Below are 144,179 nucleotides of genomic sequence, written 5' to 3'. Positions count from 1 at the left end.
TAGGTCTCCCGATCACCCCTGACATCTTGTTAATAATATTATAAACACATCCCCTTGTAGGGACTTTTCATCAAAATTAATTTCACATGTGATGTCATCAATGATATCTGTGATGTCATCTTTGAGGTCCTGGGTGTTAGTTTTAGCAGTGCACGGTGGTGGCGTGAGTTATGGTTGCTTAGCGCACCATGACTGCTGAATCTTTGAGGTTTTTTGATTTTCCTTGTAACCATAACGTCCTTTAACAATGTTTTTTCAATGAATTTCATAGGTTTTTATTAGTACAACTTAACCATAACATCCCTTTAACAAAGTTTTTTAATTGAATTACATGGGTTTTTATTATTGCAACTTAACCATAACGTCCCTTTACAAAGGTTTTCATTGTATATATATACATATATATTACATAGCCACTGTAGTGGCTGTGTAGTTATGGTTAAGTTGCTAATCCCATAGGAAGAGCAATTTTTTGGGTGGTTTATAACTTAGCTCTCCTTGGACGAATACTCACCAAACTTTGAAAAAAAAGTATATGGCCCACTCTGAATTTTGCAAAGTTTGGTGAGGTTTGGTCCAGGGGTGGCAACGTTATAGGGGTGTACCAAAATGTCTTTTTTCCCATAGACTGAATGAGGAAAAATCTTTGCGCATGCCTACAGCCCAAACCGCTGGATGGATTTTTGCAAATTTGCGGCAGGAGCAACGGCTTGGTCCCAAAAGTGTGCTTTTGTAAATCTGGTGAAAATCCGTTCAGTAGTTTTTTTAAGACGATCAAAAAGTAGGTCTAAAAAAATGTGTGAAATCTATGTCCGCTCCGCGGACACACTTCCCTGTTCGCTCCGTGGACAGGACACCGATTGGCTAATCGGCTCGCAAGAAGAGCGTGAAGTGCATCAGATTGTTCCGATGCGCCCGCCATCTTGGATCCGCCAACAGCACGGCAGAAAACAGAGGTGAAATGGGGAGTGTTTTGGTGTGCAATAGTGCTTGGGGTGGTTTGGGGAGTAAGAGATGGGTCAAATACTGTATTTGTTTAGGTGGCAGGTGCTCCTGATGTATTCGGCATGGCTGCGCTGTCCGGGATGTCCGTAATTAGTCAACATGAGGGGTGTCCTAAGGACAGTATTCCTGTCCGTGCTGTCCGTGCTGTCCGCAGGCAAGTTGAAACTGTTCTAAGGGTACGCGTGGAGTCCGCAGACATAAAAATTGTCCATATGGCACAGTTAAAATGTCTGATTCTATGGGTGTGATATGCTGTGGTGGTTGTGGCCAGGGCCTAGAGTAGTACCAAAGTTATAAGCCACCATGGGTGTGATATGCTGCGGTGGTTGTGGCCAGGGCCTAGGGTCTTGGGTGCATGATCAAAGGCCATGCACCCAAGACCGAAGTTTTCAAAAAAAAGGTAGCAGGCACTCCTCTCCAGAAAGAACATGGCATGATAACCTGTTCTGAGGTGAGAGTTTGCAGCACATGCTTTTTGCCCACTGTACCTTTCACAGATGGGAAATATCCATTTGCATATCAGTCTTTGTCCCGCACACATGGGCAGTCCAGCACCGAAATGCTATGGCAATTCCTCTCTGAACAAGAGTACCAACGGCAACCCCATACAAGGCCAAAGTTATATGCACCGAAATTACAAGACACCGTACATCCAAGACTCTAGGACCTGGCCACAACCACCGCAGCATATCACACCCATAGATCACACCCATAGAATCGAATATCTATCAAATATTTGCAAATCTACAGTTTGTGTACTGTTTGATTTTTATAGTTTGTATGTGAAGTTTTGGCTACGTCATGTCATTAAGATTGTAGAGTTTGGGAACAAGCACTGCAGTATAACATATCCATGGAGGTAAACATTTTGTATTGTGGTTTATGGTTAGATGTTTGCTTCAAAGGTTCTGTTATGCAGCAGTATTTATGCGCTCTATTAGAATATACTTACTGTTTGATTTTTTGAGATTGGATATATTTTTTTCATGAGTTGGCTAACTGGAGCACATATTCTTTTTCAATTTCTGTGATAAAAGAAAAGATCATGTTAGTGTAGGTCTTTTATAATGACTTATTACATTGCAAAATAGGCATGTCAGCTTTTTTTCGACCCTCATATTTAGTAGTTTACAAACCAGTGTACTGTGCAATTTGCTCAGTTTCTGTGTTTGTTTTTGAAAACATTGGGTCTGTGGGAAAAAAAATCCATGTCGGATTAAAAAAAACCTTTTTTTTGTTATGCTACAGACTATTTGTTTGTTTGTATTCAGTGTTCACTTGTTGTTTCTGGCTAATGTTCTATCTGTTGGCTTGTTGCAGATTTTTGGAGCAGTTAGATACCTGTTGGCGTATTCTAACTGTCTATTTTTGTAATAATTTAGTCGTATTGATTTATCTGTTTGGTTGTTGCAAAATCTTGGGGCAGTTAGATACCTGTTGGCGTATTCTGTTTATTTCTTGTTAAAATTTAGTAAGATTCATTTATCTGTTTGGTTGTTATAGAATCTTGGGGCAATTAGATACCTGTTGGCGTATTCTAACAGTTTATAGTTTTCTTAATTGAAGTTTTGTTAATGTTTAAGTACAGGTTAGTTATTACATTTTGGTTTTAAGAAGATTAGAATAAGCATTTCTAAGATTTGCTGGTAATCTCTGTTTTAGAGTAATGGTACTATCATTACATTAAAACCATTCACATTTCTTTTTTATATATGCAGTGTAGTGACCTGCATTGGTTGTGGCTCCTGCGTGGTAGATTATACCTATTGTTGTGAAGGTTTTCTTACCAAGTGATACTTGACCATGTGTGAATCCAGTCAGCTTGCAGTTGTTTTTGGTACCATCTGCAATCTAACATAGAAGCATTAGTATTACGTATTTACTATGTCTTTGTATTAGTAAGGTGGAGCGATTATCTGAATTGCAGGTAGTACATAATCTACCATGGGTTGCATTTTGTACAAGTTGCTGAAATGGAACAGATTCACAATTAGGTATGGATACACAAAGCGCTCATTAGGGATTTGTTCCTGTGCCACATTGTTGCAGAGAGTGCATGTATGTTTCCACATGTATGAAATCTGTAGGTATGTTTTTGTTTTCCAGTACTTGTAGTAAGTACATTAGAAATTCTTGTGGATCTTCTTGTGAGTTTATAGTGAATTTCACCATTCCAGCACAGTAGTCCAATTCTTGTTTTACTGTAGAATAATTCTGTTTTTTTTTTGTGTACCAAAGCCCATGCGCCTAGTTTCTAATCCAACGGATTTACTATCAGGGAACTTAGGTCTAGAATACGTGAGCACTACCATGGTATCAGTAAACTGGATATGACTTTGCCGCTAGCACAACACTGGCAAACCAAACATCAACTGGATGACAAACTGAATTTGAGGTTCATTGGTCTTCAACAGGCTACTCTGGGGGAGAGAGGTGGAAATAGAGAAGCCCTGCTTCACCAGCTGGAAGCCAGCATTATTTGCAAGTTTATAGCAACGGAATTTGGACTAAACCAAGAACATGAGATGGCACATTTTCTTTAATTATGATTTATAATGATTAAGATCATGTATTTTTAATACTATAAGCCAATCATTATTTGAACTTTATATGTATGGTTATGTTGATCCGTTTCTTTGATACACCTAATATCAACTCTGAATTCTTGTCACCTCTTTATGGTTATTTATATGCTAATATGTGAAATTATACCTGCATCCGGACGTGCCTGACTAACATCTGTAACCAGACGTACCTGACGAGTTAAAGATTTGTGTCCAGTTTGTCCCCCACGTAATGGGTTCTCTCTTTATGTTAACATACTTGACGCTCCTTATGGCCCCTTGTAGTATCTGGCCATACATTTATTTCATATATCATATCATGGGAAATCGAGCGGTGACATTTTTCCGCATACCGATTGATGTATAGACTATAGTGTTTTATTAACCCACTACTTGAACACAGGAATCTAATCATACAGATTAGATATCACAAATTGTGCTGTGTTAGACAATGGGACCTTATGTTATTATACCTTATTGTATACAGCCCGTAATATGGTTAACAAACTTCAAACATGGCGCCCAGCTTTTCTTTACACAGAAGGGAACATTGATCGAAATAGATGTAGGACTTGGGTTGCCACGGAAACCTTTGTATACACAGAGAAATGCAGCCGGCTTCAGGACAAGACGGCAGGATATATTGTAAGATACGGAGGTAAGCGCGAACAATATCCCGTGCTGAAACGAACAGATTTTGTAATTACATAAGAATACGGTAATATGAGATCGCGCTTGGGGGTGCATCCGTGCGGTGCTTGGGCGGCTGCGTCCCCGGCACCATGGGGTGCCACGGTTGTGGCCGCACGGATGCTGTGCGGGTGTATTTTTCTCGCACGGACCCGATCGTAAAGTACATAACACAAGGGGAATTGAGCACCCAGCGAATATCAATACACATATATTCAAGTTGTCCAACTAGTACTAACGCAGAAAACCGCTAGACTCTCTATTATTCCATAAATTTAAAGAACGTGTATTTGACTAGATATATACATCATTTATCTCTGTCAGCCATTCAATGGCTAATAAGACACTGTTGCTTCACATAATTAAAGTTAACCTTAGAGTGCTTTAACCGGCCTTTAACCAATGACTTATAATCTGACTTCAAATAGGGGGATTCATCCCGTGACATGTTGTGTGCCCTTGAATTGGAAACCTAGATGTGGAAGATAGGTAAGGTCCCCATGAACAAAAACTGTTACAAACCCTTTTCAACCTCTTCTACCAAAAGGACTGGTTATACCATGTTCAGATAAAAGCTTTACTTGAATTGAACTAATAATATGTATTTTTTTGCCTTTGTTTAATGGTTGTTCTTTCTCTTCTCTGTTTACCTTAAACCTCCACCCCTTTCTCCCATCCCTGACTTTCTGTGACTTCAATGTGTATCATGTTTATTGGTGGCATGATTGTTACACTTATGTGAACATTGATGGTTGTTTCAATATTTGTATTTTTTTTTTTTTTTTTACATGTCCTTTATTTGTTATTTGGTTAATACATGTCATTACACAATGTTAGCTTTTGACTAGCTCTGATTTGAAGAAGACACCTGTGTGTCGAAACACGTGTTATTGGAAAGGGCAATATACTAAAAAAGTACCTTTTTCACCAGAACTTTTGTGTGGCGCAGTTCCTTAAGTGTAGAGCGTTTCTGTTACGAATGCATGAAGCAATTGGCTAGAGCTGGAGCATAGCTTGCTCCCATCGTGATCCCCTTGGTTTGTTTATAATATTCTCCATTGAAGATGAATATGTTGTTGGTCAGTGAGAATTTGAGAAAGGATTTGGTCATTTCCACTTGGTCAAGATGTGATGCTGACTCGTGCTTGAGTAGGTATCCTAGGCTTGTTATGGCTATGTCATGATTGGTGGATGTATACAGGGCCTTTACATCCAGTGTGGCCATTATGAAGTTGGGTTGCCATTTGATTTTTGAGAGTATTTCCAGGGTGTGCATGGTGTCCCTGAGGTACGTTGGTATCTTGGTGACTAATGGTTGTATCACATTGTTGATATATCTGGCTAGTGTCTCAGTTATACCCCCTATTCCACTCATGATTGGTCTGCCCTCTGGAATAGTATCAAAGGTTTTATGAATTTTGGGCAGGAAATAGAGGGTTGGCATGACCGGGTGATCTGTTCTGAGGTACTCATATTCCTCATCAGTTATAAGTCCTTCTGTTTGATAGTTTTGCGGAGTTCTTGGTGTTCCTTGAGGATTCTTGCCTGTGGATTTCTGTCCAGTTTTTCATAGTTTCCTGGTATTTCAAGATCGTTTTGTGCCATTTTGAGGTAGTCAATTTTTTCCATTATTACAATGTTGCCACCTTTGTCGGCTTCTTTGATTATGATACTTGTCTCTTCTCGTAGGTTCTTAAGTACGGTTTGTTCTTCATTGGATAAATTACTTTTATTGTTTGTGCTTCGATTCCGTGTGTCTTCCAATCTGTGTAGATCATTGATGACTGCTTGTTGGAAAGTATCTATATAGTTCTCTGCAAAGAGTTGGGGAGTAAATTTGGATTTATTTTTAAGTTCTGGTATTCTCATGGCTACATTCTGGATCCCGAGTTCTTGCATGTAATCTTGTTTGCTTTTGGTGTCTTCTTCTAGTGTACTGAGGAGATGGATGTCCTCTAGTTCTCGGATGGTGAGTAGGCAAGGTTCTGGTGTTGTTTCTCGTGGTTTGTACACTGTTGTTTTAGTAGCAAAAAATTTGGTTAGTTTGATGTGTCGTGTAAATTTGAACAGGTCAATTTGGATGTCCACGAAGTGGTTGTTGCTAGATGGTGAGAAGGAGTGTCCTTTGTTGAGTACTTTCATTTCCACATTGGTTAGTTCTTTGTGTGACAAATTCATGATTAGATTTTGTTGTTCTTCTGTCCCATCTTTTTCTCAGATTGTGACCTTGTTTGTCTTTGTTCTATTTCCTCTTCCAATTCTCTTGCGTCTTTTGTCTGTTCTTCCTCCTCTCGATCTTCTTGTTGGGTTCCTGTATTTGTTAATAGTACTGCAAAAGATACCGTTTTTTTGGGTTGTGGTTTGAGACGGCTTGCTTTCTTGTGACGTTTGATTTGTTCTGAAAAAGACAGTTTTGTTGGTGGTTTATTTGTTGCATGTTCCTGTGGTACCGATGTTTCTTCTGGTTCACTGTCTACTTCAGAGCTAGCCGCTGAGCTATTGGGTGAGCTTTCTATAGATTTTGATCTGTCTTGGTCATATTTGGCTTGATAGGTAAAGACTCTGTCTTCCCTGTAATCTTTGTCATCTCTGAAAAATGTGTGTAGTTTCCTCATTTTAACTTCATCCTGGTGGATTTTGAGGATTCTGTACATTGTTTTATAATTTTTCTCTTTGGTTGATTTCGGGGCATCATAGTCTTCAATTTCCTTCTTTAATTCCTCTAGGAGAATGACAATTCTTGCATGCTTTCTTTTTGCGTGTTCAATCAGTAGCAGTATCATGGTTGTTGAGCCTTGAACGAGGTTCTGTTCCCATTCATCCGCTAGGTCGGAGTCAAGCGGATCATTGAAATCTGGAAAGATGAGTATTCTGAGGCCTCTTGGTATTTTCTTTTGCTCCGCATATTCTTGCATTGTTGTCTTTTCCCAAAATGTGTTTATTTATTTTCTTGATAGTTTCTCTAATCTCATGAAGGCTACATCCCTCCTAAATGAACATGCCCCGCACTGCGCATTTGCCTTCATCGCCGCCTCTCCCCTGTCATGCGCACTCGCGTACACAGGGACACTGCTCCCCCACGGTTGCGCAGACTACACACTGCGTGACTCGAAAGCCATACGCCAATGATTTAAGAAGGCCATCAGATGGGCAAAACCCAGGAGCCGCACGGACCTAGGATAGAAGCTGCAAACCAGGTAAGGCCTGAGGCAAACCCTCCCCGGCCATCGCGCCTAGATACTCTTATCCCATATGGACCCGGCCACCGCTCCAGCACGGATGGCCAGGCATTCAATTATTAGACCTTCACTCCCTAATCACGAGCGCAGGTCAGCCCCTCCAGCCACCACGCTTGTTCTAATTGCGATGCACCCTCAACAGGGAAGCAGTGACTCCAAACAGGCATTCTTTGCCTGTTCACCCACGCATGCACCAGCCTAGACTGGACCGCTGTGATTCACAACAGGGCCGGCCAGCCACTATGATTTCACGCCCTCACTTGGCAATCCATGCCACGCACAATTATTGCTGCGCACAAATTCAGCCCCATGCACTGCCCGCTTCACTCGTTCGTTGAGACCAGGGTGAACGATGCCCAGGTAGCATCCCGGATACCTGGGCTCGCCCAATTTATAACACGGGGCCAGAACACGTTTCACAGGTCCATGAAGCCATGGCAACCCCACCTCACACAGGCCTGCTCTTGGCAAGCATGCCTTGAATAACACAGCCGGACCTCATCTCCTAGAGGTCCAGCTATGGCCACCATCCTCCATGGGCGTCAGCACCTCCAGAACCTGGGATCTCCCACCCTAGCCTTTCCTCAAGCGGGACAGCACCTCCATCAACTGGGATCTCACACCCCAGCCCTAACACTCCTACAAACATGGCCAGGGTATGCTAATAATACGCCACCTTAGGAACCAGGCACTTCACAGCCACTAATATTATGCACCCTAACAGCAATCCAATTGCCTTTCAGGGCCCAACAGAAGCCACGCCTGTCAACAGGACAGTACCCACATCAGGACCAGGACCCCACAGGGGGATCAACACCTTTGACAATAGGTAAGAGGCTATCATCCTCGCTACTCCCAACCATGACTACCACCCCTTACCACTTCTTTGCTAACCTTATTCTGTTCTCTCTCCTCTTTCCTCCTACCTTGAAATATAATTAATTACACCAAATGTATGTGCTATGTAATTTTGAATCACGTGCCACAAATCATTCACTTCACTCAAACACCACTGTTCATGCACCTATATAACCTATGTCACAAATGTCACGAACCACATGATTTTTGAATATTCATCAGCCTTGAGAAAGACCCACGGGTCAAAACACGTGTCGGCTGAAAAATGAGGCGCACTATTGCCTTTAAGTGTACTTAACGCTTATCTAATGTAATATGAAGAAACAACTCAACATTATCACTAATAAAAGCGAATACTGTATCGCATTAACTACAGTGTTAGAACGATTATTTCAACTATTGAAGCAAGATAGCCAGGAGAAAAATTTCTTTTATCTACTTAATAAAGGCCTTTCATTTGCCCCTACATATAGATATGATCATGTTCAAACTCAAATTGATTTGTTTAAATTTACAAGGAAATTGAAACTAAAAAAGTTTCTTGCTACCCAAGTTCAGTCATATTGACTGAGACATGAGAAACCATTACCAAGTACCTTGTCAATACAAGACATCGAAAAAATTCACCTATTACAAACTCTTTAATAAGATGTATTGGAGGTGCATTAAACATTACATGACCTCACAATACAACCCATTAATATCGCAACACAACATTTAAAAATTAAATCTAAATTTACACCGCAATTTGCTCAAGAAAATATGATAGATGCCTTTCATAAAGTGGTTCCGCTAGACATCAATAATTTATTCGAACATAAAAAGAAGACCAGCAACAGACTTAAGACTAAAAACAACAACCTCATCCCAGGAAACTAAAGCCCTGAAAAATCTTCAGATGGACCAATTCATAGTCATCAAGGAAGCTGATAAGGGGGGAAAAATTATTATCATGGTCCGTGTGGATTATTTACAGGTGGCAGAGAATCACCTGAAAACCCTGCTCTGTTATGAACAACTTCTAACAAACCCTACCATGGAAATCAAGAACTTGATATTGGAGCAAATCAAAACATGGGAAAGGAAAGACCTAATTACTGAAGATGAAAGAGTTTATATATCTGTCCCTTATCCTGTGGTCCCGACCATCTATTTTCTACCCAAAGTACATAAAAGATTCATTAAAATTCTGGAAGGAAGAACGATTGTTAGTGGTATCGGTTGGGCCACAGAAAAAAGTAGTGAATATATTAATAACATACTTAGTCCATGTGTACCGGACATCAAAGCTTTCTGCAAAGATTCAACGGATGTAATCAAGAAACTTCAAACCATCCATTGGGTGGAGACCTATTAACTCGTCACCTGGGATGTCCGTGTCTTTTATACATCGATAAAACATGACTCAACCATTAAAACCATAGACTACATATTTCGTTGGGAAACTGCTTCACATTACCATTACGTGACTATCCTGAAAGAAATGTTGACAACAACCCTGGAAAATAACATTTTTTTGTTTGACAAGAGATACTTCAAGCAAAAGCAGGGTGTAGCTATGGGCGTAAAATATGCACCCTTACTTGCAAATCTCTTTATGAGCATGTTCGAGGACAAGTATGTTTATACATACCAATATGTACAAGACAAGATTGTGATGTGGACTAGATTTATCGACGATATTTTACTAATTTGGAATGGCAATGATCAAGAGCTCATCGAATTCAGAGATCACTTGAATAACAATGAAGAAGGAATCTTTCTGTCAGGACCATCCAGTGACACCATTTTAGACTTTCTTGATCTCACAATATATGTGCAAGATGACGAACTGCTTACTAAAACCTTTCGCAAACAGACAGAAGCAAACTCAACTCTTTTCGCAATGAGCTGACACCAGAAATCAGTGATTAGTAATATACCGAAAGGTGAATTTCTAAGAGCTCAAAGGAATTGTACAAACAATACTGATTTTCGTCAGGAATTTGAATTACTGAAACATAGATTTCATCAAAGAGGCTACAATAAGACGTGTATCAATTCAGCAAATGAAAAAGTGAATACAATGAAAAGCGATGTAACGTTAACCCCTAAAAATCGTCAACTACGAGAGGAACATAACAAGGTGAGCTTCATCACAACCTTTTCACATAATAATTTTGAAGTCAGAAAAATATTGAACAGAAATTGGCATTTACTCAAACTGGATGAACACCTCAAGGAATTTTTCGATGAAGAACACAAATTAATCTTCAAAAAGGCTAGAACTTTGAAATCTATTTTAAGTCCATCCTTACTCCCTAATGTACCTACATCAAGACCAGAACTATGGCTACCAAGTGCACCAAAAGGATTTAGGAAGTGTGGATCATGTAGCATGTGCAAACACGCACACTCCAACACAGAGATTTTTTCAGACTCAAGGGGAACAACTATTACAATCAAAGATACTATTAACTGCTGCAGCAAATACATTGTATATGCCATTATTTGTATATGCGAACTGATTTACATTGGAAGTACGATCAGGGAATTTAGGTCTAGAATACATGAACACTACCATGGTATCAGTAAACTGGATACGACTTTGCCGCTGGCACAACACTGGCACACCAAACATCAGCTGGATGACAAACTGAATTTGAGGTGCATTGGTCTCAACATCCTACTCTGGGGGAGAGAGGTGGAAACAGAGAAGCCCTCCTTCGCCAGCTGGAAGCCCGCATTATTTGCAAGTTTAGAGCAATGGAATTTGGACTAAACCAAGAACATGAGATGGCACATTTTATTTAATTATGATCTCTAATGATTAAGATCATGGGCCTCATTAGACGGAAGGCGGTAAGGGTCAACGGTCACCGGTAATGGTACCGGTGACCGTTAAACCTTACCGCCTTACTACTAGGTCCCTTTGCGGGTAGGTACTTTAACACCTGCTGTTTAGCAGGCGTTAAAAACCAACCCGCAAAGGGACCAGGGTGCTAATTACGGTACCGCAATTTGCGGTACCATAATTAGCACCTTCCACATTCCCATTATGCCCTATGGGGCAAAAATGGGAATGGGAAGGGCAATGGGGGAAGGGGGAATTACCTCCCCACCAACCTTGGAATAGGGCGGTAATTCCCCTTTCCACCAAGGCGGTGCCGATATTTTACCGACATGGACCAAGGTGCTAATAGGACCTTGGTCCTCCGCCTACCGTGTAATGAGGCCCCATGTATTTTTAATACTATAAGCCAATCATTATTTGAACTTTATATGTATTGCTTATGTTGATCCGTTACTTTGATACACCTAATATCAACTCTGAATTCTTGTCACCTCTTTATGGTTATTTATATGCTAATATGTGAAATTATACCTGCATCCGGACATGCCTGACTAACATCTGTAACCAGATGTACCTGACGAGTTAAAGATTTGTGTCCAGTTTGTCCCCCACGTAATGGGTTCTCTCTTTATGTTAACATACTTGACGCTCCTTATGGCCCCTTGTAGTATCTGGCCATACATTTATTTCATATATCATATCATGGAAAATCGAGCGGTGACATTTTTCCGCATACCGATTGATGTATAGACTATAGTGCTTTATTACCCCACTACTTGAACACAGGAATCTAATCATACAGATTAGATATCACAAATTGTGCTGTGTTAGACAATGGGACCTTACATTATTATACCTTATTGTATATAGCCCGTAATATGGTTAACGAACTTCAAACATGGCGCCCAGCTATTCTTTACAAAGAAGGGAACATTGATCGAAATAGATGTAGGACTTGGGTTGCCACGGAAACCTTTGTATACACGGAGAAATGCAGCAAGCTTCAGGACCAGACGGCAAGATACAAAGGGCCTCATTAGGACTCTAGAGCTAAACCATGGTGCTTTTAGCACCATGGTCCATGACGAAGTCCGCCATGGTGGAATGGGGAATTACCACCCCATTCCGAGGTTGGTGGGGCGGTAATTCCCCATGCCCCATGGCCCTTCGCCATTCCCATTTTTGCCCCATAGGGCTCAATGGGAATGGAGAAGGCGCTAATTACGGTACCGCAAATTGCGGTACCGTAATTAGCACCAAGGTCCCTTTGCGGGTCCCTACTTTAACGGCTGGTAAAACCAGCCGTTAAGGTCAGGTCCCGCAAAGGGACCTCGTAATTAGGCGCTAGGTGTTTAACGGCGCCGCAGCCTTTTACGGCGCCGTTAAACACTTAGCGCCTGGGTCATAATGAGGCACATTGTAAGATACAAAGGTAAGCGCGAACAATATCCCGTGCTGAAACAAACAGATTTTGTAATTACATAGGAATATGGTAATATGAGACCGCGCTGGGGGGTGCATCAGTGGGGTGCTTGGGCGGCCGCGTCCCCGGCACCATGTGGTGCCGCGGTTGTGGCCGCACGGATGCTGTGCGGGTGTATTTTTCTCGCGCGGACCCGATCGTAATGTACATAACAAAAGGGGAATTGAGCACCCATCGAATATCAATACGCATATATTCAAGTTGTCCAACTAGTATGAATGCAGAAAACCGCTAGACTCTCTATTATTCCATAAATTTAAAGTATGTGTATTTGACTAGATATATACATCATTTATCTCTGTCAGCCATTCAATGGCTTATAAGACACTGTTGCTTCGCATAATTAAAGTTAACCTTAGGGTGCTTTAACCGGCCTTTAACCAATGACTTATAATCTGACTTTAAATAGGGGGATTCATCCCGTGACATGTTGTGCGCCCTTGAATTGGAAACCTAGATGTGGAAGATAGGTAAGGTCCCCATGCACAAAAACTGTTACAAACCCTTTTCAACCTCTTCTACCAAAAGGACTGGTTATAACATGTTCAGATAAAACCTTTACTTGAATTGAACTAATAATATATATTTATTTTGCCTTTGTTAAATGGTTGTTCTTTCTCTTCTCTGTTTACCTTAAACCTCCACCCCTTTCTCCCCTCCCTGACTTTCTGTGACTTCAATGTGTATCATGTTTATTGGTGGCATGATTGTTACACTTATGTGACCATTGATGGTTGTTTCAATATTTGTATTTTTGTTTTTTTTTACATGTCCTTTATTTGTTACTTGGTTAATACATGTCATTACACAATGTTAGCTTTTGAGTAGCCCTGATTTGAAGAAGACACCTGTGTGTCGAAACACGTGTTATCGGAAAGGGCAATATACTAAAAATGTACCTTTTTCACCAGAACTTTTGTGTGGCGCAGTTCCTTAAGTGTGGAGCGTTTCTGTTTACAATTCTTGTCTTATTCCATGAACACTATATGTGTTTCCAGGATTGTTTGTTGTGTTTCTATGAAGGACTAACATTTGCAAACACAATTGGTCTGTACTCTGTAAGTAAATGTTGTCAACAATTGGAGACAATTGAAATAGAATATTCATTGCTACATTTGCGTAGTAACTTACACCAGTTATATTTGAAAATTTGAATGGACCAGATAGTTCTGTGTCCAAGTCATTTTTTCAGAGTGTGTGTTGTTTCTTTGAAGAAGTACCTGAGTTACTTTGAGTAACAGGTTCTTCTTTGGTTGCGGTAATTGATGAAGTATTAGCTTCTTTTACTCTCTTTGGAGGATTTGCAGTGAGTTCCTCTTGCATTTCTGTTTGAATTAGTATTCTTTTACAACATTTTCCTTTTTGTGGAACAGGATATCTTTTTAGATGGGGGTGAATAGTGAACGTAGTCTACTGTATTCTAAAATGTAAGGAATATCAGTGTTTACTTTTCTTGCATCAAAGTTGATTTGAAATAGACCATCAAGTGTACGTAAGCGTGATAGTGCTACGTAGTTCATGCCTTCTTTAAAGACTGTGTTCCCAATAACTATCAATGCTTTGTCTAGGGTGAATGGTGACTACGTAGGCTAGAGTTACAGAAAATTGTTCTCTTCGTACATGCATGTCTTTGAATAGAAGGAATCGAGCTGTTGAGCACCCTATCCTTTTTACTTCTGAAAGTTTGTCAAAGAGAATATTGACAAACTGAATATTGTTGTCACGTGGTATGTTTGAAAGCCAACAACTGTACCCAGTGCTCCATTAACTAGTCCTTGCTCCAGGTCAAGGTTATGTTTAAGCATTACCCTACAGTTTAAGGATAATTTTAGTATTTTCTCCAAACCAGCTGTGTTGGAGATAGAATTTTCTATGGTATTTAGTCTTGTTGTGGCTTGTTGACACATGGGTAGTGTCATACCATGTGCGTCCAGTTATTCTGTGGAGCAAATTTCAATTATTGGTTGCATTTCTTTTTTCAACATTGTTTCATTGAATTTGGAACAGCTTGCAAGAGTTGGCATTAAGGACATATAGTTGACATTTTTGTGTGTTAATTGTTCCATAACATCAGTAGCACATGAGTTATGGCCATAACGTGCATAGATGTGCCGGGTTTTTAATATTGCTTGTGCTTCTTGAGATAGTACACCAACTCTAATACTTTTTAAAATGTTGGCATAAGTGAGGTCTGCAGATTGGCGCATGTTTTCTGTTAATACTCTGTATTGGAAATGTTGGCCAAAGGTTGACATTTCCTATGCTGCCAATAGTTTTACGGAAGAGTTTGTGTCCTAAGGTTTTAAAAATAGGTTCACCTTTCACTGGTGTCAATTGAAGAAGATCTCCGAAAAGAATAATGTGTTTTCCTCCAAAGAGCTCTTTGTAGTTTGTTTTAAGTACTTCTTGCAATCTGAGGTGAATCAAAGCCAACATTAGGTTGGAGACCATGCTCACTTCATCTAATAGTTGCATTTTCATTTGTTTTAACACTCTGCGTAGTTCCATTGCAGCTTCTGTAGAAAGTTTGTAATATTCTAATTTGTTTTGGTGTTCTACTGGAAGCAGTAGTAATCGGTGTAAAGTGACACCGCCTATGTTGTAGGCAGCTAAACCTGTGGGGGAAGTTACAACAGCTGACAGTTTGTTGTTTGTCAATTGTTGAAGGAACTTGCTGATAATTTTGATTAAGAATGTTTTGCCTGAACCAGCTTCACCACTGAGGTATAGTAGTATAGGTTTGTAATTATGGCAAGTACATTCTTTATTTTCCTGTTGTACACCATGTGCAATTTCTTTTGTTACTTCTTGAAAAACGGTACGCTGCTCTTTGTTCAGTTTTGATTGTAGTACAGTTAAGTCTTCTTTATCTTCTTCATAGTGACACATGGTGTTCTCTACTTCTGTCATAGCTAAGTCTGCCTCATTTGCAATTAGTGGCTGTCCCAGTGGTTCTTGGCTTCCTGTTACAGACGGTTGACTACTTTCGGGAGTGTCCGCATCTAGTTGGGCCTGGAGTTCTTCTTCGTGTTGCTGTTCATGGTGCAACATTGTTTTGTACTGCGTAAAGTTTATATCAGTGATCGTGCTTTCATTTGCTTTTAAAGCGTCTTCATAGGAGTCATAGTTTTCTAGTATCTCTTCTTCTTTTCTCCATGGTTTAAAAAGTTGTAGCAGGGACATGTAATATAGCTCTTTATGTTGAGGAGTTTTTAATGACAATTTGATATGATTAATTCACCTTTGTTTGGTAAGTTTCACTAAACTGCCTTCACAATCTGTCACTCTATATCTACCTTTTTTTTCATCGGTTTTTTATTATTATTGTATGTAAAGTTTTGGGCTATGTGGTATAGACACATGGTTTCTAAAGTGGTACTCCTGTTTGGGTAGTATGTGTCTAGTAAATTGTTTTTCAAAATGTTTTGGCTGTTGGGATCATTTTTGGCTATTGTTTCTATGTTGTCGTATGATTTGCAAACTCTTTTTCTAGATTTAGCTGGACCAAGACCTAGCCAAACTATATTTTCAGATTTTCCATACAAAGCAGTACCGGTTAATTGATCTGCAGCTACATAGGAGCCACATTCTCTATTAGAGAGCATTTTTATGCCTAAGCTGTACAATTTCTGAGATAGTGTTTTGTCCGATGATAGGTCATTCCAGAGGTCTTGAAGCTCTGTTTTTTCTGCTTTTGTTAAGTAGGCTGTAACATATCGTGCAACTGCAGTGGAATTGTCTGCAATGTACTGCACATCTATGTTTGCATTCCATAAGAGGGCATTGATTGCATTGTAATCATTGATATATTTTGCTTCTTCTGTTCTTTTTATGTAATATGTGTTCTTATGTGATTTACCTTTAATACTATGGGCCTCATTATACGGTAGGCGGTGAGCCATGGCGCTATGCCGGTAAAATACCGGCACCGCCTTGGTGGAAAGGGGATTTACCGCCCCATTCCAAGGTTGGAGGGGCGGTAAATCCCCCTTCCACCATTGCCCTTCCCCATTCCCATTTTTGCCCCATAGGGCATAATGGGAATGGGGAAGGTGCTAATTACGGTACCGCAAATTTGAGGTGCCGTAATTAGCATCAAGGTCCCTTTGCGGGTTGGATTTTAACGGCTGCAAAAAGCAGGCATTAAATCCCCCAACCCGCAAAGGGACCTCGTAGTAAGACGGTAAGGATTTACCGGTACCAGTATTTTACCGGTACCGGTAAATCCTTACCGCCATCCGTGTAATTAGGCCCTATGTCTAACTGAAGACATGAAATTGTTCACTTCACCTTTTTCTGTATCTCGTCTAGGGAAACCAAAGCGGTATTTGGTGTCATATTTCCATTTGTTTTTGTATCCGCAACGACAATATTTGCCACATTTGTGTCTTTGAAATTGTACAATTTGTGCATGAAGATCACTATTTGTTGCTTCCGATGGAATTTCACAAGTGACATATTTTTCGATAAACTGTAAAACAGTGGCATCACTTTCTTGACCATATTTAGGAGCATCTTTAATCCATAAAAGCATGTGGATGTGTGGTGCTCCTCTTGCTTGGTATTTTTTTCTCCAAAAGAAGTGTTGCACTTCTCCGAGGGGAGGAACAGTTTTATTACAAATAAATTGTAGTATAGCAACGAAATGATGATGGAAATATCTTGAAACATTAACAGGATCTAGAGAGCAAAGTTGTCCAGGTGTTAGTATATCTATGTTTTTTTGTTTTTGTTTGATATGCGTAGGAAATCATGTAAATATTCCCATGCATATTCTGCGCAACTTAATGTCACAAACCAAGTGGGTGGGCCAAGGTTTCTTATCATACAGCGTACATCTCCGTGACATCGGAACCAGTACTCTTTCATACCACGCATGTTTGCTAACAGATTTGTAATGCTGGATTGTAAAACCTCATCTTTTTCTTGCACGTTTTGTATTAATTGCATAGCTGACATATTTTGAAAGTGGGTTCCTGATTTGAATGTGTGTGCAACTCCATAACATAGAGTTGCTAGTTCACTTTCAAAGAGTAGGTGGAATATATATTCCACATTTTGTCTAAATCTGGGATCTTCAGAATACATTCGTAACGAGAGGTATTCTGATGCTGTTATCTGAGTGAGTCTATCATCGTACCTTCCTCCTTTGCCAATAGGAAAAAGTAGAGGAAAAGCATGTGCTTCTATACTTTCTTCCCATATACTGATTGGTGATCCTTTGGTTTGTCGCATTTGGTACGTTTCTAGTGCATCATCTATGGTGTCATTAGAGTGTAATGGATGAATTGTATAATGGTCTAAAATATTGGATACTGTAGCAGGATCTAGAAGTTCAAATTGACCAGTTTCTGGTGACTCTTGAATTATTTCAGTTGTTTCCCTTAAGTTTTCTTCAATATGTATTTCTTTGTAGTAGCCATTATTGTCTTTTAGATATTGCAAGGCTTGTCTGACTTTATATAAGTCTACGAGTAGTTGCCATTTTTTTTTTCTTTTGTAGGAACACCATTTACTAAGACAATTAAAGATTGTTCTATTGGACTTTGCACTCCCAGAGTGTGCACATTTTCTTTCAGATCTAATGGTAAATAAACTACTTTGCCATGAATGCCTTTCACCAATTCAGAGGGAGGTAATTTTGTTGTTTTTGGTTGTAGGCGTATTATTGCTTGAAATGGGTGCACTGTTTGAATTATGATGCTCTCATATAAATTGAGTTGTTGCAGGGGTTTTGGTAGTGGGAATAATTCCAAGTTATTTGTGATAGCGCGTGAAGGAGTTTGGTTGTTGTCAAGTTTTGTAGTGCAGTAACTGCAAAGTATTAAGGGGTCAGTTATTTCGTATTTGTTTTCTGCTATAAGGTAGAGGGCAAATTCATACCATTTGGAATCTTCATTGTCTTCTATTATGTATGTTACGTCTACAGTTTTTGTGTTACTTTTATAAAAAGTTCTGCGGCAACACACACACACATGGTTTGGTACTTCAGCGGATGTACTTTTAAATTTTAGTATTTCTTTTTTGTATGTGTGTAGTCGAAGGTTGCCATGTGTAGAATTGTTGCTAGTCTGTTGTAAAGCTATTGCATTTTGTAAGTGGCTTTCACTTCCAAAATATTTTCTCTGGATATGGTTGATTTCTTCGGGTAGGTCTTTGGCTGTACCATGTAGAAGATTGTTATTTAAATTGGCTAGTGCTAAAGCAGGACCTTTAGCATAGTACAGTTTATAGACTAGATTTCTTATAGTTGAATGATGTGTTGATATCATTTTGATATGATGGAAGGTGCTTTTGCAAATAGGTCCTGAAATGTAGGCTAATGCATGTCCTTGTAGTCCTGTGTATTTGCGCATTGGACAGGTATCCATATTTTGCAGCACTTTCATTTTGATTTTGTCTTTGCCTTTCACATACTGATTGAGGAACTGGCGTAAAGATTTGAAAGATGTTTTGGGAATGTTTCACATTGACCTGCATGGCCATTTGTATACTGGACGTTCTGGTTCAGTCGAATGGAGAGGCAATTGTGAGTTTTCTGTGGATATTTTTGTAAGCAGTATTTCTTGTTCCATTATAGTATTATTAAGTTTTTCATAACCTCGTCCACTGCTATGTATGGCAATTGTGTTTGTTTGATTTTGTTTGTATGTTTCTTCATTAAAATATGGTTCTGTGCTCGTGGTGTGACTCCATTCACCTCCACAGATATTTAAGAAGATATTTTTGTTGACATTCTGTTTATTGAGAAGTTTTTTTTTTGTAATTTAGTAGTTAGTTTTGTTAGTGCTTTCATTCTGTTTAACACTAAAATGAATAACTTTCTTTTGAGAAGGAGTGCACTGTCTATCAAAGCTTCTAAGATTAATTTTCTATGGTAGGTTTGAAGGGTTGTGCATGATTTGTCTCCTGTTTTTATAAGATTCTGAAGGACTGTGGCGGAACTTTTTTGCTAAAATACTTTTGTTGGTATGGTTACTTGCTAATATATCAAGATTTATAGGAGCAGTTTTAGCAGTAGTGGTAGACGAATTCTTGTTAATCCTTTTCTGTTTCGTGTTTACATTTTGATAGAGGAGGCAAAGTTTCTGTACTGGAAGCTTGTTTTGTTTCGCTAAATGACTGTATTAGCTGTTTTGTTTTAACTTTTTGTACAAACTCTGGTAGAGATGGGTGCTTATTTTGGACACTTTTATTTTCATTTGCTCTATTTCTGCGTTGCTTTCTACGGACTTGCTTTTTAGTAGGCATTTTTGGGGGTCTGTGAAAAAAAAAGAAGGTATGGGTTGAGCCGCTCTGCAATGTATGTGTGCTGTGTGCATGAGTGTCTGAGTATGATGGGAAAAACATATGTGGTGGTGTGTGATTGTGCATTGGGAAGCTACAATTAGTTGGGAAGGCTATTCTTCTATTTGTGTGTTACTATACTGCGGTTCAGATGAGAGTAGAAAGTGAGCTAGTGGTGAGGAGAAGCATTAATAGTAAATCTAATGGTATAAAATTAAAACAGTTCTTTGTTTTGTAATACTAACATTCTAGGGGTTGAGTATGTTATTTGTGTTCCAAAAAAACAGGGTTTATGTGCCATTCTGCCTGCTAATCCCTGTTTAATAAATGGGGATTTGTGGGCAGCATGGTTCAGAAATCTCTGTTTTTTTGGTGCGCAAATTACATGAATGAACCACACAGTGGGGTCGATTAATGGAGCAAACGTGCGCCGAAAATCCCAGCGCAAGCAGGCGCAAGGTGGCGCAAGAGTGAGAAACCCAGCGCACGCATGCGATTCAAGGAAGACACTGCACGTGTTCCCCGCTGTCCATGCGCCAAATCCTGCCATGGCGCACGCGGGCACACACGGCGTGCGCTACGCGCACAGCAAAAGCGCACATAGCGCGGCGCACACAACCAAAGTGGGCGGAACAGTGGGCATAACACGCGGAATGGGGAATAACGCATGAAAAAGAAGGCGTAACTGGGGAAATACTGCAGGGAACTACACGGAACGCCCACACGCACGCGAACAACCCGTATTCATGGATTCGAATACGGGAAACCCGCGCATGGCAAAAGACGCACACAGGCATCAACGCGTCCGCCACACGAAGGCAGGCGGAAGTGTCCCCGCGCACAGTATAAAAGTGCGCGCAAACAACAAACACGTATATGCAGCTACGATGAATGCCCCATTTGTCGCAGCACTGATCGTTGGACACCGCAAGAGGAGGAGAATAGCCAGGGCACGCATTTTCGCACCACGGACAAGCCTTTTTGAGATGCCTGACAACCAGGTCTACGGCAGGTATAGGTTTCCACCCCATATCATCCTAGACCTGGTCAGGGAGTGGGAAGATGACCTTACATCCCCCACCCTTTGCTCCCAAGCATTGAGCCCCTTGGAGAAGGTGCTCAATGTCCTGCATTTCTTGGCCACTGGGTCATTCCAGCGGACTACTGCCATAGTGGGGGGGGTCTCACAGGCCACGCAGTCACGCTGCCTACACCAGGTACTGGCAATCATGACAGCGCGCCCCTCAGTCCGCAGGCACATATACATGCCCAGAACACCCGCAGAAAGGCAGGCCGTTGTCCTGGATTTTTTCAGGGTGGCACACTTCCCCAAAGTGCTCGGTGCCATAGATTGCACCCTTGTGGCCCTACGTCCACCTAGGACCACTGAGCACATCTACCGAAACCGCAAGCACTGGCATTCCATCAATGTACAGGTGGTATGCGATGCAAAGGGAATCATCACCTCTGTCTATGCAAACTACCCTGGCTCCACCCATGACAGTTTCATATACAGAATGTCCGCCCTGAGCCGGGCCCTGGAAGCTGGGCAGCATGGCGACACATGGCTCCTAGGTGAGTACAAATGCCCTTGCACATGCATGCATGTCACACACACAAATACACAAACCCCAATAATCACAACCATTTACACCTCCCCAGGGGACAGTGCCTACCCTCTGAGCAACCACATGATGACGCCAACCCGGAACCCCACCACACCACCCCAGGTAAGATACAATGCCGCCCATATTGCAACCAGGGCCATAGTGGAGTGCACATTCGAAGTGCTCAAGTCACGTTTCCGCTCCCTTGACTGCTCTGGCGGGCAGCTACTCTATGCACCCCCAGTAGTGTGCAGGATCATTGTGGCAGCATGTGTCCTGCACAATGTTGCAACACGGCAGGGCGTACCGGTGGACATGGTGGTGCCCCCACATCCCCAACCACAGGCACAGGCCCTGCCCATGGGAGGGGACAGGGCACGTGGCGAGGAAGCCCGGACCCAGCTTGTGGCCACATTTTTCACCTAAACTCCCACCCCTGCAGAGTGCACACAGGCCTGGCACATACCAGGTGACAATCGATGATGACAAAGAGACAGTCAACTGTCACAACCCTACCACCCTGAGATAGTTGCCATGGAAGTGCCACATTGTCTGCATCCCTAGCTACTTAAACATAAGCTATCCTGTGTGACCAAAAGGCACACATATGACATGACATGATATGGCATTTGTAACGTGCCTATACACAAGTATTTCAAGGTGCAACGAGGCAGGGAGGGGGGAACAAGGGAAGACAGACAACGATACTACTAGGCCAGGTGTCATTTAGATTGCGCAAGTGCAGGGGTAGGGGGAAGGGAAAAGTGCAAGGGGAGGGGGGAGTGCAGTATAGGGTAAGTAGACTAAAAAACAAATAAATAGGCCAGCTGGTGGCAACTGCAAAGGTAAGTGAAGACAAGTGCTGGGAAGGGGGGGCTGTAGGGATAGAGAGACAGTCCCGTAGTGCAGGGGTTGCCAGGGAGGCAGTGCAAGTGGAGAGTGGCTGGGCCAGGGACCGAGGTTGGTGAGAGTGGCCCAGTTGCAGATCCAGTGCAGTTCCAGTGAATAATTTTGCAAGGGAGAGGGAGAGAGAAAGCGGAAGCAAAGAGGAAGGTCTTGAGGTGCTTCCGGAACCATAGATGGTTCTCCTAAAGTTCCAGTGAGGCAGGACGGCTGTTCCAGAGGGAGGCCCCTGCCGCGGAGAGAGATCTACCCCCAGCTAGTTGCTTTGAGAAGCGGATGACCTTGACATGCAAGGTGTGAATCACACACACCTTCAAAACAGGCCATGACCATCACTGTTATGTCACTCAAACCCTCCCAAACCACAACATGACATGGCAAGCAATACCATACACCAACACAGTACCAATAAGGTACACATTGCCATGTCAAAAATGTACAGTGGCATCAGACAATGATGCCTAAAATGGAATCTGATTAAATGACTGACCAACAACCTCCCACCCAAAATAAGTAATTCCCAAATGCATTACAAAATTTGTAGACATAACATAACAATGAATGCCTGTCTACATGCACATTGTGCATTGCAAAATCTGCAACTGCAGCTTCTGTGTGCTGTGTCCAACTCCTGCAACACACTGCTCAGCGCACAGCACAGTGAACAGCCATTGTGTGTGATGCACACCCTGAGCATCACATCTAAGCGACAAACCACATCAAAAAGCAAATTAGGCATGTACAGGATCCATAATTGGTCACAGAACATGTGCTGCAGGGACACAGTGGGCATCAGAAGGCAAACAGAGTGTACACGTGGATATGCAAGGGTGGTTGTGCATGTAGTGCATCATAGTGCAAGTGTCTGGGTCTGTAAGGACATGCACTCAAAATATGCATGTGCAATCAAGTGACCATCAGTGTCCTCTACACATCACATGTGAACATTCACCATGTGTACACCCCAGCATGTCAAACCACAACTATCCCCTCACACCTGAAAGGTAAACACAACACATGAACAGGCATTGATCAGCAGAACACAACATGTACATAGGATACCACAATTACAATGTCAGGGTTCCCATCACACTGCAGGGCAAGGCAACTATCAACAACAAGCCCCCCTCCCTCACAAATGACCATGACCCACTGAACAACTGCACCTGGGTCATGGAGCCTTCAACCCTCAATTTCACCTGGCCACAGGACCACCCTTCCCCTTCGTCACCATCTCCCACCTTGTGTGTAAAAAGGTGCCTGCACCCTCAGAGTCCACCCTCATTTACAAAATCACAAAATCCAAGCCAGAAAAACGAACCAGAACACCCTCCAGTAGATGACTTGACGTAGCAGTACCTCATAAAAGCCAAGTACTACCACAATGATGTAACAACCAAGGTAGCACAGTAAAACAATGTCAAAACAGGATGTGAACCATGTGTGGTACATAACATAGAATGATGCACCATGAACGGATGTGTACTGTCACAGGTCCCATGTACAGGCGCAGGAGTGGCACGAAACAACCACCCCCACCGTGTCCCGGGTGCCTGCAAGGTCAAACTCACACAGGCCTCTGAGACCCTGGTGGGGAAGGAGGGTCAGGGATATGCAGTCAGGACAGGTGTTGGCACACTGGATAACTGGAATGAGTGGCAGGAGAGGGGAGGAGGAATGACACATGAAAGTAGGGAATGCACGAAAATGTACTACCTGCATGAACACATACACAATCCGAACAGACTTGGACATCATTGTCATGGCCTTCTGTAGTCCAGGCTTAGGAGTGGCACGAACCAACCACCCCCTCTAGGGTTTTGCCGCCTGCAAGTTTGGGGCTTACACAGGCATCCGCAACCCCAGCGGGTAAAGAGGGTTAGGGAACGTTGCTTGGATAGGTACGGGAAGCAGGAACACCGGGTAGAGGGTACAGGTTTTAAAATTGGATAGGACTCCGGGTAATTAGGGGAAAACAAACATACCAAATTGAATTACACATTCATCCATGCATTAGTGCACCCCCCAGCAAGCCTATGCAGAACAGTTTGAAAGAAAAAAACAAGACACTTAGCTCTGGTTTTGAGTGCTGGCCTCCTGCCTGCGCACTCTCAGGTCCGGTTACAGGAGCACTGCAATGCTGCAAAGAGAGCCACAGTTAATAATCTGTCCGTGCCCATAACACAAAAACACACCACCAAACATGCCCCATAGCAACAAACTACTCTACAAACAGACAATCTGGTGTAGATGCTTCGTACCCATATGTAACATTACCCCTGTGATGGGTCATACACAGTCAATGCAGTAAGTCAGCCGCCGGTGGGTGCGTGGCAAATGGAACACCAATGTGTCACAATTCACACAACATGCAATGTTCCCTGGGTAAGCAGACACACCCATATATCAAGGCATGACTTCAGAACAAGTCGTGTTCCACCATGACCAAAACAAAGTAGGCAGTGCATGTATCAAAATGTACATGGAAATGAAATGCACTGCACCCGAGTATGTCCCTTGCTGTATGTCCCTGTGAGCTGCCCCTTTCCATGTCTCGGAAGGCTACATGGTTGATACAAGTGCCTCAATGGACCTTGGTGTACCGGAGGGTATGTGCCACTGCCCCTACAGGTGTCCCAGAAAACCTTACAATCAACAGCCATCAGTCCACCAACACATCTGAGCTGCATTGTGTGCTTCAACACCAATATTCGTCCAAGCTCACCCTCAGTGCTGTAACTAAGCCTGCATGTGCAACTCGCCTGGTGCAAGCTTTGCTGTGTTGTGGCCCCCCTGTGCTGCTCACCTTGCCTGGAGTTCCTTGGAACACGTCAGCAGTTCTAGGATGTAGGTCTGCAATCCCTGTGCCTCTGCCTGTGCACACATGTGCATGTGGGCACCAACAAACGTGTCCAGAATTCAGATGTCCAATGGGCCATGTCTGCTAGCAAAGGTGGTCTGGAGGCTCATCCCCCTGCAGAAAGGGCATGAAACACATGATTAATGCTTTAAAATCATCTGTGTGTGTCTCTTCAGGCATCTCATTACTGGACCATGTCAGAGACTTACATCAGAATTCACACCATCAGTCCGTCTTTCACATCCAAAGTGTGGAACACACTATCTACGGCATGAATTGCAACAAGCACGTGTACAGTAGAGATAAGAAACATACTACACAATGCATAGCAATGAATGTACACATTAATCATGAAACACCCCATCTAGCAAAAGCTGAACAGTGGACAATAACACCACAATCATCCCCACTAGGGGGGTCAACACAAGTCACACAGCACCAGGCATGCCACAGATATGACAGTCCAAAGCCCTTGTGTAATAGGCTGTCACACCGAACCATCCTTGCGAGCCCATGGATAAGGGAGGCAGGAGTGGCATATGTGAGTCAAGGACCCCAAGCAGCAAACACATACACAAGACAAGCCTGAAGGGCCCAGCTGGAACAGACAGTGGATGCCTTCAAAAGCCACAAAGCACCGCACTGTCACATGAAAGCACAATAGACAAGCAATTTTAAACTATATTAACTAATTACACTAACTATGAAAAACCTACATTACCTAATTAAACTAACTATCAAACAGAAACTTAACTAACTAAACTAAAAGAAAAATCAAAAATGGCCACATACGACCCGGGAGGGAGGGGAGGCACCCAGGAGGGGGGAGGTACAGGGTGCTGCTCAACACCCACATGCGATGATGCTGAGCCAAAAAAAAAAACCTCCATGTGCTCAATGCCTGCACAGCCCGACCTATGTGGGAGATAGATGGTCGTCCGAGTCTGGCTCATCCTGGAAAGGAGGACGTGGCACAGTAGCCTGGCCACGCCTAGCCGCAGCTTGCCCCTCGTCGGCAGCAAGTCTGCCGGACGGGTGAGCCTGGTTCTGTGTGGCGATGTGATGTAGGTCTGCATGCAGAACCTCACATGGTACATGTGCTTCCTCTTGCAAGGTAGCACGTGTAACACGGAGTTCCTCCTGCAAGCCCTGGCTGGACAACCGCTGCACCTCCCGGCAAGCCTGTAGCTCAGCCGAGATGGTACGCTCAAGCTGTGCAAACCTCTCCTCTGCCCGCTGCCTCTGGGACATCATAAGGACACCCAGAGTGGATTTGAGGGAAGCATACTCCTCCCTCAGGGCATCCATGTGCGTCTCTGCGTGAGCAGCAATTGCTTGACGCAGAGACGACATTTCAGCCTGGCGTGCCCTGTCTGAGGCCGCCATGCCCAGCCTGAGCGAGCAGGCCGTGGACCGTGCCGCCTGCTGCTGGAGAAGCACTTGCCTAGCAGGGGGGAGCACAGATCGGGCCACACGCTCCATGCTCTCAGCGATGTTCTCCATTGCTGCCCCCTGCCATTCTGATTTGGCAGTCATGTCTTGCTCCCACTCAGTATACTGCGGTTGCGCGTGCCGACCGCGTTGCCGGGCTTGACCCCTGCGGGACCCAAGGACCGGGGGTCCTCGCTGTGTTGGCACCGCCCGCGGCTGCACGACTACATGCCCCCGTCGACGTGATGTCCCAGGCACATCAGTGACTGGTGTGGAGGGTGACCCTGCGTCCCGATCCACCACGGGCGGAGAAACCAAGACTGTCTGATCCCTCAGTGCAGGTGTCGCAGACAGAGGAGTGTCCACATCAGAATCACTCACTCCTGACACATGGACTTGATGCTCATCCAACTCAACATGGACGTCAGAGTCGTCATCAAGGCTGGACTCATAGGCAGCCAGAGACAAGATGGACTGTAGCACTTGGGGGTTTTTGTGGCCTACCACCCCACGACCCCCACTTGTGCCGGGTTGATGTAGTGGTAACAACCCTGTGTCTGGCATGACAACAGCATCCTCCGCCTCCATTGCGTCATCACCCGAAAAATAGAGAGAAAAAAGGTCACTACACATGTCAGAAGCACACAATACACACACACACCGACAACAAACGCATCAGGCAAACAAGTGACACACAACATATAACCTGGCATGCATGCTGGGTCAACTTTGAATTGCTTCTGTGATCAAACCTGTTGAAAGGTGGCAGTTTCCATGGAAGTGGGTCTATGCAGTGCAGAAAATGTGTACGCCACTCTCTATCTACATGTACAAGGACTCCATGGTGTGTGTCTGGAAATGTGAAGGCAGTGCAAGGTCAAATTCAGGCATCACGTGCATTGTGCATTCAATGGGTAGCATGTCTACAAGCAAACCACCCCTGCTCCCAAGTGCAAAAGCAGGAATGCCTAGCATGGTATCAAAAGGCTGACCATACACCTGTGTATTGACAGGCAGTGTTGACTGGCATCAACAGCTTAATGTGATTCAAGTGACAACACTGCAAATGATGATGGGACAGTAAGCAGGACACATGATGAAAACTCTGGAGGCCGCCCATGTGTGAAGAAGACACAACAACAGTTGGACAGAGTCATTGGCCATTGAACAGGCTAAGGCCTGTGAGCCACACAGATTGTCAGACCATAAACTTGTGTGCAACGGAGTACTGACCCACAGTTGACATGGGAAGGCTGATGAGATGCCATGCAATGTATGTCACCCAGGACTTGTATTACAGTGATCATCCAGTCAAGGACACATGGGGCATGCGTGCAATGCACATGGATCATGAATGGGCACTCATGTCCCTGCGGGACATCTGACCTATGCACAGTACAAGTGAGATACACTGCATCAAGTACTAAGGCTGTACCACACGGCATATGTCTGGCATATTGTACGCTGGAAGTTAGCATCTACACAGGACACATGAACAGGAAAGTACACATTGGCAAGATTGAAGCGGACCAGTGCAAAGGTGGAACTGGGGTGCAGAGTGGCGGAGGAGGGGCAAGGGAGCATGCCTACATGGAGTCCACGCATGCAGGCAGAGGAGACATGCACGTCAGTCATGCAATGACATTGTGCCTGGGCTGAGAGGAAGGTCACCCCACGCCACATGCAGAAGGGCCAGTGAGCTGGAACATGGACCGGAGGGGCATACTTGTAACCAGCATGTCAGTACGGTGCAATAGTGGTGATGCGGACAGTCCCCATCTGCTCCACATGTCCACCATCCAGCAGAGCAGACATGCATCACGGAAGCATTGCATTACTTACACATCAGAACCATTTACACGTCACATGTAGTGGCAATCATGCACAAAACATCCCGCAAGTGAAACACACACGTCCTCAACAAACACGCATCAACACTCACTGGACTGGGCATCAAAGTCCAGCATCTCTCCCACTCCTTCGACCAATTCAGGTGGTATGAACTCTGCAATGAGTGCCTCATGCGGAGTGAGCTCTTCCTCCTCTGGTGCAGGCAAACCACCAGTCACCAGAGTCAAGTTGTAATTAGAGGCACGCTTAGCCTTAGTGCTGCGTTTGATGTCATTCCAACGCTTTTTGCACTCTTGCGCCGTGCTCACCTCATGGCCGAATGAACTGACATGTTCCGCAACATGCTTCCAGTGGGTGTCACGTTGGGCAGCCGTAGTCTGACTATTGGCACCCACTAGCATGCCACGGCTGTGGCCCCGCACGTAGCCCACGAGGAAGTCCAGCTCCTGCCTGCAGAAAGGCTCCTTCCTCCTCTTGGACTGTGGCGCAGACCCTGGCTGGCTAATGCCACCCTGAAAACTATGGCCAGTGGGTTCGGTGGATTGAGCAAAGGGAGTGGCAGGTGGAGGGACGACCAAAGGCTTGACTTGTGTCAGTGGCATCTGGGTGCCCTCTAATGGACCCTGCGCAGCAACATCAGCTGTGGCAGGGTCATTGACCGCAACGGTCCTGGTTGGCAGACTCACAACCGGGGTGTTGTTGGGTGCATCTGCCCCTACACTTGCCAACACCCGGCTGTTCGGGGCAGCAGATGACATAACTGCCCCAGGGACACGTGTCTTGGTCTGAGCAGCCCTGCCTGCCCCTATGGTTTCCCTCCTGGCCTGTTGGAAATCTACCAAGGGCTCCTCAAGTGTCAACGCAGCCTGCGCTGGCAGACCCTGAGCCTGGGTGGCAGTGTCCACAGCTGCACCTGCAGCTACCACTACCCTTGGGCCCGTGGCAGTCGATGGAACGGACTGCCGGGTCACACGGGCACCAGTGCCAGATGCAGAAGCTGCATCCCCCGGAAACACAGGGGGTGGTGGCATGACTGCACCGTCACATGGCACAACATTGTGCTCAAGTTGGGCACCCCTGCCTCTTCCCCCTCTGTGGCCGCCCTGGACACCCTGGAGTCCCCCTACTCCCTGGTCACCACGGCCACGTCCCCGACCACGCCCGCCACGAGGAGTATGCCCAGCTGAGGCGCCCCTCACCTTTGGTGTCCTCCCAACCATGGCACAGATGTAGTAGTGCCGGCACAGATGGAGTAGTGCCAATGGGAGGTGTACACCACAATTGACCTGGGCAATTGGGGTGAAGGGGGTGGGAAGCAAGATGTTACAAGCCCTCCTGCACCTGCAAGGCTGTATGTGACCCCGGTGATAAAGTGACGGGTCACGCAACGCTCAGGCACCCCAAAACTGCAGTAAAACCATGCACGCAACCCTGCAGCCTACGTGCGTGGAATCAACCTCCCGCAGTACGCGGTGGCACCCAGTAACACGAATAACGCGTACGCGTGGGACACACAGGCTACTATGACATCGAAAATGGGTGCGATACACAGGGGCACCCGCAGTGGGAAAAATAGTGTGTGCGACTCACCGTCTGACTAGTGCGATGCAGAAAAACACGCGTAGCCAATACAACCGCCAAAAGAAGAGATACGTCCTTGATAGCTGTGAAGTTGTGATGGCGCGCGAAACAACAGGAAGCAGCAACACACGTCGGTCTCCACGAAAGGCACGTACAGCGAACTGCTGGCCCCGCTCACCTTTAACTCGTGCTGAGGGAAACGCCCGCGTGCATCACGTCACTTACACGCATGGGCCCTTTCCTCGGATTACACGCGGACGTGCAGTTTTTCACGCACGCTGAAACACCCATGCACGCCTGCGCGTGTCACGTCACAGAAGCGCTTGCGCTTGAAGGGCCTTCTGTCCAATGAAATTGCGTATGCGTGCAGATGCGCTTACGCGCTAAGGGCCTTTCCTCGAATTACATGCTGATGTGCAGAATTTTCACGTGCCAAATCACTCCGTATCAAACTATCAAGCTGGCCACGCGTAAGCACACGGAAGACCACACCTGCCCAGAAGGCCGAATTACTGCCCCCAGAGCCCCAAGCACGCTCCCACCTGCCATCTGCTGCTGCCTGACTGCCTGCTGCCCATGTGCCCTGCCATTTGCTGCCTGCACATCAGCCAGGGGTGCTGTTGCTGTGACCACCCCTGCTGGAACCGAAGACTCCCGACTGGGATTCCATCGCTCCACAGCCCAGCCCCAGGACCCAGTTGCCCACCCACTCCTGCCTCTGGGGTTGTCATGTCGGGCACTGCAACATCTGGCACCACTGACAACCCCCAGTCAAAGAGGCAGAGGGGCACCAGCTTCACTGCCACCGAAGTTGGTGTCCTGGTGGAGCAAGCCCTGGGGCAGTATGATGCCCTCTTCAGAAGTTCCCGCACCGACAAGGAAGGACGGACTCGGATCTGGACGGATATCGTGACTGCCATCAACGCGGAGGGGGTGGCAATCCGTGACTTCCAACATGTCAAGAAGCGCTGGGAGGACTTCAGGTCCAGGACCCTCAACAAGGCCCGGCGCCTCTTGAAGGCAGTGGATGCTAAGGGGCGGCGGGGCCACTTGTCGGAAGATCAGATGAGGGTCCTGGAACGCATATCCACAGCGCTCCACGTCCAGGTCCTTGAGAGGCAGACCCGTCTGGAGTCGAGCGGTAAGTGTACATGCATCATGATTGTAAGCTGTGCATGTGGTGATGTGTCAGTAGTGAGTAGGTTGCACATCTGTTTGTATGGGGCCGAGTATGGTTGGGGTTGTACAGGGCCGTGAGGCTAACACATGCGAGGGCTGTCATGTGTGAGACATGGATGGTGCTTGTGTGTGTAGGCTTGCATGCCAAATGCAGTTGTGTGGGCACACATGTTTGGATGAATGTGTATGTAAGTAGGCATGTTCGTGATGTCACGCATGTATGTTGTTTTCAGCTGCATGTATCAGCACTGTATACATGTGCATGTGTGTGTATTTGACAAGGGTGCAACAGTGATGCAACATGGATGCATGTGACAGCGGTGTGTGGAAGCCTGATTGGCAGATGTGACATGGATGCCCATCTGAACACTGCGACAGTTGGCAGAGGTGTACACATGCATGCAAGTGTGGTGGTGTGCGTGCATGTGTAGTGCACTCCCTGTGTTGCATGTGATGTCTGTCTCACTTTTGCCTGCTCATGCTATTGTATGTGTATGGATGGTGCTGGCTGTGGTATGGCTCATGTGTGCAAGTTGAAATGACATGTGTGTTGGCGATTGTGATGCCATGTCTGAGGTTTGCCAATGCCACTCATGTACAACTGTCATGTGTGTATGTGTCCATTGTACAGTGCCCTGATGCCTGTGTTTTATTTCTCCCTGTCTGCAGCGTCAACTGATGAAGAGGGCGGAGAAGGTGCTGTGGAGCACAGCGGCGGGGATCGCACCGCCAGCCGGAGACGCAAGGCCGGCTCCCCTCCCAGGTTGTGATCTCGTCGGGGAGTGAGGAGTACGGTGCCGCGTCCCAGGCCGCAGCTGCCGGGGGGAGGTCCAAGAGGCGGAGGTTGGAGTTGGACTCCTCGGCAGCAAAAGGGGCAGCTGGGACCCCACAGGGCCCAACGGGGGAAGATGGCACAGAGTCATCCAGGTTGGTGGGGGGTTTGGTGGAGGAGGGGGCCGTGCAAGCAACAGAGACGGGGTCTGGAGGTGGGGATTCCACTGGTGCTAGTGGTGCAGTGCAGGACCAGGGACAGGAGGCAGCACAGGCCGCCGCGGTGGTGCCTGTGTGCAATCCTGTCCCTGATCCTGTCACTGCATCATCTTGCACCAGCAGGGATGGCTACGTCCAGACCCGTTTTCAGGCAGGGGATGAGCTCACAACAACTGGCCTTCCTCCGCCTGCGGACGTGGCTATCCGGGTCCGGGTTGAGCCTGTCCTGACTGGTGTGGCGTTGCGTCAACGGGCCATGCGAGGTGACCTGCAGTCTTTTCATGAGGAGACTGCACGTCATCTCGAATGGTTCGTTGACCACGTCGGCCTACTGGGACAGGTCACCCAGGCCAGATTCCTCCGTTTGATGGGGTTGCTCAGACCCCCTCCTCAACTGAACCCCCTATGTGCCAGTCATCCTCCGTGCATTCTTGCCACCCATTAGTCACCTGGGTGCCCTGTGGAGCTGCCTCTGACGGTGCGGCCAGGCTGGTAGAGGAGGCATCCCTGCCACAGTCGGGAGTCGGACGTCCAGCAGGGGTGGCCACATCAACGACTGCACCCCAGCGGAAGATGTGCAGGCAGCAGGAGGCAGTGCACGGGCAGAGGCACAGCAGCAGCAGCAACGTGGTGGGAGCCATGATGGCTCGGGGCCTTCGACATCGGAGGGGCAGGCATCGGCCGGAGGGCAGGAGGACCCAGGACGGGAAGTGTCTTCCGTGTGGCAGCGGTTGGGCCACGCCATAGATGCGGAGCGGCAGCGGGCGGAAGAGGCACGGCTCACGATGGTCAGGGCGGAGAACTCCATGCGGAGGGCCCTGAGGCGGGCCGAGTGCCTCGAGGCAATCCGCAGGGAGTTGGAGGTGAACATGTCGACGGCCCTGCGGACCCTCTGGGCCATGGAGGAGGACCGCCTCCGGGACATTGAGCAGGATTTCGATGATGCCCTGGCCCGGAACATCCCGAAGTGAGCCGTCGGACTAGCCCGCTGCCCTTGTAAATAGTTCTGTACTTAGTGTTAGGTTTCCTTTGCTTTTTTCTTGATTTTGGACCTTTTGGACAATGGCCAACATTTTTGTATATATTTTTTTATAACGTAGTATTTTTAGATAGGTTTCATTTCTTCAGTTGGGATCATGGACCCTGGATTGTTTATCTGTATATAGTTGACTGTTGGATTATGGATTTTTTTTTTGATTTACCCATGGAGCAATGGTTTTTGGTTTTGTTTTTCCCTTGGATGTACTTTTTTGAACTGTGACTTTGGACACCTTTCCTCTGGATTATGATTTGTGGTTTTTCATTATTTTACGGACATGCTGCTTTTTTGATTTTAATTCCCATTGTGGTTTGTTTATTTTTAATCCCATTTATGTTGCTTTTAATACATTTTTTCCATCAAACTTCAATGTGTAGTATCATATCATTGGTTTCATACATGTCATGATATGGGTTTTGACATTCACTTACACCCATTGTGTGTATGTGAGGGACATATGTTCATTTACATACTTGCCATTGGGGTTGTATCATGTAATTGGCAATTCTGAGTAGGTGGATGCAATACTTCGGTGGGTGTTTGGCATGTGGAGGCTGCCCATAAGGGCCAGGGATCTAGATTGTGATGACGTGTTGGCTGGGGGACATGTGTCAGGGCCTGCTGGCAGATGCCTCGCAATGCTGGTGGGTGGGGGTGCTGGGAGACATGTGTGGGGGCCTGCTGGAGGGTGCCCCTGACTGGTGGGGGGTGGGGGTGCAGGGAGACAGGAGTGGGGGCCTGGTGGAGGGTGCCCCTGACTGCTGGGGGGTGGGGGTGCTGGGGGACAGGAGTGGGGGCCTGGTGGAGGGTGCCCTGCACTGCTGGGGGGTGGGGGTGCTGGGAGACAGGAGTGGGGGCCTGCTGGCAGGTGCCTCGCAATGCTGGGGGGTGCGGGGTGCTGGGAGACATGTGTGGGGGCCTGGTGGAGGGTGCCCTGCACTGCTGGGGGTGGGGGTGCTGGGAGACAGGAGTGGGGGCCTGCTGGCAGGTGCCTCGCAATGCTGGGGGGTGGGGGTGCTGGGAGACATGTGTGGGGGCCTGCTGGCAGGTGCCTCGCAATGCTGGGGGGTGGGGGTGCTGGGAGACATGTGTGGGGGCCTGGTGGAGGGTGCCTCTGACTGGTGGGGGGTGGGGGTCCTGGGAGACAGGAGTGGGGGCCTGGTGGAGGGTGCCCCTGAGTGGTGGGGGGTGGGGGTGCAGGGAGACAGGAGTGGGGGCCTGGTGGAGGGTGCCCCTGACTGGTGGGGGGTGGGGGTGCAGAGAGACAGGAGTGGGGGCCTGCTGGCAGGTGCCTCGCAATGCTGGGGGTGGGGGTGCTGGGAGATATGTGTGGGGGCCTGGTGGAGGGTGCCCCTGACTGGTGGGGGGTGGGGGTGCAGGGAGACAGGAGTGGGGGCCTTGTGGAGGGTTCCCCTGACTGGTGGGGGTGGGGGTGTAGGGAAACAGGAGTGGGGGCCTGGTGGAGGGTGCCCTGCACTGCTGGGGGTGGGGGTGCTGGGAGACAGGAGTGGGGGCCTGGTGGAAGGTGCCCCTGACTGGTGGGGGATGGGGGTGCAGGGAGACAGGAGTGGGGGCCTGGTGGAGGGTGCCTCGGAATTCTGGGGGGTGGGGGTGCTGGGAGACATGTGTGGGGGCCTGGTGGAGGGTGCCCCTGACTGGTGGGGGCTGGGGGTGCTGGGAGACAGGAGTGGGGGCCTGCTGGCAGGTGCCTCGCAATGCTGGGGGGTGGGGGTGCTGGGAGACATGTGTGTGGGCCTGGTGGAGGGTGCCCCTGACTGGTGGGGGGTGGGGGTGCAGGGAGACAGGAGTGGGGGCCTTGTGGAGGATGCCCCTGACTGGTGGGGGGTGGGGGTGCATGGAGACAGGAGTGGGGGCCTGGTGGAGGGTGCCCTGCACTGCTGGGGGTGGGGGTGCTGGGAGACAGGAGTCGGGGCCTGGTGGAGGGTGCCCCTGACTGGTGGGGGATGGGGGTGCAGGGAGACAGGAGTGGGGGCCTGGTGGAGGGTGCCTCGCAATGCTGGGGGGTGGGGGTGCTGGGAGACATGTGTGGGGGCCTGGTGGAGGGTGCCCCTGACTGGTGGGGGGTAGGGGTGCTGGGAGACATGTGTGGGGCCTGCTGGCAGGTGCCTCGCAATGCTGGGGGGTGGGGGTGCTGGGAGACAGGAGTGGGGGCCTGGTGGAGGGTGCCCCTGACTGGTGGGGGTGGCGGTGCAGGGAGACAGGAGTGGGGGCCTGGTGGAGGGTGCCCCTGACTGTTGGGGGGTGGGGGTGCAGGGAGACAGGAGTGGGGGCCTGCTGGCAGGTGCCTCGCAATGCTGGGGGGTGGGGGAGCTGGGAGACAGGAATGGGGGCCTGGTGGAGGGTGCCCCTGACTGGTGGGGGGTGGGGGTGCAGGGAGACAGGAGTGGGGGCCTGGTGGAGGGTGCCCCTGACTGGTGGGGGGTGGGGGTGCAGGGAGACATGAGTGGGGGCCTGGTGGAGGGTGCCCTGCACTGCTGGGGGGTGGGGGTGCTGGGAGACGTGTGGGGGCCTGGTGGAGGGTGCCCTGCACTGCTGGGGGGTGGGGGTGCAGGGGGTCATGCGTTGTTGATCAGTAGTGCAAGGTGACATGTGGCTTGGCTGGGGGGCATGCCCATGGTGGATGGGCTGCCTGCGGGACATGAGCAGGGGTGCAGGGTAGTCCCCCGTGGTGTGGGCTGCCTGCAGGGGCCGTGGAGGTTGTAGAGCGAACATCTGGGAGGACCCACACGGCCAATTCACGTGTAGTACTCCACGGAACCCCTGAAATACACGTACTCTGCTGAAATCGCGTGTGAAACTTTCCGTGCACCCCGAAATACACGTACACAGGACATTTGCCTGTGGAACTTCCCGCGCACCCCTGATATACACGTACCCTGATGGAATCGCGTGTGGAACTTCCCGCACACCCCTGAAATACACGTACCCTGCTGAATTTGCGTGTGTAACTTCCCGCGCACCCCGAAATACACGTACCCAGGACATTCGCGTGTGGAACTTCCCGCGCACCCCTGGAATGCACGTATCCAACTCTAATCGTGTGTGAAACTTCCCGTACACCCCTGATATACACGTACCCTGATGGAATCGCGTGTGGAACTTCCCGCGCACCCCTGAAATACACGTACCCTGCTGAATTTGCGTGTGTAACTTCCCGCGCACCCCGAAATACATGTACCCAGGAAATTTGCTTGTGGAACTTCCCGCGCACCCCTGGAATACAGGTACCCAGCTGAAATCGCGTGTGAAACTTCCCGCGCACCCCTGAAATACACGTACCCTGCTGAATTTGCGTGTGTAACTTCCCGCGCACCCCGAAATACATGTACCCAGGAAATTTGCTTGTGGAACTTCCCGCGCACCCCTGGAATACACGTACCCTGATGGAATCGCGTGTGGAACTTCCCGCGCACCCCTGAAATACACGTACCCTGATGGAATCGCGTGTGAAACTTCCCGCGCACCCCTGAAATACACGTACCCTGCTGAATTTGCGTGTGAAACTTCCCGCGCACCCCAGTAATACACGTACCCCGCTCGCACAGGGCCAATCGCGTGTGAAACTTCCCACGCACCCCAGTAATACACGTACCCAGCTGAAATCACGTGAGAAACTTCCCGCACACCCCAGTGATACACGTACCCCGCTTGCCGTGCTGGTACAGGGTTAGCGCAGCCCTTTGCGCTGGATTGGGGATTTTGATGGCTTTTCCCTGCACAAGGGGTGTTCTTGGGGGCATAACTGGCGCTGCTGCAGGCTCGCTGCGCCACTGTGCACCACGGCTGGTTTTGGTGGCTGGAATCCATGAATACGCTGTGCGCGGAAATGTATTTTAGCGCACGCGGCTGGCGCAGGGATTCGCACGTGCACACTGTGCGCCAGCCGCGTGCGCCACTTGTGTGCTGAATTCTATGAATTACCCCCAGTGTGTTTGAGGAACAGGAAGAATATGAAGGTACTTACTCTTTTTTTGTGGAATGAGCAGGCTTCTTTGGATATGTTGTTTGTAGTTCAGATGCTGCTGAATTTCAAGAGAGTGGTCTTCACTGCAATTGTAAAAGAAAGAAGTTAGTAATTTTGTGTGTTTATAGCAATGATGTAAATTTAGACGTTGATTTTTATGTTTTTGTAGTAGTATTCTTGTTTGATATCTGAACATAGTGTATGCATGCATTTCATTTCACTATGTGCAGCCTTTATATTTTATTTAAAATATGTTAGTTCAACATGCTTTGCAAATGAGTAGAATTTTAACTGTATGAAATTCACTTGTTTTTTTAAAGCTGTGTTGTAGATAGCAGACAGGTTTGGAAGTGACAGTTGATTACAGTAGATGGGAAACATTTCAATAAGTTCATTTTATAGGTAGACATGCCAACAATCGGGAGCTCCTGAGAGGGAGATTTCACCACAGCAATCGGGAACATTTATTTTTCCCATAGGATTGCATTGGGATTAGCATTAATTTAGGCAGGAGACAGTAAAGAATAGTGTGATTTTTCAATGAAAAAACGTGAGTCTCGCGCCTAATTTGGGAGCGTTGGCATTTAGTGGTTTAGTGGCATTACTCTGTTTATATGGATTCATAAGAGTTGTACATGTACTGTGAATATAATATGCATACCTGCAGTTTGTATTCATGCATGTGGATATGCATGCAGCTGTAAGCAGAAATCTTGGAGACTTGTAGAGTAGATTTTGTAGTAGGTGCTTTCTAATGATATGAGACTTGTACTCAGAGTAATCAACAGTACATTTAAAGTGCGGAACTCTGATGATGGAGTTAGATGTAGAGGTCTTGGATGTGATTGGTGGATGGTTGTGTGACTGCTTAGCTGTATCCAATGAGGGAAGGGCACCGAGAGTGATGTGGAAAGGGTAGAAGGGCTGGCCTCGCGGACAGCGCGGCTGTCCGCGAATTGGGCGTGCCACATCCAGGGTTTTCCAGCAAATCCATCATGGAAAGGGGACTGTAGGGATCAGCCAATCAGATGTTGAGGTTGTGGATTTGTGTTGAAAGAGACTGTGTGTAATGAAGATGGCAGAGGTGGAGAAAGTCAGGGTGTTGGTGCTCGGAGATATGTTTGTACATGCTTTACAGCAGTATGCTCAATGTGGCAAACAATTTCGATGTTAAAGGAGTGTAGGTGGTGTGGAGCACTGTGCCTGATTGTAGTGTACAGCGAATTCTATAAGTTTGTGAAGATATGGGCAGGATGAACAGTCCCTATCTGGTAGTTTTGCACTATGGTGCTTTCCATTTGGGCTACGTCGGTGCCCCTACTTTGTTGGCAGATTTGGAACAGTTGGTTCAAGCAGTAATGCACGTCCTTCCAAATGCGAAAGTAATTTTTTCTGGATTACTACCCAGGGCAATATGGGACAATAGTTCCATTGTTTGTCATCAGCAAAACATTGCTAGGTGTCCAATCAATCGAGGCATGTGTGCTTTCATGCTTAGAGCTGGTATGTTTTTCTGTAATAATGAGAATATTGATTCCAGTAATGCTGTTTATTTTGAAGAAGATGGCATTTCCTTATCTTTTTTGGGAAATGCCATGCTGTTTTGGAATGTAAGGGTTGCTTTGGAGAAGGTTATGTGAAGATTATTGCAGTAAAGTAAGAAGAAAAAAACAAAAAATACAAAATAACAGGTTTCTGTCAAGCATCTGCAAAAAAAAAAAAAAAAAATCTCTTTTCAGAGCCAACATCAAAGGAGAAATGGGGCACACTATTTAAATTTACATTCACCGCGCTCAGATTTTGATATGTCCGCGGACATGTCCTCTTTCACAATGAAAATATTATCTTTCATAGCACATACATTTTTTCGCAGAGATGGAGACCATTTTACTTATGCAGGCAATCAGATTTTTCTGAGAAATGTAAGAAATGCATTGCAACCTTTTTTGGAATTACAGTCATCTATTTTGCAGTAGATATTGACGATTTCAAGTTTTTCAAACTAACAAAAACACCACCAAAAGGCTCTATTCAGAGCCACCACTTCCTCCCATAGAAAAGTGCATTGGTTTTGCTAGGGCATCACCCTAAAACTTTATATGTCCTAGGACTGTCCACGGACTTCTAAAAAAAATGCACAGTGCCCTGCACGGTTTATTTGCCACTTCTATTTTTAAACTGTGAAAGGCGGCTCTGAAAAGAGCCTTTTTTTTGGATTTTTGTTGTTTTATATTTTTTGGGGTTTTTTACACACGACACACTAGGAGAGGAGGAGAAAGGAGGTTAAGGAAGGGACACCAACCACTGGGCTAAGAAAGGGCAGGTGGATAGAGGAAGATGTAGGGTGGCCCTTACTTAGGTAGGTAGCAGATCTTCTGGTGCTCTGTGACCGTAGTCTTGAAAGCACTTTGAAGACTCTCCCCCCTGCAGAGTACTGCATCGCAGTTCATACACAATATTGAGACCCTCAAAAGGTAAGGGTCAACAGCATAGTAAATGGGCTGTGAGGCAGCTGGAGGGATGCGCTCTCCCACAGGAGTGTCTTTGTGGTAAGAGGAGCAGAAACGGAGGATGTGGTAGAGGAACTCAACCTACTACGTTGATCACAAGGTACAACCTTGCGAATGGGCCCACTGTGGAACGACGTAGGTGTCGCTTCATGGATGTCATACCAAAACTGTACGAACCACGTCTCCCACGACGCAGTACCATTTTGCACTGTTTGCAGGTGACCCTGTTTGCACGTGCTTTTGGTACGTTACCATGAATGGTAAACAACCGCCACACCCAAGACTCCCGGCGAGTGCTGGTAGTAGGCAGTTCCTCTACCTCATCCTGTTCATCCTCTTCATCCTCGTTCTCTACATCCTCACGCCTGTTCCGCTCTGCAGGCCCTTGGGGAGGTGGTGGTGGTGGAGGGTTTCGGGGTGGGGTTGCAGCAGATGTAGCAACAGCAGCCATGGATGCCATCAAGGTTGATGAAATAATCTCAGCAAGAGCAGCAAAGGTATCAAAAGTCAATCTGCAATAGCCAGAAGTACAATGAAGATCACCCCTGGGGTGTGGCCTTTTACAGTGGTGGAGGGGTGCGCTTCGCGGACAGATCTAACACCCAAAAAGGTTAAAGAAGTTCCAAAAATTATGTGGAAAGCCAGGGTCATTGTCTGGCACATGTGCAATGGTGAATTTTTACTGTAAAATAATTTGGATTGTCTGAAAAAGTTCTTTTAAAATGTTGTGGAACCGGACAGTGTCCGCAAATTAGGACACACACTCAGCGTGGGTGTGGTCACATGATGACGTCGGGAACACGTCTGCAAAGGGAACGGGTGTCTGCAGGAAACCAAATGCATGGGAACGGCTGTGGGCATGCGCGCGGGTGTTCTACGGACAGTGTTCGGGTCCTCAAATAAATGAAAAGTGTGACACAACTGAGACAGACAGTTACGGGATTTACGGGTGTGGTGCGCATGTGCGTAGATGTTCTGCAGACTGTACGGACAGGTATAGTGTCCTTAAGACACCTCCATTTTGTTTGACTACGGACATCCCGGACACTGCGCGTGTTCTTAGGACAGTTTCAACTTGGCTGCGGATGGTACGGACAGATATAGGGCCTCATTACACGGAAGGCGGTAATGGTTAACGGCCACCGTTAATGGTAACGGTGACCGTTAACCATTACCGCCTTACTACGAGGTCCCTTAGCGGGTTGGTGCTTTAACACCTGCTTTTTGCAGGCGTTAAAAACCAACCCGCTAAGGGACCTCGGAGCTAATTACGGCACCACAAAATTGCGGTGCCGTAATTAGCGCCTTCCCCATTCCCATAGAGCCCTATGGGGCAGAAATGGGAATGGGGAAGGGCAATGGCGGAAGGGGGATTTACCGCCCCATCAACCTTGGAATGGGGCGGTAAATCCCCTTTCCGCCAAGGCGGTGCCGGTATTTTACCGGCATGAGCCATGGCGCTAATAGCGCCATGGCCCACCGCCTTCCGTGTAATGAGGCCCATAGTGTCCTTAGGATACCTCCATTTTGTTCACTTACGGACATCCCAGACATCGGTGTGTTCTAAGGACAGTTCCATCTTGGTTGTGAACGGTACGGACAGGTATAGTGTCCTTAGGAGACCCCCATTTTGTTCATTTACGGACACCCCGGACACCGGGTGTGTTCTAAGAACAGTTCCATCTTGCTTGCAAAGGTTATGGACAGGTATAGTGTCCTTAGGAAACCCCCATTTTGTTAATTAACGGACATCCCGGACACCAAGTGTGTTCTAAGAACAATTCCATCTTTGCTTGCGAATGGTACGGACAGGTAAAGTGTCCTTACAACATCCCCATTTTGTTAATTACGGACATTCCGGATAGGCGCACTGTCCGCGGACACTTTAACTGCTTTAAAAAAAAAATAAGACACAAAGGATTTAATTAAAAGACACATAATATTTTTTTTTATTATATACAGATATACAATTTATGAAAGAGAGGGGGAAGCAGAAACTGATACAAATACAGGGGAATTAGGGGTTTGGAGAGGATGGATTTTAGGGGATGAAGGGATGGTTATGGTCAAGTTGCGCTACTAAAAATCTATGAAATTCAGTAAAAATACTTTATTAAAGGGACGTTATGGTTAAGTTGTGCTACTAAAAACCTATGAAATTCAGTAAAAAAACTTTGTTAAAGGGACGTTATGGTTGTTAGTCTTAACAATGCACGTTGGTGGCACAAGTTATATTTGCTTAGCTTACCATAACTAGAGAATTTCAGGGTTTTTTCGGTTTTACTTTGAACCATAACGTCCCGTTAATAAAGTTTTTTTATTGAATATATATATATATATTGTCCATGTATTTGCAGCTCCTTAACCAGAGATAGAAGCTCTTTGAATGTCGGCTTCATGACAGATTGACCTTTAGAGTGCAATACTTTCAAGGACTGACAGTAACACAGTTTAAAAATAAATATTGCGGATGCAATGTGTTGTGAGATATTTATATTTAAAACTAAGGAAAAACATGGCATCCAGGACTGTGGACTGTCTCCCTTCCATTACTGATCCTGCTTAGCTTCAAAGCGAAGAAGGGTCCGGTCCCCTCAAGCCATGTTGCTCTAAGTGGTCTTGAAACATGCGCTCGTTTATTAGGCAACATGGCCTGGGAGGGCCAGCCCCTTCCTTGCTTTGAAACTAAGCAGGGTAGGCCCAAGTTTCTGCATGGATGGGACTCCCGTATGCCTCTAGTGTCAGCCATGGTCAGTGATTTTTCACCCCCAACATCACTTTAGCTGTAAAAAATCGTTTTTTAAATACATTTTTACCCTAGCCAGGGGTACACAACTACAGATACCCACGGCTCTCTGCAGTGACTTTTTATAGCTGCAAATATTGGAAAAATGGCTGGAGAAAAGAAATGCTTCCCTGCCCCCCAGGCACTCATTAAGTGTGCCCATCTGCTGTGCCTGCTCCCGCTACCCCATGATGGACTCCTCACCTCCCATTCCCTCTTCTATTCACCCCACAACACACACTGTTTTTGTGATGCAGTTTGCTTTGAGATGGCATGCATTTGTGGCTATTCTGACCAATAGCCAAGGTTACCGAAGGCTTTGTGTTGCAAAATCTTTCCTTAGACCCCCTCCAACTCTCAAATTTCACTTGATGTCCTCTTTTTTAGTCTATGGGAAAATGAATGGGAAGTAGGGCGTAATATTATTTTATTTTTTCTTAATGACAATTTTTTTAATGAATCTTTACAAACCTTTGCAATCTGGGAGTTGGGGTGGCGGGGTGGGTGTTGGTAATTGACTTCAAAATGTTGCCCATATCTGCTGCACAAGTCAAAAGTTATTAGCAAATCATTTTTTGCGGTGTTCCTATGGGACTCTGACTCACCACCACCAATATATAATACAAAACAGAAAATCTGTTTGTTTGTTTGTTTGTTTGTTTGTTTGTTATTCATACAATTCCACACTGTTGCACCAATATGCACTAACTTTCTGCACAGTTACCTGTTAGGACCCTCTGGATGCCACTGGCTACATTACATGTGGACACCCCATCCTATTCCCCAGATTTGAGTACTTGCACAGATGAGACAGTTCCCTGGAAGCAGCAAAACATTAACGTGGTCATAAAAGGACTGGACAGAGCTCATTTCAAGCATATAGATGCGAGAAACAGAACTTCCTTCAAAACCACATTTCAAGGCCCTAGGAAGCACAGTTTCCAAGATATGTGCACCACAATGACTGCAACATACTGCACTGCACGAGAGTGAGACGACAGTTGGGGAGAGAGCACAGAAGGTTGCTTTATGCTGTAGCACACCAATTCTCACCTCCCCTCCACGTCTGCTCTGTGATTGTCAACAATTGATGAGAGTGTTATCATGTTTGTCTATAGAATCCGTGTGAAGTACGGCACTTTTTGCTAGTAATATTAATTTTAAAAAGCTGTTATTGATGAGGGGTTCAGAATTACTGACTGATTTATTGGCTGTGTTTATTGTATTGTATTTTTGTATTGGAATTGTAATTGTATTGTAATTGTCATTTGTATGCACCTTTCACCATTGATATGGTCCCGGCATAGTGTTTGGATGGGTTCTGTGAGGTAGTCTGGAGTGTATGTCAGAGCAGGAGATTCATTATGTGTGCAGCTAGTCCAAATGTTATATTGTGGGTGATAGCTGCTTTCTTATGGTAGAGGGTGCTGTGCAATGTGTCTTAGAGTAGCGCATGATAGCAGTGGAGTGCGGGTGGGTGGCCTTGCCTTCGGCTAGTCTACTATAAAGACAAAACATGGTTACTAAATATAAGAATCTTGACTCAAAAAATTGGCAGTCAAGCATGGCAAATGACGTCGTTTAATTTGAACCTTTCAAATGGATGCTCAATCTAGATGACTCTTTCCTGTTAAACTGTTAAAGCTGAATCTTTACATATACCTGTCTGTCAAAAACAGGAAATGCAGACTCTTTGGAATACTGACATAATATAAAATACAATATACAATATACGAAAGTATTCAAATGAAAATCCTAGTGGTTTCGTAGGTAGAGAGTATATGAGGGTAAAATTCAATTTAGTAGAAACTTTGGAGGTTTTGGTCTCAAGGGCATTGCTTAAAAGGGAGTCCCAGTAGTGGAAACTATCAAACACCTGCTGTTTCCGTATGGACCCTTTGATCCTCAATGCAGAATATGTCTGATGGCAGTGTGTTATTGGGGTGGTCCTTCAGTAAGTGGATAATCACTGTGGATGAGATACATGCAGGGAAAGGATGTTATCTAAGTTTATAATTTTCCAAAATGTTACTTTGCTTAGGGCACTTTTACTTTGACTGACTTATGGTCTTATTTTATATGCTTCATTCGTTGTATAGATATTGTAAAATTGCTATATGTTTAACGTATTTAATTATGTATTTATTGATGAACTTTTCTCATTTACGTTTTTATTGTGATGAGGTTTTTTTTAAATGATTTTAATTTGGTTTTGTATAAGACTTTTATAAACTAATACAATAAAAATAATATTTATTTTTGCATTTTGCATGAAAACTGTCATTGTTATGACTGCACGATGAAAAAATTGACATAAGATGAATCAATCAAACACAAAGCACATTATTACAGGAGTGTGGACTTCTTAGCTTAGCATTCTTGTGGCTCTCACATGTGCATCAAGTTGTATTTAGGCCAAAGTTACTTTACACTGTGGTCAAAATTATATAGAAACGTACATTTGTCTTCTTAACTAAAGCAGTTTTGAAGACCATTAGAGTATTAAATTATTTAGAAAAAAACTCACCCCGGCGGATCGGTAGATGCACCTGCAAAAAAAGGTCTGATAGCAACCATGTTGTTTCAGGTTTGTGGTTGTTTGTATGTGGAATAGGCAGCGACTGGTATGAACATGGAGAACAATGTAAACATAAAGACTAGACTGCTATTATTGTGGACTATGCTGAGGGTAAATATGCACAATTTCTGAGGAACTAATAACATTGCATCTCACCACCTACAGTTATGACTATAGGGCCTCATTACGAGTTTGGAGGCAGCCATGCCCTTAATAAGGGCATGGCTGCCTCCAAACTCGGGTCCAGGTCCGTGGTCCCTGAATGGGGAAATACTGGGCCATTCCGACTTTGGATGGCCGGGTATTTCCCCATTCAGGGAACCCGGTCCCGGACAATCCCCATTCCCATTTGAGCCCCCCTAGGGCTTAATTGGAATGGGGAGCTTGCTAACAATGGGCCTGTTAATGACAGGCCCGTTGTTAGCATGCTGGTTTCCTCGCCGGACCCACAAAAGACGTCTGGTCTGACCAGACATCCAGAGCGGGTTCCGCAAGGGAACCTCGTAATGAGGCGGTATGGGTTTAACGGCGCCGGAAGCTTTACCGGCGCTGTTAAACCCATACCGCCAGGGTCGTAATGAGGCCCTATGTTTGCAAATGGCAAATTTATGTACATAAACAAAGTGGTCTGCAGTACCTTTGCATTCAATTTGAACAGTATGAAATGCAGCTAATTGTACAGACAGTGTGTAATGAAATGAGATGACATGGAAATCCAGTGTAATACTGGGTTTGATACAAGAGCTCAACTATATATGAAATACAAAGGTGTTAGTTATAGTAATTCAACAACAACTAATTAGGATGTGCTTGTGGAATACTTGAGGATTTCAGCATGTAACAGTCACGGGTGACATACAGCTGGGAGATTACGACATCATATGCCTTCAGGAGACATGGCTCATGCAAACGTCCACCCTGGATGGCTATGAAATCATCATGGCTGTGGCCAAAAAAGGTATCGCTGGTCGCCCTTCTTCAGGTCTGTTGACGGCTATTCGTAATGGAAGTGGAATCACACTGACAGAGAAGCTCAAATAAATCCAATCAGTGTTAGTAGTGAAAGTAAACTGGTCTACGGTGGACTATAAAGGAAAGAAGAACAAACAACGGCAATAATAATCATAAATACCTATTGGAATCCCGCGACAATCAAATCCGCAAAATTGCTTGCTGTGATAGAGTCTGTAATTGATGCTGGACAAGTAGACCATCAGGTTGACCACACATTGATTTGTGGCGACCTAAACGCTAACTACGGAAAAAAAGGAGTCGTCCCGAAACGGAACAACAAGAAAACCCCCTCTGGACAGCAGACCATGCTGTGGATGAAACTGATGAAATCTAGAGATCTGCTCCATATTGACTCAGTTTTTCCTGATCCAAACCATATAGCTTCATGGGAACGAGAAGGAGTGAAATCCACGATCAATCACATTTTCGTGTCTCAATCGCTACTTTGTTCAATAACAGCATTTGAAGTGGTAAGGTCAACTGGCAGCGGTCATAACCTTCTGCTAACAACTTGGTCATCCAATATAACATTCTATGAGAGGATGATGACTCAACTAGAAACTAACAACCAAGGCACAAGGCTAAAAATGACCGATGGTGCCATAAGAGCCTTGACAAATAATTACAGCAATTTAGCCTGCAGAGACAATACAGTGCTGGTATATTATATACCTCTTCTAACAACATATAAAGTTCATCTCGGAAACAGATGACACCAAATGTTCAAATGAAACATGTATATGACAAGTTGGTGACAGACAAAAGGCGCAAACTAAGGAAGATCAGGAGAAAAGCTAAAAGTTTAGATCCTCTAGTGGATGTTTCTGTAATTGCAGAAGCTACAAGAAGATATAAAGACTGGTTACGAGTCCACCGCGCCATACTATACCAACAAGATGCAGAAAACATCCTAAAGGCCATCACTGGTAATCATGCCAGGGACTTCTGGTCCCTACTCTGATCAACATTGTTAGGCGCGCCATCTTCACTCCAAAATGGAATAGGTGAATTAACATGGGGGAAATACTTTGAGAATCTCTTTCAACTTCCAAAAAACAGCAAAGAGAATAACTGGAGATCCGATTTGTCATGGGTACGGCTGGACATAAAGTCAGACATTGCTGACTTAATAAAGAAATTAAAAGCTTCCCGTGCCCCAGGCCCGGATGGCATAACAAAGTTGGATCTGAAACATCATTCTGAAGCCTGGGCAACAATGCTAAGTAAGATCTTTGGCCGTTGTGCGGGCCTGAAAACTATCCCTCCTTTATGGAACTCAGCAAATGTGGTCCCGATTTTCAAAAAGGGTAACAAGGCTGATCCGGTGAATTATCGCCCAATTGCTCTTTTCGACCCGATAGGGAAAGTCTTCACATCTCTTCTTCTACAACACTTCACTGCATGGGCAAGAAACACCCCCTGTCAGGACCATCTTCAAACAGGGTTTAAGAAGAATATGGGAACCAAAGTTAACATCCTCATCTTGAGTACCCTAAAAGTAAGGTCCTAGAAGGCAGCCCACAAATATTCGTTGCCTTCATAGATCTCACCCAGGCTTTCGACCAAGTCGACAGATCTGGGCTCTGGTCGAAACTAATTGCCTGGAAGTGTCCTAACGAAATATTAGAGCCTTGTACACCAACACTACCATGCAAGTCCGCTTAAACCAACAAGGGACCCTCTCTGCGGAGATCACCACAGCCTCAGCTCTTTTTTGGGCTTACCTAGGTGACTTCCAGGACTCCGAGAAGACCATACACTCCTTCCCTCCAAAAATCGGTGGAGAAAAGATCAGTTGCTTACTATATGCAGACAACCTGATTCTTTTGGACTACACCCCCAAAGGCCTTCAGTGCCAAATGAACAATTTACAACAATATATGTCTGATAACAACTTGGACATTAACGAAGGGAAAACAAAAATTATGATAATAGAAAAAACTGTTACAAAGAAAGAAAAAAACAACCTTTGCTTGGGTGCCGCAATAACAGAAAGAGTAAGCGATTTCAAGTACCTGGGGTAACCCTAGACAGCTCAGGGAAGGAAAAAGCAATGCAAGCAGCACTTTATGACAAAACGAAAAAGCTTGCTTCACAGGGAAAAGCAGTCAACATTAAGTTTGGTTGATTCTCAACAATTCCAGTCCGAGAATTCTACAGGAAAAAAGTGATACCATCCTTAACTTATGGTGTAGATGCTATGCCAAATCTTCCCTCTGACTTATAGCCAAAGCTGGAAGCTATATTCTGGAGATCGGTGCTAGGTCTTCCGAAAACAACTCCAATTGCATCTATCAGATGAGAATTTAGTCTCTCATCTCTTTAGGCAACCATAAACTGGAACAGCCTAATGCTCTACAGGAAATGCAGACTAAAGGACACCTTGTTTGTTTATAATTTGATAAATCAAGAACTTTCGTCTTCTTCCTGTAACATGTTGAACAGATGGAGTGCGGAGAATGTGGCTCTTTTAGCCTCAGTGGAGAGTGGTGAAGAGGAACTTATAACCAACCCAGTAAAAGTGCAAAAAAATATCAGAGAACTTGATTGGATAACGACCTTGGAAATGGCTAACAAAAACAAACTGACGACCCATCTTCGCCGAACACTAAGAAATTGGAAGTTCTCCAAAGTTATATCAACCTATTCCTGAATAGAAAGGCACACAACTTCCTAACGAGAATCCATCTGAACCTGCTAGAAACAAAAGAGATACATGCTATCAGTCATCTACTTCTTGTATGCCCTGCGACCCAGGAGATTCACCTTAAATATCTATAAGGCAATATGTCCAACTTTTCTCTCATGGACGAAGAGACATGCTGGCAGAAACTGATAGGAGGTGATAGAACTTCATGGCTACTAGCGACGGTAAACATAATGCAATACATAGTAAAAGTGATGTTTCTTCCAGCCCTTCCGACGTTGTAGTTTGTCCTTGTGACATAGTGACTTTTGATACTTTTTGTACTCTTGGTACTTTTTGGATACAGAAACACACATTTATCACTTACTGATAATACAAGGGAACAAGAAGTTGATGTTGACTTTCACTAAGACCTTTGGTCTGTTTTTTGTAAAAATCTAAAGATTATATATACACATAAATAAAAAAAGGTGTTAGGTATACATGGTTTAATAACATGGACCATTGGATGCAGTCATTAGATGCAGGTGTTTGAGTTTGTACCCTGGTTATTCATTGTTTCCCCATTTCTAAGAGCCAATTTTCAGTGGAGAAGTTTTTTAAATCATGCCACAAAACGCCAATAATAAAACATTTAATGATGTCTTCACAATTAACCTTCACCATAAAATGGCATACTAACAAAATTTACCTGTTTAAATTTTGGATCTGTGTTCCGAGATTCCAATAGACACTATTTGTGTAGTCATGCCAATGGAATATAAGTTACATGCGCAAGAAATCATACATGGCATTTTCGTATGGCAAGCCTTACAATGTTTTAGCTGTCGTGTAAAATTGTCAACTCTAAACTGGTTGTTTAGCCAAAGACCTGCATACCAAAAAGTGGCCACAAGGAAAAGTACCAGTGACTAGCAGTAATGTAGGGAGCATGCAGTGCTATATTTGGATTGCTAGTCAGGTAATTTTGTGTGTTGATGTGTTCTGTATTCCATGACAAAAATGAGACTAGAGGGTAGTTTAACGACCCAGTTAAGCAACCCCTCTACATGGTGCTAACATTCCAAAAACAACAATGCTACTGAGTCTAGTAGTTTCAGAAGAGTTAAAGTCACCCCTTCCATTAAAGAAATGTATTCATTTCAATCAAACAGTATAAAAAGTTACAATTCAATAATATACACAATGTCATATTTCATTTGGCTTACTTCTTTCTTTAAAAAAGAAGACAAACAGGAAAGCGGTCTATAGCAATACATCACAGTCAAACTGGTAAAGTGTTACCCAGTACACTGTGGTCAGGTACACATCACTGTTCTTTCATTCAAAAACCCAATTTTACTCTTTCATACAATTCACACTCCATACACCCAACATGTTTCATTCCTCACTCTGCTAATAAAAGGTATTCTACCTGAATTTCTTCAGGGGCTTGTTGCTCCTGCTTACTTTGTCATCAATGTCTGGATATTGTTTCTCAATCCAAACACACACAGAATAGCTTCGACTCGATAAACATGGGTGTAAAAATCCTGGCGGACCCAATTTTCTCTTCTGAAACAACAGTAATATAGGTGTATATTGACATGTGTTTGTTTAATTTTTTTGTATAATATACAAGTTATTATGTCTCAGTTCCAATATATAATTCCAGCTCTAATTCTTTGAGAATTTCTAATTTGTATAGTTACTATTAATTTAGCATTTATGCATACCTCAAACTCCATTCAACCAATAGTCATCTTCTTGATGTACATTCTTACTTCTTTGGGATTAATCTACAGTTCCACAACTGGATCTATAGGTAGTACTAGTATATTTACAATTTCTTCGTTTTACATACTCTGTTATCTGATATAACTCGACCTAGGCATAGCTTCCATTCATAATATACCTAGCTCTGTTAGTTACTATAACTTCACCTCTGACCCTAATTTTCTGCTCTGTCGGTCTTTAGTACAAAGCTTGTGGCCATTTTGGACCAATTGTTTTACATCCGTGAAAGATCTGCCTTTTGCGGGATGTGTCAATTGTGGTACTGCATTTGCAACATTCGTCTAGCCTCCTTAGGTGCAGCGTCATGGTGCATGCACCCTATAAGTTAAAAAATCAGTTGTACTCAACTATTTAGTTTAATCTGATTTTTGCTGCATCACAGAAGGGGAATGCAGTGCTACAAACATTTTATACCAGTGTTTCAACTGCTATAAATAAGTCTTCCCCAACATACTGTGGTATTGCTTGACCTCTTACCAGGTCCAACTTTATGTCAGGAGTGGACACTTGTTCTTCATTCAGTAGTGGTAGGTAATGGTACTTGAGTACGGCGGGATTTCGTTTCTGAACCTATAGGAAGGGTGGACCAAATTACTGCAATGTGTTCCATATACCAGCTTATCCTTCAAAAAATGGTGTCTCTTTTGAGGGTAAATATGAGTTTACAGTCATAATGTTAGTAGAAGAAGAAGCCTCCTGGTAGTGCCAAATCAGTTGTTTAAGTTTAGGGGTGTATCTTCCAGAATTCTGTCACACAAGCTAATGTGGTTTCACTGCTGCAAGGTTTATTCGAGAATATAACTGTTTCTCTGTCAATTACCTTTTTGGCTGTTCTTTCAAGAGTCGTAATGGGTACCGGAGTTGTATTAATGTGTGCATCAAAATGTTAGCATTGTCCATTTAATCAGTCTCAAGGGTGTTTTTGTGACTGAATCTTACGATTTCAATGCACAGGACATTGTACAGAACACAGAGATTTGGGGCTTTGGCTAGAATAATATAGACTTGTGCTACAATCTGTGGCTTTCCTTTAGAGAGAGCTACAGGGTCACCCGTAGTTTAATTTGAATGTCCAAAAAAGGAATTGTATAGTGAATTTTACATCTGGATTCTAAAGGTTCAGCCATGTTAGAAATTAATCAAGCTTTGGAAGCTGTCTTTCCAGATCAACTAGATGTTGCCAATATAAAGTTTAGTGAAAATGATACTGTTATGGAAGCAGAAGTAGAAAAATGAACTTCTCTTCAAGACAAGTTATGAAAAAACGTAACCAACATGCAACCACACATCATCAGACCCTCACACACCCATTCAGAGACCCATACATTAGACAGGACACACACACTTCATGCATTAGACAAACACAATCCACTTTGTAAACACAGCCACTACATTATAAACCAAATAGTGACTCCTACAACTTCTTGGACAACACCACCACCCACCACACACTGACACCCATAACACGGTGGGTGATTGTCTAATTTTGGTGCGTTTGTCATTGGCATTGACCTTTCATTTGGGGGTTGTTTGTGGGTGTGTTTGTGTTTTGCTGGGGGTTTCAGGGGCATAGTGAATCACCAAGTGTGTGGCACCCACAATGTGTAAGGATGAAGGTATTTATAATGCGAACACTGTTCATGGGAGATGTTTTTTGAGTGCCATAAGTTAAACCATGATGTTTGTGGTGTAAGCTTGTGGATTTTTGTGGTGATAGCAGGGATGTTTGGTGAATGTATGTGGGTCAATGGGAAAAACATTTGCAGGTGTTATGTGCACATGTTCGTCATGTTTGACTTAGGTTTTCATTGTTGGGTTCACATATGCTGGTATTTGTTCCACTGACGGAATTTACATGGGGTATTTTTGGACGCACATGCTTTTTCTTGGTGAATCAGCTTTTGACTTATGTCCAATTCTGTTTCTTTGTGTGAGAAACAACAGATTTCTTTGTCTGACTTTGTAAATGTGACAATTGGGACATAACCTACAGTGCACATACACCTAAATTACTTTTATCGTAAATTACGCACAAAAAAGTTATAGTTAGTAAATTGGTACTAATGGACATATCATTCTCCGTTATAAATAAAAGGCACTTTGTTATTTAAACATGTGCAATCATAACAAATGTAAAACAAAATTGGTGTTTCTCCCATAAAACAAAAAACACATTTGTTTTTAAAAATAAAAATGTAAAAATCAAATAAAACATTGTCCTTTAATAAACACAAGTGTCCTGTGTTATTTATTTTATTTATTTTCAGCTCAAAAACACAAGCATGAAAAACATACTGTAAAAGAAAAAACATAAGGAAACACACCACAAATATTCCCACAAAAAATGTAATCACAATGCACTGCAGACTTTACAACTGTATCAACTATTGTTAATGTTAGCGGGAAAGTAATAGAAGATACAAGTTATTACAGAAACAACAGTGTTTATTGCACCAGTTTATGTCTTTACTTGAGTATCTCAAGTCCTTTAAAAAATGTAAAAAGAAATAACTGAAAATGCAAATATACTTTCCAATATCCTAATGCTACTACTGAGACTACCTATACCACACCTCATCAATTTCCTTTCAAACATTTAAATGAAACCACTGAAAATACAAATACAATTTTCAATACTTGTAATGTTACTACTGAAGCTAACTATACCTCATCTCATCAATTTAATTCACCATGCCAAAAACCTTCAGTCAACAAATTAAAATGAAAAAACAGCACTCAGTCAAAATGTGAATGTGAATGTGAATACACCCTACATTGCCTATTACTAGTTCTACCACTATTCTGGTACTGTTTCAATAATCGAAAGTGCTTTTACACCAAATAAAGCAAAAAATACATTGTCTAATACTAAAGACACTACTATTCAAAGTCCACAAATTCCCAGAAATACCACAAATGCATTCCAAATACATTCCCTGCTACTACTATTATTTGTCTAGGATGGATGGATCAGGGGCAACGGACAGCTCTAGATATTAAGTGCATTATAAATAATCAATTATAATTATTATTTCAAAATTCCAAACTGTCATTACAGAACCTGCAAAAGACAACTACTATTACCATTTCAATTGTGCAAAGTACTTTTATTCAGCCAGAAAAAAATACATTGTAGCACTTTGACTAAAACATCTTGTATACAGACAAATAAAACAAGTGATTTGCGAATGGCAACTCCGGTAAAAAAAAAAATTCTTCTGAGTCAGATGATATGGGAAAAATTACTCAAGCAATTTGCATCCATCGCAAAGCAAATTTAAAAAGAGGTAGTCCTCAAAAATATAATTTAGGAAGTTCAGCAATGTTGGAACATATGTGAAATAGACATAAGCAGATACGAAAACATAGTAAAAGAAAACATATGGAAAGTTTAACAGTAGAAATAGGACATGGACATCGACTTTCTAAAGTTCACAAAACATATCAAGTTGGTGATTCTGTGTCACTTCCAACTTTACTATAAATTGGTCCAGAGTATGCTTATTCTTTTTTAGTCTGCTTGCAACAATAATTGCAGTAGGAGAAACAAATGCTGCTACTCATCTGCAAAAATGAAAGTATCATAATTAAGACATACTGTTAAAAAGTAAAAATTTAGCAAACCCATTTTTTTTGCACAACCTAACATGCATATGTAAGAAAATAATGGGAGTTTTGGGCTTGTACCTTCCTGCCTGGTCATAAATGTTGGCCTTTATGTTTTTTTTTCTAATACTGAATGTATTACATTAAAATATTTGCATTTTTCTGAACTGAAATGAATTAAAACATTTTTACATGAATATAAATTCAGCAAAAAAACTCATATTCTTACAAACTCCTAAGATAGACATGTATGCGTGTTGTACAATAATATATGATAATATATCATTATAATGATGTTCAATTATACATTTAAAGTAATATATATCAACAAATATTAAAAATAAATAACATATGACTATAAAATACACTCTAGTGCAGCTGATTTACTGAGCTAAATAAGTAGCTTACATCAGACTAAATGTAATAAGCTACAATAAAATAGTGTAAGTGGAACTTAAGCCATTTTGTGATGCAAGTGAAACTTACAATATTTGTTTAACTCTGTAAATCAGCCCTGCATATATATGGCCCAAAGTCACAAAGGGAGACATGAGTCGCAAGTCCAAGTTATGCACAAAATTAGTCACAACTTACATGGCGGTAACTTACACCTATTTACGGATTTACGACTAAACAACAGACAGGCGGAAGTGAAATAAAACACTGTACTTCAAAGCGGAACGTCCTTCAAAGGTGGAGGTTACGGAAAGACAAAAAGGTGTAAATAACTCCAAAAGTACTGAAAAATTAATATCAATGCAAAGCAATTACCAGAAAATACACAACACCCAGAATCACCACTAAGCCATCAGGTATGAGACAGGACACACAAAACCCAACTGACACCCCATAAAACATCACAGAAAACATCAGACATACATAAGAACACATCATACGTGCAACCAACACAACCATCACAAAAATAAATACCTCTATTGAAAACACACACACAACGCTAGCAAGCAAGGCACACCTGAACCCCACACACACAGCTGCAGAACATCCCATGCAAACACGTACAAACCAACGAGGCACATCAGCACACACAGCATGACACCACATGTCCCGATATCAAGGGACACTGTGCTATTCCACGCCCCAATCCAGGAAATGTACTGCTGCAATTTGGTGATAGCGATCTATGCACAGCAATGGCATGATGCTGCAGTCATAGCCGCTTCCACACCCCAGCTGAGGAGGAGGAGACAGAGAGAGCATGTCTTCCACACCAGGTTCACCCTCTCTGGCATGTCTAATTCTGAGGTCTATGGAAGGTATTGCTTCCCTCTGCATGTCATCATGGACATGTTGCAGAATTGAGAGGCTGCTTTGCAACCCACCACCACACAGTCACATGTCATAGGGCACATGTTAGACTCCTGGCCACACTGCACTTCTATGCACACTGGCTCCTTCCAGAGGTTCATTGGTATCATTGCAGGCATCTCACTGGCGGCAGAGTCATGGAACCTGCACCAGGTGGTTGCCTGCATCATATCAGGCAGCCAACACCATGTCCACATGCCCTCAACACAGGATGAGCAGAGACAGGTGGCTCACACATTTTAAGCGGGGCACTGATTCTCTCGGGTCATCTGTGCTATTGACCGCACCCATTTTGCAGTATGCACTCCTAGGACCAAGCACACATCTGCCAGAACCGGCACCACTAGCACTGCATAAATGCTCAACTTGTCTGCAATGACAGTGGTCTGTTCATTGACGTGTATGCCGATTTCCTGGGCTCCGTCCACGGCATCCACATATTCTGGATCTCCAACATCTGTGCACAGTTGAAAGCCAGAAACTACGGGGACATGTGCCTTATAGGTGAGTACACAAACTACCACCATGTTCCACCACACACACATGCAGCCACATATCCACATGGACACAAAGACACATGAGCATTGCACAATGTGCACCTCATCACTAGGTTCACACAAAAACAACAATCTCACATCCAACACCACACAAAAAGGAACACCCAAGGCACACTGACACTGTCACAATCACACTTTACCGGAAAGGAAGAGAGATTGACACTCTCCCCCGAACCACGGAAGCCAAATGAACTCGACCCTCCCACTGTGGTTGGCACAGACACCTGATATATAAAACAGGTTGCCACGTGGCAGCCAATGGGGGAAGAGGGGTTAGGGAGAGGTTGTGGATAGGATGGGGAATTTAGGAACACCGGAAAAAGGGTAAGGAACTCCTACTTTGGATGGGACAGGGGAAACACCAGGAAAGAACCCTACTCTGTCCAGCATGTAATACTGACCATGTATATAACCTAACTTCCTACCTAGTACACCTTACTACGTGTAGTAACCCCTGTTGGTTCACAAGAAAACACATAAGCAAGCAACATGATGAGAACAAACATTAGGAGAACTTCCCATCATGATAAACAAGACACATGGCCCTTCGGGCAGCAAAGCAACATAAAACATAAATGATTTCCCTCCTACACTAGTTTACTGCACCAGTGAAGATTTGGTGAACTTGATAAACGTAATGTCCATGTATCAAATTGAGTCTTTTGTCAGTAAATAGTTCTTTACTCATAGAGGCACATTAAAGATGCAGATTCACTATTGCTTGATACACACTGGGTTTGCCCAACACAGCCGTAAATGAGTGAACACCCTGGATTTCCCAACGCAGCAGTACATGAGTGAATACACTGTGTTTTCTCAGCACAACATTCCAAAAATGTTTGCCGCTACTTATCTTATGTCTGGGAGTCCCTCGGGACTTCCCAGACAAAATGCGACCCACTGTAAATCACTCCCAACAATGTAAGCAATCACCGTGCATTTCCCCGTACTTATCTTTGGTCTGGGTAGCCCCACGGGACTTCCCAGACAATGACCGTAAAGCCATGACCCTTATCTGCACTCTCCTGCTCCTTCCGAAATGCAGCCGTCCATAGTTCATGCAGTCCTGCTCTCCATCGTTCCTCTCTGCACGCGGCCTGCCTGCCTCCACGCTGAATCAGAATAAGCCACACCTACACGCTGCCGTTACCAGTTTATATGCTGTCCTTAATCCCAGACAGCTGGCCAAGCGTGCGTGTGTTGAACTACACGCAGACCCAGAGAATGCTGGGAATTATGGTTTCTAGACCTTCCCAGTTAAAGAGGCATATCTAGACACTCCTCGTCTTTGCCAGCCCAGAGTCCTGACATTATCTCCCCTTCCAGGGCTCCTCCAAGGACCTGGTTTACCCGGATGTCGTACATGAAATTGTTTAACCAACCTGGGAGCATGGACATCTCCTGCTGGTTCCCAAGAACAATCCTCAGGCCCATAACCTTCCCATTGCACCAAATACCATAATTGTTGATATCTTCTTCTGGAATCCACAATGCGCTTTACTTCATATTCCGTTTGTCCTTCTCTCACTATGGCTGGAGGTTTTTCCGTCGTCGTTCCAGGAGCTGCAGGTTTAAGCAAAGACACATGGAACACCGGGTGTATCGGTAGAGTCTTTGGCAAACGCAATTTCATAGCTGTAGATGACACACATGTAACGATTTCATAAGGACCAATAAATCTAGGCATACATTTACAAGATTCTACTATAGATAGATTCTTGGTTGATAACCAAACTCTGTCTCCTGCCTTATAGCGAGGACTCTCCTGTCTGTGTTTGTCAGTGTGTATTTTATAGGTTTCCTTAGCCTGTTCCAAATGCGTGCGCACTTTCTGTCTGATCTTAAGAAGCAACTGTTTACATTCTTGTAAAACTGGTACATTTTCTACTTCAGATGAATGTTCAGGTATCATGTTTTGATCATGTCCAAATAAACATTCATTGGGGGACATACCCAAGGAAGTGTGCAGCGTGTTGTTATACGGAAACTCTGCCAACCATAATGCCTGCACCCAAGACTGTCGGCCATCCCCTAAATAGGCCCGCAAGTATTGTTCGAGTGTTTGATCGTTCTGTCTGCCCATCGGTTTGAGGGTGGTAACTGGTAGATAAGGCACAGTTGATTCCCAACATGCGACAGAAAGCTCGCCAAAACTTTGCGGTGAACTGTGGTCCTCTGTCCGAGACAATACTCTTGGGCAACCCATGTAATCTAACCACATGTTGAAGGAACAACTCTGCTAACTTGCCTGCTCCAGGTATTCCTTCACAAGGCATGAAATGAGCTTGCTTGGACAGAAAATCCACCATTACCCAAATGGTGTCAAACTGCTTATCAGGTGGAAGGTCTGTAATAAAATCCAATGATATGTGTGTCCATACTTTCTCAGGTGTGGGTAATGGTTGTAATAACCCTCTCTTTTTTAAATGATCTGCTTTATTCCTCATGCAATTTTCACATTGTAATAAATATTTGCCCACATCCTGCCTCAAAGTAGGCCACCAAAAGTATTTTTCCAACATGGTTTGCATTTTCCTTTGACCAGCGTGTCCCGCTAAGGGAGAATTATGGCACCAATATAGGGCTTTTCCCTGTATTTCCTTAGTAGGTAAAAACAATCGATCTTGATGGTACGGCAACCCCTGCCTCACCTTCCTTGCCGGATGACTGGCCTGCCACTTATGGATTTGCCAGGGGGGAAGAGCCTTCTTGACTTCATCAATTAGACTTTTTGTAATAGCTCCAATGACTTTTTCTGGAGGAATAATTGCTCTTACTTCACTCACCACACTCTCCAAATTCTGCTGCCTAGACAATGCATCTGCCTTGCCATTATTCTTTCCTGGTCTGAATGTTACCACAAAATTGAATTAATTAAAGTATTGAGACCAGCGTAATTGCCGGGGACTAAGTTTATGAGCAGTCTTAAAGTATTGCAAGTTCTTGTGATCTGTTACCACCACCACCTGATGCTTAGCCCCCAATAGGTAATGCCTCCATTCTAAGAAGGCTGATCGGATATCCAGCAATTCCTTGTCGGTGATAGAATAATTCTGTTCACACCCTGATAGTTTTCTAGAATAGAAGGCCACTGGGTGCCATACCCCCTCCTTATCCTTCTGTGACAAAATCGCCCCTATCGCCAGATTACTAGCATCTGTCTCCACTTGAAAAGCTTCATTTGTGTCTGGGTGTTTCAACACAGGTTCAGTAGTAAAAGCGATCTTTAATTCCTGAAAACCCCTTTCTGCTTCAGGACCCAAATGAATGGTGTTGCTTTCTTGAGAAGTCTAGTAATCAGCGTTACTAATGCTAAGAAATTACTAATAAAACGCCAATAAGAATGTGCAAATCCTAAAAATGATTGGATGTCCTTGATGCATTGTGGTGATGGCCAATCTGTCACAGCCTGTACCTTCTTTGCATCCATCACTACACCCTCTGGAATTAGTATAAACCCCAGAAATTCCACTTGCCTAGTGTGAAAAGCACATTTCTCCAGTTTTACACAAAGCTGATACTCCTGCAGCCTCTGAAGCACTACCCTCGCATGTTGAACATGCTGTTCCTCTGAAACTGAATAAATCAAAATATCATCAATGTACACTATAACAAATACATCAATAAAGTCCCTCAACACTTCTTGCATAAAGAACTGAAATGCTGCAGGAGCATTGCATAATCCAAACGGCATAACCAAGTATTCAAACAATCCAAATTTTGTCCGAAATGCCGTCTTCCACTCATCCCCCTCTTTTACTCTTATCAAGTGGTATGCTCCTCTTAAATCCAATTTAGTGTAAATTTCTGCCACCCGCACCTGATCCAGTAACACTTAAATTAGAGGCAATGGAAACCTATTCTTAATGGTTACCTTGTTCAAGGCGCGATAGTCAATACAAGTGCGTAATGTCCCCTTTTTTTTGGAACAGAAAACAAAGGAGAAGAGACCGGGGACGTGGAATGTCTAATGAACCCCTTCTCTAACATTTCATCCAAATACTCTCTTAAATCTTTATTTTCTGTCTCTGTAAGGGCATAGATTCTACTGCAGGGTAGCTTCGCCCCCTCCTCCAACTCAATGACACAATCATACGGTCGATGGGGAGGTAATTGTTCTGCCCCTCTTTTGTCAAATACCTTGGTGAACTCTCAGTATTGCAGGGGAAGTTCTGTTTCCACGGCTCCCACCAATTGCTCTCTGCTTCCCTGTTTAACTAACCACGCCGTGGGTCCCACTTCTGGTAACATGTGTTCTTTACACCTCTGTTCATCAAACTCTGTCTGTTTTTCCCAATCAATCCTTGGATTGTGTAGCACTAATCAAGGCATTCCCTAAATCAAACCAAACTGTGGTGCAGCTATCAAATCAAAAGTAATGTCTTCATTGTGACCTGATGTAAATGTCATCCGCAACTTTTGTGTTTGTTGTCTTATAGGCCCTGACACTAAAGGAGACGCATCCACCGACTGCAACCCTTCCACTCTTTGGTTGTCTTGTAAAGGAAGGCCCAATTGTTTGGCCAATGTAATGTCCACAAAATTACCCGTGGCCCCTGAGTCTATCATAGCCAGTACTGTCTGTTTGGATATTGCCCAACATAACGTCACTAATATATACAAATGAGATGTCTTACTCCCAACTGTATTTACCACCAATTTGGGGAACTTTAATTCCTTCGGGCCGGTCACCTGAGTTCCCCCTAAGGTTGGCCCCCTTCTTTTCCTGCCTCTTTTTTGCTCTGTTCCCCTCCTATACTCCTCTGGGGAGTATTAGGACAAGTGTGTTTAAAATGGCCTGCCTGTCCACAGTACAAAAACAATTTGTTAAGCTTCCTCTGTTCTTTTTCTGCCTCTGATAAGGGTCCTCTCACACTACCAATCTGCATTGGTTCTACCTCACTACTCCTTCCTCCCTTCATCCTATCTAATCTCACAAATGGGACAGTTTCTGGTTTCTTTTTATCTCCTTTTCTCTCATTCATCCTGGGATCCACCCTAAGGGCCAGATCTATCATGGCCGTACAAGTGCTTGGTTGCGGTTCTACGTGCGCAATTGCATCTTTTAGTTCTTCACGTAAACCTTGATAAAATAATACGGTTTGTTTAGCCACTGGCCATTCTGTTTCAATCACTAGTCTATAAAACTGTGTCACATATGTTACCAGATCTCGTGACCCCTGTCTTAAACCTAACAACTCTTTGTCTTGTGCCAGTGAGACTTCCCGTCTATCAAACAATCTGCCAAACTCTGATAAGAAATTATCCCAATTATATAACAAAGGATCATCTTTCTGTACCAGAGGCATAGCCCATGCTGCGGCATCTCCTGTTAAATATGATATTACAAAGGCAGTTCTGGCTTGGATAGTTTCAAATGCTGCAGGCTTGCACAAAAAATGAAGTCTACATTGGGTAAGAAAGGTCATACATTTTCGAGGATCCCCTGAAAAACGCTCTGGTGCTGCCAGGGGTACGTTACTAGGAGGTTGAACAATGACAGTGGGATTTCTACTAGTGGAAACGCTCCCAGTATTGGCTGTACTAGGGCCCTCTAACGGGGTACCTTGGGCCACCAATCCTTGTACTTGTGATTTCAAAGTGGTAGTTTCCTGTCGAGCATGCGCTAATTCCATTTGGATATCTTGTAGTGCCTTTAGGACGTCAGCTAAAGGTGGAGGTGTCGTGTCCATTTGGCTTGGGTGGTTGTGAGTATCCCAATCTGGGGGTGGCTTATTATGTCACAATCACACTTTACCGGAAAGGAAGAGAGATCGACACTCTCCCCCGAACCACGGAAGCCAAATGAACTCGACCCTCCCACCGTGGTTGGCACAGACACCTGATATATAAAACAGGTCGCCACGTGGCAGCCAATGGGGGGAAGAGGGGTTAGGGAGAGGTTGTGGATAGGATGGGGAATTTAGGAACACCGGAAAAAGGGTAAGGAACTCCTACTTTGGATGGGACAGGGGAAACACCAGGAAAGAACCCTACTCTGTCCAGCATGTAACACTGACCACGTATGTAACCTAACTTCCTACCTAGTATATCTTACTACGTGTACTAACCCCTGTTGGTTCACAAGAAAACACATAAGCAAGCAACATGATGAGAACAAACATTAGGATAACTTCCCATCATGATAAACAAGACACATGGCCCTTTGGGCAGCAAAGCAACATATAACATAAATGATTTCCCTCCTACACTAGTTTACTGCACCAGTGAAGATTTGGTGAACTTGATAAACGTAATGTCCATGTATCATATTGACAGGCCGATTCATGGAATTAATGTGCGCCGAAAATTCCGGCGCAGAGGTGCCAAAACGTGCGAATCGCAGTGCAAGTGCGAAAATCGCAGGGAAACCAGCGCATATCGATTCATGGAAGTCCGTGCGCGAGAAAAATATTGGATGTGCGCTGAAAAAGTGCGCGGCGCACGCCGGCGCACAGGTCATCCAACGGCGTGCGCCATGGCCACAGAGAAATCACACATAGCGCGGCGCACATAACAAAAGTAGGCGGAACACGGGGCGTAACACTCGGAATGGGGAACAACGCGTGAAAATATGGGCGTCACGGGGGAAGTACAGGAGGCAAGTGCGTGGAACGCCCACACGCTCGCCTACAACTCGTATTCATGGAATCAAATAGGTCAAACCAGCGCACGGGCAAAGACGTGCACAGGGCCAAACAAGTCTGCCACAAGAAAGCAGGCGGTAGCGTCCCTGCGCCTGAAATAAATGTGCGCCAAAATGTGCGCTAACAAAAAGCACCTATATACAGCTATGATGAATGATCCATACTGTGGCCCTCTAGGACAAATGAGGTGCAAAGGGGTACCGACAAACACGGACACCCGCTGTGTGAAAAATAGCGTGTGCATGTATTTCGGGGTGCGCGGGAAGTTCCACACGCGATTGACCTGGGTACGTGTATTTCGCGGTGCGCAGGAAGTTCCACATGCGATTGTCCTTAGTACGTGTATTTCGGGGTGCGCATGAAGTTTCACACGCGATTTCAGCAGGGTACGTGTATTCCAAGGTGCGCGGGAAGTTTCACATGCGAATTTGCAGGGTACGTGTATTTCGGGGTGCGCGTGAAGTTCCACATGTGATTTCAGCAGGGTACGTGTACTCCGGGTGCGCGGAAAGTTCCACAAGCGAATCCAGCAGCCTACGTGTATTTCGGGGGTGCCAGGGAGTACTACACGTGAATTGGCCGTGTGGGTCCTCCCAGGTGTTCCCTCTACACCCTCCACGGCCCCTGCAGGTGGCCCACACCACAGGGGACTACCCTGCACCCCTGCACATGTCCCGCAGGCAGCCCATCCACCATGGCCATGCCCCCCAGCCAACCCACATGTCACCTTGCACTACTGATCAACAACGCATGTCTCCCAACACCCCCACCCCCCAGCACTGTGGGGCACCTGCAAGCAGCCCCCCACTCATGTCCCCTGCACCACCCTCCCCAGCATCCATGGGTACCCTCCACCAGGCCCCACTCATGTCTCCCAGCACCCCCACCCCCCAGCAGTCAGGGACACCCTCCACCAGGCCCCCACACATGTCCCCCTGCACCCCCACCCCCCAGCATTGCGGGGCACCTGCCAGCAGGCCCCCACTCATGTCCCACTCATGTCCCCCTGCAGCCACACCCCCCAGCAGTGCAGGGTACCCTCCACCATGCCCCCACACATGTATCCCAGCACCCCCACCCCCCAGCATCCAGGGGCACCCTCCACCAGGCCGCCACTCATGTCTCCCACCCCCCCCACCCCCCAGCAGTCAGGGGCAGCCTCCACCAGGCCCCCACTCATGTCTCCCTGCACCCCCAGCCCCTAGCACTGTGGGGCACTCTCCACCAGGCCCCCACTCATGTCTCCCACCGCCCGACCCCCCAGCATCCAGGGGCACCCTCCACCAGGCCCCCACTCATGTCTCCCTGCACCCCCACCCCCCAGCATCCAGGGGCACCCTCCACCAGGCCCCCCCTCATGTCTCCCACCCTCCTACCCCCCAGCAGTCAGGGGCATCCTCCACCAGGCCCCCACTCATGTCTCCCTGGGCCCCCACCCCCCAGCATCCAGGGGCACCCTCCACCAGGCCCCCACTCATGTCTAACTCATGTCTCCCTGCACCCCCACCCCCCAGCACTGTGGGGCACCCTCCACCAGGCCCCCACTCATGCCTCCCCGCACCCCCGCCCCCCAGCATCCAGGGACACCCTCCACCAGGCCCCCACTCATGTCTACCACTCCCCCACCCCCCAGCAGTCAGGGGCACCCTCCACCAGGCCCCCACTCATGTCTCCCTGCACCCCCACCCCCCAGCATCCAGGGGCACCCTCCACCAGGCCCCCACGCATGTCACCCAGCACCCCCACCCCCCAGCATCCAGGGGTACCCTCCACCAGGCCCCCACTCATGTCCAACTCATGTCTCTCTGCACCCCCACCCCCCAGCAGTCAGGGGCACCCTCCACCAGGCCCCCACTCATGTCTCCCAGCACCCCCAACCCCCAGCATCCAGGGGCACCCTCCACCAGGCCCCCACTCATGTCCAACTCATGTCCCCCTGCACCCCCACCCCCCAGCACTGTGGGGCACCCTCCACCAGGCCCCCACTCATGTCTCCCACCCCACCCACCCCCCAGCAGACAGGGGCACCCGCCACCAGGCCCCCACTCATGTCTCCCAGCACCCCCACATCCCAGCATCCAGGGGAACCCTCCACCAGGCCCCCACTCATGTCCAACTCATGTCTCTCTGCACACCCACCCCCCAGCAGTCAGGGGCACCCTCCACCAGGCCCCCACTCATGTCTCCCAGCACCCCCACCCCCCAGCATCCAGGAGCACCCTCCACCAGGCCCCCACTCATGTCCAACTCATGTCCCCCCGCACCCCCACCCCCCAGCACTGTGGGGCACCCTCCACCAGGCCCCCACTTATGTCTCCCTGCACCCCCACCCCCAAACATCCAGGGGCACCCTCCACCAGGCCCCCACTCATGTCTCCCAGCATCCCCACTCCCCAGCATCCAGGGGCACCCTCCACCAGGCCCCCACTCATGTCCACCTCATGTCTCCCTGCACCCCCACCCCCCAGCACTGTGGGGTACCCTCCACCAGGCCCCCACTCATGTCTCCCTTCACCCCCACCCCCCAGCATCCAGGGGCACCCCCCACCAGGCCCCCACTCATGTCTACCACCCCCCCACCCCCCAGCAGTCAGGGGCACCCTCCACCAGGCCCCCCACTCATGTCTCCCTGCACCCCCACCCCCCAGCATCCAGGGGCACCCTCCACCAGGCCCCCCACTCATGTCTCCCTGCACCCCCACCCCCCAGCATCCAGGGGCACCCTCCACCAGGCCCCCACTCATGTCCAACTCATGTCCCCCTGCACCCCCACCCACCAGCACTGTGGGGCACCCTCCACCAGGCCCCCACTCATGTCTCCCACCCCACCCACCCCCCAGCAGTCAGGGGCACCCGCCACCAGGCCCCCACTCATGTCTCCCAGCACCCCCACATCCCAGCATCCAGGGGAACCCTCCACCAGGCCCCCACTCATGTCTCCCTGCACCCCCCAGCATCCAGGGGCACCCTCCACCAGGCCCCCACTCATGTCTCCCACCCCCCCACCCCCCAGCAGTCAGGGGCACCCTCCACCAGGCCCCACTCATGTCTTCCTGCACCCCCACCCCCCAGCAGTCAGGGGCACCCTCCACCAGGCCCCCACTCATGTCTCCCAGCACCCCCACCCCCCGGCATCCAGGGGCACCCTCCACCAGGCCCCCACTCATGTCCAACTCATGTCCCCCTGCACCCCCAACCCCCAGCACTGTGGGGCACCCTCCACCAGGCCCCCACTCATGTCTCCCAGCACCCTCACCCCCCGGCATCCAGGGGCACCCTCCACCAGGCCCCCACTCATGTCCAACTTATGTCCCCCTGCACCCCCAACCCCCAGCACTGTGGGGCACCCTCCACCAGGCCCCACTCATGTCCAACTCATGTCTCCCTGCACCTCCACCCCCCCCAGCAGTCAGGGGCACCCTCCACCAGGCCCCCACTCATGTCTCCCTGCACCCCCACCCCCCAGCATCCAGGGGCACCCTCCACCAGGCCCCCACTCATGTCTCCCTGCACCCCCCAGCATCCAGGGGCACCCTCCACCAGGCCCCCACTCATGTCTCCCTGCACCCCCACCGCCCAGCATCCAGGGGCACCCTCCACCAGGCCCCCACTCATGTTCCCAGCACACCCACCCCCCAGCATCCAGGGGCACCATCCACCAGGACCCCACTCATGTCCAACTCATGTCCCCCTGCACCCCCACCCCTCAGCACTGTGGGCACCCTCCACCAGGCCCCCACTCATGTATCCCTGCACCCCCGCCCCCCAGCATCCAGGGGCACCCTCCACCAGGCCCCCACTCATGTTTTCCAGCACCCCCACCCCCCAGCATCCAGGGGCACCCTCCACCAGGCCCCCACTCATGTCCAACTCATGTCCCCCTGCACCCCCACCCCCCAGCACTGTGGGGCACCCTCCACCAGGCCCCATTCATGTCTCCCTGCACCCCCACCCCCCAGCAGTCAGGGGCACCCTTCACCAGGCCCCCACTCATGTCTCCCAGCACCCCCACCCCCCAGCATCCAGGGGCGCCCTGCACCAGGCCCCCACTCATGTCCAACTCATGTCTCCCTGCACCCCCACCCCCCAGCACTGTGGGGCACCCTCCACCAGGCCCCCACTCATGTCTCCCTGCACCCCCACCCCCCAGCAGTGCGATTGGCCTGGGTACATGTATTTCAGGGGTGCGCAGGTAGTCTTACACGTGATTTCATCAGGGAACGTGTATTATGGGTCCCTGTGAACTTCCACACGCGATATCAGCAGGGTACGTGTATTACGGGTCCGCGTGAACTTCCACACGCGATATCAGCAGGGTACGTGTATTACGGGTCCGCGTGAACTTCCACACGCTTTATCAGCAGGGTACGTGTATTACGGGGTTCGCGTGAACTTCCACACACGACTGGGCCTGGGAGAGTGGGCTACGTGTATTCCTGGAGTGGGCGGGAATATTTACAAGCGACTGGGCCTGGGAGAGCGTGTTACGTGTATTCCTGGGGTGGGCGGGAAGATTTACACAGTCGCCTACAACGTGCCAAAAAAATGTCCAATCCGGAAACACGTACACCAGCATGAAGCAGGCGCACGTCCCGCGCAGCATAAAAGTGTGCGCAAACAACAAACAAGCTCAGACGCCAGGATGAATATACCGTTCCTAGCAGCAGTGGCCGTGGGATACCGCAGGAGGAGGAGGAGGAGGATAGTCACGGCCAGAATCTTTACACCCAGAACCAGCCTTTTTGGTATGCCTGATGACCAGGTGTATGGGAGGTACAGGTTTCCACCTCACATAATACTCACCTGGTCATTGAGTGGGAGGATGACCTCACATCACTCACCCAGTGCTCCCAAGCAATCTGCCCCCTGGAGAAGGTCCTCAATGTACTGCACTTCTTGGCTACCGGATCATTTCCTCGGACAAGTGCCATAGTGGTGGGGGTGTCACAGGCCACGCAGTCACGGTGCCTATACCAGGTGTTGGCCATCATCACTGCACGCCCATCAGTCCATCAGTCCGCAGGCACATATACCTGCCCAGAACACCTGCAGAAAGGCAGGCTGTCAGCCAGGATTTCTACAGGGTGGCACAATTCCCCAAAGTGCTAGGTGCCATTGATTGCACCCATGTGGTTCTACGTCCCCCCAGGGCATCTGAGCACATCTATAGAAACCGCAAGCACTGGCATTCCATCAACGTCCAGGTAGTATGTGATGCCAAGGGAATCATCACCTCAGTATATGCCAACTATCCAGGGTCCACCCACGACAGCTTTATTTACAGGATGTCAACCCTAAACCGGGACATGGAAGCTGGGTGGCATGGCGATGCATGGCTGCTTGGTGAGTATAAATGCCACAGCACACGCATACATGACAGATACAGAGTAATGTCACTACCCCACTAATGATCCCCATCACCACCTCCCCAGGGGACAGTGCCTACCCTCTGAGCACCCACATGATGATGCCAATTCGGAACCCCATCACACCTCCCGAGGTAAGATACAACACAGCCCATACCGCACATTCGGAGTGCTCAAGTCACGCTTTCGCTCCCTTGACCGTTCTGGCGGGCAGCTCTTATACGCTCCCCCAGTAGTGTGCAGGATCATAGTGGCAGCATGTGTCCTGCACAATGTTGCAACACGCCGGGGCCTGGCTGTGGACATGGTGGTGCCCCCACATCCCCAACCACATGCACGCCCACTGCGCATGGGAGGGGAAAGGGCATGGGGTGAGGCATCCCGTACGCAGCTGGTGGCTAATTACTTCACATAGAAATCACGCCCCTGTGGAGTGCACACAGCCCTGGCACATACCATCTGACAATCAATGATGACTCAATCTGACAATTATGATGAATTAAGGGACAGTCAACTGTCAGAACCATAGCAGCCTGAGATTGTTCACCTGGAAGTGTCACAATGTGTGCATCCCTACCTACACTAACACCACCAATGCAGTGTCATCAAAAGACACACTTCTATGCAGCAAAAATGAATACCCACTTGCAAAATACAACATGAGAACAGTGCCATGTCACCCAACGCCTCCCTGGCACTGCCACACAACACACCATGGCATATCATGCTATGTGAGAGCAAACAAATTAATCCCCACAACATGACACAAGTGTCACAAAGTACAGTGCCCCTAATGGAAACTGGCCAAACATGAAATGCTCACAGTAATGCAGGACCAACAACACACATTACCAAATATTTAGCAATAATACTAATCACCTACACAACCTCCAACCTACCATAAACATGACAGTACAGATTTAAAAACTCGTAGTCTCATTACCTGATAATGCCAGCACTCCGACCACTTCCAACTGTACAGTGTTAGCGCCACGCAAAAGTGTAGGTGCACTGCTTACAACATGGACTTCATTTCCAAAGTAGACCGCCTTGTGAAGACATGAGGAATGGACCTGCAAATTAGGAGGATGAGATGGATGCAGAGGCACATATCAATACACCATGCAGTGTACAATACAACAACAATATGCACTAGGAATGTATACACAGTATTGACTACAGACTGCCCACACATCAAATGGGAGTCCAACGTCACTGTGTAAGTCAATGTCACTTGGGCACACCCTTTGCAAGCCCATGGAAACAGGAAGCAGAAGGGGTGTGTGTCACACAAACCCAAGCATCTAACCCAAATTCAGGACAAGCCTGCATATGCCCAGCCACAATACAGCGTATGCCCACGGGAGCCACACAAGGCAACACACTGTAAAAAAAATCAAAAATCAAAAATCAAAAATCAAAAATGGCCATGTATGGGCCAGGGGGTGTGGGGGAGGCCACCCGGGAGGTCCGAGGACAGGGTGCACACCAAAACCCACCTGTGTGGATTTTGGGGAAAAAAAACACCTCCATGGGCTCATGGCCTGCACGGCTACCCTATTGTGAGCGAATCGCTGCTGTCGCTCTCCTCACCCTCTGCAGCTGCATCAGGAGGTGGTGGCACTATGGGAGGCAGCCCACACAAAGCCCTAGTCTGGTCCTCCATGGCAGCAAGCATGCGGGTGTGGAAGGTCTGGTTCTGGAGGATAATCGTGCGGAGGTCCCCATGCAACAACTCACGGGATGCCCGGACCTCCTCCCTAGTTGCCTGCATCTCAGCTGAGAGCGTACGTGTGAGCCGCTCCAGCTGCTGTTCTGTCCTCGTGTCAGTTGAAGCCTCAAGCTCATTCCTGAGCTGACGGAGTTCCACCCTCAGGGCTTCCCTGTGGCCCTGGGACTCAATAGAAATGGCTTCCCGCAGAGTCTCCAATGCCGCCCGTCTGTCCCTGTTGGACGCCAACATGTCCTCCCTGTGTGACTGGAAAATGGAGTCTGTTGCTTGCTGTAGTTGTTCCATCAGCCTTTCTTGCGGGACAATGGAAGTGGCCACCCTATCCATGGCCTGAGCCATCATCTCAGATGATGCTGCCTGTTGGTTTGCCATACCGTATATGGATTGCTCCCATGCGGTATTGCCAGGTGGAGTACGGCCACCGTGTCGGCGGGCACAGGAACAGGATCAGATGTTGCGGAGTGTGACCCTGCATCCGTAACCACCAAAGGCGGACCTACCAACACTGACATCCCCATTGAGGGTTCTACCCCTGGTGCAGGTGGGTGGGACAGTACAGAATCCCTCCCAGAAACACTTACCTGCGACCGCACATAGGTCTCATCATCCGAATCGACACCTGAATAGAGCTCGGGGGAGGTGCACCCAGAGACACCCCTTGAGATAATGGTCTGAAGCAAGTGTGGGTTCTCACCCACCACCACACCACGTCCCTCACTGGTGCCCGGTTGGGCCTGAGACCCCTCCTGGGTCTGCACCATCTCCACAACCCCAGCAGTATCAAGTGCGTCATCCCCTGCAAAGACATGAAAGAAAAGAAATGGGAACAGGCATTAGCACCATGGCACACAATTAGGGCTGAGAAGCAACAGAACCAGTACTTCATTGACACATGTCCCACATGACTATAACCCTCCCATGTATGCACTGTCACTGCGTATGAAGGGGAGGCAAATGGCACACATTGATGACACCAAGATGGAAGACCAACACATTTGCTGCATGCTGGCTAGCAGTGCCATCACACATTGGCCTGTGATTGGCATGTCCAATACACATACATGACACATGCCATCACACAGATGGCATGTACCATAGCCATGTCACACATGTGACAATAGGACTGAGAAATGCCTAGTGAAAGGGTTGGAATGCAAACAATCAGCCTGAATGAACACAGAATAATATGCAACAATGTTGTGGCAAGATGACACTTCAAGGGCAACTGGCATGAGGTTGGGCTAAATGTCTAATGTTGCCAGAAGGGATACTGCAATACCCAAATCCTGGTGTGCAGAATGTATTGGATGAAGCACATGGGTGACCCAAACAACTCAGACACACACACCCTCACCTGGCACTCAATCAGAAGCCCTCACACACACACCATGCACACGGATGACACACACATGCATGTGCACTCACCCGACAATGCCTCGTAATCTGGCAGGTCTCCCACGCCTTGGATCTGTCCCTCCGTGACGTAGGTCCCAGCAACATACTCATGTGGAGTGAGTTCAATGTCCTCTGCTGGAGACCCACATCCAGTCACTAGAGTAGCGGCATGACTTGAGGCCAGCTTTTTCTTTGCCCTGCACTTCAGGTAATTCCAGCGCTAGTAGCAATCATTAGCTGTGCGCCTCATGAATCCAAGGGCACTTATGATGTCCGCGATGGTCTGCCAGTGTGCCAGACGTTGTGCAGGTGTGGTCTTGCATCATGCAGTAATCACCATTTCGCTGTCATGTGCGGACACATACTCCACAAGTGCATCAAGTTCGGCCTGATTGAAGCTGGGCTTCCTTGGTGGGCCGGACTGTGTAGCCGTGTCTGGGGTATCAGCCTGTACTGGATGAGTACTCTTCCTCTTCCGCTTGGAAGGTGATGGGGATCCTGAGTGTCCTACGCCGCTCTGGACACTAGGGGCAGGAGCCCCGGTGGACTGTGGACTATGAGTGTGGGAATGAACACTCACCATGGGACTTGGTGCAGGCATTAGCTGAAGTGTGATGTAGTCAGGGGGAACGTCAGCAGGATGGACTGGGACCGACACTGTCCTGGCTGGGAGACTCAGAGCTGGGGTGGATGGAGCCGCAGCTGCCCCTGCAGCCTCCCCACCCTGCCTACTCGGGGCAGCAGATGACATAGCTGCCCCTGATCGACATGGCCTGGTGACACCAACGTGCACCGCCACACGTGGCCTAGACCTGCTGACCTGGAAGTCAGCCATGGAGTCACCCTGTGCCAGGTCTGGTGCCACAATGGGCTGGTCCAACAAGGGCTGAGCAGGGATGGTGTCAGCCGCGTTACCCTCAACCAGGGGGGCGGGGGACATGGGTGTCCCTGACTGGTCACCCACACATGGGGGGCTACGGGCACCCTGCAAGTCCCGGCCACGTCCCCTACCGTATCCACCACGGCCACCTCTTGAGGCTCGGCCACCTTTGCCACCCTTACCGCTTGCTCGCCTCCCAACCATGGCACTGATGTTGTTGTGCGAATGGGAGTTACAGTAAACTATTGTCCTGGGCAATTGGGGGTCAAAGGGGTTGGGTACTAGATGGAATTCGTACCATAGTGCTCTAGCAAGGCTGAATGAGACCCCTGGGAGAATATGACGGGTCACGCAACGCACAGGCACCCCAAAAAAGGGAGATAATGTGCACGCAACCCCTCCTAGACCACGTGCGTGGAAAAATAAACCTGCACTATGCTGTGGCACCCAGAAACACAAAAATGAACGTATGCGTGTCACACGCAGCCTAGAATGACCTCTGAAGGAGTACGTGACACACGGGGCAAGCACAGATGTTAAATACGTGCGCGACTCACCGTCTGCCTGGAAAAATAGCGTGAAAAAGATGCGCGTGTGCGCGTTGGCAACACCCCCGCCAAAAGAAGAATTGTACGCTGTCTGAGGAGACAGGACAACAGAAGAAGTGAACGCTGTTTGAGGAAACAGGCCCAGGAAAAAGACAAGAAGAGAAAAAGCTGTCAGAGGTAACAGGGAGTACGAACTTGGAACGCCGTGAAGTAAATCGCGTGTGAACCGACAAGAAGTACAGATTTCACCCACTCGCTCTCCACGAAAAGCACGTACAAGGAAATGGCGTTCTACACGTATCTTTTAAACATGCCCACACGTCCAGCGTCACTTCCGCATGTACGCGCTAATGCCCTATCCTCCAATTACACGAGCTGACACTCTGACGTGCAGTCATTGGATATGTAACATGCACCCGTATACAGGGAAACGCCCGCGCACGCACGTCACAGACGCGCATACGCGCTGAGGCCCTTTCTACCAATTACACGCTATGACACTCTGATGTGCTTATTTTTTCTACGCGCCATGGAAAACGCACGTGCGCGTAACCTCATAGACGCGCCTACATGCTGGGGGCCTTTGGGCCAATGAATTCACGTACGTGTGCTGACGCGCTTACGTGCTAAGGCCCTTTCCTCGAATTACACGCAGACGTGCTGGATTTTCATGTGCCAAATCACTCCGTATCAAGCTGGCCACGCGTAAGCACACGGAAGACCACGCTCCTGCCCAGAAGGCCGAATTACTGCCCCCCAGAGCCCCGAGCACGCTCCCACCTGCCATCTGCTGCTGCCTGATTGCCTACTGCCCACGTGCCCTGCCATTTGCTGCCTGCACATCAGCCAGGGGTGCTGTTGCTGTGACCACCCCTGCTGGAACCGAAGACTCCCGACTGGGATTCCATTGCTCCACAGACCAGCCCCAGGACCCAGTTACCCACCCACTCCTGCCTCTGGGGTTGTCATGTCGGGCACTGCAACATCTGGCACCACTGGCAACCCCCGGCCAGAGAGGCAGAGGGGCACCAGCTTCACTGCCACCGAAGTTGGTGTCCTGGTGGAGCAAGTCCTGGGGCAGTATGATGCCCTCTTCGGAAGTTTGCGTGCCGACAAGGAAGGACGGACTCGGATCTGGACGGACATCGTGACTGCCATCAACGCGGAGGGGGTGGCAGTCCGACTATTCCATCATGTCAAGAAGCGCTGGGAGGACTTCAAGTCCAGGACCCTCAACATGGCCCGGCGCCTCTTGAAGGCAGCGGATGCTAAGGGGCGCCGGGGCCACTTGTCGGAAGATCCGATGAGGGTCCTGGAAAGCCTATCCCCAGCGCTCCACGTCCAGGTCCTTGAGAGGCAGCCCTGTCTGGAGTCGAGCGGTAAGTGTACATGCATCCTGATTGTAAGCTGTGCGTGTGGTGGTGTGCCAGTAGTGTGCAGGTTGCACATGTGTTTTAATGGGGCCAAGTAGAGGGGGGTGTACAGGGCCATGAGGCTAACACATGCGAGGGCTCCATGTGTGAGACATGGATGGTGCTTGTGTGTAGGCTTGCATGCCAAATGCAGATGTGTGGGCACACATGTTTGAATGAATGTGTATGTAAGTAGGCATGTTCGTGATGTCACACATGGATGTTGGTTTCAGCTACATGTATCTGCACTGTGTACATGTGCATGTGTGTGTATTTGACAAGGGGGCAACAGTGATGCAACATGGATACATGTGACACCGGGATGTGGAAGACTGATTGGCAGATGTGACATGGATGCCGATCTCAACACTGCAACAGTTGGCAGAGGTGTACACATGCATGAAAGTGTGGTGATGTGTGTGCATGTGTAGTGCACTCCCTGTGTTTCATGTGATGTCTGGCTCACCTTTGCCTGCCCGTGCTGTTGTATGTGTATGGATGGTGCTGGCTGTTGCAATATGGCTGTGGTATGGCTCATGTGTGCGAGTTGAAATGACATTTGTGTTGGCGATTGTGATGCCATGTCTGAGGTTTGCCAATGCCACTCATGTACAACTGTCATGTGTGTATGTGTCCATGTTACAGTGCCCTGATGCCTGTGTTTTATTTCTCCCTCTCTGCAGCGTCAACTGATGAAGGGGGCGGAGAAGGTGCTGTGGAGCACAGCGGCAGGGATTGCACCACCAGCCGGAGACGCAAGGCCCGGCTCCCCTCCCAGGTTGCCATCTCATCGGGGGTGAGGAGTCCGGTGCCGCGTCCCAGGCCGCAGCTGCTGGGGGGAGGTCCAAGAGGCAGAGGTCGGAGTTGGACTCCTCGGAAGCAGAAGGGCAGCTGGGACCCCACAGGGCCCAACGGGGGAAGATGGCACAGAGTCATCCAGGTTGGTGGGGGGTTTGGTGGAGGAGGAGGCCATGCAGGCGACAGAGACGGGGTCTGGAGGTGGGGATTCCACTGGTGCTAGTGGTGCAGTGCAGGACCAAGGACAGGAGGCAGCACAGGCCGCTGCGGAGGAGCCTGTGTGCAATCCTGTCCCTGATCCTGTCACTGCATCATCTTGCACCAGCAGGGATGCCTATGTCCAGACCCGTTTTCAGGCAAGGGATGAGCTTACAACAACTGGCCTTCCTCTGCCTGCGGACGTGGCTATCCAGGTACGGGTTGAGCCTGTCCTGACTAGTGTGGCGTTGCGTTAACGGGCCATGCGAGGTGACTGCACGTCATCTTGAATGGCTCGTTGACCGCGTCAGCCTACTGGGACAGGTCACCCAGGCCGGATTCCTCCGTTTGCTGGAGCTTGTTCCGACTCCCTCCTCAACTGAACACCCTATGTGCCAGTCGTCCTCCGTGCCATCTTTCCACCCATTTGTCACCTGGGTGCCCTGTGGAGCTGCCTCTGACAGTGCGGCCAGGCTGATGGAGGACACATCCCTGCCACAGTCGGGAGTCGGACGTCCAGCAGGGGTGGCCACATCAACGACTGCAGCCCGGCCGGTGGAGGATGTGCATGCAGCAGGAGCCAGGGCACAGGCACAGGCACAGCAGCAGAAGCAACGAGGTGGGAGCCATGATGGCTCGGGGCCTTCGACATCGGCGGGGCAGGCATTGGCCAGAGGGCAGGAGGACCCAGGACGGGAACTGTCTTCTGTGTAGCAGCGGTTTGGCCATGCCATAGAGGCGGAGCGGCAGCGGGCGGAAGAGGCACGGCTCACGATGGTCAGGGCGGAGAACTCCATGCGGAGGGCCCTGAGGCGGGCCGAGTGCCTCGAGGCAATCCCCAGGGAGTTGGAGGAGAACATGTCGTCATCCCTGCGGACCCTCGGGGCCATGGAAGAGGACCGCCTCCGGGACATTGAGCAGGTGTTCGATGATGCCCTGACCCGGAACATCCAGAAGTGAGCCGTCGGACTAGCCCGCTGCCCTTGTAAATAGTTCTTTAGTGTTAAGTTTCCTTTCGGTTTTGTTTTGGGGCGCTTGGACAATGCCCCAACTTCTTGTATATATTTCTTCATTAGGTAGGATTTTATTTTATACGTTTCATTTAAAGGATTGGGCACATGGACCCTGGATGTTCACTTTGTACATAGTTTGACAATGGATTTGGATTGTTGATTTTTTTTTCCCATGGATCAATGGTTTTGTATTATTTTTGCACCTTGGATTTATTTTCTCAGACTGACACTTTGGAGACTTGCTTTTGGATTGCTTTTCATTTGGATTTCATGCGTCTTTTTCATTTATTGGACATGCTGGATTTCTTTTTTTATTTCCCTTTTCTTCTGTTCCATTTCATTGTCTTGCTTTTCTGTTTAATACATTATCATTTGGTACTTCAATGTGTGGTATTCTCTCTTTGGTTTCATGCATGTCGCAATGTGTGTTTTTTCATTCACATGCTGTCATTGTGTGGGTTTGACGGATATATGTTGATGTGCAGACTAGCCATTTAGGATGCATCATGTGCTGGTGATTTCTTTGTGGGGTGGATGTCATACCTGGTGGTGTGTCCGGACTGGGGTGGCGTGGGCAGTGTATTGAGGGGGTAAGGGGGCCATGATTATGGATCGTCATGAGGTGTTGGGGGGACATGTATGGGGGCCTGGTGGCAGATGTCCTGCACTGCTGGGGGGTGGTGGTGCAGGGGGACATGTGTGGGGGTCTGGTGGAGGATGCCCTGCACTGCTAGGGGATGGGGGTGCAGGGGGACATGAGTGGGGGCCTGGTGGAGGGTGCCCCGCAATGCTGGGGGGTGGGGGTGCTGGGAGACATGTGTGGGGGCCTGGTGGAGGGTGCCCCTGGATGCTGGGGTGTGGGGGTGCTGGGAGACATGTGTGGGGGCATGGTGGAGGGTGCCCTGCACTGCTGGGGGGTGGGGCTGCAGGGGGGCATGAGTGGGGGCCTGCTGGCAGGTGCCTCGCAATGCTGGGGGGTGGGGGTGCAGGGGGACATGTGTGGGGGCCTGGTGGAGGGTGTCCCTGACTGCTGGGGGGTGGAGGTGCTAGGAGACATGAGTGGGGCCTGGTGGAGGGTACCCCTGGATGCTGGGGAGGGTGGTGCAGGGGACATGAGTGGGGGCCTGCTGGCAGGTGCCCCACAGTGCTGGGGGGTGGGGGTGTTGGGAGACATGCGTTGTTGATCAGTAGTGCAAGGTGACATGTGGCTTGGCTGGGGGGCATGCCCATGGTGGATGGGCTGCCTGCGGGACATGATCAGGGGTGCAGGGTAGTCCCCTGTGGTGTGGGCTGCCTGCAGGGGCCATGGAGGGTGTAGAGGGAACATCTGGGAGGACCCACATGGCCAATTCACGTGTAGTACTCCCCGGAACCCCTGAAATACACGTACCCTGCTGAAATCACGTGTGAGTCTTCCCGCGCACCCCGAAATACACGTACCCAGGACATTCGCGTGTGGAACTTCCCGTGCACCCCTGAAATACACATACCCTGCTGAATTCGCGTGTGAAACTTCCCGCGCACCCTGAAATACACGTACCCAGGACATTCGCGTGTGGAACTTCCCGCGCACCCCCGAAATACACGTACCCTGCTGAATTCGCGTGAGAAACTTCCCGTGCACCCCAGGAATACATGTACCCAGGACAATCGCGTGTGGAACTTCCCGCGCACCCCTGAAATACACGTACCCTGCTGAATTTGCGTGTGAAACTTCCCGCGCACCCCTGAAATACACGTGCCCTGATGGAATCGCGTGTGAAACTTCATGGGCACCCCTGAAATACACATACCCTGCTGAATTTGCGTGTGAAACTTCCCGCACACCCCTGGAACACACGTACCCAGGACAATCGCGTGTGGAACTTCCCGCGCACCCCTGAAATACACGTACCCTGCTGAATTCGTGTGTGAAACTTCCCGCGCACCCCTGGAATACACGTACCCAGGACAATCGCATGTGGAACTTCCCGCGCACCCCTGAAATACATGTACCCTGCTGAATTTGCATGTGAAACTTCCCGCGTACCCCTGAAATACACGTGCCCTGATGGAATTGCATGTGAAACTTCCAGCGCACCCCTGAAATACATGTACCCTGCTGAATTCGCTTGTGAAACTTCCCGCGCACCCCTGGAATACACGTACCCATGATAATCGCGTGTGGAACTTCCCGCGCACCCCTGAAATACACGTACCCTGCTGAATTTGCGTGTGAAACTTCCCACGCACCCCTGAAATACACGTGCCCTCATGGAATCACGTGTGAAACTTCACGCGCACCTCTGAAATACACGTACCCAGGACAATTGCGTGTGAAACTTCCCGCGAACCCGTGAAATACACGTTCCCCGCTTGGCGTTTGCTGTTTGGCTGCCCTGTGAACTGGTCCAGGTTTAGCGCAGACATTTGCGATGAATTGGGGATTTTGATGGCTTTTCTTGCGTGAGGGCGTTCTTGGGGGCGTAACTGGCGCTGCTGCAGGGTCGCTGTGCCACTCTGCACCACGGCTGGTTTTGGAGGCTAAAATCCATGAATACGCTGTGCGATTAAATGGATTTTATCGCACGCTGCTGGCGCAGTGTATCGCACGGGGACACTGTGCGCCAGCCGCGTGCGCCTCTTTTGTGCGAAATTCTATGAATTACCCTGTGAGTCTTTTGTCAGTAAATAGTTCATTACTCATAAAGAGCCATTAAAGATGCAGATTCACTATTGCTTGATACACACTGGGTTTGCCCAACACAACCGTAAATGAGTGAACACCCTGGATTTCCCAAAGCAGCAGTACATGAGTGAATACACTGTGTTTTCTCAGCACAACTTTCCAAAAACGTTTGCCGCTACTTATCTTATGTCTGGGAGCCCCTCAGGACTTCCCAAACGAAATGCGACCCGCTGTAAATCACTCCCAACAATGTAAGCAATCACTGTGCATTTCCCCGTACTTATCTTTGGTCTGGGTAGCCCCACAGGACTTCCCAGACAATGACCGTAAAGCTGTGATCCTTATCTGCACTCTCCTGCTCCTTCCGAAATGCGGCCGTCTGTAGTTCATGCAGTCCTGCTCTCCATCGTTCCTCTCCGCATGCGGCCTGCCTGCCTCCACGCTGAATCAGAATAAGCCACACCTGCACGCTGCCGTTACCAGTTAATATGCTGTCCTTAATCCCAGACAGCTGGGCAAGCGCGCGCACGCAGACCCAGAGAATGCTGGGAATTATTGTTTCTAAACCTTCCCAGCTTAAGAGGCATATCTAGACACTCCTCGTCTTTGCCAGCCCTGAGTCCTGACAGACACCATCCATGCCATTTTACATGCAGGTGATGCAGGTTACTGATTGAGTCCCTACCTCATGACATCTGTGCGTAATTGAGGAAATGTGTCACTTTTTTCCGAAGGGGGAGCAAACCCTTTGAGGCAAGGGATGTCAGCCTGTGATGTTCAGAAGTGCTCTGAACACAGGTAACACACACTGGAAGGTGAGCATGTGCAGACAGCAAGAAGCAGAGGAAAGTGGAGCCTAAAGTGTGATAGGGGCATGACTGCAAGGGTGTCATGGTGGACAGGCTGCCCATCTAACGAGGCTGACAGCGTACAATCAGGAATTGGCAAACACTCAGGTCACCCATCGAGATACAAAGTGGCAAAGAGAGTACAAGAGAACCACAAGAAGAAGATGCCGGCAGAAGAGAGCCAGAAGAGAAACCAAGTGAAGGAGAATTTTGTGTGCCAGTTCACGCCCTGGTGATGTTCCCCAGCAGAGCAAAGGTAACCACAAGAAAGGGAGAACTGGGAGGCTGAACGGGACTCATTATACAAGCATAGATACTCATCTCAGTACTAGTGACAAAATCGTAAAACTTAATCTGATGAACTTGAATAATATTAATATGAGAAGAAAGATCACAATCCTGAGAGAGGGATCAATACAACTCGGGTCACATTAGCCTAGAAAGCAGGGAAAACAACTAGTTACTCAAGGTACATTAAAGGTAACTTAACAGAGAAACAATATTGTAAAGTGAAGGGCAGAGAAGCCTCAGGAATAAATAATATACAAGACATACTATGCCAAGTAAGGTTGAAACATAATTACCGAGAAAACAAACAACTCACAGCAAAGGACCCTTTCCCCAACTACCAAGAACAAATTAGTAAAAATCAAAGGGTTTTACAATGGCCATAGAAAGGAATCATTAAAGAGGAGAGGAAAGCCAAAGGTCTGGAAAGAGAAATACAGGTACTGGTTAAAGAATGTAACCAGAGAATATTTGAAAATTGAATATTAACAAGAACATCAAAAGATTAAACAAGAGAAGTGCGAGAAGCATCCATTAGGAGAAAGGAGTCACTCTCCTGACCTTAGTTTGTTACCGGATGGGTTGGACCTAGTAAAAACTAATCCATCTCTTAGGATAGCGCCCCTTGGTGTACTCTGACCATACCAGGAAGGGGAAGATTTGAGGGAATTGTTTAAAACAATTGGAATGACTTACTACCCAATTTAATTGGGATGTGGGCTTACAAACATTACCTGGCCCTTCCTATCAAAATGCCAATCCACTCAGAACTACCTCTTTTCCTGAAATCAAATGGGCGTTGTTAGAATGGGTGCGGTAGACGGATGGGTTGAATGGATTCAAACTGTGAGATATACATCTCTTACCCAATAAGAATCCATGAGAATTGGCTGGCCAAATACAGAATGTGCTTGCCCAATGGTTAGTGAAGGAAACCATTGCAGAGATCCTTGAGACCCTAACATTAGATCAAATTATCCACGCACTTCATCCAGAAGTGAAGCCTAACCCCAAGTTCGTATCGCCAGAGAAATGGCTAAGAAACAAGAATATTTCACCGCAAGAAAATCTGAGTAAGGACACGATCCCTAAAATAGATGATCCAATGACATTAATAAAATCTAGAATAACTCGATGAGAAGACATAGGGTGAATAAAACCCTCCATTCCCGGTTCCTCTCTGTTTTCCTCATGTTGAGAATAGGGGCATAACGCCAGTTTCTGTCCTAAGAATACCCCAGAAGAACCAGTGGAGATAGGATAACTAACAGCAGAAGCATGGGAAAGAGAGGATGAAGAAACCAAGGTAGACTCAGCCAAAACTGAAATATATTACTGCAGGCCTAAATATTTTCAGACCTAGGAGAAGGTGCAAATAAATGGGTTATTTGAAAATGCACTCATAGTTTCAGGAAGCCGGCTGCCTTCAGAGCTGAACTCCTCTATCCTGAGGACATGCAATATAGTCAAGCAGTGCAAATAACTTGTGTTCATGGAGATGCAGAGACTTATCCTAAAGTACCTCTATCCTTAATAGTAAGAAACTAACCTACAACCATGAAAATGGCAGTAGTACGTAGTCTACCAGAAGATGTCATGATAGGCACAGACTTTCCAGCATTTAGAGAACTATTAACATGTACTGTACACCAAAAAACGAACATTCTGCAATCTCCTTTACAATCATGGGAAGACTCCATCAACCTCTCAGACACTTACGTAAGGAACTGGTGAGAGACCACAACTTCAGACCCAATGAAAATGAAAACACATTCCTTGACAACAAAGAAAACCTCCTTCTAAAAAGAGAAGGGGAAGCCACAAACATGAGAGCAAGGGTATGTGGTGAATCAAGAGAATATGCCCCTTCATCCCTACAGGGGACCCAGCCCCCCGCCATTAGGCCAGAGAGGTGGGCCCACTCCACAATACACTCCCTAGGGTTATAGGCAAATGGGACCTCCACAGGAGAGAATCCCTCTTAGAGGACAAGGACTCTCATTCTGTGTGGAATTCCCTAAACTATTTCACATAATGTTAGATAACTGTTGAGGGACTTTTTTGGTAGACACCTTAAAGGGTAGTACCTCGCTATCTGTTATAAGTTAGTACTTGTAATTTATGAACTGTATATTTCAGTTGTCGCATCGAAGTAAGCTGCTACGGAGATATAGAGACCCTCCACTCCATTTGTACAAACTTGTATTGGTTGGGTGAGCTTACACTTGTCGGTGCGCCGCAAAGTTAAAGAATGAACTCATCATGAAATAGAATTTGAAAATTCTTTAATCGAAGATTTTAAAGTTTTAGCCTTGGTGGATGACACGTGTTTTGGCAGAGATATATTGCCTTTTTCAAATCCAGGCTAAATGTACAAAAACAAAAGAAGAAAATAAATAAAAAAGCCATAATAAGTCACTCATGAAAAACACTTGTAATAATCAGTTGTCATATAATCACTGACTATGTTTCTGGTGTTCAAAACCTTGAAAAAATATGTGAATATGCCTGGAGCTCCATGATTTAGTTAACTTATGATTAGCACACAGTCATAACAAGATGAAGAAACAGTTGGGAAGGGGGATAGTAGGTGGAGGGGGACTCTGATTGGTGAAATTAGAGCGGTTACAGTCCGCTATGCAGGATAAATCTAAAACAAAGTAAGTATTTAAACATCGGTGACTAAGAAATATGGACCATATAGTGGTGGAATCATACTGTAAGGTCTTACCCATATTCATGTTTATGAACAGCAGCATATTACAAGGAAAAGGTAAGTCATGGGTTCAATCCCATCTGTGTAAAAATTGCAAACAAACCCATTAGTTGCTTCGTTATGTTTGTAAAGACGTGCATGTGTAGATTTCAGTGAACATAGCCTATGTTACATTGTAGATTTGGTACTATTGAGTAGTTCTCTATTCACACACTACTGCCGTACGAAGTTTATGTGCAATCTCATAGTTTAAAACATTGTTTTCTTACTAGGTAGATATTGCGCGGTTTAAAGCCTGTTTCAACACAAGACTAACTATTGGCTGTGTTAGTGATAAAACAGTAGCACTTTCCTTATTTTTCACCCATGTTACTGGCAGCATATTTATTTGAAATCTTTATAAAGAGCATTAGCAGCAGTAATCCATTGCATACACACATGTAATGCACATTATGCTGTCCAAAAGCAATACAGGATTAGAAATAACAAACGGATGGGTACGTGCGCACACATTTGTGCAGCACGTGTGAAAAATGTGATAGGATATAAAGATACGAGACCCCCCGTGCGAGGGTGGGTCGATACAGAGGTCTTACCTCGTACTGAAGTGTCCTCTGTTTGCCGAGTGGTCCGCGTCTGGGAAAGTAAGCCCGTGTAAATGAAAGGAGGATAAATCCTTCTTTAGTGTTTAGCACTGCGGCCATATTTTGGGAAGGTTAGAATCATACGGCCAATAGTTGCGGTAGGGAAAACATGCCCTATTAAAGATGTGATCGTGACTTTGACACACGAGACTCAGATCATTTTCCTCAAATTAAGTGTATTGTGTGATCTGACATTTGCACATAATTTCATACATGCCAACATTCTGTGACCAAAAATCTGTAGGAATCTTAAAGTTTCAAAAATAGTCAGGCGAGGAGGTAATGATAGGAATAGGGCGCGTCAGCAGCCCATTGTCATTGAATGAGCCCGCCGCCGCGGGTGCATTCAATGACAATGAGGCGCCTGCCACGCCTTCTGCCATCACGCCAGCTCGGGGGAGCCCTTGAAAGACTCACCGGAGTTGACGTGGTGATGGGCTAATGGCGCCTTTTGTGAAAGGCACTCGCGGCGGAGGGGCGCCCTTAGCCCACCGCCGTGGGCGCCTTTTACATCAAAGGCCTGCATGCTGCGCCTTCTCCCGCTACGCCAGCTCGGGGAAGTCCTTGAAAGACTCCCCCGAGCTGGTGTGGTGGGGGGCTAATGGCACCTTTTGCCAAAGGCACCCGCGGCGGAGGGGCGCTTTTAGCCCACTGCCGTGGGTGCGTTTGACATTAACAGCCTGCATGCCACGCCTTCTCCCGCTACGCCAGCTCGGGGAAGTCCTTGAAAGACTCCCCCAAGCTGGCGTGGTGGGGGACTAATGGCGCCTTTTGCCAAAGGCACCCGCGGCGGAGGGGCAGTTTAGGCCACTGCCGTGGGCGCCTTTGACATTAAAAGCCTGCATGCCGGGCATTCTCCCAGTATGCCAGCTCGGGGGAGCCCTTGAAAGACTCCCCCGAGCTGGTGTGGGCAAAAAAAATTTTTTTTTTTTTTTTAACAAAAAAAATCGGTATTTGGTGTCAAAAAATCGGTAGGCGGTAGGACTGCTTAAAAAGCGGTATCCTACCGCCTAAATCGGTAGGGTTGGCAAGTATGTAATTTTAAGGAGATATAAACTTCGAACAGGAGCAGTATATTACAATTAGGAAGATATTAGCTGTCTATATGTTCTAGAGAAAAATAATAAAGCCCCATGAATGGTATTGTGGTTAATGTAGTTGTGGTCAGATCTGAAAAAGGGAATGCCGGAGAGAGTAAGCCAAGAGTGGAGAAAAATAATAAGACCCCATGAATGGCATTCTGGTTAATGCAGTTGTGGTCAGATCTGAAAACAGGGAATGCGGGAGAGAGTAAACCAAGAGTGGGAAAAATAGTTTTTTCAAGAGAGTTGGAGTTAATTCTGATCCAATTAGCTCCCATGTGGTGTAAGTCGTGATGGCAACCTTTAAAGGAGAACTCATATGTATATATCAATATGTGCAAAATGCATAGGGTAACAGAGAGAAAGCATGTTGTTTATCAGATTTTCAATGTAAAATATGCAAACGAAATATACAAGTGGAGTATAATGGCAGTAACAAAGAGAAGGCATGTTGTTCATCAGAGAATCAATGCAAAGTATATAAACGAAATATACAAGAGGAGTATACTAGCAGTGAGTACATTAAAGAAATGTGCCATTTCATTATCAGAGTTCAGACCATACTCTACAGTTCGATAGCGCCTAATTAATTTAGCTTCGGCTCTTCTGAGTTATAGTTCCTGGTTACCACCTCTTTTGTTGCTCAAGACTTTTTGTAGACCAATAAATTTAATGTCTTGTTTATTGTCCATCTGGTGAACTATTTCCCAGTGTCGTGACAGAGGCAGGTTGCTGTCCTGATTGCTTATTGCGTAGAAATGTTCTCTTATGCGTGTTCTTAATTTGCGTATCATACTGCCAATGTAAATGAGTTGACAAATGCATTGAATTGAGTAAAACCACATATCTAGAGCGGCAGTTAATTTGTTGTTTGATTGATGTTTTAATCCCATTTTTGTCTGTGAATGTAGTAGTTTCAGGTAAGGCGTGCTTGCACATAGTGCAGAATCCACATTTTCTAAAACCAATTGCTGGTTGTTGAAGCCAGTTCGTTGGTGTTTTCTCATCATGATCCGGTAGTAAGGATGGACTAATACACATTTTTATGGTTTTAGCTCTTTTGAAAATCAAGTTGGTTGGTCTCTAATATTTTTGGCGATGTGAGGGTCCAATTTGAGAAGGTACCAGTTCTTTTTGAGTACTTTCATAATCACTTTAGTATTTTCAGAAAAGGTGGTCATAAATTGTACTGTGTCTTCCTGTTTTGTTGATTTAGTTTTAGGAATCCAATGTCACTTGTCGATTCATTTGCCTGGCTTTGGTTCTTGCATTTTTGATTACCTTAATGGGGTACCCCGTGGCCAGAAATAACTTAACACTCTGATTCGAAGGATGAAGAGTTTGTACAATTTCTTCTGGACCGAATGAATTCACCTTTAGGTATGTTTTTGATGACCGGTGTGTAATGGCAGCTGCTAGCAAAGAGAGTTGAATTGACTTCCGTTTGTTTTCTGTAAGTTTTGGTTATTAGTTTGTCTCCTGAAGTAGAAATTGTAAGGTCTAGGAAGTTTATTTCAGAGTCACTTGAAATTCCAGAATGTTTTAGGCCAAAGGTGTTGTTGTTAACTTGTTCCAGAAAGATATCAAGATCAGTTTTGGTTCCATTCCAGATTATTAGCACATCATCAATGTAACTAGTCCATTTGACTACATGATTTTTTAAGGTTGTTAATGGGTAGATGAACAGATCTTCAACCATTCCCATAACCAGGTTCGCAAGAGCTGGGGCGAATTTCATGGCCATTGCGACGCCGCACGTTTGTTTGAAAATGTTGTTATCGAAGATGAAAATATTATTTTCCAACGTGGTCAGCAACATTTCCTCATTTCCTTTAGCATACAAACATAGCTAAAATGTGACGCAGATTTATCCTTGAGGATATAGTCCATTGTTTGTAATGCTAGATTATGTCCAATTTAAGTAGAGAGGGTTGTGACGTCCCAGGTTGCAAGCAGATAATTATCATGCCACTGTATTTCTTCCAGTATCTTGATGGTTGATGTTGTGTCTTTTAAGTATGCTTTCACTTGACAAACCTTAGGTTTAAGTATATTATCCATGTACTCTGCAATAGGTTCAGTGGCCCATCCAATACCGCTCACAATCGGTCTGCCCTCTGGCATATTTTGAAAAGCCTTGTGTACCTTAGGAATGAAGTAGATAGTTGGTATGGTTGGTTTGTGTATGGATAAGTGTTGTCTTTCATCCTCAGTGATTAGGCCTTGCTGATGCAACCCCTCTATTAGATTTTTAAGGTCTTGTGTGATTCTTTTTGTGGGGGTTGCATGTGAGTTTTTCTTAGCAATTGGGGGTTTCAAGGTGGTTTTAGCCATTTGTAGATAGTCAGACCGATTCATGATGATAATGTTCCCCCCCTATCGGCTTCCTTGATAACAAGTTGTTTGTTAGTCTGTAGATTCATTAATGCAATTCTTTCCTGATTAGTTAGGTTATTAGTACCATGTATCATTTTTTGGTGGTCAAATGGTTTAATTAATTGGTGCAAATTTTGAGATACAGCTTTATAAAAAGCGTCAATCATATTATCCGGTGCCAGTTGTGGTGAAAATTTTGATTTTGATTTGAGTTCTTTTGAAGTTAGGGGAGCGGAATGTATCCGTAGCTCATGCATTGTTTCATGAATTGGGTAATCTACCGATTGATCTCAAAAGGTGGATATTACCCAATTCTTCTATTGTTACATCACTGATATCTGGTACTTGGGTTGGAGGTTTCCTTCTCTCTAACTGGGTAGCAAAGAATTTTTTTAACTTAAGTTTTCGAACAAATTTAAATAGGTCGACAAGCAAGTTAAATGGATCACAGAAAGATGTTGGGGCAAAAGACAAGCCTCCCTTAAGAAGACTGATTTCATCTGTAGTAAGATTGGGATCAGATAGGTTCATGACCAAGTTGTCTATTTCGGTTTCTTGGCTGCCTCTCTCACTGCAGCTCTTGTTAGACGTCGATACGCGTCTAGATTGTCTGGATTGTCGGAGTCCTCCAGTCCCTCTTCTCCCTCTTTTCCGACATGGAGTTGTGAAGTGTTCCGGTGCTTTGGTCAGTTGAAAACAGACTTGTTTTTTAAAGGTGTGTTTCTGTTACCTTTTTTATAGTGTCTAATTTGGTACAAAAATCCATGTCCTGTTTTCTTAGCAGTTTCTTGTGTGGTTTCCATATTGGCCTCAGATTCCTCTTCGGGTTCCAAGCTTGCCAAGGATGTATTGGGAGTTATCTCTCTGGATATTGGTTTGGTAAATTTGTTATATTTTTCCTGGAAGGTATACACTCTGTCTTCATTATAATCACGGTCGTCCCTGTAGAATTTGCTCAGTTTTCTAAGTTTTATATCGTCCTGGTATTCTTTCAAGATTTCATACATTTTTAAGACATTTTTCTCCTTGGTAACTTCCTGGGCTTTTGCCTCTTGAATTTCTTTTTTAAAAAGTTCAATCTGGTCTGTGGTCCTTTTGTGTTCCCTTTCTGCGTGTTCAACGAGCATCTGTAACATTTGTTTAGAGCAGTGATTCGGGTTGCTTTCCCAGTTGTCTGATAGATCCTTGACTTCATCTTTCTTAAAATCTGGGAAAATCAAAATGCGCAATACCCTAGGTATCTGGTCTTTGGATAAGTAATTCTTGAGCGAGATTATCTCCCAATATTTATCTGTCATGAGTGACTTATCATGGCTTTTTTATTTATTTTCCACTTTTGTTTTTGTACATTTAGCATGGATTTGAAAAAGGCAATATATCTCTGCCGAAAAGCGTGTCATCCACAAAGGCTAAAACTTTAAAATCTTCGATTAAAGAATTTTCAAATTCTATTTCATGATGTGTTCATTCTTTAACTTTGCGGCACACCGACAAGTGTAAGCTCACCCAACCAATACATATTTCACATAATGCCATGCATGGGACTATCTAATATCCAAAGTAGTGTCAAGTCTTGAAACTTGGCTGAAGAGCAAGATATTTTATGCCACCACCAATAAGAAAACAAAACTGTCTCTTTAACGAAAACTCTCCAATCAACTGTGATGAGAAGGTTGAAGAGAGAGTGCAGGCTGATTGAAGTAGAGAATGAGGAACGCAGAGCCCACAAGTTTCAGAAGTGCTCTAAACAAGGGAAACAAATGCTTGAAGATCAGTGTGTGCATAAAGCGAGAAGCAGAGGCAAGTGTAGCCCAAAGTGTGATGGTGGCGTGACCATGAGGACTTTGTCGTGGACAGTCTGCCCATCTAACAACACCAACACTGTACCAATCAGGATTTGACAGATGCTGTAGTCACCTGTTCAGATACTGAGACACCAAGAGAGAATGAGAGAACCACTAGGAGAAGATGCTGGCAGAAGAGAACCAGAAGAGAAACCGAGGTAAGGATAAGGTTGTGCATCAGTAGAGCCCCAGTGATGTCCCCGGCAGAGCAAAGGTAACAGGGTGAATGGGAGAACCGGCAGGCCAAACGGTACTCATTAGACAAACATAGAGCCTAGTCTCAGTACAAGTGACATAATTGTAAAACTAAATCTGATGAACTTGAACAGTGTTAATGTAAGAAGTAGGATCACAAATAATCCTGAGAGGGGGGTCAATAGAATGGGGTCACAGGACCCTACAAAGAGGGGGGAAAAACAGTTACTCAAGGGACATTAAGGTTAATGTAACACAGAAAGAATATTATAAAGTGAAGCCTCAGGAATGCATGATATATAAGACAGACCACACCAAGAAAGGATGAAGCATAATTGCCCAGAAAACAAACAACACACAGGACCGGACACTTTCCACAGCTGACCAGAACATATCAGCCCAAACCAAAGGATTCAACAAGGGCCAAAGAAACTAATCCTGGACATTAAGAGGAACGTAACAGAGAAAGAATATTATTAAGTGAGGCACAGAGAAGCCTTGGGAATAAATGATATATAAGATAGACAACAACAAGAAAGTTTGCAACATAAATATAAACACCACATAGGAAAGGTCACTTTCCACAATTACCGAGAACATATTAGCACAAACCAAAGGATTTGACAGGGATCTGAAGAAAGGAATCAATAAAGAGGAGAGGAAAGCCAAAAGTCTGCAAAGAGAACTTCTGGAACTGGTACAGAAAGTAGTAAGAGAATATTTGAAAATGTGATATTAACAAGAAACCTGAAAGATTAAAGAAGAAAAGTGCATGAAGTATCCATCGGGAGAAAGGAGTCATTGGGCCTCATTATGAGTTCATCAAACTCGCTACTGGCACCGGCACCCATGAATGGGCCATAATTGCCCATTTGTGTGTGCCGGTATGGCAGGGCTCCCAATCCCCATTCTGCCCTGGAGCATGGTTGCCCCGGCACCGTTTATAACGGTGCTGGAGCAATCACGAGTTCTGCTCGCGGGTGCCGCTCTGCACACCTGGTCTTACCAGGCGTGCAGAGCGGCACCCGCAAGCAGAACTCATAATGTGGCAGTATGGTAACAACGGCTACGGTAGCACTACCGGCACCCTTGTTGCCTTACCGCCACATTCGTAATGAGGCCCATTCTCCTGATCTTAATTTGTTAGAATAGTGGCAGGGTCAGTTAGCATTAGTTCTGGATAGCAGACTTATTCCTTTGGACATTTACTGATGACTGACAGGCACCTTAGTTAGTAAAAGAGGTAGGGAATACCCCATAGCGATATGGGAATGTAGACCTTATTCTTATTCTTTAATAAACACATGTTGGAAATGTCCTCAGAGTGCCCGTGTCCTCCTTCTCACTTGCCACACTCACCACCAGAAACGTACAATACTTCACACAAGACAATCAGGGGAAACATTGAGTGATCCATATCTCCCTGATGACATGATTCAGATGCCTAGATCCCTCTGGGGGGTTGTTCTCCTGCAGATCACACTTTTTGTGCAACATCATACATGCCTGTTACATCCTGCATAACGTCACAGTGCGCAAAAGTGTACATGCAAACCAAATACCTGAATTCAGGCTTCAGCCACAAGCCAGCCCAGTGTGACAACAGTGCGAGTGAGGGAGCGGCTGGTCAACAGCTTCTTTACATGAGCATGCATGGTGCCTGAAAGGAACCGTGACAGCACACAAACCGGTGTCCACAATGAAAGGATAACTGCCATGCACGGCTTGCACACATTCACCTGTCTGAGACACCTATGGATACGAACATCAGGCCATGCCAACACATAGCAAACATGCAGACCCCACACACAGCCCCACACTGCACAGACAATCAATAGACACATACCTACAAGCTGTCAACTGCCCATTGAAGCACATCCCCAATATCTCATAAGGGAATGGAATGGAGTATGCAGGAATCAACTGAAAGTCAATTGCACACAGCAGCACTCAAACTACCAAGTATCCCTCAGCCCCACATGAACCAGCATCACTGTCCACAAGTAAACCCACACCAACACCCATGCGCCCTACAAGAAACGACACATGTGGGTGACCGTCTGCATATCATACCCATAGCATTGACCAATTGCCATGACACATCGTGAACACAAGAACAGTAGGGACCCCAAGAGTTCAGACACTCCCTAGTGCAGCAACTAAAATGACACACTGGGGGACGAACAGACGCAAGTTGACTGACTTGACATGTCATGCACAAAGAAGAGAATATGCCATCCCTCGGCAGAACATCCACCACACACCCATTGCCCAGAACCATGACAAGAAAAGAAAGCACCACACCACAACCAATCACAAGGCACCCACACAGAACAGTCAGTGACAATGGGACATATCAGAGAGAGCACATGTAGAAAATATGCATCACCATAAAGAATGGATGTGGTGTCATTATGTACTGCCGCAACCTCACCCACAATGTCATCACATGTATGCACTGACAACTCTTGTTACATGCTACATTCATACAAAACGACAAGAAAAAACATTTGATCTGAGCAGGAATCCCATATTGCCCCCATGGAGTCAGTGAAGCTAACAAATCACCACCAGAAAATGCACAATGGATGATTGAAACTCTGTGTGCCAGAACCTTGGGATACAAACACGATGGTATACTGTCTGATGAAGTGACACTAAGCACACAATGAGATGCAATAGTTCAACCAAGTACAACGTTGGGAGGCAGACACATCGTTCCTGAAAGGGATGAACAGATTACATGATGCCCTATAACTACAGGCCACAACAAGCTGAATATCAGTAGGTCCCGGCGTTCTTGTAGTTCGTTGGACCTATTTCTAATAGGTCAGGCATGTCAGTGCCAGTGCTTCTGCACAAGCAGGTCTGTGTCGGACCGTGGTGCTCTGTGCCGCCAGTCACGATTTGTCTATTACGGGAAAGAGAACCTTGATTGTCATTGTACTTTCCATGATCCAGGCTGCAAAGGGAGAGCCCCCTGCATTGTTATGGTTTCTGCTGCACATACATCTGCGAATGCTTGCAGAGAGGATATTGTGAAGTGCTTTCTCGCTGAGGCTCCATACATTTGGCTGACGGATGAGAGATGGGCGCCTAATGAAACGGTAGATATGACAGGTGACGCTCGAGTGTGTTTACTTGAGGAGCACCTCCCATTAATTCAGAGTGAAATGATTTGCTCTCAGGGATTTACCACTGAACTTCCATCAGAGGGTGATGACAAGCAAAGCATTGATGCCATTGATATAGAATATAGATTTATTGCTCAGAATGATAAGAATGAGCTACCCACCGAAATATTAAACTTGACTATGCCCTTTCTTAAGGAAGCACAAAAATACTTTAGTTTGGTGAAGAGGGATGTATGTGCCGTAAAATTCAAAAATGCATATCTAAAAATTGTATTTCTTAATACAAGGTCACTACTGAAGCATGCTTTAGAGGTTGCAAAATATATTGAAAGTGAGGATGTGGATATGTGCGCCCTGACGGAGACCTGGGGTCATGATGCTGCAGGACCTGCATTGACACTAGCCATTCCTAATGGTTATAATATGCTAGAGAAGAATAGACACGATGGAAGAGGGGGTGAGGTGGGTAGGTATGGAGGAGAATGAAATTAAACATATAAAAGTCAGGACTGAGGCTGAAACTACTCTTTATATAATCTTGGTGTGTAGAACTCCTTCTCTTATGCCTGAATTCCACACCCAACTCAGTAAAATCCTGCTCCCCATATTGAAGCCTAAGTCGATAGTGCTCTGAGACTTTAACTTTTGTTTGGGCAACAATAATGCTCATATGGCTAACACGCTAGGTGATTCTCTGGGCAACCTTGGCTTTGAACGGCTTGTGAAAATACCAACTCCTGACAAGGGGAATACATTAGATTGGGTTGCCTTACACCACACTAAAACAGTGGAGCTGCAGATTTTTCCATGCCCCTGCTTATTTTGTACATTTTACAATAGTCTTGGAAAACCCTATAAGAACGAAGGCCTTAGCTAGGAAGCGCATAATTGCTAGGAATCTTAAAAAGCTTACACCAGAGGCACTAGAACCCTGGTTAGTGCCCAAGACTTAGGAGGTTAAGAAAATGGAACAAGCTGATGACATTGCTACTGCTTATTTGTAGGCTGTTCTGGAAGCTACAGACATGCTGGTGCCCCTGATAACCAAATGTACTAGTGAGAGGAAAGGCAATTATTTTTTTTTCTCCTGACCTGAAAAAAACTTAAAACCAATCATATTGTTGTTTGTTTGAGGATTAATGAGACTGGGAACTAGAGTGCGCGCCTGACCTTTTATTTTTTACTTAATGTTGCAGGAAGCCCGGGTCCTGGAAGCAGCAGCACCAGGGGTTATCATGCCCTCACTTTGAAGAGCCATAATCATGGTTTTTCCCCATCCCCCAATTTTGGGTAAGATGTGTGTGTTTGGAGGGGAGTTAGTTCCTGGTCTCCTGAACAAAACATTGTGGCATCACTACAAAGACCAGAATTCCTTGAGACTGTAATTAAACAAGCAATTGGCAACAGCTGAATATAAACACAGCCTGCCTGAAGAGAGTTGGAGACTCGAAAGTACTTGGAGGAGCAGAACTATTGTGCATTTGAACTGGCAGTTGGGATTTAACCCTGGTATATTTATTTTTGAACATTTTGTGGCAGTTGGGATTTAACCCTGTTAGAAAGTGAAAAACCCGAAAAGAAAGTGATGTGCATTTAGAAATGTGAAAGTATAAGCCCAGTGAAAGTCAATCATGAGAGCTTGTGAACCAAGTGAAAGGCACATGAAAAGGCACTATTGGATATTGTGAAAGAAAGGTGGTGACATGGAATAAACACCATGAAGTAAGTTGTGTGAAAGTAATATGTTGGCAGAGTCAAGAGCATGCCAAGGTAAAACAGAAGTACACATGGACTAATGACACAAGAACAGAAAAGAAGCCTGTGTTGGCATGGAAGACCTATGAGAATCAATGAACATTACAAAGTGCCAAGGGTTATCAGTTACGTGACCTCTGATGGATGGACCGTGTGGTCCGGCAACTACGCCTAGAGTGGGTAACCCCTACTTGGAGTGAATCAAGGAAAGTTAAGAGGCTGAAGCTGTTTTGCCTCACAGGTGTTAAGTGACTAAAGAGAAAAGAAAGCTAAGTGAATTGTTGCAAAGCCTTAAGGGTTACAAAGTGGATTCGAGAGCAATATTGAAAGCTAAGAAAGGTGACTTAACTGTGAATTTAAAGCCAGGAGAGCTGCCTTTTTGTGGAAGGGACCCCAAGTTGTGTGAACTGAGTTGAACTTGGGGAAGGGAACCCCAAGGCCTTTATGAATTGGGTTGAGCTTGGAGAAGGGAACCCTGAGACCTTTTGCATCTGTGTTGAATGTGGGGAAGGGAACCCTGAGGTCTTTTTGTGGAGCTGTTTTGAACGTGGAGAGGGGGGAGATGAAAAACAAGCAAGGAGCTGTAAGATGCTCAGAACTTTATTTTTAACACTGTTTCTTTGGTTGCTGACATCCCTAAACATTATATATATTTAGTTGTGAGGGCAAGTATAGGTTTTGGACACAAACAGACTTTTGAGTTGAACTTAATGACACAGACTATCCTTAGTTTCTTTAAGTAGGAAAATTGCACCGTAGCATACTCCATCCTGCCATTTAAGAAATAAACTATTTAATTCAGAAAAGTGAATCTGTTGTCTGTCTTATGTCATGAAGCCTTCACAGTACTTACAACTCATGATGACACTACAACGCAGCCATCGAGAGTACTGATAGTGACTGCCATTGATGATCTGCCAGTGCTGATGCACACTGTATACCTGCACCGCATAGAATGAGAGGTCAGGGAGGAAGGCCACTACTTGGAAAAACGTTGACACATCAGAAAGGACCACCCACCCAATGCCACTCTACCTGACCCATATGAGAATGCACAGCACAATACTCACCCAGACACAGCGGACAACATCACTTCGCAAAAGAGCACCTCCCACATCCCATCACCCTACATGACAGCCGATGACCAAGACAGCACAAGTGTGAACATCTGCGCATCTTGCTCACCAGAAATAGAGCCACCGCCCCAGACAACCCATCATAAAGCACCACGACACAGCAACCAGTAAAATGCTACAGGGCCCCTGCATGGACCCCATGGCTTGGCTCATAGCCCCACAAACCTAATGCACAAACCACCCCTGCATATCCACATAGAATGCATGTGAAAGAAGCAGCAAGTAGCGAAGTTTGAGCAACAGCACCAGCATTGTAGACAAACACCATGTTCAGCATGCAGACATGTCCATGGTGCCTGGGGCGACTCTACTCTTTATTGTAAATCATGCACATCGCATCACAGGAAGAACACAAGTGTCTTGGTCAACTAGTATAGCACTGAGCGAATCAGGCCATTAATGCCACGGTAGACGATCAACAGGGAACCGCAAACTTGCAGGTGAATGCCTGTCATGTCTCTGTAAAATCCATCTTCTTGGACAAATATTCTGCAACTGCAACAAACTACATACTGTGACAATGGCCCTCATTAGGACTCCGACGGAAGGTCGATGCCGGAGTCCGCCATGGCAGAATGGGGAATTACCACCCCATTCCAAGGTTGGCGGGCGGTAATTCCCCATGCCACCATGGCCCTTCCCCATTCCCATTTTTGCACCATAGGGCATAATGGGAATGGGGAAGGTGGTAAGTACGATACCGCAAATTGCGGTACCGTACTTACCTCGAGAGTCCCTTTGCGGGCCCCTACTTTAACGGCTGGTCTAGACCAGCGGTTAAGGTCGGGTCCAGCAAAGGGACCTCGTAGTAAGGCGTTAAGGGTTTAATGGCGCCGACACCTTTTACGATGCCGTTAACCCCTTAACGCCAGGGTCCTAATGAGGGCCAATGTATCGAGGGAAGGCACAGTCAGAAGCCAGAATGAGACATGAGAGCCCATCCGTCCCACAACTTGCAGCGAGACACATGCACGGAGCCATGCTAGTAAAGAAGTATGCTTGTATCAGTTGTACAGGTCCAGGTGAATAGACGTGTGTCAAAACCCTGACCTGTGCACAAGTCCAACCCTGGCCCTGGAACAATTACAGGCATATTTCCATGCAAGGACTCACTCATTTTTTTTCTTGTCATTTGACAAAATATCCTCCCTCTATTCAATGTCCACTTCTTTCTCTGATTGGGATATGTCTGAGGACTCAGGCAATTGGTTATTTTGCCTTTCATTAACTCTCAGTGAGGTATCTTGATGGGGATTAATATGAGCCCTCCAACAAGGATTTTTAGTCTCTTCATGTACCCTTGACACTTTGCACTGACTGGGGGGATTGTAAGGGTTCCATGAATGATTCTCACTCTCTTTATCAGTAATATTACTTGCTCTCTTTGTATATTTGTGTGAGTTTATCTTTACTGGGACGAGTATGAGTATCCCTGTTTTCATCTTCGGTCTGCCTCCCGGGTCTCCTGTTCTCCTAATTACTTGTATTATGTGGGGATAATGTCATTGGGCTTTCTGATATGCTGGAACTCTCTTCTTTCCTTGTCAGAATGAGTGCTGATTTCTATGTCTCTCCACTGGTCTGCTCACTCCGCAATGCCTTGGGTGAAATGGTATCGGCACAATTCAGGGTCCTCCTGGACCACTGGGAAAAGGTTACGTCACCACTTTTTCATTTCTCGAATTCAGAATGCCCTCGAACCACTTTAGTATTCTGCGTCCTCAATCGCTCTAGCGCCAGCCATTGGAGGCTGCACTTTGGCTCCTCTCCCCGTCGGACATCGAGCGTCCAAGTTCCTCCCAGCTTGCTCCTTCCAGCTGATTCAAATTTCCTGGGCTCCCTCTCCTCTTAAGGCTCCACCACATACATTTATGACGCTGCTCTGGGACTTCCCTAGCATATTATCAAAGTCCTACTTTTGCGTTTGAGTTTGGCTCTGAACTCCTCGAATAATCTTCTTCGTCTCAGCACCAGAGACACGTTTCTCTATAGGTATTACAGGGAAATGGTGGCTGGCAATAACAGATTGTAGTCAGTTCTTCATATGTTCTTCCATTAGATGTTTCAGGAGATGGGTTAGTGACATATTGGTTAGGGAGTTATTTGTTAGACCAGGAGTCCTTGTCCCCAAAGAGGGAATCTCTGCTGGTGAATTCCAGCTTGCCTCTACCCCTAGGAAGGGTATTGTGTATCGGGCTCACCTCCCTAGCCTCACAGGAAAAGGCTTCCCTCTGGGGAGAAGTGGCAGAATCCTGTGATTCATCACAGCTCACAATGCATACGATTGTTCATCATGGGACATGCATAAGATTGTTCATCATGGGACACATGCGTACATGCAAACTCACAACGTACCCATCTGTTTCAGAAAGTGACAGGTTGCCCATATTCATAGGCATCTCGTGAAGTACTCATGACTCCCACGCAACCTGAGGAGCCATTATCACTCCACTAATCAGTTGAGGTACGTCTCAATAAACAGTGTGTCCTTCACTGTTACAGAAGAGCTTTTCAACTCACAAGTTTGCCATAAGCGAGGCCTCATTCACCTTATCAACATTGCAGGCACATACTAGGCCAGTGTGTGCCACCATGATGTTGGCAGGCCATGGCAGATGCACACATGAATGCATGCCAGCTAACCTCATTCCAACACACACCTCACCCTTGCAAGCTGTTTATCTCCTGGTTGGAGCCTTGAAAAGCCTGAATAGCTTGACACCAGCAGCTATCAGGCACTACTTTTGGCCCCTCTGGCCAACGCCTGCCAAACAAGCACACCTCTCTGAATTTAACTCTGTGCATTTGGAACAATCTAAAAATGAACATTAGGACAGATCTATGGGAAATTGAAAGCATAAGCAGTCCTAAATATTGGACAAAATTATATGTTTCCATCTTATTTGGAAGTTAGATTTGCAGAATGTTATTTACCAGCTCCTTGTTCCCCAGTGGTAGCTCCTAGTCACTGGTAACTGCTTGATACTCAGTAGCTGCTGCTTATCCCATCTTAATTTTGGGCCTTGCCCATACACGAGGGAACCTGCTGTTGCTGCCCGTATTGTCTCGCTCAGGCATGGATGCCATTCAAGATGACATACACCTGATGTATGGACCCAAATATGGGCCAAACACGTCCATGCTTGCACATTACACACCCAACAGCTGCATAGTCTGATGGCCACATTATCGATGGAGTGGACACACTGCCTCCAGCACAGGATTACTCACCAGATACATATGGATTCCCAATCGAACAGATGAGCCATGCAAAGGTGCACACATCGTGGGAGGAGCATACATGCCACCAATGTTAATGACTGATGATGCCATGCCAATGGACACCCTTGCCACGACCATGTGCAAGGTCAGGCCTGACATCGATCTACACACCACAACCTACATAGTCACAAAGACACACATGAAATGATGGACACAAGTCGTGGATGGCACATGGAAGTAGTGTACTGAAATGCACAGCATGGTGTGAAAAACAATGGGGAAAGAGGTGCACACGTGCATGGGGAGAGATGACATGAAAGAATGGAGAGTGTAGGGGCATGAATCATACACAGTGAAGGTGTCTCACACAGAGGGAGTCAAAGGTCCAAGTGGCCAAGAGAAACATGAAGTCAAATGAACAACAATGACACACAATGCAGGGTTATTGACATGGGATGGATACGATTGGGTGAATGATGAGAACTCAAAGATCACCCTCTGAAACCTCAAAATGACTGACCCCCACAACTACCACCTCAACCTCCTCTTCCTTCACCATGCAGAGGCACAGGCTTTGCAAGATGGAGGAAACGGAGAAGGAGGGGCCCGATGGGTGTCCCAGATCGCCACCCTTTTGTGTAGGAAGTGCCAGTGTGGCAGAGAGTTCAGGGGACCTATGAGGCAAGGGGACTCTCCGTGTCAGCGATAGATGATGTTGGATGGCACTGGCAGCATCCATGGCACTGAGTTCATCTCTGTCCCCTTGCAAATTGGCCCTCACACTTGCCACATCCTCCCTCAGAGCCCTTAGTTCCTGCAGCTATCTCTCCCCTGATTCCCTCACCACCGGTGCAACCTCATGCCTGAAGCCCAGCAGATGTTGGTTGAAGTTGGCACTGGAACCTCCGGGCATGGTCACCTGAGCCATGTTGACATGCGGCTTGTCCTCTGAAGGTGCAGTACCAGCATTCACTGGGGCAGCCAGCACAGATTGATTGTGTTGTGCAATGGGCAGTGTTTGTCCCCCTTCTGCAGGTGTTGCAGGACAAAGATGTGCCTTATGCAGGGTGGCAGCGGGGGTACACTCCCTGCACCCTTGTGCATGTCCAAGCTCCGGAAGGGGGGCAGATGTTGCAGGGGGACAAGCATGTCAGACAGTCCAGGCAGGGGATATGGCCTCATGCAGAAGGGAGGGGACACATGGATGATGGGTGGGGAGAAGCCCATGTACCATGGCAGACAAAGCCACCGTAGGTCCACATGGGCTGCATGCTCCTGCATCCCCCATCTGCTGTTGTTCATGTGCCTCCTCATGCTACACCTGGGCCTCCACCTCTAACATGTCAAACTCATCCTTGTGTGCGTCCTGGGGTTAGCTCGCAACTCTGACTCACAGAAATCATCCTGGGCCATGTGTTCACTGGCAATGGAGGCTGCAAGAACAGAGAAAGGGACATATTAGACAATGCTTGTACCAAGGGACATTCAGTACAGACATGTGGTGCACAAATGACTCTTACACTTGCAACACACGCAAAACACTTTGGCACTGCAGATTCCTGGGAAACATTATATAGCACGCGGGTCGTTAGACATGCATATGGCACACTTACTCAGGTAACGATATGCATGCCACTACAATCCTCTATAGGCTGTAGTGGCAGAGAAGGCAGAGAATATCTACCGGGCACATGCTTGGTACTATCAATGTGTGTGACCCTCTGGTAGTCCCACAAGCATATCCAGTGTAGGACCCCGAGTTCCAGGAGGCTGATGCAGGCTCTCACATTCAGGTAGCCAATTCCAATTCACAAAATCGTTAATCAGGTTCAATACAATACAAAATACATGACATACATATAATTCATAAAATTGAGATCTTCAACAGAAAAACATTTAAAAGAAGAAGCATTTAATAAATATCATGGATTGAAAAATAAAAATAAAAAGAGAGAAGAATGTGCAGCCTGAGTGCCCAACTTAAGATACTACTACCTTTTTCCTCAATAGCCATGCTCTGTGCAAATATTAAGCCATGGAGCATGTTATGCTGGGGAGAAGATCATTGGGCTAAAAATTCAAAGGCATGACCCCATGATTTAATACCTGCCTCCAACAATATGGGTCTCAAGTATAGCCGTCTTAACCATAGAGTTGGTTTGCAAAAAAGGAAGAAGTATGCAGGTGTCTCTTTGACAGCTCCACCTAAAGGACAACCAGCAGAATCAGAGCCTTACCATTTAGATGTGAAGGCAGCAATTGGCAAGACCCCCAATCTGGATCTCATGTATGATGATCTTGCATAAGCCTGCATGATCAGATCTAAGTAGGCTTTAAAGCCATCTATGTGTCTATTGTCTAAATAATCCGAGCCCAAGTTTGACTTTAATGCTTTGCAGAGGAGAAGATTCCATGCTCTTTGTTTTATGAGAGGTTTGATTTGACTCCAACTTGAAGGATAAAGGTTGCCAGGATTTTTCCAAAACTTGCCCACATTTAGACAGAATAATACATCTTTAATATGGGAGACCCATATCAAACCGTTAGCTCCATTAAGAGACATAACATATGACAGCGCACCCCTACACAGCTCCAAAGCAGGCTGGGCCCACACTCTGACCCATAAGAAGACAGGGCGAAATAAAAGGTCTGTTCTTAAAAGAATTGTACCGTATTCCAGGTGGACTAAGGAAGTTGGTGCACAAGGGGATAAAGATAATAATTTTTTCAGAAATGTATTTTCTCCTATACGTATCATCCCAGCATCCTCATACCCCCATAGCTCAGCACCAGATAGTGTGGATGAAACTGCCTGCTTCTCGTAGAGTTCTAATGCTGGTGAAATAGCACCATTCCTGTGAGGAATAAAAAAGGATATAATGGTGACACTGTATTTATTTAGTGTTACAGCAGCCCTACTTATCTGAGAAGCCCATCCTGGGGGGCATGCCTGGAATCACACACCTAAGTAATCGAAGCTATTAACTGTTACATTGGGATGTCATCAATCACTATTTTGATTGAAGTGTGCTTCACAGTATTTGGCTTGATTACCATCATCTTGGTTTTTGCCGCATTTACGCAGAGACGTAGCTCCCTAGATTTCCTTTAAAAAATGAAAGGGATCACTTCAGTCCCTGCGGTGTAGTCAATATCAGGACAGCGTCATCCGCGTATAAAGGTGCTGGGAACTTGGTGACTGAAAGCTTTGGGCTGTCCTGGCTCCACTTTAATAACTCATCTATAATCACCTGCATGTAAAGGTTAAATAGAAGGGGGGCCAGGGCACAGCCCTGCCTAACACCTGAAACCACCTCAAAGAAAGATGTCTGATTGTGACCCATGTTATAACAGGCACAGGACACAGGGACTGGTTGACTTCTCCCAATATTACCCGAATGAGGAGCAGTTATCCAGAAGTTCACTCCCATTTGTCGCTTCCTGTGCCTATGCTTCCCCCATTGCAGACCATCTCTCTAAAAGGTCAGCAAAGGCACCATCAATGTTGGAGTCAAAAGCAAAGGGTAGCCAGTTGGGAGGGGAACATCGTTTGGCTAATCCTGGGTTGGGACTGGGCACCTTGTTTCCGGGGGGAGGGGCAACATTCTTCATACCTGGATGTAGTACAGTTTGCTTTAGGGCAATGATATTATCGCAAATAATGTTCGCCACTTGGAATATGTCCGCAGCCCGCAATTGCTGGGTGACATTTTGGTCTATGGTGATGACAATGTTCATTATGGAGACAGAAATGGTGTCCTTAGAACATTGGCCATAAAGCTGGCTCCTCGCGCTGGTGGTGGGCTGGGGCTGGATGGGGGTATCAGTTTGTGGGAGGATGTCATGGGGAGCATCTGACTTGCCCCCAAAGTCCTGGCTAGGATTGCCTATCCTATCAAAGGAGTCTTCCTCATTGCCATTATGCTGATGGCCATCTCCATCAACATGGATTTGGTCATGGCCCCCTGTGGGTAAAAGCACAAAGCTAGCAAGCACTGTACATGGCACACTTACTTGGAATATGTAATATATGAATACCATGTATATTTGCAGACCGTCTGTGTACACTCTCTATTGGCAATCTGATGGTAAATTGTGGGAGTAACTGCAATCCCCTGCACTGAATAGGGACAGTGAAGTGGTGCAAGCACATTCTGCTTTGCAAACAGTGGGCTCATGCTGGACGTGGGTGTGTGACATTCACGGGAGAGCAGAGAAATGGTTGATTGAAATCACAACTTTGTAGAGTCTGTGGTATTGCTTTTTGTTGCCCATTCCTGTGGCTAACACTGATCCATCAGACGCATCTATACATGTGTTATTGGTATCCTACATATCAACATTCCCCTCAAGTTGTCTATGGCCCTGGCCCTACCAGAAACCACAATGCAATTGTGATGTTGCTGACATCATGCACTTCATGTAGTAAGGTTGTTTGATGGCATGCCACATGTTGGCTGACCTGTCAGCACGTGGAACAAATAGCATGGCAACACGCATGCCTGTTATGGCATTTCATTGTCAATCCTATGTGGCTTCACAGGCAGAGCAGCAGATGGCTCTCTCGTCCCTTCTCAACTCGTTGGCCTCAGCCAGACTGTTCAGGTGTGGTATTCTCCTTCCTTCCCCAGAGTTCACGTTGGTGTTGTTTGTGATGTCATAGTCTGTGAGGACACCTACAGAGTACTACCCAGCAGGGTTCCAGAGGTGTCAGTTGGAGCTGACTATTTGGGTGGTGGGAACCTCTGGGTGCCCACTCCTTTATATACTTAAAGATGTACTTGTAACAGAAGCATGGATAAGGAACTCACCTGTAATACTTACCTGATGACTGCAGCATGATCTGTGCAATCAGAACACTACAACTCACGGCGAGTGGTCCAGAAGTGAGTCCTAACAAACCAATTCAAGAGTGCTATGGTGTGGGAACAGTCAGTCATGTGACCCACCATTCCTAGCAACTTCCCACCACCCAGTGAATAAAAAGATAAAGTGCTGTACTGTGTGGCACCGAGCCGTGGCATAGGGGGAGACCATCGGTTGCAAGCTAAGGAAACGGCATCAGGCAAAGCGTCATGCTAAGGAAGCCCAGGAATGCAAGAACGATATCAGGTAATAATGTCCCCATACATAATGCCCTCATACATATTGTCGCCGGAAAAAACAATGGCAACATTATATATGGTGACATTATGTATGGGGGCGGGTTGCAGGGATGTCCTCTGCTCCCATTGTAAACAAAATCAAAAATTCAGGGGTTGCGGGGGTCCCGCACATGTTCAATGTAATAATGTCTCAGCAAAAAACAGAGACATTTTTGCAGAGACATTATTATATGGAACCGCAAGAACAGAGGAGTCTCATCTAAGAGGTTACAGAGAAGTCTACACATCCAGGATTAATGCTGGCATTATTTTTAATGAAGCCAACTTAGTGGATTTCCCCACAGTAGTGCTTCAGCGATAGCTCTATGGAGTCGTCTGTGTGTTGTGAGTTCTTAGCTGCAACGCTTAAGTTCCATGATGTGCACAGCAGGGAAGATTAGAAGCCCAGCATGGAGATGGTGAGACTTATAAAGTTCAGGAGCACTGCTTTCCTCATGAATTAGGGGTGAAATGATGACATCAGCGTTCTTAACCTGTCTGACGCTTCGTAAAACGTTGCTGTGGTACAGTCGTGAGATATCTGACTGCGAGAAAAACAACAAAAAAAAAGGATCTTGCAGCATCTGCACGTCGAACGTTGTCTCTGCGATAGATTCAAAGGAAATGAGGGAAATAAATCGGTCATTAAAAATTGCCCAGAGTGTGAGGGATTTGACCATCCGCACAGGGAGTGTGCGCTTGCCTGGGCTTTTTTTTGATGATTTTTTTGGAAATAGAATGATGGGAGATCAACCTCTGGAAATGTGTGGGGCTAATCCGCACACATTTTCTAATGCTCGCTGCACAACAAACACATTGGGCCTCATTATAAGTTCATAACAAGTACCGTTGTTAGCGAGACGGAAAACTATGAGTTCTGCTTGCGGGTGCCTTCCCGTCCACCAGGACTGGCCTGGCGGGCGTACTGGCACCCGCGAGCAGAGCATGTGAGATGCACTGGCACCATTCTGAATGGTGCCGGTGCATCCGACCTCCACATTCCCATTGAGCCCCATAAGGCTCAATGGGAATGGGGGGCATTTCTTTCTGGCGCCCGCGAATGGGCAATTACCCAGTCCGGCTGGGCCGTAATGACCCGGTAACTGCCCATTTGCGGGTGCTGGAAAATATCGCAAGTTTGGCGGCAGCCTGCCGGTTTTACTGGCAAGGCTACTGCCAAACATCTAATGAGGCCCTAGTGTACTCAGGAGGACGCAGCCTACAGGCACATTACTCTCTGTCACATTTGACAGGTGACAGGGAGGGGTGCACAACAACATCCAGAGGAGAAGGGCAACACCTTCCTCCTCCCATGGCCAGCCTAATTAAATATCAAAGGCTCCATGGAACCGCCCTGTTCTATTGTCTAAATTCTGTGTGGTTGTGGCGCATACTGATGAGAGTTAATTGAAGCAGGCCTGCGAATAGACCTGGTCACAGAATTTAGACAATGGGAAGGAAAGCTAACACCTCTTTGATATGCATCACCTTGAAGCTAGCTCCCACTCCTCTGTATGAAGGAAAGTTAATGTCATGTCTGGGTCCACTATTTACTGTAGGCAACCCCTGCAAAGTGGACCCCTTTCAGAGGGACGAAGTATCTGATTTAAGGGAGACAGAAGTCTGTTCTCATAACAAACTTCAAGGGAGACCTGCGCTTTGATCAAGAGCCACAGAGGTTTCAGTTAACCAGAGAGACATTTTGATCTACAACAGGCAGGAAGATGGGTGGGACTTAGGAGTACATGTTGTCACCTCTTACTTTCCTGTTGCAAAGTGCTCTGGTCCTGAGCTCACGCATAACAGAAGATTGTTGGTAGGGACCCCGGATTGGTTCCTTAAGGTGGGCTTAGCCTGCACCAATCACAGTGGCCCATTTGGCTTTAAAAGAGGGCTGAGCGACATCACTAAGCAGATCATCCAAAGGCTTCACCATTAGCAGGAAAGAAGAACTCATTGGACCCTGGCTGAAGGTACATTCTACCTTACAGCTTCTGCCAGTGAAGAAGGCCAGGATTTCCAAAAGGGAAGCAGGATCCCTTCCCTAAACATCTCCTAGGGAAAAGAGGGAGATGCCAGACTCAGAGGACCTGTCCAGCAGCTCCAGAGCTGGTACCCAGCCAGCACACAGCGTGCCCTGCTAGTTTCTACCAGCAAGCTTCCTAGGTGGGAAGGGCCAGAAAGTCTCTGAACAAAAGACAAGGTCGTTGCCTGCAAACACTCTCCTCAGCTTTGGGCTGTCCATCTTAAAGGACAACACGAGACCTGCGAAGAAGAAAGGAGGATTGCCACAACAAGCATCAACCAGCGTCCATCTTTTAAGGACATTTTCGAGGCAGTCAAGCTCTCGAAAGCCGCGACCGGCTGCGCCACTGACTGTTGTCACACTGCAGTCGCTAAAGCCATCCGTGATGCCTCGATCAGCGTTCCAGATCTGCCAACCAGCACAGAGACAGTGATTCCTGACCCAGAGCCACCGTGTAGGCCAGCCTGCAGCCGTCTATCCAGTCTCGCTTGCCGAACTGACTGCTGCCTGATACCCGCATCTGTCTCCCATCTTGAACTCTGTCACAGGAGCTGGAAAGCATTCTGAAACCGACTCAAAGCTGTCAAGCATCAAGATCATCTCAAGCACCAGGTACATTTTGGTTCTGTCCCCCTGCTCCTTCTCCGAATGCCCCTAGTGACATTTACAACCCCTTGCTCCCTTGGTGCTGAAACCGAATAATCTTGAACAGTTGACTGATTGCTGTACCGACTACCATCCTGTCAGTCTCCAGAGTGCATACCTTTCCTTAGTGGTGAAACTGTCCGTCCTCTGTGTTCCTTTACAGTGTGGGTTGTATTTTGTAGTGCGCTAGAACTGTCGTGATCAGCGAGTAAGGATAAACAAATGTACAGTAAAAATTACACAAATGAAGAAGAATGAATGTGCCAGCACTCATTTTCAACAAAGCCTTTGATTTGAGCTGGAAAGTACAAAGCGTATTGCCGAGTACAGTGACCGGTACAGAACGTGGACCATGGGAACTGCAACATGAAAGTCTCAGACATGCCATTTAATGGCGAGAGGTTCACGCTCAAAAGAGTGGTACTTGATAGTTCACAGACTGCGACAAACGATCTCAAAGGTTCAAGGTTGTTATACTGACTTTTTAAAAGTTAAACTGCAAGGATTCTGGTAGTATTACAAAGAGCAAGAATGTCTGATGAGAAGCATTGTATCAATACAGCAAGACTTTGCAACGTTGAAGGTGGTTATAGGTTTGAACAGTCAGATTGTTGATGCAAATTTCAAGCATTGTTGTAATTGGTGTACAGTTTGCTCTTTTGCATATTCATGCACGAGATGTGTGCTTAATGTGATCTTACATAACAAGAGAGCAAGCCAATGTTATATTTTACCTTACAAGAATACATCTAACTAATTTTACCAGCAGATATTTTCTCCACAAATTTTATTGTAATAAGGAAAAGAAAAAGGAGGGGGTAATTTTGCACAAACTGGTATCTTTCAAGTGGTTTTATATAAGAACCTGCAGCATTAAAGCTACGTGCTGGATAAGTTTAGGGGCATTGCCCTGAGAGTATGTGTACATGTTGTGGCCCACTTCTAAATATGCTTTAACTGAGAAAATGCTGAAAGTAGATATTAAGTACTCCAAGGTGGGAGTTTTTTTTCTCCTTTTGATGATATCATGAATGCAGGAAAGGTAGTATGTCTACAGCCAGAGCTTGAATGTGTGTTAAGAGCTGTGGCGTGAATGTAATACTGTTCATAAGCAGCGCTTACATATGTGAAGAGTAGTTATGTTGACAGGAAGAGCTTGAAAGCGTATGGTGTTGTCCACAGCTAGAGCATGACTGCACGTAGGTACTGAACACAGGTGGATCTTAAATGTGTAGGCAGTAATGTCTACATGTCTAGCTTACATGTGTGAACATTTGTATCCACTGGCAGACCACAGATGCAGGATACACAGTTCACTCTACAATGTGAGCTTTAATGTGAGTTTGAGGAGTAGTATTGTCCAGGAATAGCAGAGTTTAGTATGTTACCCAAACTCGTTCACAAATGTACATGCCCTGTCCAGTTAGACGTGGCATCTTTGCTTGTGGTGGTGTATATAGGGAAGGAAGTGTGTGGTATTGTGTCCTTCATGCTCCTGTTGGTGTATGTGTCTCATCCAGTCCCTTTGTGGAGGGGGTGCTTGTTCATGGGATGAGCTGCACCTTGCTACTAAGATGGGGTGTGTGAATCTCTGAGGTGCTTCAAGTGTGGTCTACAATGAGGAGTTACCTGCAAGGGCAGGGTGTATAGACATGCTGCATTCTTTCTCTGTTTTGTGTGTGTTTAAAGTAGGGAGAGGTGTGGGATTCTCCTTCCTTCCCCTGCCTTCCCTGTTGGCGTAGGGTGTGACAGAATATAAGGAGGATATTTATTGGGTAGGTAAGTGATGAAATGGTTTTTGTACATGGGAATCCTGCCATTTCATGTCACTATTCTCCTCCAACAGTGCATACACGCACATTTGTGAATTGTTTTTGGGGTCTGCCAGGAGGACGCATTGCGTGACACTCCTGTGGAAGATTGAAAGGCTTTGTGCATGCAGCTTCCCACCCGCCTGGCACATGGCCATCACTACATTACACTACGCTTTGCTGGTGGAGACACACATGCAGTCATGCTCTCTGGTCAGCTCTGGTTACTGTTTGACTGCAGTTTCCTGGGGCAAGTGAACAGGGCTCCGGGAAATTAGACTATCTTAATTATTGCAACTCTTCCATTTCGGTCATTTGAAAAGTCAACATTACAAATATCCTGTTTTGTGAGCTAATGTTTTTTGACATAGAGGTATGGTGGGGTGAGTCCATTGTCCTGCTTATGGACATGGTACCATCAACTACCCATATTCAGAAGACAAGCTGCAGTTCGTTTCTACCGTCAAGTGTGGAGTGACAATATGGTTTGGGGAGCAGGCCCTGGTTTTGCCATATGGCCGTGGCTGTTGGCACATTTTTAGGTGGGTGATTACAAATAGTCAGGCCCAATCACATGCGGCAAATAACAGAATTGCTTTTTGTATGTATGTATGTGGTTTACACACTTTCAAGCACACTCTCCATTCCTCCAATTTCCTCAGTACTTTGGATGCGGATGGTGGCTAGCATTTGCTCCAATCGCTGCAGGTCGACTGGTTTAGGTTGTGAACCACCTCCTGTGGCTAACGGTTCCCCGCAGTGGCCAGACCCAAGCTTTTGGACAAGCATTTTTAGGTTCTGACAGCAGTTCTGTATTTGGCTCATCTGATATGGAGTGGTAGACAAAGAGGCCGATTCATGGAATAATTAGCGCGGCGCAAGTGGGCAAAAACGTGCGAATCGCAGTGGAATAGTGAAAATCGCAGTGCAATTGCGAAAATCGCACGAAAAGCAGCGCACGTCGATTCATGGAAGGCCGTGCGCGAGAAAACCAGCGGATGTGCGATAAAAAGTGCGCGGCGCACGTTGGCGCACAGGCCATCTAACAGCGTGCGCCAGGTCACTGCGAAAATCGCACAGGCCACAGCGAAAATCGCACATAGCGCGGCGCACGCAACAAAAGTAGGCGGAACACGGGCGTAACACTCGGAATGGGGAACAACTTGCCAAAACGTGGGCGTCACGGGGGAAGTACAGGGCACAAGTGCGCGGAACGCCCACACGCTCGCCTACAACACGTATTCATGGAATAGAATAGGGGAAAAAAGCGCACGCTCAAACCAGCGCACAGGCACAAACACGACCGCCACAAGAAAGCAGGCGGTAGCGTCTCTGCGGCTGTAAGAAATGTGCGCCAAAAGGTGCGCCAACAAATCGCACCTATATACTGCCATGATGAATGTCCCATACTGTGGCCCTCCAGGAAAAATGACGTGCAAAGGGGTACCCACAAACACGGACACCCGCTGACAAAAAATACGTGTGCGTGTATACCGGGGTGCGCGGGAAGTCTAACACGCGATTTCAGCAGGGTACGTGCATCACAGGGGTTCGCGTGAAGTTTCACACGCGATCGGGTCTGGGGGAGCGGGCTACGTGTAAATCAGGGGTTCGCGTTAAGTTCCACACGCGAACAGCCTGGGCGCGTGTATTTCAGGGGTGCGCGGGAAGTTCCACACGCGAACAGCCTGGGCGCGTGTATTTCAGGGGTGCGTGGGAAGTTCCACACGCGAATAGCCTGGGCGCGTGTATTTCAGGGGTGCGCGGGAAGTTCCACACGCGAATAGCCTAGGCGCGTGTATTTCAGGGGTGCGGGGGAAGTTCCACACGCGAATAGCCTGGGGGCGCGTGTATTTCAGGGGTGCGCGGGAAGTTCCACACGCGAACAGCCTGGGCGCGTGTATTTCAGGGGTGCGTGGGAAGTTCCACACGCGAACAGCCTGGGCGCGTGTATTTCAGGGGTGCGCGGGAAGTTCCACACGCGAACAGCCTGGGCGCGTGTATTTCAGGGGTGCGCGTGAAGTTCCACACGCGAATAGCCTGGGCGCGTGTATTTCAGGGGTGCGCGGGAAGTTCCACACGCGAATAGCCTAGGCGCGTGTATTTCAGGGGTGCGGGGGAAGTTCCACACGCGAATAGCCTGGGGGCGCGTGTATTTCAGGGGTGCGCGGGAAGTTCCACACGCGAATAGCCTGGGCGCGTGTATTTCAGGGGTGCGCATGAAGTTCCACACGCGAATAGCCTGGGCGCGTGTATTTCAGGGGTGCGCGGGAAGTTCCACACGCGAATAGCCTAGGCGCGTGTATTTCAGGGGTGCGGGGGAAGTTCCACACGCGAATAGCCTGGGGGCGCGTGTATTTCAGGGGTGCGCGGGAAGTTCCACACGCGAATAGCCTGGGCGCGTGTATTCCAGGGGTGCGCGGGAAGTTCCACACGCGAATAGCCTGGGCGCGTGTATATCAGGGGTGCGCGTGAAGTTCCACATGTGATTTGACAGTGTGGGTCCTCCCAGGTGTACCCTGTACACCCTCCACGGCCCCTGCAGGCAGCCCACACCACAGGGGACTACCCTGCATCCCTGGTCATGTCCCGCAGGCAGCCCACCCACCATGGGCATGCCCCCCAGCAAAGGCACATGTCTCCTTGAACTAATGAACACCAACTCATGTCCCCTTGCACCCCCACCCCCCAGCACTGTGGGGCACCTGCCAGCACGCCCCCACCCATGTCCAACTCATGTCCCCCACCACCCCCACCCCCCAGCACTGTGGGGCACCTGCCAGCAGGCCCCCACCCATGTCCAACTCATATCTCCCACCACCCCCACCCCCCAGCCACCAGGGCCAGCCTCCACCAGGCCCCCACTCATGTCTCCCACCACCCCCACCCCCCAGCCACCAGGGGCACCCTCCACCAGGCCCCCACTCATGTCTACCACCACCCCCACCCCCCAGCCACCAGGGTCAGCCTCCACCAGGCCCCCACTCATGTCTCCCACCACCCCACACCCCAGCAGTGCAGGGTCACCCTCCACCAGGCCCCCACTCATGTCTCCCACCACCCCCAAACCCCAGCCACCAGGGGCACCCTCCACCAGGCCCCCACTCATGTCACCCACCACCCCCACACCCCAGCAGTGCAGGGTCACCCTCCACCAGGCCCCCACTCATGTCACCCACCACCCCCACACCCCAGCAGTGCAGGGTCACCCTCCACCAGGCCCCCACTCATGTCTACCACCACCCCCACCCCCCAGCCACCAGGGGCACCCTCCACCAGGCCCCCACTCATGTCACCCACCACCCCCACACCCCAGCAGTGCAGGGTCACCCTCCACCAGGCCCCCACTCATGTCACCCACCACCCCCACACCCCAGCAGTGCAGGGTCACCCTCCACCAGGCCCCCACTCATGTCTCCCACCACCCCCACCCCCCAGCACTGTGGGGCACCTGCCAGCAGGCCCCCACCCATGTCCAACTCATGTCCCCCACCACCCCCACCCCCCAGCACTGTGGGGCACCTGCCAGCAGGCCCCCACCCATGTCCAACTCATGTCTCCCACCACCCCCACCCCCAGCCACCAGGGGCAGCCTCCACCAGGCCCCCACTCATGTCTCCCACCACCCCACCCCCCAGCCACCAGGGGCACCCTCCACCAGGCCCCCACTCATGTCTACCACCACCCCCACCCCCCAGCCACCAGGGTCAGCCTCCACCAGGCCCCCACTCATGTCTCCCACCACCCCCACCCCCCAGCCACCAGGGGCACCCTCTACCAGGCCCCCACTCATGTCTACCACCACCCCCACCCCCCAGCCAGAAGGGTCAGCCTCCACCAGGCCCCCACTCATGTCTCCCACCACCCCCACACCCCAGCAGTGCAGGGTCACCCTCCACCAGGCCCCCACTCATGTCTCCCACCACCCCCAAACCCCAGCCACCAGGGGCACCCTCCACCAGGCCCCCACTCATGTCACCCACCACCCCCACACCCCAGCAGTGCAGGGTCACCCTCCACCAGGCCCCCACTCATGTCACCCACCACCCCCACACCCCAGCAGTGCAGGTTCATCCTCCACCAGGCCCCCACTCATGTCTACCACCACCCCCACCCCCCCAGCACTGTGGGGCACCTGCCAGCAGGCCCCCACCCATGTCCAATCCATGCCCCCCTGCACCTGGGTCCCAACATTCCCCAATCATGTCCGTAATGCCCATCCTCCCCTGCCAAAAGGCCCAACCAACTATCACACCCACCCACATATCAAAGGCAATTACATGTTACACCCCCAATTTAAATAATGCAATTTAACACATGTCTGTCACACACAATGGCTGCAAGTGAATGACAAAACACCCAACATGACATGCCTGAAAGCAATGAGATGATACGACACATTGAAGATTAAAAAAATAATATGTATTTAACAGCAAGTAGAATGGAAATGAAATAAGAAAAAACACAAAGCAAATCAAACAAAACAAGATGAATGTCCAAGAAAATAATCTGAAAAATTAAAATAAGCCAATGAAGAAGATCATCCTGGGTCCATGAGCCCTACCAAATTAAACCTAACTGACTACTAACTAAAAAGTGAACTATATACAAAAAAGTGGTGCATTGTCCAATCGCAACCAAAAAAAAATCAAAAAAACAAAGGAAACCTAACCCTAACTATACAACTATATACAAAGGCAGCGGGCTATTCGGACGGCTCACTGGTTGTTGTCATGGGCCAGGGCATCATCGAACTCCTGGTCAATGGCTTGGAGGCGGGCATGTTCCCTGGCCCCGAGGTCCCGCAGGGATAACGCAGTGTCAAGCTCAAACTCCCTGCGAAGACCCTCGAGGCACTCAGCCCGCCTCAGCGCCCTCCGCATGGAGTCCTCCGCCCTGACCATCGTGAGCCTTTCCTCCTCTGCCCGCTGCCGCTCCGCACCTATCCGCTGGCACAACCTCTCCCACACGGAAGCCACTCCCATTCCAGGGTTCTCCTGCCCTCCGGCCGATGCCTGCACCCCTGATGTTGATGGCCCCGAGCCATGATGCCTCCCACGTTGAGCCTGCTGCTGCCTCCGACGCAACTGCCTGTGCCAGCACGACGGCATCCAGGCTGATGGAAACCACCGACGCCGTCGTGCACGTGCCCTGCCCGATGATGCCGTCACATCCTCCATCTGCTGGGGTCCAGTTGCTCTGGTGTCCACCCCTGCTGGATCTCTGACTCCCGACTGTGGCAGGGATGGGATCCCCACCGAGCTGGCTGCATTGGTCGGGGCAGGTCCACAGGGGGCCCTGGTGGCATCTGGGCTGGAAGACGGCAAGGAGAACGACTGGTGGATAGCCTGCACAGAGGAGGAGAGGGCCGCCACATTGGCCAACACATGCAGGAAACCCCCGAACATGGCCGATCCCAATTGGGCCACGTCGGCACGGTGCACTTCGTGATGACGTGCGTGCTCCTCCCGGGAAGCACGCACGGCATCACGAATCACAGCCGTGCGCATCGCGACCCCAATCAGGACCTTCTCCGCACGGCCAGGGGTTCCCACGTCCGCAGGTGGAGGGGAGTCAGGTGACATGGACATCCCCTCTACCTGCGGACAGGCCTGGGACGGGGCATCCCTGCTGGTGCATGGTGGTGCACTCACAGGGTCAGGGACAGCGACATGCACAGGCCCCTCCACGGTGACCTGTGCTGCCTCCTGCCCCTGGCCCTGGACTGCACCACTTGCACCAGCAGGGATGCCCCCACCAGGCCCCATGTGTGCCCCAGTGGCGGCCTCCTCCTCCTCTGTGCAAACCACCAACCTGGATGGCTCCTCACCGTCTCCCACCGTAGCAGGCCCCTGTGGGGGCTCACCCACCCCTTCCGCTGCAGCCGTGGGGGCATCCCCGCCGCCTTGCTCCACAGCGCCGTCTCCGCCCTCTTCTTCACTAGCCGCTGCGTAGAGGGAGACAAAGAACACAAGCATCAGGGCACTGTACAATGGTCCCCTAGACAGGAAGCAATAGCAGATGAGCACCACTGTCAAAGTACACTTCCATCATGTCCCTCCACAACACATGGGTCAGTCCAGGCAAAACACACACAGTAACAGGCATGGTGCATGCCATGGACATTTCCATGCATGTCCAATGGACTCTTGAAACATTCAATGATATGTAACTCACATGCATCATGGCTCATGCCCATCACATGCACACACTTCACCTCAGTCACATCCATCTGGCCCCAAACACACCAAACACAGCGGATACAAGGGTAATTTGGCTGCTTTACTGAATCTCTGCATTGTCACACACATGTGTCATGCATCCATGGCATGCACAAGTCACAGACACGCAGGTCAGGCACACAGACATGGCTACCATATATGTACCTGGTATCAGCACCCATCCCTCACCCCCACCCATGTCCAGGTACAGAGACTGGCATGCTCTCATGTTCAAAATCTGAATAGGGCTCCCCATGCGGCATTTCAACACATGCAACAACCATGTGCATCACACATCACTGGTCGCACATGCATAACCATGATGTCCCTGCACACATACATGCATACATGGCCTATGGCACACATACAGGCAAGTATCATAGAACCAGCACACCGCAACATGCCCTGTCTCACACAGTAATGCATGGACACTTACCGCTCAACTCCAGACGGGCCTCCCTCTCAAGGATCTGGGCGTGGAGCGCTGGGCGTACGCGTTCCAGGACCCTCATCTGGATGGAACTCATGCGGCCCCGGCCCCCCTCCACGAGGCGCCGGGCCTTCACAAGGGTCCTGGACCTCAAGTCCTCCCAGCGCTTCTTGATCTTCAGGACGTCGCGGGTTGCCACCCCCTCCGCGTTGATGGCAACCACACAGTCGGCCCAGATCCTCTGCCGTCCTTCCGTGCTGGCGCGGGACGATCCAAAGAGGGCATCATACTGCCCCAGGACATGCTCCACCAGGACACCAACTTCGGTGACAGTGAAGCTGGTGCCCCTCTGCCCCTCTGGCCTGGGGTTGCCACTGGTGCCAGATGTGGAAGTGCCCGACATGGCAACCCCAGAGGCAGGTGTGGGTGGGCAACTGGGTCCTGGGGCTGGGCTGTGGAGCGATGTAATCCCAGTCGGGAGTCTTCAGTTCCAGCAGGGGTGGACACAGCAACTGGACCCCTGCAGATGGCTGATGTGCAGGCACCAAATGGCAGGGCACGGTGGCAGCAGGCAGGCAGGCAGGCAGCAGCAGATGGCACGTGGGAGGCTGCTCGGGGCACTGGGGGGCAGTAACTCGGCCTTCTGGGCAGGAGCGTGGGCTTAAGTGTGTTTTCGCGTGGCCAGCTTGATACGGAGTGATTTGGCACGTGAATATCCTGCACGTCAGCGTGAAATCCGAGGAAAGGCCCTTAGCGCGTAAGCGCGTCAGCACGCATACGCGATTCTATTGGACCAGAGTCCCTCAGCGCGTAAGCGCGTCTGTGACGTGACCCGCACGGGTGTTCCCCACTCAGCACGTGATGACGGGGCACACGTGGAGATACTGCACGTCAGAGTGTCATCGCGTGTAATTGGACAAAAGTGCGCGTACACGCGATTGGCCTATGTACGTGTATTTAATGGGTGCGCGGCCACTTACACACGCAAGTACGTCAGCGAACCTGTATCCCGTGGTGCGTGTGAATTTCCGCACGCTATTGGACTGGGAACTGGATTCCAGGGGTGCGCGGGTCACACGCTGTATCCCGTGGTGCGTGTGAATTTCCGCACGCTATTGGACTGGGAACTGGATTCCAGGGGTGCGCGGGTCACACGCTGTATCCCGTGGTGCGTGTGAATTTCCGCACGCTATTGGACTGGGAACTGGATTCCAGGGGTGCGCGGGTCACACGCTGTATCCCGTGGTGCGTGTGAATTTCCGCACGCTATTGGACTGGGAACTGGATTCCAGGGGTGCGCGGGTCACACGCTGTATCCCGTGGTGCGTGTGAATTTCCACACGCTATTGGACTGGGAACTGGATTCCAGGGGTGCGCGGGTCACACGCTCGCCTAGAACACGCGCAAAGCATAAAATTGCGGACTTTAACAATAACAAGCTCAGACGCCAGGATGAACATACCGTTCCTAGCAGCAGTGGCAGTGGGCTACCAAAGGAGGAGGAGGAGGATAGTCAGGGCCAGAATATTCACACCCAGAACCAGCCTTTTCGGGGTGCCTGATGACCAGGTGTATGGGAGGTACAGGTTTCCACCACACATCATACTGGACCTGGTGAGTGAGTGGGAGGATGACCTCACATCACCCACCCTGTGCTCCCAAGCATTCAGCCCCCTGGAGAAGGTCCTCAATGTACTGCACTTCTTAGCCACTGGATCATTTCAGCGGACAAGTGCCATAGTGGGTGGGGTGTCACAGGCCACCCAGTCACGCTGCCTACACCAGGTCTTGAACATCATGACTGCACGCCCATCAGTCCGCAGGCACATATACCTGCCCAGAACACCTGCAGAAAGGCATGCTGCCGCCCTGGATTTTTACGCAGTGGCACGATTCCCCAAAGTGCTAGGTGCCATCGACTGCACCCATGTGGCTCTACGTCCCCCCAGGGCATCTGAGCACATCTATAGGAACCGCAAGCACTGGCATTCCATCAACGTGCAGGTAGCATGTAATGCCAAGGGAATCATCACCTCAGTATATGCCAACTATCCCGGCTCCACCCACGACAGCTTCATTTACCGAATGTCCACCCTAAGCCGGGACCTAGAAGCTGGGCGGCATGGCGATACATGGCTGCTTGGTGAGTATGTATGCCACTGCACATGCATGCATGTTGGATACTGAGCAAGGTCACAACCTCACCAATGATACCAATCCCCACCTCCACAGGGGACAGTGCCTACCCTCTCAGCCCCCACATGATGACGCCAATTCGGAACCCCACCACGCCACCCCAGGTAAGATTTAACACAGCCCACATTACAACCAGGGGCATAGTGGAGCGCACATTCGGAGTGCTAAAGTCACGCTTTCGCTCCCTTGACCGTTCTGGCGGGCAGCTGTTATACGCTCCCCCAGTAGTGTGCAGGATCATAGTGGCAGCATGTGTCCTGCACAACGTTGCAACACGCCGGGGCCTGGCCGTGGACATGGTGGTGGCCCCACATCCCCAACCACATGCACAGCCGCTGCGCATGGGAGGGGAAAGGGCACGGGGGGAGGCAGCCCGTACACAGCTAGTGGCTAATTACTTCACATAGAAATCACACCCCTGTGGAGTGCACACTGCCCTGGCACATTCCATCTGACAATCAATGATGACTCAACCTGACACTGATCCTGAATGTCTGGAGAATGAACCGGGAATTCCATGTCAGCCTGAGATTGTTCACCTGGAAGTGTCACAATGTGTGCATCCCTACCCACACAGACACCACCAATGCAGTTTTGTGAAGTTACACATTGAAGCAGCTAAAATGAATACCCACTTGCAAAATGCAACAAGAGGACAGTGCCATGTCAGCCAACCCAACCCCTGCACTGCCACACGACACACCGTGCGATGTCATGCTAATTGCAGGTAAACAAAGTAATCCCCACAACATGACATCACTCTCACTATGTACAGTGGCACTATTAGAAACCTGCAACACCTGAAATGCTCACAGCAATGCCGGACCAACAACATACTTGAGCACGTAGTACCATTAACATGACATCACAAATGTTACATATTAGTAGTCTCACCACCTGGAAATGCCTGCACTCCCACCACTACCAACTGTGCAGTGTTGGCGCCATGTAGAGTTGTAGGTGCACTGCTGCCAACATGGTCCCCATCTCCAGACTAGAGGTCCTTGTGTGGACTTGAGGAAGGGACCTGCAAATTGGGAGGTAGACACAGAAGAAGAGTTACACATCAATGCAACATGCAGTGTACAACACAACAGCAATATGCACTATGAATGTATACACAGTATTGACTACAGACTGGCCACACAGCTCATGGGAGTCCAACGTCACTGTGTAATTCACTGTCACTTGGGCACACCCTTTGCAAGCCCATGGAAACGGGAAGCAGGAGGGGTGTGTGTGACTCAAACCCAAGCATCTGAACCAAATACATTACAAGCCTGCATGTGCCCAGCCACAATGCAGCGTATGCCCACAGGAACCACGGAAGCCAACAGATCGAAGCCAACAGATCGAAGCCAACACATCGAAGCCAACAGATCGAAGCCAACAGATCGAAGCCAACACATCGAAGCCAACAGATCGAAGCCAACACATCGAAGCCAACAGATCGAAGCCAACACATCGTCCCAAAAAAATTGGGAATAAAAGAAATCAAAATAAAAATAAAAATAAGAAACAATCAAAAATGGCCATTGATGGGCCCGGGGGGGTTGGGGAGGCCACCCAGGAGGTCCGAGGACAGGATGCACACCAGAACCCACCTGCGTGGATCCTGGGAAGATAAAACACCTCCATGGGCTCATGGCCCACACGGCTACCCTATTGTGGGAGTATCACTGCTGTCGCTATTATCACCCTGTGCAGCTGCATCCGGAGGTGGTTGCACTATGGGAGGCAGCCCACGCAAGGCCCTAGTCTGCTCCTCCATGGCTGCAAGCATGCGGGTGTGGTAGGTCTGGTTCTGGAGGATGAGTGTGCGGAGGTCCCCATGCAACAACTCATGGGATGCCCAGACATCCGCCCTCGTTGCCTGCATCTCAGCTGAGAGCGTACGGGTGAGACGCTCCAGCTGCTGTTCTGTCCTTTGGTGTGTTGAAGCCTCAAGCTCAACAAGAGTCGTCCTGAGGTGTAGGAGCTCCTGCCTCAGGGCTTCCCTGTGGCCCTGGGACTCAATGGAGATGGCCTCCTGCAGAGTCGCCAGTGCCGCCCGCCTGTCCCTGTTGGACCCCAACATGTCCTCCCTGTGTGACTGGCAGATGGAGTCGGTTGCCTGCTCTAGTCGCTCCATCAGCCTTTCTGGGGGGACAATGGAAGTGGCCACCCTATCCATGGCCTGAGCCATCATCTCGGATGATGCAGCCTGTTGGGTAGCCATACCGTAAATGGATTGCTCCCATGTGGTATTGCCGGGTGGCGTACGGCCACCACGTCGGCGGGCACCACACCTGTCTGGGGCAAGGCGAACTGCGCCTTGCTGTGCCGGCACTGCCTGAGGCTGCAGGACTGCATTCCCCCTCTGATCTGCTGGCCCAGGAACAGGATCAGATGTCGCGGAGTGTGACCCTGCATCCGTAACCACCGAAGGCGTAGCTGCCAACACTGACATCCCCATGGAGGGTACTGACCCTGGTGCAGGTGGGTGAGACAGAACAGAATCCCTCTCTGGAACACTCACCTGCGACGGCACGTAGGTCTCATCCGAATCAACACCTGAGTACAGCTCGGGGGAGGTGCAGCCAGAGACACCCCTTGAGAGCACGACCTGCAGCACTTGTGGGTTCTCCCCCACCACCACACCACGTCCCTCACTGGTGGTTGGTCGGCCCTGGGACACCTCCTGGGTCTGCACCATCTCCACAACCCCAGCAGTATCAGGTGCGTCTTCCCCTGCAAAGACATGAAAACAAAGAAATGGAAACAGGCATTAGCACCATGGCACACATTGAGGGCTGAGAAGCAAGAGAACCAGTACTTGATTGACACATGTCCCACATGACTAAAACCCTCCCATGCATGCACCCTCACTGCGTATGAAGTGCAGGCAAATGGCACACACTGATGACACCAAGATGGAAGATGAACACATTTTCTGCATGCTGCCTGGCAGTGGCATCACACATTGGCCTGTGATTGGCAGGTGAAACACACATGCCATCACACAGATGGCATGTACCATTGCTATTGAGTGAAGATGGAGAGGAGGGCAGCACCTATTCATTCAGTCCAGTTCCCGCATGTAATAGCTTTTCTAATTCTAACAGGTCAGATTTTTCACCTGGAGCTGCCAGTCTGAAATGGTCAAATTGCACAGGGACATGTGTGTACAAATGATATCCAGGTAACAAAGTCACTCCACTTTACCATACCCATATCAGACATGTGACTAGTGGACAGCGACATGCCTAGTGAAAGTGGTGGAATGCAAACAAACTGACTGAATGAACAGTGAAAAAGAAGCAAATATGTTGTGTCAAGGTGACACTTCAAGGGCAACTGGCGTGCAGTTGTGCTAGATGTCTACTGTTGGCAGAAGGGATACTGCTATGGCCAAATGCAGCTGCGCAGGAAGGATTGCATGAAGCACATGGCTGACCCATACGACTCAGGCGCACACACTCTCACCTGGCACCCGAACAGAAGCCCTCACACACACACCATGCACATGGATGACACACACATGCATGTGCACTCACCGGACAATGCCTCGTAATCAGCCAGATCTCCCACGCCTTGGATCTGTTCCTCCGTGACGTAGGTCCCAGCGACTGACTCATGTGGAGTGAGTTCCATGTCTACTACTGGAGACCCACCTCCAGTCACTAGAGTTGCGGCATGACTTGAGGCCAGCTTACTCTTTGCCCTGCGCTTTAGGTCATTCCAGCGCTTATAGCAATCATTGGCTGTGCGCCTCACGATTCCAAGGGCACTTACGATGTCCGCAACGGTCTGCCAGTGTGCCTGGCGTTGTGCAGGTGTGGTCTTGGATCCTGCAACAATGACCATCTCGTTGTCATGTCCGGACACATACTCGACAAGTGCATTCAGTTCGTCATCCGTGAAGCTGGGCTTCCTGGACGGGCCGGACTGTGTAGCCGTGTCTGGGGCATCAGCCTGTGCCGGACGAGCACTCTTCCTCTTCCGCTTGGAAGGTGGTGGTGATCCTGAGTGTCCTGCGCCGCTCTGGACACTAGGGGCAGGAGCCCTGGTGGACTCTGTATCAGGAGTGTGGGATTGCACACTCAGCATGGGAGTTGGTGCAGGCATTGGCTCTAGTGTGATGGTGTCAGGGGGAATGTCAGCAGCATGGACTAGGACCGACACTGTCCTGGCTGGGTGTGTGAGGGCTGGGGTGGATGGAGCCGCAGCTGCCCCTGCAGCCTCTCCACCCTGCCTCCTTGGTGCAGCAGATGACCTTGCTGCCCCAGATCCACGTGGCATGATGGCATCAACGTGCACCAGCGCACGTGTCGTAGCCCTGCTGACCTGGAAGTCAGCCATGGAGTCAGCCAGGTCTGGTGCCACAATGGGCTGGTCCAACAAGGGCTGAGCATGGATGGTGTCAGCCACTTCAGCCTCAACGGGAGGGGGGGAGGGCGGGAGGGGGGGGGATGATGGGTGCCCTTGACTGGTCCTCCACACATGGGGGGACAGGCTCACCCTGCAAGTTACGACCACGTCCCCTACCGGATCCACCACGGCCACCACTTGTGGCTCTTCCACCTTTGCCACCCTTACGGAATCCTTGCCTCCCAGCCATGGCACTGATATTAATGTGCGTATGGGAGTGGCTGTAGACAATTGTCCTGGGCAATTGGGGGTCAAAGGGGTTGGGTACCAGATGGTAATTGTACCCTAGTGCTCTAGCACGGCTGATTGTAACCCCTGGGGAAAGATGACGGGTCACGCAACGCACAGGAGGCCCAAAAAAGGGAGATGACGTGCACGCAACCCCTCCTAGACCACGTGTGCAGAAAGAAAAACCTGCACTACGCTGTGGCACCCAGTAACACAAGAATGAACGTATGCGTGTCACACGCAGCCTAGAATGACCTCCGAAGGGGTAGGCTACACACGGGGCAAGCACAGAAGTTGGATACGTGCGTGACTCACCGTCTGCCAGGTAAAAGAGCGTGAAAAATGAGCGCGTTTGGCTGGCTAAACCCCCGCCAAAAGAAGATGTGTACGCTGTCTGAGAAGACAGGACAACAGTAGAAGGGGACACTGTTTGAGGGAACAGGCCCAGGTAAACCAGTAAAAGAGAAAAAAGAGAAAAAGCTGTCAGAGGTAACAGGGAATACGAACTGGAAACGCCGTGAAGTAAATCGCGTGTGAAACGACAAGAAGTACAGAATTCACCCACTCGCTCTCCACGAAAAGCACGTACAAGGAAATGGTGTTCTACATGTACCTTATATACAGGCCCACACGTACAGCGTCACTTACGCGGCGTGTACGTTCACCAATCACACGCTTTGTCACTCCTGCGTGTAGATCCATTTTCACCAATCACACGCTTTGTCACTTCTGCGTGTAGATCCATTTTCACCAATCACACGCTTTGTCACTTCTGCGTGTAGATCCATTTTCACCAATCACACGCTTTGTCACTTCTGCGTGTAGATCCATTTTCACCAATCACACGCTTTGACACTGGGACGTGTCACGCAACAATTTCCTGCACGTGCAGGTGACTATAGGCGCGCATATGCTGTTGACGGGTTTACGCGCTAAGGGCCTTTGCTGACGTGTGGGATTTCACTCCCTATCAGGCTGTCCACGCGTTCACACACGAGAGACCACGCTCCTGGCCAGGAGGCCAAATTACTGCCCCCCAGAGCCCTGAGCACGCTCCCACCTGCCATCTGCTGCTGCCTGACTGCCTGCTGGCCACGTGCCCCACAGTGCTGGTGGGTGGGGGTGTTGGGAGACATGGGTGGGGGCCTGGTGGAGGGTGCCCCTGCACTGGTGGGGGTGGTGGGAGACATGGGTGGGGGCTTGGTGGAGAGTGCCCCTGGTGGCGGGGGGGTGGGGGTGGTGGGAGACATGGGTGGGGGCCTGGTGGAGGCTGCCCCTGCACTGCTGGGGGTTGGGGGTGGTGGGAGGCATGGGTGGGGGCCTGGTGGAGGCTGCCCCTGCACTGCTGGGGGTTGGGGGTGGTGGGAGGCATGGGTGGGGGCCTGGTGGAGGCTGCCCCTGGTGGCGGGGGGTTGGGGGTGGTGGGAGGCATGGGTGGGGGCCTGGTGGAGGCTGCCCCTGGTGGCGGGGGGGTGGGGGTGGTGGGAGACATGGGTGGGGGCCTGGTGGAGGCTGCCCCTGCACTGCTGGGGGTTGGGGGTGGTGGGAGGCATGGGTGGGGGCCTGGTGGAGGCTGCCCCTGCACTGCTGGGGGTTGGGGGTGGTGGGAGGCATGGGTGGGGGCCTGGTGGAGGCTGCCCCTGGTGGCGGGGGGGTGGGGGTGGTGGGAGACATGGGTGGGGGCCTGGTGGAGGCTGCCCCTGCACTGCTGGGGGTTGGGGGTGGTGGGAGGCATGGGTGGGGGCCTGGTGGAGGCTGCCCCTGCACTGCTGGGGGTTGGGGGTGGTGGGAGGCATGGGTGGGGGCCTGGTGGAGGCTGCCCCTGGTGGCGGGGGGGTGGGGGTGGTGGGAGACATGGGTGGGGGCCTGGTGGAGGCTGCCCCTGCACTGCTGGGGGTTGGGGGTGGTGGGAGGCATGGGTGGGGGCCTGGTGGAGGCTGCCCCTGCACTGCTGGGTGTTGGGGGTGGTGGGAGGCATGGGTGGGGGCCTGGTGGAGGCTGCCCCTGGTGGCGGGAGGGTGGGGGTGGTGGGAGACAAGGGTGGGGGCCTGGTGGAGGCTGCCCCTGGTGGCGGGGGGGTGGGGGTGGTGGGAGACATGGGTGGGGGCCTGGTGGAGGCTGCCCGTGCACTGCTGGGGGTTGGGGGTGGTGGGAGACATGGGTGGGGGCCTGGTGGAGAGTGCCCCTGGTGGCGGGGGGGTGGGGGTGGTGGGAGACATGGGTGGGGGCCTGGTGGAGGCTGCCCCTGCACTGCTGGGTGTTGGGGGTGGTGGGAGGCATGGGTGGGGGCCTGGTGGAGGCTGCCCCTGCACTGCTGGGGGTTGGGGGTGGTGGGAGGCATGGGTGGGGGCCTGGTGGAGGCTGCCCCTGGTGGCGGGGGGGTGGGGGTGGTGGGAGACATGGGTGGGGGCCTGGTGGAGGCTGCCCCTGCACTGCTGGGGGTTGGGGGTGGTGGGAGGCATGGGTGGGGGCCTGGTGGAGGCTGCCCCTGCACTGCTGGGGGTTGGGGGTGGTGGGAGGCATGGGTGGGGGCCTGGTGGAGGCTGCCCCTGGTGGCGGGAGGGTGGGGGTGGTGGGAGACATGGGTGGGGGCCTGGTGGAGGCTGCCCCTGGTGGCGGGAGGGTGGGGGTGGTGGGAGACATGAGTGGGGGCCTGGTGGAGGCTGCCCCTGCACTGCTGGGGGGTGGGGGTGCAGGGGGACATGAGCAGGTGTGCAGGGTAGTCCCCTGTTTTGTAGGCTGCCTGCAGGGGCCGTGGAGGGTGTACAGGGAACACCTGTGAGGACCCACCCAGCCTAATCGCGTGTGACTTCCCACGCACCCCTGTAATACACGTACCCAGCCAAATCGCGTGTGATGATTCCCACGCACCCCTGTAATACACGTACCCAGCCAAATCGCGTGTGATAATTCCTGCGCACCCCTGTAATACACGTACCTGGCCAAATCGCATCCCTGTAATACACGTACCCAGCCGAATCGCGTGTTAAACTTCCCGCATACCCCTGTAATACATGTACCCTGGCCAATCGCGTGTTAAACTTCCCGCGTACCCCTGTAATACACGTACCCTGGCTAATCGCGTGTTAAACTTCCCGCGTACCCCTGTAATACACGTACCCTGGCTAATCGCATGTTAAACTTCCCGCGTACCCCTGTAATACACGTACCCTGGCTAATCGCATGTTAAACTTCCCGCGTACCCCTGTAATACACGTACCCAGCCAAATCGCGTGTGATAATTCCTGCGCACCCCTGTAATACACGTACCTGGCCAAATCGCATCCCTGTAATACACGTACCCAGCCGAATCGCGTGTTAAACTTCCCGCATACCCCTGTAATACACGTACCCTGGCCAATCGCGTGTTAAACTTCCCGCGTACCCCTGTAATACACGTACCCTGGCTAATCGCGTGTTAAACTTCCCGCGTACCCCTGTAATACACGTACCCTGGCTAATCGCATGTTAAACTTCCCGCGTACCCCTGTAATACACGTACCCTGGCTAATCGCGTGTTAAACTTCCGGCGTACCCCTGTAATACACGTACCCTGGCTAATCGCCTGTTAAACTTCCCGCATACCACTGTAATACACGTACCCTGGCCAATCGCGTGTTAAACTTCCCGCGTACCCCTGTAATACACGTACCCTGGCTAATCGCGTGTTAAACTTCCCGCATACCCCTGTAATACACGTACCCTGGCCAATCGCGTGTTAAACTTCCCGCGTACCCCTGTAATACACGTACCCTGGCTAATCGCGTGTTAAACTTCCCGCGTACCCCTGTAATACACGTACCCTGGCCAATCGCGTGTTAAACTTCCCCCGTACCCCTGTAATACACGTACCCTGGCTAATCGCGTGTATAACTTCACGCGTACCCCTGATATGCACGTTACCCGCTTTGCGTTCCTTGTTTGGCAGCCCTGTAAACTGGTCCAGGGTTAGCGCAGCCCTTTGCGATGATTTAGCGATTTTGATGGCTTTTCCTTGCGCGAGGGCGTTCTTGGGGGCGTTACTGGCGCTGCTGCAGGGTCGCTGCGATACTCTGCGCCACGGCTGGTTTGGGAGCCTAAAATCCATGAATACGCTGTGCGCGGAAATCGGTTTTAGCGCACGTGCCTGGCGCAGTCAATCGCACGCGGACACTCTGCGCCAGCCGCTTGCGACACTTTTCTGCGAAATTCTATGAATTACCGTGAAAGCCTTTACTTTCTAAAGTGCGGCTGTCCACAGAGTGTTACACTAGTGGAGTGGGGTATTTGCATATTCCACATCTATCAGTTTTCACACCTGGTTGATAATACCCTCCTTGAGGACTTTGGCCACGTCATCATACAATTTAGCACATCTTGCCACGACATGGTCCTCGTGGGTGCCCTGTTGTATTGAAAAAGAAGAATGCGAGCTGAACGCATAGGCATATAGGAAATCAATACAAGTAAAACAAAAACCCCTGTCTTTAGACGCAGAACTGCCAGACATGTAAACAGCAACATAGAGATCGAAGGTGTTACGCGGGAGCAAGTCACCACGTACAACTATCTGGGTTTGTGTTTTGCTGAGAACGGCTTCTGGCGCGAACAATACTCAAAAGCCACTATGACCTTGAGCAAATATAGTGGAGGCATCAGGAAATTCTACCAATCCCATGGAAAGGGCTCATCAGCCCCCGCTCTCCAACTGTACAGTTCTCAGGCTCTACCAGCTGCAGTGTTTGGTGCAGAGATTTGGGGGGTTTCTAAGTCAGTAGCCATAAGAGTGGCAGAAAATACATTTCTAAAATCTTTATTGACCAGTTCACCAAATGCTATACTGCACCTTGAATGTGTGCCCCAATGAGCATTTAATTGCCGTCAACCCCATGCTCCTTTGGGCCCATATATGTACAGCGCCTGGGCTATACATGTTCAAGGAAAATATGCTCCACTTTCTACCGTTGGAAGGCAACGATCAACTCCATGGCTGATACACATACAATGTTGGTGCAGGCAATTGGGTGTTGTGCAATACTGGGACCAGCCATCCAGCCAGCATGACTCTCGACTCTAGGGGAGCGATCAAATTGGCCTGCGGAACGAACCACAAAAGAGCAATGGTGGCAGCGTGTGCAGGGCCCTCCCGTGGTCAGCAGTACCTGCAGGTCAAGGAGGCTTTTCGCTATCAACGCTACTTAGACGTCATAACACTGGGTTATACTCGGTCACTTCTCTATGATCTGAGAGTGAGGATTCTGCGCGTGGACTATTTTCCAGGAACTGGAACAATTCAAATTATACTGAATGTTTGGCCTGCTGGTTTCCATGTGTGTATGTCCTCCATATTGTGTGTTGTTCTGCCCCAGATATAGTGACAATAAGAAGGAGCAGCAGCGACACTCACCGTTGCACAAATAAGGTAAGTGGGGGGTGGGAAGGTGGGAAAAAAAGAGGGACGTGGCTTGGGGAAATTCCCATCAGGCGGCATTGAATATTGGCTGAGATCGCAGGTTTCAGCCTTCGTTCCTAGCCACCTGATTGTCTGGCTCCCCCCACCAGGGTGCTAATACCAATTATCAGAATTAAAGGTATTCACAGGGCAACTGATGCATTAGATGTTTGCAAGATCTGTGAAGATGTCAGTCAACCTTCTATTTCTAGCAGTTACATACCTCTTAAGGGCGTGGCTGAGAAGGGCGAGTGTGCTTCGCAGCAGAGGACAAACTTGTCCACGAGTATTACACGCAGGCTTGGAATCATTTTATGTAAACTCAACCTTGTGACCGAAGTGGATAGCTACTGATCTTTTAGCTAGGTGTAATTTATTTGATTTAATGTTATTTTAATATGTAATGATTTTAAAACAACATAAGCTGTGGCCAAATGCATATGCATTATATATGCAGGAAATGGGGAGGAAGCATGGCAGTCAGGTAAGGCACAGGAGGGGTAGTGAGCGGGTGCAGGTAGCAAGGAGAGGGGAATAGCAGTCAGTGGATGCATAGAGGGCAGAAAAGGTGAAACAGCAACCAAAAGGGACACATGAGGCGGGGGGGATGAATCAGCAGGCAGTGCACAGGGAGCAAGTGGGTGAAGCTGCATTGAAGAGGGAGGGCACTCGGCCACGGGGCAGGATGGGTGAGGTAGTGCACAGGGAGGGCAGTAAACAAATGCTGAATCATCGTTTGAAAGGCACAGCTGTAAGGGGTAAGGAAGCAACAGTCAACCTGCCACAAGAAAAAATGAGGGACATTGAAAAAAGATTAATGATAGCACAAGTGCTGATGGGTGAAGAGCACATGAAACAGTCATGGGGTTACTGGGGGTGTCAATCTGGAAAAATGAATACCCTTCATTTGGATGATAGATGTATCTTGATGGCCGAAGGCCAACCGTTTTATGCACAGAATTATAGAAATACAGACTGCTATGCTTGACTAACAAGCGGCCATTTTAAACGTAGCAAGAATTGCCATTTTGCTTGTTAACCATTGCTCATTGCTTTCTGTCTAAACGGATGTATACGAATTGTTCGTTTGACAATTGCTCGAATTACAATTGAACTTTTCACAATTGACCGAATTGTGAAGGTCAATTATAACATATATGTGGGGGGAAACCCCCCGCAACCCCCCACCCCACCCAAACCCTTCTATATATATATATATATATATATATAATATATATATATATATTACCAAAGCGAGATATATATATATATGTGCGGTCAATTGTGAAAAGGTCAATTGTGACCCTTTAAATTTGGTTAATTGTGCATTCAAACAATTGCAAACAAACAATTCGGGTAATACCGTCTAAACTGCTTTGCAGCTTGCAATTCTTGCAAATTCTGCTTACTCTGCTCAACTGTTAACATTGTTGTCTGAATATGAAAGGGCAAGGCTGCGGAACTGAGGAGTTTGTTGAAGCTCCTCATGAGCAGCCCAGAAAGGAATGCCCACGCTCCCTCTCTGTAGCTTTGAGGGAGAGCTGCAGGGCATTTAATCATTTCACAGCTGCCAGCCAGTCTCGTACTGTGGTAGAATATGTTAGAATAAAGCAGCTAAAGGCTTGAATTATGCTCTTCTTACGGCCCCCTTCACAAAAACCCTTTAGAGCGTGTCGGCTCCCAGGACACGAATAGCAACTCATAGATAGCAAAGCTTGGAATGTGACTCTTCCCCCGTGTGCAGCTTGCTTCCAAGAACAGAAGCACCATGTTCTTTCAACAACTAGAAGATGCCTCTGCACTTTCTAAATTTCACATTGTTACTAGAATAGACATCGAAAGTGTCATAATTGTCATACTCGTCGGAAATGTCCATCACCATCCAGAGTTCAAAGAAACGCAATAAAAGGGGGGTGGTAAACATAACATAGCTGATTGTATGATATGCATTATGTATATATGTAACTGATGTATGTAATTCGCTCTCTTGCGTCCCTCGAGGTCTAGAGAATACACGTTGCAGGGCGTGAGACCACAGTTGGCCAATTGGGACTATTTTGCCTGCAATAAACCCTAGCATTGGGAATTTGAACCTCGTGTCTGGCGCATCCTTTCGTGTATGGTTATTGCCTTGTTTCCATATCGCGAGGGACCCCTAAGGGCCCCTTTCAAGGGTACCTTTTGTGGTGCAGTAGTGTAATAAACACTGACTGTGACACTAAAGCTGGGTCTGGCATGTACTTCCACGCTTGGCTTGGGCTTGGTGTGTGCATTATGCATGCCCAGGGATAAGCGGACATGGTCTTGGGAGAATAGCTCAGGTGCAACATGCACACCTTGGAAGCAAGATGACACGGAGCACGGCAGGTTCGATCCCCTGGTCTGTGCTTAGAAACCTCTGGGTATCACGTGCGTTATAAATAACCTATCATATCATAGGAAACGGTTATGGGATCACTTTTGGCACCTTTGCGGTGCAGGGATGTCGGGAACTCTGGCAGGGACTCTGAAGGTGGCTGCAGCATTCCCTTATTCTCCTGGGCTCGCCCTATGCAACACTCACACCCAGAAGCGGAAGTGACATGTGCAGTCATTCCATGCTGCTTTTACGCACGGAGAGACCATTTCCGTATGTGCGATGTAGTATTTGTATGTGTGTTGGTAGCTCCACATGGAAATACCATGCCAAACATTTACGCATGAAAAGACATCATGGGCAGAAATCTTTCATCTCCTGAACACATTTTATACACTCAGAAAAAAATGACCCGAATATTCGAATGTTAGTGCTGTGTCTGGAATAGGGGAAGTGGTAATGTAAATTAGACTAAGGTCAGCCAAAGCTGCATGCCAGTGCAGTGAATGTAACATTTGGCAAAACCTCAAGGTGCCGTTCTCAAGGAATGCTGCAAATGAAATCTATGTAAAATTACCTGCAAGTCGTTTCCCGCCTGAGCCGATCCTCATCCGGCATCAACAACATTGCGAATATGTTACACGGGCTCATGTTTAAAACATGCTAAACTTTAGGTGACCCCCAGAGTAAGCCGTTCGCCCGCGCTCCCCTGGCATATGCAGCATGGCTCCTGGGCATGCCTGAATCTGCATTCTGCATCATTTATAACCAAGCCTATATTCAGTCGTCGCTGACGCGATAATGTCGCCCACCGCGCTCGCCCTGCGGAAGGGGGTGGCCGACCTTCCCCTTTACAGCTGCAGAACTGGGAGTGAAATAAAAAATGACCTGTGGCGGCCTTGACTGTCAGATGGGGGGAAATAAAAGGATAATTTCTTAGCGATAAACAAGGCCTAGTCGGTCAGGTTAAAAGTCAAACTCCTCGGGATGCGACAGCAGTGCAGTGCTGGCCTATTTTCTAAGCTTCCGGGCTTTTATGGGCCTGTCGGAGCTGTGTTTTCGGCCATTCAGTGTGCGCTTATTCGTGATTAATGACTACGCCGGGTTTTTATAAGCGGATCAAACAGGTCGCCCAACAGGACAGACATATGGCGGGATGCTTAAAACCACACTGTACCTGGACGGAGGAAATGAACAAGCACATCTGCGTTATCCACGGTCCCCTTCCAGAGGGTCATGGAAGGAAGCGGATGTGAGCTGCCGCGCGAGCGGTGATAACCATAGCGAGAATTGTCCAATTTGAAAGATGATTATATGTTTGACCTTGTTGGGACAACTTTCTCGTTATAGACCTATTCTTGCCCTTATTTTATATAATGACAAAAAACTGTTTGATAATAGAACACAGAGTAGCTCTTCGTAAGGGTTCAATAAACCTCTCTTTCTGCTGCCCGTTATTGTAATTGGTAACATATAATGCAGAGGTTTCTAAGTGCGGACTCGGGGATCGAACCTGTGGTGCTTGCGTCATCTTGCTTTCAAGACAAGAGCGTTACCCCTGAGCAACCCTCCTGGCTCTGGCAAGCGAATCAACAGTGGAGGCATTAAGAACATATTCTACTGGATTTGTTATGAAGTTTCCCCTCCCCCAACCAATCCGAGATATCTTAGGTTTCTGTGAGGGGAACACCAGTTCCCATTGTTTTCAGGATCAATCTATAGTGTTTGATTTATTGATTTAACATGTTTATATCGTATTCCCATGTGGCAAAGTGTGGTTGTTTCAGAGAACACAAAAGATGGCATCATAAGGGGGGCCGTGGGGGGAACGGGAAGCGTTCCCCCCCTGGGGTTATTTTGGCGCTGCACAGGCCAGCCAGTTGGCCTGCGCGTCATGCGCCCCCGGGGTATTTAAGGGTCAGGGAAGGCTCGGGAGGCATGCAACGGTTGGACTTGAGATTGATCAGTCCTGGTCGCCTGCTCCCGAGCCTTCCCTGGTCTGGGCCTGTGAGGGGGGGTTTGAGTTGGAGGTGAGGTGTGGAGCAGAGTAGCTGTAGTGGGTTGTGGGGTAGGCAGTTAGTTTAATTAAAAAAAAAATAATAAGTTTTGTGCATTTTAGCGGAGGTACCGTAAATAAGGTACCTCCATTTCTTACTTGTTTAGTAGTTAGGTGCTGTTGGCGCTCCGCTTTCTGGAGCCGCGGCGTGGCCCGGGGGGTTGGTTGTATTCCAAGTTTTGAAGTTTCTCCATTGGAGCGGAACGTTTGGTTTCTGTTTCCATGGGGAGGAGGATAGTTCGAGTGAGTTTCTCAGCGGGTGTCAGGCACTCTTAGGTTACAGGTTTTCTGTTGCGTGGGAGGGTTAAAAGGTGCCGGAGAATGTTGTTCGTTAGAAGCGTTTCGCTTTATTGGCATTCGGTTCCTGTTTTATGTTAGTCCGCGTCAGAGCCCGTGTGTTTTCGCGGCTATCTGCGACACATAAGCGCATTAGAAGTATCAGGGCAGAGGGGGCAGTGCAGTCAACTTAAAGGGGCCGCAACAGTATTGTGTGCCTTCCAGTTAGGTGAGGCACTCTCTCCACGTGGGGGCAGGATAATAAGTTACTGTTTTCGGCTCAAGTGATCGTGGGTTTCTGGTTTTGGGTGTTCTGGATATTGGGGCAGGTAAGGAGACAGGGGAGGGGGAATTTTAGGGCAGGTGTATTATTTAGGTGGAGGATATAAATAAATAAATAAAAAAGAATTAGAATATTTGTTCTATATTATCTATTTTGGGAATTATAGAATTTAATTAACTTTTCTCAAGGAGATTTAGGGGCCGATTCATGGAACAAACGTGCGCCGAAAATCTACGCGCAAGCAGGCGCAAGCAGGCGCAAGCGGAAAAAAAGAGGCGCACGCGCACGCGTGCGATTCATGGAAGTCCCTGCGCGTGTCTTCCTCGGGATGTGCGCCAAACCCGTGCATGGCGCACACATCACTGCAACATCCCGAAAGACGTGCGAAACGCGCACAGTGAAAGCGCACAACCTCTGCGCATACACTAGAAAGTGGACGGAACGGGCGGAATGGGGAACAACTCGCGAAAACAAGGGCGTAACTGGGGATGTACTGCAGGGAAGCAGACGGAACGCCCACACGCACCCGAACCACACGTATTCATGGAATCGAATAGGGCAAAGCCACGCACAGCGAAAGACACGCACAAGCCCAAACACGTCTGCCACACGAAGGCAGGCGGTAGCGTCCCTGGGCATTACAAAAGTGGCAACATACAGCAACAGTGCCTGTGCGAGCGGGGCACGTGTATTTCGGGGTTGCGTGGGAAGTTACACACGCGATTGAGCGGGGTACGTGTATTTCAGGGGTTTGCGTGAAGTTTCTCACGCGATCGGCCCTGGGGGAGCGGGCTACGTGTATTTCAGGGGTTCGTGTGAAGTTCCTCACGCGATCGGGCCTGGGGGAGCGGGCTACGTATATTTCAGGGGTTCGCGTGAAGTTTCTCACGCGATCGGGCCTGGGGGAGCGGGCTACGTGTATTTCAGGGGTTCGCGTGAAGTTTCTCACGCGATCGGGCCTGGGGGAGTGGCTACATGTATTTCAGGGGTTCGCGTGAAGTTTCTCACGCGATCGGGCCTGGGGGAGCGGGCTACGTGTATTTCAGGGGTTCGCGTGAAGTTTCTCACACGATCGGGCCTGGGGGAGCGGGCTACGTGTATTTCAGGGGTTCGCGTGAAGTTTCTCACGCGATCGGGCCTGGGGGAGCGGGCTACGTGTATTTCAGGGGTTCGCGTGAAGTTTCTCACGCGATCGGGCCTGGGGGAGCGGGCTATGTGTATTTCAGGGGTTCGCGTGAAGTTTCTCTTGCGATCGGGCCTGGGGGAGCGGGCTACGTGTATTTCAGGGGTTCGCGTGAAGTTTCTCACGCGATCGGGCCTGGGGGAGCGGGCTACGTGTATTTCAGGGGTTTGCGTGAAGTTTCTCACGCGATCGGGCCTGGGGGATCGGGCTACGTGTATTTCAGGGGTTCGCGTGAAGTTCCTCACACGATCGGGCCTGGGGGAGCGGGCTACGTGTATTTCAGGGGTTCGCGTGAAGTTTCTCACGCGATCGGGCGTGAAGTTTCTCACGCGATCGGGCCTGGGGGAGCGGGGTACCACTCACCGTCTGCCTTGCGTGTAGTAGAACGCGTAGCCAACACCCGCTGTGAAGTAATAGCGTGTGAACCCCAACGGATGGAAAACACACGCACCGCACGAAAATCACGTACAGAACATAAAGGCACGCGGGATCTCCAAGCCCTGCCAGGGCAACACCCGTGCGCAAAACGTCACTGACGCGCTTACGCTGTAAGGGCCTTTGGTCCAATGAAATCGCGTACGCGTGCTGACGTGCTTACGCGCTAAGGGCCTTTCCTCGAATTACACGCTGACGTGCAGATTTTTCACGTGCCAAATCACTCCGTATCAAGCTGGCCACGCGAAAACACACGGAAGACCACGCTCCTGCCCAGAAGGCCGAATCACTGCCCCCCAGTGCCCCGAGCAGCCTCCCACGTGCCATCTGCTGCTGCCTGCCTGCCTGCCTGCTGCCACCGTGCCCTGCCATTTGGTGCCTGCACATCAGCCATCTGCAGGGGTCCAGTTGCTGTGTCCACCCCTGCTGGTACAGAAGACTCCTGACTCGAATAACATTGCTCCACATCCCAGCCCCAGGACCCAGTTGCCCACCCACTCCTGCCCCTGGGGTTGCCATGTCGGGCACATCCACATCTGACCCCAGTGGCAACCCCCGGCCAGAGGGGCAGAGGGGCACCAGCTTCACTGCCACCGAAGTTGGTGTCCTGGTGGAGCAAGTCCTGGGGCAGTATGATGCCCTCTTCGGATCGTCCCGCGCCAACAGGGAAGGACGGGATAGGATCTGGGCCGACTGTGTGGTTGCCATCAACGCGGAGGGGGTGGCAACCCGCACCATCCAGAAGGTCAAGAAGCGCTGGGAGGACTTGAGGTCCAGGACCCTCATGAAGGCCCGGCGCCTCGTGGAGGGGGTGCGGGGCCGCATGAGTTCCATCCAGTTGAGGGTCCTGGAACGCGCACACCCAGCGCTCCACGCCCAGGTCCTTGAGAGGGAGACCCGTCTGGAGTTGAGCGGTAAGTGGTCAAGCATTGCTGTGTGAGACAGGGCATGTTGCAGTGTGCTGGTTGTCTGATACTTGCCTGCATGTGTGACATAGGCCATGTACGCATGTATGTGTTCAGGGACATCATGGGAATGCATGTGCGACCTGTAATGTGTGAACCGCACGGTTGTTGCATGTGTTTGAATGCGACATGGAGAGCCCTGTGCAGATTGCACACATGAGAGCATGGCAGTCTCTGTTCCTGGACATGGGTGGGGGCGAGGGAGGGGTGCTGATGCCAGATACATATGTGGTATCCATGTCTGTGTGCCTGACCTGCGTGTCTGTGTCTTGTGAGTGCCATGGATGCATGACACATGTCTGTGACAATGTACAGATTCACTGATGCAGCCTAGTCATCTTTGTATGCACTGTGATTGGGGTGTACGGGGCCAGATGGATGTGACTGAGGTGAAGTGTGTGCATGTGATAGGCATGACCCATGATGCATGTGAGTCCCATTACATTGTATGATTCGAGAGTCCATTGGACATGCATTGAAATGTCCATGGCACGCACCATGACTGTCACTGTGTGTGTTTTGCCTGGACTGACACATGTGTTGTGGTGTGACATGATGGAAGTGTACTTTGACAGTGGCACTCATCTGCTATTGCTTCCTGTCTAGGGGACCATTGTACAGTACCCTGATGCTTGTGTTCTATGTCTCCCTCTACGCAGCGGCTAGTGAAGGAGAGGGCGGAGACGGCGCTGTGGAGCAAGGCGGCGGGGATGCCCCCACGGCTGCAGCGGAAGGGGTGGGTGAGCCCCCACAGGGGCCTGCTACGGCATAAGACGGCGAGGAGCCATCCAGGTTGGTGGTTTCCACAGAGGAGGAGGAGGCTGCCACTGAGGCGCACATGGGGCCTGGTGGGGGCATCCCTGCTGGTGCAAGTGGTGCAGTCCAGGGGCAGGAGGCAGCACAGATCACCGTGGAGGGGCCTGTGCATGTCGCTGTCCCTGAACCTGTGGGTGCACCACCTTGCACCAGCAGGGATGCCCCATCCCAGGCCCGTCCGCAGGTAGAGGGGATGTCCATGTCATCTGACTCCCCTCCACCTGCGGACGAGGGGACCCCTGGCCGTGTGGAGAAGGTCCTGATTGGGGTCGCGATGCGCACGGCTGTGATTCGTGATGCCGTGCGTGCTTCCCAGGAGGAGCAGGCACGTCATCACGAAGAGCACCGTGCCGACGTGGCCCAATTGGGATCGGCCATGTTCGGGGGTTTCCTGCATGTGTCGGCCAATCTGGCCGCCCTCTCCTCCTCTGTGGAGACTATACGCCAGTCGTTCTCCTTGCCGTCTTCCGGCCCAGAGTCCACCAGGGCCCCCTGTGGACCTGCCCTGACCAATGCAGCCAGCTCGGTGGGGATCCCATCCCTGCCACAGTCGGGAGTCAGAGGTCCAGCAGGGGTGGACAACACAGCAACTGGACCCCAGCAGATGGAGGATGTGACGGCATCATCGGGCAGGGCACGTGCACGACGGCGTCGGTGGTTTTCATCATCCTGGATGCCGTCGTGCTGGCAGAGGCAGTGGCGTTGGAGGCAGCAGCAGGCTCGACGTGGGAGGCATCATGGCTCGGGGCCATCAAGATCAGAGGGGCAGGCATCGGCCGGAGGGCAGGAGAACCCTGGGATGGTAGTGTCTTCCGTGTGGGAGCAGTTGGTCCAGCGGATAGGTGCGGAGCGGCAGCGGGCGGAAGAGGAGCGGCTCACCATGGTCAGGGCGGAGTTCTCCATGCGTTGGGCGTTGAGGCGGGCTGAGTGCCTCGAGGAAGCTCGCAGGGAGTTTGAGGTGAACATGGGGTTATCCCTGCGAGACCTCGCGGCCAGGACAGAGTCCCGCCTCCAGGACATCGACATGGAGTTCGATGATGCCCTGGCCGGCAACATCACAGAGTGAGCCGCAGGACTTGCCCGCTGCCATTGTATATAGTAATATAGTTAGTGGTAGGTTTCCTTTAAATTATTTTTTTTTATTTGGTTGCGATTGGACAATGCGCCACTTTTTTGTATATAGTTCAGTTTTTAGTTAGTTGACATAGTTAGGTTTCATTTGGTTGGGCTCATGGACCCGGGATTGTCTTGTAAATAGTTCTTCTATGGATTTTTTGATTTTTTGGATTTTTTTCATGGACATTCATCTTCTTTTTGTTGTTTTGCTTTGTGGTTTTTCTAATTTCATTTCCATTCTAGTTGATTTTCAATACATTTTTATTTTCATCCTTCAATGTGTCGTATCATCTCATTACTTTCATGCATGTCATGTTGGGTGTTTTAACATTCACTTGCAGCCATTGTGTGTGACAGACATGTGTTCATTTGCATTATTTACATTGGGTGTGTAACATGTAATTGCCTTTGATATGTGGGTGGATGTGATAGTTGGTTGGGCCTTTTGGCAGGGGAGGATGGCCATAACGGACAGGATTGGGGATTGTTGGGACCCAGGTGCAGGGGGGCATGGATGGGACATGGGCGAGGGCCTGCTGGCAGGTGCCCCACAGTGCTGGGGGGTGGGGGTGGTGGGGGACATGAGTTGGAGATGGGTGGGGGCCTGCTGGCAGGTGCCCCAGTGCTGGGGGGTGGGGGTGGTGGGGGACATGAGTTGGACATGGGTGGGGGCCTGCTGGCAGGTGCCCCACAGTGCTGGGGGGTGGGGGTGGTGGGGGACATGAGTTGGACATGGGTGGGGGCCTGATGGCAGGTGCCCCACAGTGCTGGGGGGTGGGGGTGGTGGGGGACATGAGTTGGACATGGGTGGGGGCCTTCTGGCAGGTGCCCCACAGTGCTGGGGGGTGGGGGTGGTGGGGGACATGAGTTGGTGTTCATTAGTTCAAGGAGACATGTGCCTTTGCTGGGGGGCATGCCCATGTTGCGTGGGCTGCCTGCGGGACATGACCAGGGATGCATGGTAGTCCCCTGTGGTGTGGGCTGCCTGCAGGGGCCGTGGACGGTGTACAGGGAACACCTGGGAGGACCCACACTGTCAAATCACATGTAGGACTCCCCGGCACCCCTGAAATACACGTACCGTGCTGAAATCGCGTGTAAAACTTCCCGCGCACCCCTGAAATACACGCGCCCAGGCTATTCGCGTGTGGAACTTCCCGCGCACCCCTGAAATACACGCACCCAGGCTATTCGCGTGTGGAACTTCCCGCGCACCCCTGAAATACACGCGCCTAGGCTATTCGCGTGTGGAACTTCCCGCGCACCCCTGAAATACACGCGCCCAGGCTATTCGCGTGTGGAACTTCCCGCGCACCCCTGAAATACACGCGCCCAGGCTATTCGCGTGTGGAACTTCCCGCGCACCCCTGAAATACACGCGCCCAGGCTATTCGCGTGTGGAACTTCCCGCGCACCCCTGAAATACACGCGCCCAGGCTATTCGCGTGTGGAACTTCCCGCGCACCCCTGAAATACACGCGCCCAGGCTATTCGCGTGTGGAACTTCCCGCGCACCCCTGAAATACACGCGCCCAGGCTATTCGCGTGTGGAACTTCCCGCGCACCCCTGAAATACAGGCGCCCAGGTTATTCGCGTGTGGAACTTCCCGCGCACCCCTGAAATACACGCGCCCAGGCTATTCGCATGTGGAACTTCCCTCGCACCCCTGAAATACACGTACCCTGCTGAAATTGCGTGTAAAACTTCCCGCGCACCCCTGAAATACACGTGCCCAGGCTATTCGCGTGTGGAACTTCCCGCGCACCCCTGAAATACACGCGCCCAGGCTATTCGCGTGTGGAACTTCCCGCGCACCCCTGAAATACACGCGCCGAGGCTATTCGCGTGTGGAACTTCCCGCGCACCCCGAAATACACGTACCGTGCTGGAATCGCGTGTGTAACTTCCCCTGCACCCTGAAATTCACGTACCCTGCTGATATCGCGTGTGGAACTTCACGCGCACCCCGAAATACACGTACCCTGATGGAATCGCGTGTGGAACTTCCCGCGCACCCCTGAAATATGCGTACCCTGCTCGCACGGGGCCAATCGCGTGAGGAACTTCCCGCGCACCCCATTGATACACGTAGCCCGCTTGCTGTGCTGGTACAGGGTTAGCACAGCCCTTTCCGCTGGATTGGGTATGTTGATGGCTTTTCCCTGTGCGGGAGGCGTTCTTGGGGGCGTAACTGGCGCTGCTGCAGGGTCGCTGCGTCACTGTGCGCCACGGCTGGTTTTGGTGGCTGGAATCCATGAATACGCTGTGCGCAGAAATGGGTTTTGGCGCACGCGGCTGGCGCAGGGATTCGCACGCGCACACTGTGCGCCAGCCGCGTGCGCCACTTGTGCGCTGAATTCTATGAATTACCCCCTAATTCTCATAGCCCAATTTCATTTTTGACTTTCCCATTTCCAGGGGTATTGGGCCCCTGTTTGGTGCTGGCTCGGGGGCTTAGTTTAGCTAGTTGAGAAGTAAGGGGCATATTTTAGTGGACAATGGGCCTTATTAGGACCCAGGCGGAAGACCATGGTGCTAATAGCACCATGGCCCATGCCGGTGTCCGGCATGGCGGAATGGGGAATTACCACCCCATTCCGAGGTTGGTGGGGCGGTAATTCCCCATGTCGCCATGGCCCTTCCCCATTCCCATTTTTGCCCCATAGGGCTCAATGGGAATGGTGAAGGCGCTAATAACGGTACCGCAAATTGCGGTACCGTTATTAGCACCAAAGTCCCTTTGCGGGTCCCTACTTTAACGGCTGGACAAACCAGCCGTTAAGGTCGGGTCCCACAAAGGGACCTCGTAATTAGGCGCAAAGTGTTTAATGGCGCCGCAGCCTTTTACGGTGCCGTTAAACACTTAGCGCCTGGGTCGTAATGAGGCCCAATAAGTTTATTGTGTGCACCATGGTGGGTCAGGGAGCCAGTAAGAAGGGCTTGGTGGATGCCAGGGCTCTGATAGAGGTGCTAGAAATCATTAGCAGGCCATCCAAGGCCCAATTGGAAGGGGTGGTTGGGGAGGTCACGGGAATGGGGGAAGTTGTTGGGGGTAGGCAGCAGCGCAGAGCAGCGGCAGATGGGGCTCTCGCAGCAGTGGTGGCTTTCACCCCTGCGGCGGGCAGGGGGAGGTCTGGGAAACCAGAGGCAGGAGGTTGAAGAGGGAGATCGACAGGGGAGCATCTAGGGTAGAAGTGGATTTGGGTGTGGAAGGAGACAGGGATGAAAAAGGGGTAGGGAGGGGGACCGGGATGGTGGGGGTGATGGGGCATAAAGTGGGGCATTAGGCCAGAGGGCAAAAAGGGGAAAATACCTGCAGAAGAGTGCAGGTGAGAGAAGGAGCGAGAGGTGCCCATCAATTAGTGAGTTTAGGGAGGGGCGGGGAATGGCCCCCCGGATAGGAGGATTTCAGGCGGAGGGCGCTGTGCAGCCCCCGCTGTCCCAGAAGAGGAACACGGAAAGCGTTTAGGAACGGCCCATCCTCGGTCGGTGCGATGACAGTGTAGCGGGTTCAGCTCGGCCCCTAGCGATGAGGACCACAGGGTGGAGGAGACCACACCTCGCCGAGAGAAGAGGACCAGGAAGGGATTTCTGCGGCCCCGCCGAGAAGACGACAAAGGAGTGGCGGGATGGATGCCCCGGGCTCACAAGAATAGGATCTACGCAACCCGAGCATGGGTTCGCATCAGCAATGGTATTTCAGGGGTGATGAAGTTGGGATGGAGGATTATGTTGGGCAGTGGGAGGATGAAGGTTATAGGGCTGTAAGGAGGAGGGGGAATGAGAGAAGGGGTTTTAGGTGGGATTGTGAAAGATGGGAGCAGGGGGTTGGGGGGCAAGAGGTCGGGGGAACAATTGGCTGGGTGAGACTGCTGACATGTTTTGTCCCCGCAGTAGGAGCCCAGTAAGAAAAGAGATGAGGAGCCTTGGAGTGGAGGTCAGACCGCAGACAGGCGATGACAGGTCAGAAAGAGGTGAGCGGGAAAGGGACTGGTCAACTGCATGGCAGAGGGGGGATACAAGAATGGGGGCAGGAAATGAAGGGTTTGGCTTGCAAGGGGTAAGGAGAGAGATTGGTGTACAGGCTATTGGAGCCTTGGTGGGTGAAAAGGGAAATTGCTCGGTGGAGGCATAAACGGACAAAGTGGTTGAACCATTGGATCTCAAGGTAAAAGCTTCAAAAGAAAAATAAGCTGAAATGAGGGCAACGAGAAAAAAGCTACCTGACATGGGCATCACGAAACCTTTGGGTGCGCACTTGATGACAGCGACTAAGGACAAGATTCAGGCTGGGGAATTTGTAGATGTGTTTAAGCTGCTCCATAGAGAAGTGAGGACAAAGGAGGGTTCCAAGGAAGAAGAGAGAGAGCTGGCCTCACGCCCAAGGGTCCCAGTCACAATTGAGAATTGGACGTCTGCATTTATTATTTACGCCAGTGTCTATTGTGAGAAATTATTGAGCGGTGTGTGGCTCTGCTCAAATATATGGATGTGATCAGGAAGGCATTTACAAGTTTCGGGGGCTTTGCATTAGTGCGTTATGATGAGGAATTCAGAGCAAGAATGGCTTAGGACAGTCAGGCTGTTTGGGGGGAAATAGACATGGATCAATGGCTGCAATGGATGGCGCCAACAAGGCCTTCCCCGACTTTGCACACAGCAAATGGTCTGCCTGTACCTTTCTGGCCCTTTCCTGGTCGCCCCACCCAGGAGGGGGCAGGGGGAAGAGCCAGAGGGGAGTCCTCAGCAGTGTGTTGGGCATTTAACATGGACAGCTGCACAAGGAATTTTTGTACTTTCAGACTTGAATGAAGCAAATGTGCAGGGAAGCCCCCTCTCCCTCAGTGTTTCCAGCAGGGAGACAGGGGGAAGGGGAGAAGATCCGGCAGATGGGTTGTGGGGAAAGGCTTTTACTCCAATTAAGTTGGACGTGCAGGAGAAGTGATTGGAATTGTATCTGGACAGGGAAGGGGCTAAGATTTTGAGTGAGGGTTTTTGTCATGGTTTCAGGCTGGGTTATCAGGGGCATAGGGTGCGTCGGTGGGCGGAAAATTTGAAGTCAGTCAAAGAAAATGTTGAGGTGGTAAGACAAAAAATTGGACAATGAAAAAGCAACAGGGAGGATAGTAGGGCCATTTGATTATCTGCCGGGTGATTTGGTTGTATCCCCGCTGGGAGTTGTGCCTAAGAAAGCCCCGGGGGAGTTCAGATTGATACACCATTTCCAGAGGGCATGGCCATCAATGATTTCATTGCCCCGGAATATTGTGGGGTTGTATATGCAAGTGTGGACCAGGCGGTGGATTTGGTGAGGAAAGCGGGGCGCTGGGCCTTCATGGCCAAGTGTGACATTAAGGCGGCTTTCAGGTTGTTGCCGGATTTTTGGCTGTTGGGCTTGCAATTTGAGGACAGGATATACATTGATAAAGCTCTGCCGATGGGGTGTGCAATTTCCTGCACCTCGTTTGAGCATTACAGTTCCTTCTTACAGTGTTTTTTTTCAAACAGTTCAGGTTGTGAGAGTGTGCTACATTACCTAGATGATTTTATGTTTATTAGCGGGGCGGAAGGAGAAAGAGAGTGTGAAGAAATGCTAAAGTTGTTCCAAGCCTTGATGGGGGATCTGGGTGTGCCTCTAGCGGAAGACAAAACAGAAGGGCTGGCAGTGGCGTTGACATTTCTAGGGATTGAACTGGATTCAGCGGCTATGACCTCATGCTTGCCGCATGACAAGGTGAGCAAACTGGTAGGATAGCTGGAGAAAGCGGTGGGGGCCAAGAAATTGATGCTAGTGGAAATGCAGAGCTTGGTGGGGCATTTGAATTTTGCATTCAAGGTGGTGGCTCCAGGGTGGACTTTTTGCAGAAACATGACACGGTCTATGGCAGGAGCAAAGTGCCCACATCATCGGATAAGAGTATTAGGTGCAGTGCGGGAAGATTGTAGAATTTGGCTGTGTTTTTTGTAGAGCTTTGACAGAGTATCCATGTGGTTGCAGGGAGATCCAGTGTCTTGGGAAGTTCAGATTTTTTCAGGTGCAGCAGGTGCAGGAGGTTTTGGAGTGTTTTGGGGAGGAAAGTGGTGCACAGAGAAGTGGCCATCGCTTTGGTTGAGGGAGGGAAGGAGAATTGCATTCCTGGAATTCTTTCCTTTGTTGGTTGCACTGGAGTTGTGGGGGAAGGACTTGCAAAACAAGGACCCTGTGAAGAAGAAGAAAGACAAGGTTAGAACATCTGTCCTAGGGCCGTGCCGCATTTGAACCCTGCCCGCCCCCTAGTTAACAACTTACCAGCTACTGTACTGCTGCAGCTTCGTTCCTCATTCCCTCCCTCTGTTGCCTCGAGCTCCACAGCTTCTGCCAGGCCACCAACATCACCTGCAAGGGAAGAAAGCAAAAGAGCAAACATCCAATGTGGAACGGACAGCAGTACAAGACAACAAACTTTACAATACAACAAAAACAGACGAGGAAAGACAAAGGCAAACAGGAACACTTACCTGAAGTATACTGGCTTAGTCGCAGCAGGACTGGACTACCACGTGCAAGGGACCAGTTAAGGAACTCGGTCCAGATCATACAAGTGCCCCTGCCAGAAGCAGCAGGACAGAGTGCTCGCCAAAACAAATAAACAGGTGAGCTTTCCAGGGACAGCGCATCACACGGGTACCACGGTTTTGGAGAATGGGTCTGGAAGGGGATCAGGCGCACAAGCTGGCATACTCACGCCCCCTATTCTCCACACAGGAGCAGTCCCGAGCAGCATCACCTATTACCACCAGTCACCACATAAGCACAGAGGGTGAAGTCGGACCCAGGCGACCTTACCCTGGGAAGGCTGCAACCGTGCCCCAACGCCTCTACAGAGACTAGGTGAGCATAACAGCTTATTGATTTTATACAACTGTGTTAATATGTACCTTCTCTTTTTTTCCAGCTCTGAGCCCAGAGGGTACTGCATGACAATTCTGATTTGTTTTCACTACTCCGAACGCAGAGCACACACCCTATTTCTCCTCCAAGCAGGAGTTGTAGCCTCCTAGGCTGTAGTGATGGCCTTCTCCACTAGCTCCAAACACATAGCGCACCACTGCCTCTTTCCTTCAAATGAAATTTTCTGAACTCTGCTCCAGAGCACTCAGTGTACACCCGCTCTCACTTTGTCCTTTTATTTTTTGAAGTTCGGACCATGGAGCACTTGCCAAATCACTGCCCACTTGGCCCCGGATCACCACGGTGCTCTTTTCTTTTTGCTCCGATCCCATAGCATGCACAGGCAAACTGTTTTTTTTTCTTTTTTAATGATCTCCTCTCACGGAACATGGAGAAAAAACACATCCCGAGGCCCCCGGTCCAACCGCAGCAGGACCACTGGCTCCAGAAACCAGTAGGGGCCGCTGCAGAGGCAAGGTCTCCTCTCTTCCTCTTCACTCTAAACCCAGAGTGCACCACCTTCAGCGTTCTCGTGACCTGGGCTGTCCCGGTACAGTCCACAACTGCAGAGCACTGCAGTGAGGTTCCTCGCCCCTCGTTGCCAATGTTGTGGGTGCCTTGGGGGCACCCGGGCTGCCAGAGAGTTGCTGCGGGCACACAGCATAGTTTAGTGTTGTCCCGTTCACATGGCAAGAACAGCTGCAGGAGGCATCCTGCTCAGGCCCTCGGATCTGTTATCACATGGATCCAGGGTAGCCAGGCCATGGTCACACAGGCTTAGGCAGATGGGCCTTTGAGCACTCAGGCCAACCATAAACACAGGTTGTGAGCACACTGCATAGACTATGAGTAATGAGCAGGAGACAGAGTTGCCGGTCACAGCAACTGCCAGCGTACCAACTCCACGTGACGGCGGGAGCTCCTTTTATTTAGAGCACCTCATGACAGAGTCATGGTACAACCTCTTAAAGGCTACAACACCACAGTAAGGCATAGTGGTGAAGGGCCATTGTAGGCATAGGTGGGTGTGGCTTTATGCAGAGATCATTCACTTGACAGTGAGTTGAAGCGAAGGAGGGTGCTTCACAGAGATTGTGACACCTGTTAGGAGTGCTTGTGAGCCCTCCATGATTTTTTT

This window comes from Ambystoma mexicanum, chromosome 10 (genome assembly GCF_040938575.1).
Source record: "Ambystoma mexicanum isolate Mex_15411 chromosome 10, UKY_AmexF1_1, whole genome shotgun sequence".
Classification (NCBI taxonomy): Eukaryota; Metazoa; Chordata; class Amphibia; order Caudata; family Ambystomatidae; genus Ambystoma; species Ambystoma mexicanum.
This window is presented reverse-complemented; position numbering follows the sequence as displayed.